We start from the raw sequence: 144,179 nt of genomic DNA on the forward strand, positions 1-144,179 counted from the left end.
TCTCGCAAATGGACAGGAGATGGGGATCAACACTTTTCTTTAGTAACATCCTCAACACTCAAAAGAGAGCCAATCAGGAATTTTTCCCCACCAGGACCAAAATTTACATGTTGTGGTTGAGACAAAGGCAGAGGAAGAGAAGAAGAAGTTCCTAAAGTGACTAGTTGAGTTATTCGAGATTCCTTGGGTTGTATTACCTCAGGTTGTAAAGTATATGAATCTAGAAACACAGGTTCAATGACCTCAGGTTGTAATGTTTCAGGAGCTTCATTTTCAACTGTGTCAGACTCACCATTTAGTAAGTATGTAATTTCAAGCTCAATACCTATGGTAAGTGATAATTTTGGTTGATTAACTACAGTGTTGGTTCCACAAGGGGTAGCTTCTCAAGTATTACGTTTAGTAGTTTGCATTTTATTATTCTTACGATGACCAGGTGTTTCCTCTGAAGGTAAAGGAGGAAATATTTGCATTCTATGCAAAGGATGAGGTTGTTGAGGGTGTTCTTCCACAATGTTTTAATTAATTTTAGAAATTAACAACACAAATAAATCAAAAACATGGGTAACTAGGCACAAGGGTTTACCAAGTAACTATGAATTGCAATATATTGTTTCCTATACATGTAGCCAATATCCCGAATGTTGTGTTTGGTTTATCATAGTAGACAAGGTGGCTGACTCAGTTACCTAGGGCAGGATAGAAACCTATAGGGGACTTCCAAAATATACCAGTCTATGGTAGTGTTATCTAATGTGTCAGGTACGATAGGAAGTATTTTGGTATACTTTTCATATGGGGAGTGCCATTCGATATACTTGAAGCTACGTGGAGAATGATCTAATATATTTATGTACGTGGAATACCAACTACCCTGAAAGTGTAACACAGATAAATAATGATAGCTCCTACATTTTACAACGTTGGAACACATTTTTAGCCTAGACCTTTATGTGTGTCGTTAATGTTCCAAATGCTCCTTAGATTGATTGGAGAAATTTTAAAGTTGATCTTCAATTAAGTTTCAATTTCAAGGCTCGTGGTATGAATTCACCTAAACTTCCTATGATGCAACTAACATGATGAAAAGAACTCTTTCATTTTGATTAAGATCTTTCTATGAAAAGGAAGAAACAAAAAATCATGCAACAATCAAAGATGTAGAAAACAAGAGCTTCCTAAGCAAATATTTCAATGTATTATTCCAATGCAAACCAAAAACCCTATAAGCAATGCAATAAATGGAATTTTTTCATTTCTTTTGCTTTTCAATTTCAAATGCAATGAAAATGAAAATGAAGCTAGATTATTGGCCAAAATAACTCACATAGACTACCACTGTAATATGAAAATTATTTATATCAAATCAACAATTAAGCTCAAGTGTTCACAAACCCTAATGACAAGAAGAAAGAAAAATGAAACAAACTCTCATCAAAGGCAACAAATTCCAAATGTAAACATACTTATGCATTTTTAGAGATAATGATAGGTACATACACTCAGGAAAATTCAATGGGTCGGATCACAACTCAAATCAAGGCATAGAAATGCAATTTTTGCATCCTACAAGAACCATCGCAGGCTAAACACAAGAAATAGTGTGATTCATCGCACTTGCAGAGAGAGATAGGTGCGTTGGGTCTCTCTATCTCAAACCAGAAAGTGTGTTGGGGCTAGTTTTGTTCAAAAATCAAAACAAAAACCCTACCAAGCTCAAATTAATTATTTCCCAAGAATAATTACTTTGCAAACAAGTCAATTAAAGTCAATTGAAAGGTCTAAAATGACTAAGCTATGGATACCACTAAAGGAAAATCTTATTCCCCAGTGGAGTCGCTAATTTGTTATGTGGAAAATTATATTCTACAGACAGAACGCCTAGATCTAGTGGTATGATATAGAAACAACAAGAACCAAAAAGGATAATGTTTTCCTTAGAGATATTAGAAAATGGAGGAAAGGCCTACCTGAAGTTCAACAAAAGTCCTCCTCTTCTCTTGGCTTGTAAATTTTAGCTCCAACTCCAATTACTATAAATGGGACCTACAAAATAATTACAACAAGCAAGATATACATAGAATAGACTAATATCTCTAATAAATGAGTCAAGAGGGAATTGAAATACGTAAGCATCAAATAAAACAAAACTTTTTGTATTAATAAAATGTAGGAGAAGATTGCAACTCTTTTGCAGTCCTTGACTATGTAGATTACTCCCACCAAGCTTGTCCTTCATTAGCCATAAATCAATACTTCAATCACAACTCTAGGATGGTAATGGATCCTTAGATGAAAAATAGCAACATCAAGGTGTGGCTAAGAGTCTCCATAAGCCAACCCAGACTCTATGGGAGGCAGTGAATTTATAGGGTAAACAGGTTAGTTTGGGTTTTACCAATCTAAGACTTAGATCCACATATGACAGAGGATAATCTCTAGGGATAAGATATAAGACCTCTAGGATAGGAATTTGAGATCTCAATCAATAGTAAATGGTTAAAACCACCTTACAAGCTTCTAGAAAGAGAAGTTTCACACAAAAAAATATTTTTCCCAAAATTCTAAAACCATTGCACCTACAGCAAAGGAAACATGCACTAATTAGTACAGGTGCTTAGTTATGCAACACGTAACCGTTGCAGTTATCATAGGAGACAGGGTGTGATGGGCCCAAAAATGAGTTTTAAGCTGATAAACCTTGATTTTTTGGACTTTTTGGAGAAGTAATGCTTGGGGCTTTGCAAATGGATAATGACAATGTGTCAAAAATGTTGATTGATTTGGTTTCTAGGCCATTTGAGCTGATGTAACAAAATGACTTGTAACACCCCCTCTTAGTATTTCTGGCAGATTTCTTAGTTACTTAATCCTTATTTCCAAAAAAAAATTATAGTTCTATTATTATTTTCCCTTCTTTATCAATCTCTAGTACAATAGTTTGGATTGGGGTCTTATTACTAATTACGTTCTTTAAGCAAGAAACAAGGAAGATTTGATGTACATGTGAAGATGGAGGCTAATCCAATTTGTAAACCATGCTTCCAATCCTTTGCAACACCTTATAGGGGTCATAATACCTTGAAGCTAATTTATTGTCCTTCTTTTGTTGTGTGAGGGACATATGTTTATATGGTCGTATTCTCACAAATACGCAATCCCCCACTTCAAATTCCCTTCCATTGTGAGGTTACTCTACTCATTGTTCATCATATTTTGTGCCATAACCTAGTTGTCATTCAATGGTTTGAGAACCTCTTGTTGGTGTTGTATGTGATCCTCTACTGCGTGAGCCTTTATAGTCCCATTCAAGGGTGATGTGATGGATGGAGGATGATATCCATAAAGTGCCATAAATGATGACATTTTTTATGAAGTATGGAAGGATGTGTTGTACCACCATCCTGCCAAAGGAAACCATTTGACCCATTGTGTCTATTTATCAAATGCAAAGCAACATATATATCCTTCTAAAAAAATCATAATCTCATTTTTCCCATCACATTGAGGATGAAAAGATGATATGTGAGCCAATTAAGTACCCAAACAAGAAAATAATCTAGTCCAAAAATTTCCAGTGAAAATTGGATCTTTGTCACTTAAAATAATATTCGGTATTCCATGTAGCTTTTGGATTGTTTCCATAAATTCTTTTGCAACATTTCTTGCCTTGAAAGGACAAGAAAGAGAGAAAAAAATGGAATACTTTGTCATTCAATCTACCACTACCATAATGGCACTATTTCCTTAAGATTTGGGTAAACTCGTAATAAAATCCATTGAAACTTATTCCCAACACTAGCTTGGTATGGCTAATGGATGAAGGATCCCTAGGATCTTGATAGTATTTCCATTATTTTGTTGGCATACCACACATCCTACCACAAATTTTTGCACATCTAATTTAATACCTTCCCAAAAAAACATTTCTTCATCCTATGTTATGCCTTCAAGAACATTGAATGTCCTCCTATAGGAGAAGTGTGTAATTCCCATAGGACCTTATATTTAAGTTGAGAATTCTTAAATAAGTATAAGCAATCTTGATACCATAACAAATCATTTTTCCATGTAAATTTTTCTACTACATCGGGGCCCTCCTGTAATTGTTGAATGATATTTCATATCTTCCCATCTTGTTGTCATTTTATCCTTGCTTCTTCTACCTATTCAGGTTGCGGAATGGAAATAACACATAGTATACCAATTGAGTCTTCCTCTTTCCTTGAGAGTGCATCTGCCACAATATTTTGTTTTCTTTTTTTGTAGATAATTTCAATGTCATAGTCCAACATTTTTGTGACCCATTTTTGTTGCTCTTTTGATGATATTCTTTACTCCAAGAAGTACTTCAAACTTTCATGATCTATTTTTACTTTGAAGTGTCTTCCTAGTAGGTATGGATGTCATTTATTAATTGCATGTAGTATGACCAATATTATTTTTTCATAGATGGGTCTGAGTAAGTTATTTCTTTTAAATTCATTAATTTGAAAGGCAAGGGTCCTTCCTTCTTGCCTTAAAACTACACCAATTCCATGGCATAAGGCATCACACTCCATAATGAGTATTTTTGTGAAGTCGTGTCACCAAGATGGGAGTTGTACACTCCTTATTGGGAGTTATGAACATAGAGGATCCCCGAGACAAGGGTAATTATTACCACCCCATGCGGTAGTAATGGTATCAAAACATGTGATGAAAGAAGAGCCTTAAGGCTCGATGTAGAACATTCTAGAGATGAGCTGGGTTTTAATTATGGTGGGTGATATTATGGTGGTATTCTCAGGCTTTAGGAGATGAAAACTCGCTCTGCAGCAAGATCTATCTACACAGGAATTACGAGTGGCCTCTCTGTAGTGCCAATCATGTACCCTAGCTGGTGTGCAACCTCATTAGTTCTTCATTTATGGAACGATGGTGAATTGTGGTCGTATCTAATTTTTCAGGTGAGAATTTTGGACTTGGGCTCTCCCTGTTCTTGGGATTTGAATTTCTCTGTCAGATTGGTTTGGGGTTTAGGATATTCAAGCAAGGAATCTCACCGATTGATAGTTTGAAGAAATGCAAGTAATTTAGGGCAAGAAGTTTTCGAATTGACACAAGTAACCTTGTTCTTCGCCTGGGCGGTAGCAGTTTTTGCTTGGAATACTCAAGGTGCATGTCTAACAGGTTGGTTAAGTTGGTTTGGAATAGTTTTGTATTCTTGGTGTGAGTTGTCTTGGTGCGTATGTTCTTCCTTTTCATGGTGTGTCTCCTCTAGTGGTATTTGTGGCTCCCTTTTACTAACGGTTTGCTAGGCGTGGGCATTGGTGGTGTTTGTCCATATCCAAGGCTCAACAAGTGGGCCGTGATATAGGAGAGTTTGTGCAGTCAAGGCTCATAAGGGATCTTATGTGGGGACTACTTTTTTGTTAATCTCTTTGTCTTGTGTTGCTTGTCCAAAAGGGTGGTGAGTATATTCTTTTGTCTTTGGATCCCCTTACTGGAGTTTGTTATTCTATGTGGTTTTTTCATGGGTGTTGCGGTGACTTTTGTGGCACCTATATACCCTATCAATTCTTAGCCTGTGTGTGGGTGGGCACAAATGATTGTATGTTGTTCAGTGATGGGGTTCTCTATTGGTTTTTAGTGTATTTTCTTGTGAGGGTTTGTCATGCAGAGGTAGAGAGTTCATCCTCGGCGGGGTGGGGTCCATTGGGGCCAAGGTGAATGCCCGCAAGGGAACCCACTATTTGTTAAGGGAGAGCTAGAGTATCATTTTGGTGGCTCACTTGAGAGAGTTGATTTACTTCCCCTTTTTGACTCCATAGAAGCCCAAATTCATTTGGTGCAAGAAGCAGTCAACTAATAGGCCCAATATCACCATAATGATCATAATGAAGTAATATTTTTTCTCAATGATATATTGCACAATCAATGACACATATTGGACCGTCAAGGCTCCCTCAAGCATAACCAGAAGAGACTACAAGATCAGATGGACAATTTTTAGGGGAGTATGTCCCATATGGAATCTCATGTTCATGATTGTTTTCATCAGCCTAGCGAGGATGGTAATGTTGATCCAACTCCCAACAATACAGATGTGTAATCAATTGTGTTAGATGTATTTTGTATTTTGCTCAATTTTGGACCTGTTTGGCGATTGACATTTGGTATTATAATTTTTTCAGTTAATATGATGGCCAACAAATCCAGTAGGAGTGAGGTTGTAGCACATTGGAAGATGAACCAATCACGATGTAATCTTCTTATGAATTGAGAGAAAATTTTTGAATTACAAAAAAGAGATCTGAGTAGTACACATAGCCTTTTTATGTTCTTCAAACACTTTGGTTTCTTCTTTAGTCCAAGAAAATAATTCCTTCTTCAATAATTTTGTTAGAGGTGTTGTTATGTAACCGTAATTCTTGACAAGTTTGTTATAATTTCCTGTCAATCCTAAGAATCCTCTGAGTTTCTTAAATTTATTAGGGATTGGTCATTCCCTCATAGCTTTGATTTCGTTAGGATCCACCTTGACACCATCATGTGATACAATATGGCCAAAATATTCCACTTCTTGAACCCTAAAGGACAACTTGGAAGGCTTTGTATATAGTTGTTGCTCTTCCAAAATGTCAATACCCTGTCAATATGTAGTACATGCTCCTCCCAAGATTTGTTGTAGATTAGTATGTCATCAAAAAATACTAGCACAATTTTTTTTAGGGTGTGAAAACATTATTCATCAAACTTTGAAATGTTGAAGGTGCATTTGTAAGTCCAAATGTCATAACCAAAAACTCATAGTGACCTTCATGTGTTCTAAAGGCTATTTTGGGAACCTCTTCTTCACTCATTCTGATTTGATGATATCCAGAACAAAGATCAAACTTAGTAGGTAAAATTTCTCCATGCAATTCATCTAATAATTCATCAATACTGAGGATACGAAACTTATCTTTGATCGTCATTTTGTTGAGTTGTCTGTAGTCTCAACACGTATGCCACAAATGATCCTTTTTTATGACCATCACCATTGGTGAAGAGAAATCACTTTGGCTAGGTTGAATCATGTTCACCTCTAAGATTTCTTGAACCATACACTCAAGCTCACTCTTTTGTGCATGTGGTATTTTTAAGGATTAATGTTAGGTGGTACACTTCTAGGTTGCAAATGAATAGCATGGCCATGAGCTCATACAGTTGGAAGACCTTTAATCATTTCTCCAAATACATTAGAATGATTACTAAAGATACACTAGAGCATAGGATATATATTTTTGAACCTCTAATAAACAATATTGTGCAACTACACCTTGTTTTCCCTTTCTAGTAGTTTTGCCTTCATATTAGAGCCCATCACTTTACTAGGTTTCCCTTGGATAACTCTAAGCTCAATTTCCATTCCTTTTGAGAAAATATTATGAAAATACCTTAGAAATTAAGGGCCATTGTTCCCAATGATTATAACCATTGGACCCCTAATACAAAATAATCACCACCCATTTGGATTGTAATCATGTGACTAACCAATAAATACTCCTCCACATTCAACCTAATATTATGGCACTTCCTTGAACAATTTATGTTACCTCCATCTACAATCATTGTAACTTGAAATTATGGTGTTGGATATATAAAGCAATTAAGAATTTTTCCCAATTTTTAATTAGTGAAGTTATGGGTAGTACATAAATCAATCAGTATTGTTGCCCTTTTCATTTCAATATATGCTTATATCATGAGGTTTTGTGGAGTATTGATGCTAGCCAATGCATGACAAGGGATTGTTGGAGTAGTCTCTTATAGTTATAGATCATGTGAATTTTTTGCTTCTTGATCTTATTAATTTTCACTTTATATGTCAAATGATTTCTTCTCACTAGATTTATGCCCCTTGATATACTTGTTATCACAATTGAAAATAGTCACTTTTCTCTTCTTTCATCCATTTGTTAGGGTGTGAACATTGTCAGTTTAGGAAAGGGAGCATGAGTTTCTCTATAGTTATTAGTGACCACTTTTGTAGTGGCCATATTTTTCTTTCAACTTTCCTTGCCATACTAAAAGCATGATTTGAAAATTTAGTTTCGAACAAACACATCTCATGTTGTATGTTTTCCTTTAAAGTTCACATAAATAGGTCTAACAAGTTATCCTTTGAAATATTATTTTCTGTGAGACTCAACATTTGGAATTGTTGAATATGCTTTATAACTGGACCTTTTTAATCTATTATTTACCAATTGAATAAAGAATGTGTTTCTCTTAATATCCCCATAATGTGTTATGAATTCCTCAGTAAAAATGGAAGACATAACAAAATCTTTTTTTCTTTCACAAAGCCATTTATACCATACCTGGTGGTCTTGTTCTATGTTAGAGGCATATGGAATCTGAAGAGACATGAATGATAAAACAGTGAATTGTATTTCTTATTAACTTAGATGTACATTTATAATACATCAAAGTGATCATTGGATTTCATATTCCAAGGTCTCTTGGACTCCCTTTGACCGTTAAGCTCCTACACCTTAACCCTTGGCGGATTAGGTGTCTAACATTCCCCCCTTAATCCGAAGGGGTGTGTATGAGTCAAAGAAGAGACCTATAATAAAAATGTGCAAAAGATGCATGGTAGCATTAGGTTGAATGTGCTCTCTGAAATGTTGGTATAAGGTGGTGCTTTAAGGATGACCACCGACACTAGAACACTTAGTGCAGTTCCAATAACTCTTCCAGATCTCACAAGAAGATGAAGTCTTATGATAGAGGAAGTGCTTCTAATGATTTGAATAGGGAGACTTTCAACTTGGAAAAGGGAGGTCTACAACCTGCATAAAAACGGAGAACCTCAACCTAAAAAGGGAGGTCTCAACCTGCGGTGGTTTAAGGATGACCACCAACTCTTGAATGCTTAATGCAAGTCCTCAAACTATTCTAAAATTGGAAAGAACCTGAAGTCTTTTGCTATATGAAGTGTCCACAATTCTTTGAAGAGGGAGAAGCTCAACTAGGGAAGTCTCAACCCTGTATAGATGGTTTAAGGTTGACCAAGAACCGAAGGCATGCTCACGGGCATCTCTATCTCTCGCTACAAATTTGAACTTGGTATGGTAGGTTGTGGCTCAAGCTCACTTGATGTGGCTTTGAAACTTGTAGATGGCCATCACTTCCCTTGATACGAGGTGAGAAGATGGAGAGATCTCAACTGCAATACTTTTCAATATTCGAGAACAAATCATATTGTATGAGCAAAATATCTTCTTGGTTGTTGAAGTCCATTGCCAAGAAGCAATTCAAGATGAATCTTTGTTCTTGTAGGAGGCTTGTTTTTGAAGCATTTGTGTGAAGAACGAGTACGGTGACCACAATGCTTGCACGGATGAAGATAAAAGCAATGATCTTTCATATGGCTAACTTGGTCACAATGTTGGCATTTCATAATATGTTGTTGTAGAGAAGGAGGAATAGGTGAAAATGAGCCGTCCTAAGAAATACAATCTTTGAAATTGGATGGGATTTGCATAATCTGGAATATGAAAGGATGCATCCTTGTCATATCCGATACGCTTGTCATGGACAAGCTCTTCCCAAGGTCTAATAATTAGCTTGGGAAGTGTAGACTAAACTCCTGCATCCTTATACAAAAACTCTCTTGAAATGGGTAATGAATGTGAATCAACCTTACTAATTTTATGACTTGTTGGATGTTGATGGGTGTTTGTTTCAAACTTGAACAGAGGATTGTTTTGAACATATAAGAATTTAGAATGACAAATCTGTTGAAGCTCATCTTGTTGGAACTAAGATTTTAGTTGAAAAAATCAATGTTTTATTGTGCATTCTACAGACATGTTGTAATATCACAGAGAGTGTTTTTGTTGATTTTCACCATCTCATCAACAATTGAATGAGTGAGAATATTTAATAACTCTAATAAATCACCAATCAGAGCCATTTTAGAAAAGAAGTATTAGTTGAAAATTGCAATGATTTTCCAATCTCCACTATAATCAAAACTTTACTCTTTATATAGCATAAAATATATATTTATGATACTTGTATAATAGGCCAAAAAAAAAAACTAATCCAATTAAATCTCAATACACATACCAATGCAACACTATGTATGCTAGCATCTGCAACTTCACAATAAAGAGAAGGGGTATTTAACCATAGGTTGCAAGAGCTTTAAGATTGTTTAACACTCCAACTTAATGCACCAATGTTGCTTCAATGCTCAATGCATTGAGGAACAACACAATAAACAGGAAACTGATGTGTTCTCACAGTGACAATACTTCTATGTCACTTCTTACTGCATATCCATATACTTATTCAGACACACGAAAGAAATGGCTCTTGTAGAAAGTAAGTCACAATGTTCTCAAGTACGCAAGAGTTACAACCTTTCTAGGTTTTTTGTTTAGGCTCTGTTATTTGGAAGTATTTCATGGGGCTATATACAGATACTCTTGCGCATAGCAGTGGTGCTGCAACATCAAACGATAGATTCTTTGGGATTTTCACTACAAACATTTGGTCACAAACCATTAAAGAAGAGTAACCTCTAAATGTGGGAGACCCATCTACATAAATGTTGTTATACGTCCAAACAACCTTCTCACAATCTTGTACAAGAACCACAATGTTGGCAACTCCAGACCATGCAGCCTACACCCACGCGATCTCCAACAACAAAATTATTCACTTCTAATCTGACTTCAAGCACAGTCCCTCCAGTTTCGTGGCCTGGAACCATTGGGTATCGGGATTTTTTCCATTCATTCTGAATTTGATGCAGATCAGAGTGACAGATTCCGCAGTATGCTACCTTAAAAGTTACATCGTGGGATCCAATTTTCTGCTCACTTCATCGCAAAGAGGCTCAACACACAAATATCAATAGATAATTAATGCTCCATTCCAAATCAAGGACAATCCATTCCAAGAACACAGGCTTCAATACGCAGGCTTCAATGGCGCAAAAAGTCTTTGCTTCCAGATTGTCGACTATAAATCGTATTGCAGTCCAACCACATGGAAAGAGAGGCACTATGCTTTTCATGGGTGTATTTATTAGATTAATCTTCATTGTATCCTCAAGCAAATCGAACGTCCCATTTCCTTGTCCAATAACTCAAAAATCACAGTCGTGAAAATGCCATCGATGAATCTTACTCAGAATTTCTCAAAGCTCAGAGCGGTAGATTTTTTAGTGCACACTGAACATGTTGACTGTTACAAAAGGTGTTACAGTGTAGGAAAGGTCGATTTTTAGGGTAGAGTTACTAGGCGAATGTTGCAGACCTGACATGCACGTCTAGAGCACAAGAAAACTACTCAGCAAAAACAGTGTAAGGCAACCTATGAAATACAGAGATGACAACCTGTAGAATAGCGTAGATAGCGCTAAGAAGGAGTGTTTCACTGTCAGACGCGCAACAACGAAATAGGAAAACACAATAATATATGTGTTGTATATAAAAAACAGGAGTGGATTATGCTGCGCGGGCAGTGGAATACCATGTCAGGCCATATGTTATATAAAAAAATGCATGTTAAATAATGTAACGACGTGGAGTATGGAGTTGAACAACGTTCACTGTATGGAGCGGATAGCATTCAACGAAGGTATTGGAGAGAACCCGCCTAGAATTAAGAGTCAATCTCGCTTATTGCCACCACATTTTATTGTTATGTATAATTCTAGGAGGCCAAGAAAGATGTGGTTAGAATGTGTATGATGTGCTCGATGTCAAATGCAGGAGGTCCGGGAAAGGAGGTCACTATTAGAATATTGTCTCCCAATGATAGGGTTGGTGGTGTAATTGGTAAGAGTGCCAGTATTATTAATCAGATAAGTCAAGAATCAGGAGCACGCATTGAAGATAGCAGAAATACATTCAGAAGAAACTGAAATTGTAGTATCGGCTTTAGAGTTTGTTGATGACCAAGTCTCGCCTACTATTGAGACTCGTTTACAACTGCTAGGTCTGAAAATCAAGGTCACATTACAACACGGCTCCTAGTTCCATAGAATCATATTGATTGTCTTATTAGCAAAGAAGGTAGAATCATATCTGAGATGCGGAAAACAGAAAACAAGTCAAGCTGACATTCGTATATTGTCCAAGGAAAATTTACCAAAGTGTGCATCATGGAATGGTGAACTAGTCTAGATTGATGGCTTAAAGCTGAACGTTTTTATCATGCCAACGTTATATATTATGAAAGCATGGAAATATATATTCCAAGAGACTAGTAATGACAACATGTAAAAAAATTTACCACAAAGAGAACCGACCGACCTTCAATGTGTCCAAGACTGGTAAGAGAAAGCACATGATGAGTGCTCCATTCATCACACAAAATTCAAAGGCTCAATGCACAGGGATGTTATAGAAGTTTCATCACACAAAGAATGCAAAGAGATAAGCAAAAGTACATTCAACAAATGCTCATGAATTCCACCAGATTGGTGTAACTCGTAGATTGGTAGACTTGCAACAACAACAGGATTGAAGCAAAGGAGTTACAAGGGCAGAGAGCCAAATTTAGAACCTAGAACCTGAAACCTGTGCTCTGATACCATGTTAGACGCACATGAAATCTGAAGAGGTGTGAATGATAAAACAGTGAATTTCATTTCTTATTAACTTAGATGTACATTTATAATACATTGGAGTGATCGTTGGATTTCATATTCCAAGGTCTCTTGGACTCCCTTTAACCGTTCAACTCCTACACCTCAACCCTTGGCAAATTAGGTGTCCAACATTCTAAAAACATAGATGCAATATTTAACTTGTGTAAGGATGCCACTTGGTTTAGAACAAAGTATTGCTCCATTTGAAATATCCATATTAAAGGATCATTACCATCAAATATCCTTATATTAATCTTTGAAATGTAAAAGTTCCTAGGTGATAACTTGAAGCCCTGAATATGTGGATTTTTTATTGAAAGTTCAAGATTATGGTTCTATGATTTAAATTTGTTCTCTCCAATGTTGATAGTGTGCTTCCCATATCAGATTGATTCTCAACATCATGATTATTCTTATTTTCATGATTTCCCTGTATCTCCACATCCCTTTTAGGAAACCTCTCTAAGAGAAGATTTTCCATGGTAATCATGGAATTTTGTATTTCTTCCTTATTTTCATTCACCTTCTTTTTCCATTTCTCTTTTAAGCCTTTCTTGGGAATCTGAGAAATCCACCTTTTTCAACATACTACCATCCATTTCATTAACTTTATTCACTAATTGAGATAACCTAAATTCTGAGTCTCCACATTCTCCATGAGTCAAGGAAGGGTCTTCAATAAATTTAATTGGTGTAGTAGTTTTCTTTGGAGGCAAGTTGGAAAATAATAATAACACTCCTCGTTATTATAGCAAAAAAAAATGGACCTTCTAATCAATAGTAAGTTACATACCTTAATTTGGAGAGTATTAGAATGGATGAAGCTTTTAATTTGATATGTAGTTTATAGAATTGTTGGGTGATTTAATTGCTAGTTAAATCCCTATCATTAATTTTCAACCTGGGGTTCATAGAACTGATGAGGTATACATGTACTATATGTACTAGGTGGTTATTTATTAGAATAGATTAATCTAATGTAGTTAAAACTAATTACCAAACAAGTTAAATCAATCTAATCCAAACCAAACCAAACATAAAGAAATTGGAATCACACTTGAATAAAGGAAATCACACTTGCTTGAAAATGAAATCACACCACACTTGCATAAATGGAATCACACTTGCAGAATTAAAATCACACCACACTTGCATAAATGAAATCACACTTGCAGAATTGAAATCACACTTGATGGAAAATAAATCACACCAGATGAAATGAAATCACACTTGTTGAAAGTAAAAGCACACTTGCATGAAAAGAAATGAAATAAATACTATGTTACCAATATGTACAAAGGTGTGAAAATTGTGGTTGATGAAGGCCCTCCATTCCTTAGCAAGCACACTGAATCAACTATCACATCTTTAAGATCAAATTGGCAATATGTATTTAATAAAAAATTAAGTTACAAGATATCACAAGAATTCTTTATCCTCATTTTACAAATTACATCTAAAACTTGGAACCTCCAACTAGCAACTAGCAACTAACACTAACATTCACAACTTCTAACTTGCATCTAACCATTAACAACTAACAACCCTTTGTATGAAGGGTGCACTCCTATTTATACAAAAATTGAGGATAATTATACAATAAATATAGATCCTTAGATCTCTCTTAAATCCACATTTATCTCTTGTGGTTACAACCAATCTCCTAAAAATGTAAGTGATCGGGAGCTCAAAATTTTCAAAAAATTCATAGTTTTCGTAATGGTGTGGAATCTAAACGAACATGTAGATCTCATCATTCTGAATCCAACAGTGTGAACGACACTCAAATCTAAGCTCATATGCATAAGTTAGAGCAAGTCAAAGTTTAAGTTTGACTTGGACATGTGGCAGAATTAGATGACATGGAAAAGGTCCCAACGAATGGGGAAGCGCTAAGTGGCAAGTTTCCATTGGGTCCCTCATATCTCATATCAAGGAGAAAAAATAGTATTTACGGCTTAAGAATTGACCCCCAAGAATGCCGATTTGCAATATCGCACATCGCATAATGTTAAGGAAATCGACCCTCGGAGCAGTCAAGGTTGCGATTTGTGATAATCACGTATCGCACCAGTACCCCATCGATATATATGTTACGAAGTGACTCCTCCGATGTGATTTTTAGACGTGATATCATTTCAAAGTTGTATTTTATAACTCGTAAGGTCTGTTGAATCACAATTGCATTCGCTCCCCCGGTTCACACTCTGTAAGACCACAAAACTCCATTGACTGTGAAATGTTATGGATTTCAGACCCAATATTTTATAAAATGTATTTAATAATCTCGATTGTGGTATTTTTTATGCTCTTTGAAGTTGGAGTATGGGGTCTTGGTCTAAGATGCATGTGTTTGTTGAAGGTTTAAATGTTTGAATGTAGGTTGACATGTGTATGGAGTGAGAACTTTTACAGAAGTTGTTTCTTTGAAGGAGAAACTAGCCATTCCATTTCAGCAGTTTATGTACTCTTCTTTTCTAGATATTGAGCATAATGAGAATAGGTCATGCCTTTAGAGATGATCCAAGGAGATGTAGCCCAGGAGAAGTGAAATCCTTTAACAATGGCTAGTGTATTACTGGTTGATGCATGTTTCCATTCAATGTTTTGGTTTCATGTTTTAAGTTTTCTTCATGAAACTAACTTAAGTAAACACACATAAAATTCATGTTTTATACTTGCTATTTTGGAGTATAAACCTCAAGCACATTTTTATATTCTGATGAGGATCTTAGCATAAAAATGTAATATTCCAAATTCATATCAGTAAGATACAAATCCTCTTAAAATATTCTCATCCATGATTCTTCTCCTTTGAATGTGCATAGTTAATGACCCACATATTCTACAATTTTTCCACAAATCCTCGTGAGTTGGAATTTGAAATTCGAAATTGTGGTTGGGTGGCCTAGTAGGACCCTTCTAGAATCTCCAAGTAGGCCTACGATATCACAAAACTCATAACACTTTTAGATATATATGTTAATTTCCTAACATTTAATCACAAATTCACTTATAATACTTAAAATCAATGACTTGGAAAATAATAATGATAAACCCACGTAATGATGGAAATGGTTACTTAATGTAAGGTTATAGGGCTATAAAGTTACAGAATGAGGATAAAATGATGGAAATGAAAGTGAAAATGGATCACAATTTTGAGGCCCAAGATACCCCCCAACTGAAGATGTTGTATGTCATTATGCAACTATTGCATTGATTCACTTAATCATAAGTTTATCTTCTTGGAATGTTTTGCTTCTTTATGAGCTTTGGCTTTGTATTGATTCTCTTTTACTTTTCATAATCATATCATTTCATAACTTTTTTTTCTTTTTGCAAAGTGTACTTTAAAATACATTTGACTGCAACATACATATATATATATATATATATATATATATATATATATATATATATATATATATATATATATATATATATATATATATATATATATATATATATATATATATATATATATATATATATATATATATATATATATATATATATATATATATATATAGATATATTATGGTTGGTTCTTGTGTGGCAACCAAAATTTTATGAGTATTGGTTCTTGTGTAACATTGAGAATTCCTTTTTAAATCCCATAGTGACTGTTAGCCATTTAATGTGCTCATCAACTGATCATTGCAAAACACATAAACTTTTGGAATTAAAATGCAATAATAGTTTATTTGGAGAAAATATGTTGGTTAGGATCAAATGAAATGTGACATGTGGCATGAAATATGAATATCTCTTCCCCCCAACTTAAGGTGTTTTTAGTTTTCTTGCAAATGAGAAAGGAAATATGAATGTGGTGAGGGATTTTCCAAAATCACAATTTTAGCATTTAAGGAATTACATGATTAAAAAATAGAAAATTACATACCTTCACCTACCTGAAAAGTGGACAAGCTATGTATATCAAAGAGTGTGTCTGTTGTTATTGGATCATGGAATATGAAGTAAAAGAATCTAATCTTTCTTCTTCTTTCTCTTGGTTGTATGACTTGAGGATGAGATTGGAATCTTTATTGCTATGGTTTTTGAATTGAGTCTTGTTGAAAACTGATGAAATCATGTAGTCTACATTTGTTCCATTGAGTGGCATAATTCTTATCTATGTGAATAAACATGTCGATGTCGAACATAGAAAATAAATTGTTGGATTATGGCCATTAATGAATGCCATTAAGCAACATGAGACTAATCACCATTGATGTCAATGAGAGTCAAGATGCCTAAGTACATATTACTAGGTACGAATAGATGTGTCATAGTCAAGTCACCTAGAAGATCCGACAAATAAGGGACATTTATGTATTCCCATTGTTTATTGGCGAGAGAACTTTCCATTAAGGCATGCAAGCCTCGAGGTACTTGAAAGATATCTAGTCTTGATCCCAAATGATGTGTCAGAGTCTATGGGTCAAAACTTATTAGAAGGGAGGCCTTTATGAATCCTCTGTCATCTAACGTGAGTATAAAGTAATAATTTGAAGAACTATAGATGGAAAATTTGCATTGAAGCAAGGTTTATTTGACAGAAAGGAAAACGAAAATGGGGTGACTCAACTTTGTAAGGGAACTAAATGACTTTATTTTTGGGTTAAGGGTGAGTGAAAATGAGGCAGGAAAATATGGAGATTGCAAAGGGAAATAAGTTTTTGGTAGTAGGGAGATGGAAATTTATCGATCGACTGCAGGCTTAGAATGAGTAGAAATGGTGAAATTGGTATGTGTTTAGTAGTAATGGTGTAGTAGATTTGATTTTACATTGAATTATCATGCTCTTCTGAAAGAAACTTGGTCTTTAAAAAGGTACTCATGCATATAGTCCTCTTCTTTCATCGTCTTGGAACCTGCAAAAACTTACCAATTTCTGCAATAAAATCTAAGACTATCCAAAAAGAGAGGTGATTGGTCCCTCTTCATTTGATATATACACAAAAAACTCATAAATAATACTAATAAAACAAATTCAAGAACGAAAAATTAAATGAACTTTTCCCTGAGCAGTACCATGGATCATTTGTTATTGTTTTGTTGGTGACTTCTTCATTGTGTTTCTAACCAATTTTGAGCTTGATACCTCTTCTCCACACACTTAATGCTTCATTAATAAATCATAAACCAAATTTTCATAAGTTATTGAACTGTGTTGATTTCACAGCTACCAAAAAAACGGATTGTTGCATTGCCTTCTGCTTTTACAAATTGCATTTAGACTTGGATGGTGGTTTGACAATTATTGCAGTTGAGTTTTTTTAATATTTTAAGTTTTTTATGAAAGTGAAAGCATGTAACTCTGTTTGTTCTTTTTCTCTAGTGCTCCACCCTTGTCCATGATCTTGTGGATCAAGAAAATGCTCAAAATTAAAAAAAATGGATCATCTTGAAACTAGCGCCAAAGCGTAGATCTCATTGCCCAGAATCCAACGCAACTCGTTTCACTAAAATCCGACTTCAGATGCTCCTGAAATCATGTTCTGGTCATTTTGTGAAATAGCTAAAAAAATGAATTTTGAGTTGTAGGAATGCCCAGTGAGCAGTCTGTATGCTAACTAGGTCATGACATGGCAAGTTTTATTGTTTCTCATTTACCAATAAGTGTTTTACACTTGGCACTATTTTAATGGTTTACATGTGGTTGCTTTTAATTGGTTTATAGGTTGTTGTGGTGGCCCAACAAGGGAGTGCCACGTGGCCTCCTCGTGGTGGGCCAAAATTTTGGTTGGAGGTCAAATGGCCTCCATGGGACTCAAACCCAAGACATATTTTCCACCAACAAATATCTTAACCAACACCACTAACTCATGTCTTGTTAAACATAGTCAGAATTTTTTAATTTAAGGTTGATGGTCGCGCCTTATGGGAGAGGGGGGTAAGCTAAGCCCTAGCCCCTCGCCCTCCAGTGCCATATAACCATGGATGGGGTCCAATGGCTAGGCCTTAGCCCAGCCCATGATTCTATGAGGGCCATATGACCATGTCGGTGACAATAACGGCTAGCCCATAAGCCCTAATTTTCAGCACCCAACGTGGTCGCATGGTGCCATGTGACCATAGATTTCAAAACTGGGGGTTATTTTTATCCATCCTACAAATTCGAGTGTCAATTGGAATGGCCAAGTTTTCGTTTTGTTTCTGTGTTTGGGGTGCATAGGCTGGGTTTAGTTCGAATTGTAGGATTATTAACAACGAAATTGGGTAGACACTTAAAACAATGATATTTTACTCAATTTTTGGCCAAATGAGGTGCAAAAAGAGTCAAAACAGGGGTTTTCGATAGTGTTGGATCAATTGGAGACATTAGTGTTTATGTTTGAACTTTCTAAAATCCCATACTTATACTTTATTATGAATTTAGATCTCTTATCCAATTTTTATTGCAAAATTTTAAAACCAACTTGGTTCAATTTTCTTTTATGATCTTCCAGGTCGTAGAGAGCATACTCAACAATATTGAAACCCATTTGATTTCTAACTTCAAATTATGGCTCTCAAAACTCTATTTCTCTCCTTCTTCTCAAATATTCCTTCTCTTTCTTCATCTTCCTGCAATTGATTAGTGAGTTCGTGGCTCTTACTCCACCATCAATAAATGAAATTGCAAATGAAATGAAATCTAACTTAAAAACTTTTTTAAAAACTCATCATCAAACTTAGTTTTTATTCATTAGTTCTATCCTACTCTACTCTACTGGAAATAGAAAATTTGATCAAGTGCATGCATATTTCTAGTGTAACCATGTGTGTAACAGGAGTAAAAATATATTCATGCTTAGTTCTGAAAAATATACATTAAAATACATCAAAGCATGAAAAACCATTTGTTTTGATAATACAATGAAGAAATAAGGAAGAATGAAAGAGTGATGTGATTTGATCCTTGATTGGAACCATATTTCAATAAGTCCATGAAATTCTTGATTCCTTTCTTGGTTTAGATCACATTGAATGCATTCCTCAATCTTAGATTCCATTGGTTGCTCCTCATCAAAAGTATTGCATGATTCTTTAGTCTCTTCAACAAATTGACAAGAGGAATCAAAAGAGACTTGAATATCTTCTTGTCGAGGTGGAGAGATAGACAAGTTTCTGCATGCAATTAACATAAAATCTTCCTGAGAGGTAGATATCCTAGCTATTGCTAAGATTCAAGAAAGTTCTTGGATGAACATTCTTCAAATTCTTAATTGACTGTGAATTAGTCCAATTGGTTGATACTTCATGTCATTCACATAGATTAGTACAAAGTATTTGAAAAATTATTATAATTTAATATGCATTCTAAATGATTTTAATATTATTTTAATCATGCATCTAAGAATGAATGCAACTATAATCAGTTGTCTAAACTTTCAAAATAAACACCTATGTATACCTCCCCGGCAATGGTGCCTAAATGTTGGGTGATTTAATTGCTAGTTAAATCCCTGTCATTAATTGTCAACCCGAGGTTCATAGAATTGATGAGGTATACTTGTACTATATGTACTAGGTGGTTATTTATTAGAATATATTAATATAATGCAGTTAAAACTAATTACCAAACAAGTTAAGTCAATCTAATCCAAACCAAACTAAACATAAAGAAATTGAAATCACACTTGCATAAAAGAAATCACACTTTCTTGAAAATGAAAGCACATTTGCATAAATGAAATCACACCACACTTGCATAAATGAAATCACACTTGCAGAATTGAAATCACACCACACTTACTGTAAAGTAAATCACGCCTGCTGAAATGAAATCACACTTACTAAAAATAAAAGCACACTTGCATGAAATAAATTAGATAAATACTATGTTACCAATATGTACAAAGGTGTGAAAACTGTGGTTGATGGGGGCCCTCCATTCCTCAGCAAGCACGTTGAATCAACTATCACATCTTGAAGATCAAAGTGGCAGTTTGTATTTCATAAAAAATGAAGTTACAAGTTATCACAAGAATTCTTTATCCTCACTTTATAAATTACATCTAGAACTTGGAACCTCCAACTAGAAACTACCAACTAACACGAACACTCACAACTTCTAACTTACATCTAACCATTAACAACTAACAACCCTTTGTATGAAGGGTGTTGGAACTAAAATGTGGATGCAAATTAGAGTTTCATTTAGTATCAATCTGGGTAAGTAAACTTTGAGGATCATCCAATATATATGGACTTAGAGACAAACTAAACTAATCTAGGTGAAGAAATGCCAAAGCTCCCTTACAGGAGGTCTTTCATTGGGATTTCCAACACCTATTTAGTCATTTAATCAAAATGAAATCTAAAAACATTGTGACAAGTGTAAGAAATATTAAAGCTCCCTTACAGGAGACTGTTCATTAATATTTCTAATCATCTTAATCAACAAACTATTTAAACTAATGAAATTAAAGCACTTAAATCTAATTCTGATTGATTGCATGGAATATTAAAGCTCTCTTACAAGAGACTATTCATTTATATCTCAAGCACATGAATCAGAAACTTAAACTAATGAAACCAAACATTAAATAACAAATCAGATTCATTGAAAGAAACATTAATACTTTCTTACGAAAGGCCATTCGTTAATATTTCAAACATATGAACCAATAATTTAATCTAATTAAATTCACAAAGAAACATAAAATGAAAGTTTACCAAAACAAAACGAGCATGCAAGTGAGGCAATGGGGGCCCTCCATAGCTCCACAAGCACACGTAGAAAGAAGTCAAATGTAGAAGAAAATCCAATCCACTTTATTTATCATCAATTGAAAATTGCAATTACAAGCTCCAAGTTTTACATTACAAGAGGTTCTTAAACTCTACATTACAATGATTCTAAAATCTAAAATTACAAATGAAGGACTAAGGTTCTAAATTCTAAAAATTAAGATTACAAATGAAGGAGATAACACTCCTATTTATACAACAAGATGAGATAACAAACTCATAATGATGATCAACTATTCCCTCCTCAAATCCACATATCTCTCAACCAATGGTGACACATAACCCTATCCTCCATGATCTTCTTCATGAGGTCCATGATCTTATCCATGAGGTCCATGATCTCCTTAAATTCGAATTTGAACATAGAGTGCCACATAAGGGTGCCTAGAAGCTTCCTTTGTACTTACACATGTCACAAAAACTCATTCTAATTGTAAGGTATAAGTATATGGATATTATTTCCTAAAGTTTAACCACAAATTCTCTTAAAAATACTAAGAATTAATAATGTTTTAGAAAAGACAATGGTAACCCATTTAATGATGAAAGTGAAGCTAATGTGATGACATGGTGGTGGAATAGAGGTGAGAAAGTGTGTGAATGGAGAGAAAGTGAATGTTGAATGGAGTGAAAGTGGATGAATTTTAAGGCTAATTCTTAGGCCCAAAAAAGGGTGCACTCCTATTTATAAAAAAATTGAAGATAATTATACAATAAATATAGATCCTTAGATCTCTCCTAAATTCACATTTATCTCTTGTGGTTGCAACCAATCTCCTAAAAATGTAAGATACAAATCCTCTCAAAATATTCTCATCCATGATTCTTCTCCTTTGAATGTGCATAGTTAGTGATCCACATTTTCTACAATTATTCCACAAATCCTCATGAGTTGGAATTTGAAATTCAAATTTGTAGTTGGGTGGCCAAGTAGGACCCTTCTAGAATCTCCAAGTGGGCTACAATCTCACAAAAATCATAACACTTTTAGATATATGTGAAAATATCTTAATTTCCTAACATTTAATCACAAGTTCACTTATAATTCTTAAAATCAATGACTTGGAAAATAATAATGATAAACCCATGTAATGATGAAAATAGTTACCTAATGTAAGGTTATGGGACCATAGAGTTATAGAATTAGGGTAAAATGATGGAAATGAAGGTGAAAATGGATGACATTTTGGAGGCCCAACAACAATTCCACAAGTTTGAACTGAACTTGATGCACCAACTAAAAGTTCTAGTAACTTTCCCAAAAATTGTTGATTTTTTGGCCTCTTCCCATGAGAAAAATTTTATAGCATGCCACGTATCCAACTCTTGAAATATTATTCTAGAACTTGTACCTGAGGTACTTCTATATGTCTTCTGAAATTCCTAAATTTTTCAGAATCTAAAAATTCTCAAACAAGAAGATATAGAAAAAAATACCAAGTTGACCTATTTAAAATTTATTTCATGGTTGTTCACAAACCCTAACTTCCATAGGGTATAACTCTAAAAGTATAATGAACCAAATTTTGAAAATGGAACTAACTATTCCTTGAGAATTCTCCTTATTATAGTCTAAGTTTGACTTTATGATGCCTTACATAAGGAAAAAAACAGTTATAGGAAAATGCCAAATTGACCTATTTGAGTCTGACTTCTGGAGCATACAGAAACCCCAACTCCCTTGGAACATATCTCTGAATATATAGAAAACCAATATTTGTAACTTGAACCATATTTTAACGATGATTTTTCCTCAATGTGGTCCATGTTTCATGGCATAAAACCTCACAAAAAATGAATTTATATTGAAAATTACTAACCTACTTGAGATAGAATTTAGGGGTATTCAGAAACCCTAACTTCTTTGGACCATATATCTGAAAATATAGTGAAAAAGATTTGAAAATTGAGCCAAATATTTCTTTATATGTATTCTCAATCTTCTCCAAGTTTCACCATTTGAAACCTCTAAGAAAAGTTACATTGAAAATGCCTCGATGACTTCTTTGAAGTAGAAAAACCCTAAGATCACGAGCTCTGATGCCAAAAATTATGATCCTTTCACCTTAAAAATTAAAATAAAATAATAAGTATGATCCTCTTTGAGTGTAAAACCTCCTTTTACAATAAATCAAATGAACAAGACGATATTTTATTATCTTAAGACTGTCTCCTACTATATATAGGACACAAAGTGTACAATTATAATAAAATGGGACCATGAGGGGTTCTAGCCTACATAACAATATAACAATGGAAATCTAATCACTCATTATATAGGGCTTGATAAGGGGTTTTTTTATTAACATGGGGCTCATATAGGGCTTAAGATTCTCTCCCTTATTTCAAAAAAATTCTTCCTTGATCTTGTGGTATGTCTTCAATAACCATAAATATCTTCCTATAGGATAAGTGTGTAATTTTGAAAGTTTCTATTTGAGTTGATATTCTTACATAAGTATGAGAAATATTGATACCTTAACAAATCATTTTTCCACATAAATTTTCTCACTGCATCGAGGTACTCATGTAGTTGTTGAATGATCTTGCATATCTTTTCACCTTGTTCGCATTCTATCCTTGCTTCATCCACCTAGTTATATTGTGCAATGGAAATGGCACATGCTAAACCATCTGTGTCTAATCACTTTCCTTGAGAGTGCATCTACAATTATATTTTGTTTTCCCTTTTTGTAGATAATTTCAAAGTCATTACACAACATCTTTATGACCCATTTTTGTTGTTATTTTAAAGATTGTCTTCACACCAAGAAGTGCTTCAAACTATCATGATCTATTTTTACTTTGTGGTGTCTTCCTATTAGGTATGGATGTTATTTCTTAATGTCATGTAGTATGCCCAACATTTTTTTCATAGATTGTTAAGTTTAAGTTATTTCCTTTAATTTTCTACTTTTAGAGGCAAGGGGCCTTCCTTTTTGCATCAAAATCGAACCAATTCCATATCCTAAGGCATAACACTCCACAATGAATGTTTTTTTGAAGTCATGTGTCATTAATACAAGAATTTTACACATAGCCTCTTTAAGTTATTCAAAAGGTTTGGTTGCTTCTTTAGTCCAATAAAATGCTTACTTCTTCAACAATTTGTTATAGGTGTTGCTATTTGACCATAATAAACTTGCAATAATATCCTCTCATTCATGGGAATCCTCTAAGTTTCTTGAAGGTCTTGGGGATTGGCCATTTCCTCATAGATTTATTTTTTTTAGGATCCATCTTAACACCCTCACGTGATACAATATGACACAAATATCTCACTTCATGAACCCCAAAGGAGCACTTGGAAGGATTTGCATATAGTTGTTGGTTTTTCAATAGACCCTGTCAACATGGTTTACACGATCTTCCCAAGATTTGTTGTAGATTAGTATGTCATCAAAAAAATGCCAACACAAATTTTCCAATGAAGGGCTTGAAAATAGAATTCATTGAGCTTTGAAATGATAGAATTCATTAAGCTTTGAAATGTTGAAGGCACATTTGTAAGTCCAAATGGTATAACTAAGAACTCATAATGGAATTCATGTGTTCTAAAGGTTGTTTTGGGAATATCTTCTTGACTCATTCTAATTTGATGATACCCAAAATGAGGATCCAACTCAATAAATAAAATCATTCCATGTAATTTGTCTAATAATTAATCAATGATAGGAAGAGGAGACTTATATTTAATTTTTATTTTGTTGAGTTGTCTATAATTAAGACACATATTTCCATGAGCCATGCTTTTTGATAACCATCACCAATGGTGAAGATAAAGTTCTATTGCTAGGATGAATGATGCTCACCTCTAACATTTCTTGAACCATATTCTCAATCTCACTCTTTTTTCCATTTGGATATCTGTAAGGCCTAATTTTAAGTTGTACACTTCCAGGTTGGAAATGAATAGCATGGTTATTATCTTAGTTAGGTGGAAGACTCTTAGGAATTTATTGAAATACCTTATAATGAATGTTGATAACATTTTGGAGATCCACTAGAGAAGAGAATATAGATGTTTGAAAATTTAATGAACACAATTGTGCGGGTTATTGGCGAGATTTGTATTGATTCATTTTTTTTTAACAGTTAGACTAAATGGGGAGAGGCAACTCGATGGAGACTGCTCCAAACAAGGGTTATGGTTAATCGTTGCCCCTGCTCCTCTGTAACCATCGGATCCCTCCAGACTTGCCGTCATTCTCCGCTACCTATTGGCTACCCTCCATGCTCCTGTTGTCAACGTCATTTTCAGTTATCTCCAGGCCTGCTACATCATGGAGGATATGGAATTAGAGGAGGTGGATTATTCAACCGACCCTAACCCTAATATTCCCATATTTCGAAGTCCTAACCCTACGCTGGCTATATATGCACACTGGAAATAGTTTGTTCCATTTCTCTCTGTCTTTCCCCCCATCATGACCCTGCCCAAACCATCTTCATCCAGCCTCCCCTTCGCTACCCTCTCCATTGACTCCCCTGAACTTGACTACCCTCCACTCTCACTAGCAACCCTCCATATACTCGCTGCTTGTTCTCCATCATCCCCACCCTTCAACCCTTACCATCAAAGGACTTATTGTGCTCACTGCCCTTCGCACATGCATCTGGGATCAACCAAGTCGTCGTTCCTGAGCAAATCTTATCTGAGCCTAGTATCCCCTCATCCATTATAGTGGCATCTTCCTCCTCAATCCCTTCCATTTGCTTTGAGACCCCGGTCATCAAGGTTTAGGACCCTACGTAGAATCACCAGGAGATTCAGGGCTCTTTAGACCCTCTACAAGACCACCTGACCGCGCCAAGATTGGGCAAGCAGAAGATTAAGTGTGTGAAGGCATGGGGAAATGACCTCACCCTCAAATTTGGGGAAGGTTTGAACAAGGGAGAGGTTTTCAATACGGTTGGTAAGGTTCTGGTGGGTAGGGTTCGGGGTCGTGCCTACTCTGTAGCGCGACTTAGCTTCTGGGTCAAGGAGATTTGGGACAACATATTCAAATATCTCTCGGAAGTGCAGACCCTACCCCATGGTTGTTTTGCACTCCATTTCCTGCAAGAGGAATACACCAACTGTGCACTTGCAAGATAATGTCACATCGAAATGGTTCCGGTCATGGTGAAGCGACGGAGCCTGCTTTTCAACCCTGAAAGAGAAAAGATTGGGGCTAGACCATTATGGATTAGATTGCCTATACTCCCACTGTAGTATTGGTCCGAGGATGTGTTTATCCATATTGGGAACATGCTGGGTACCTATTTGGACTACGATAGGTCCTATATCCAATCCAGGAACAAGTCTCTGGCATGCATACTTGTATACCTAGATACAAGAGAAGGATTGGAGGAGAAAATTACTCTACAATGGAAGAATTTCACCAAGATTCAAATCCTGGACTATGAAGGAGTCCCTTTCAGGTGTCACAAGTGCCACAAAGTTGGACACTTATTCAAGGAATTCCCATTGGTGTGAAGGGACTCGGACCCTCCAAAAGGACCTGAAGGTGATCATGCTAAGGCTCTTGCATCCATCCCATGGTTGTCTCCTCCGACTACCTCATCAATGCACAGGAAGGGGTCTCAAAATCATCTGCTGACCACAAGCACTCCTCATTCTCCCTCCCTGTCGATGACCCAATCGAGGGTTGCTGCTAAAGTTGCTTGCTCCTCAGGTACTCCTCCTCTCCCTGACTCTATTTTTGTTTTTTTTCTTGCATGTTTTTCACTACATATGCACTCTACATCTGAATCAAATGAGGATTTCATCCCCTCATCCATCCCCTATCCCCTCAACTCACATTGGTCGGTTCTCTCGACCACTCCCCCATCCTTCCCTCATGATGCCCCTTCCTCCTCTGTTGTTATGCATGCTTCCTACGATGGTCCCCCCCACCCCTACAATCTCAGGCTCTGCCTCCCCCTCTCAGATATCAGCTTTGTATTCTCTGGGTTGGGTATGACTTCCCCATCTCATCCCCCCAAATCCATCAAAGGTAGTAAATCCCATCTATCTAAATTCATCCAATTAGTCGGGGTGGAAGTGGCTTCGGGTAGACAGACATCACTTGATCAGGTTCTGAGATCTTTAAACACCCTTCCTAAATTGCCTCCATGAAGTGGCTCTCTTTTAATTACAGGGGCCTGGCTAACTCACCCAAAAATCTAGCCCTAAGATGACTTGTTGAATCCGAGATTGTAGACATAATTTTCCTTTAAGAAACTTTGGGTGTGGCTAACCTTACCTCCTGTATTCTTTGCTCCTTGAAGCCTGGATGGAACTTTCAATCCCTTGATGTCATAGGGAGATCTAGAGGACTGGCCTTGGGATATAATCCCCATTCTATTAACCTCAAGACCTCCTAGGGTGGAGTTGGTTTTATTGGCATGGACATTTTTTCATCAGAATTGGGGATGGATCTTCATTTGATCAATGTATATAACCCTTTTCAAAATAGAGAGGCCTTATGGAACCACCTCCTCAATCTATCCCTCACTACCCCAGATAATCTCATAATAGGCAGTGACCTAAACTTCTCCATAGGATTTGGGGAATCATGGGGGATAAATGCTTAGGTGGATCCACTCTCGGATTCTATGGAGATGTTGCTTGAATATCACCATCTGATGGATATTCCCATGGTAAAACCTCTCCCCACTTGGCAAAACTAGAGAGTTGGTGAGGCAGCTCTATCCAGGAGACTGGATCGATTCCTCATGAAGGATTCTCTAATACAAAAACTTTCCTTATATAGACAATGGGTTGGTTTAGGTTGTTTATCAGACCATTCCCCCATTTTTATGGAGATCATTGACCCCTCTCAGAATCCAAAGGCACAGTATAAATTCAACTCCACCTAGCTTTTGGACCCATCCTACAATCAAATGGTCTTTGATTTCTAGTTATCCAACCCTCCATCCATGGGGAGATATCTGGAAGAAGATTTTTTCTCCAATCTTACTAAACTCAAGAGTCTCTCCATAAATTGGGCTAAGGAAAAATATAAGAGGGATGACCAAACCCTCGGAGATATCGAATAGTCATTGGCCACTCTTCTAGATGATCAGGGGTAGGGATTCACTTCTGTAGAGGCAAAGACACAACTTATAAATCTGGAAAATCGGAGATCAAAAATTCTAAAGGAAAGAGAAGAAACTTGGCGGCTCCAGAGTCGAGCTGTCTAGTTAAAAGCAGGAGATGAGAACACAAAGTTCTTCCGAAACATTACCAAGGGCAGGAATGTCACCAATACTATCTAGAATATGCCCATGGAAGATGGAGGAATGGTAACAACTTTTAATCATCTCTCCCGCCTTGGGAACTCTCATTTCTAAAAACTATTCAAAGCACCCCCTAGTGCTTCCCTCGCTGAAATTGTCAGCATTGCGGGTCATTCCCCATATTTGTGGATGTGGACATGGCTGAGGAGATCACATCTCCTATCACTCAGGCAGAACTAGAAGGTACTTATAAATGGTTCAAAAAAGATAAGAGTCCAGGACCGAACAACTGGACAATTGAATTCTACCTTGATTTTTATGAGATCATTGGACAAGACCTGCTTAAGGTGGTGGAGGAATGCAGGACTACTGGGCACTTGTATGAGGCCATTAACACCACTTTCATAGCCCTAATCCCTAAATCTGAATCCCCCACATCTTTCAATGATTTTCGTCCTATCTCCCTATGTAATTTTCTATATAAAATCATTTCCAAGATCCTTGCTAATTGACTCAAGCCCATCCTATCCTACCATATCTCCTCTGAGCAGTTTTCTTTCCTCCAAAATAGACAAATCCATGAAGCAATCGGCACAGCCCAAGAAGCTCTCTACTCCCTTCAAACTAAAAATCTAAAAGGGGCAATTCTCAAAATTGACCTGGCTAAAGACTTCGATCGGGCTAGCTGGCTATACATTAAGATGATCCTCACCCATCTGGGATTCGCCCCGCCCCCCAATCAACTGGATCATGTGTTGTATCACTTCGGCAACTTTCAGTGTTCTCGTTAATGGATCTACATCACACTTCTTCCATGCTAAGAGGGGTCTTCAGCAAGGTTGCCCACTCTCCCCGCTCCTCTTTTTTATTTTCATGGAAGGGCTTAGCAGACTCATTGCATCGGCCAAGAGGGAAGGGCGACTATAAGGGCTTAAAATCAGTGACATCTACTACCTCACTCATCTACTTTTCATAGATGATGCCCTCATCTTCCTTAATGGAAGCATTCGGGACTCCTCTACCATCCATGATATTCTCTCACTATTTTCTCTGGCTACTAGCATGGAAGTAAATCACTCCAAGTCTACCATCACCCTTTCAAATAATTCACCTCCAGAAGCTAGATATGCTCATCACAAATTTCCTTTTCAGATACATCATCAGGAGGATGGCCTCAAGTACCTTGGGTTATGGATTAAGCCACATTGTTACAAAATAGCAGATTGGATATGGCTTGTTAAAAGCGACTATTAAATTGGAACCACATATTCCTTTCCAGAGTTGGCCCAGTAGTCCTCATCAAATCTGTCTTGGAGGCTACCCCAGTTTATTAGATGTCGTTGGCTTGGATTCCTAAAGGAATACTTGCTCAAATTCAGAAGATCTTCTGTAGACTCCTTTGGAATGGATATAGAGAAGGCAAACCATTTTCTTGGGTAGGATGGAAGCACATTGCCCTCCCTAAGAAGTGGGGAGGATGGGGGCTAAAGGACCTTTCATTCTTTGCACATGCCCTTGTTGCGAAGATGGGATGGATCCTGCTCACATCACAAAACCTATGGACTGAAGTCTCCTATCACAAATACATTTGGCCTCATCATCTCATGGACTAGATTCACTTACCCTCCTGGTCATGAATAGGGGTATCTATGGTTTGGAAAGAAATTCTACATACCTTGCCTTCTATTAGATAGGGCCTAGCATGGAGAATAAATAATGGCACATCGGCTCGTATAGTCATGGACCCATGGATAGGAGGGGGCAATATGTATAAATTACCACTAGGCCTCATCCTTTTTCTCAATTGGAGACATATCAAGGTAATTGACCAAATTGCTAATTTGGAGAACAACTCCATCTTAGAACAAGCTTGGTTATCTGCTCCACACCTGGGCATCCCTGAACACTGGTTGTAGACTTGGGAGGGGTATATTAACACCCTGAAAGAAGCTCAAGTATGCATCAAAGAAGACCCTAATGAGCTTATTTGGGCCCCAACTGATCATGGTATATACTCCCCTAAAATTGGCTATCCCATCCATCTCATAGCATGCAAGCCGCATGAACTTCTTGACTGGTGGAGCAAGTTATGGAAGCTTAAGGAACCACCAAGAACGAAACTCTTCATTTGGAACGTGCTCAGTAACAAAACCCCAACTGGAGAAAACCTCATGCATCGATCTCACTATGGTCCCCATTGGTGTGTACTATGCAAATAGACTGAGGAGACAAATGATCACATTTTGCTCCATTGCCCGATGAGTACACAACTATGGCTACAAGTATTAAACCTACTCTCCAAACTTGGCTATTGGTAGGGGCAATCGATTCCAAAGGCCTGGGAAAACTGGACTACCGTGAACAATAGCCCTAAAACCCATTGTCTCCCTCTCCTCACCTGTTGTTCAATCTGGCTGACTAGGAACATAATTATATTCAAGGAAACAGAGCCCCGATGGCCACATGCTGCAACAAAAATTGTTTTTGCCTACCATGAGATCCCTAATGAAACACAAAATCCTATAAACCACACCTGCACCACTGAGGTGATTGATCACACCATACCATGGGTATACTTCGATGGTGTCACTCAAGCTCAGGGATGTGGGGGTGGAATTATTCTACATCTATCTGAACATCATCATTTCAAAATTCAATTGGGCTTGGGAGAGGGAACAATTAATTATGTTGAATTGATCACTCTCAAGCACCTTTTGCATTTTGCACTAGCACACTCTTGCAATAACTTACATATCTTTGTTGATTCCAAAATCATCATAAATTGGTTCAATAACATCAATAACTACCATGCACATTCACTTAGAAACATCTTGGATGAAATTTTGGATTTCAAGACTCAATTTAATTATGTTACCTATCAACACATTTACACGGAACACAATGAGGCTACTAACAAACTTTCCAAGGAGGCTACGACATATCCTAGAGGCCTACGAATGATGCAGGAACAAATTGGTGTAGAACAATATCAATACTATCACTGGCCCTACATTGATAGGGCATATACTAGGGTGGACAAGCCCTGAATTTTTGTTTATATTTCAGCTAATGCACAATTTTACTTTATGTATATATTTATGATTATATCTCTATTCACTAGACACACTGAGCACACCCTACATGGTGAATATGTATAGATCCTTTTGGAATGGCCTCGACCATAACTTATTATTTTTGAACACTACCTGAATGGCTACAACCAAAAGTTATGCATATGCCAACGGCATCTACTATATGTAATTTTTCAAATTAATGGAAAGTTACGATTTTTCCTTGGGAAAAAAATGAACACAATTCTGCAATTACACCTTGGTGTCCTTTTTTAGAAAAAATTCATGCTACTAGAGCTTATAGTTTTATTGGGTTTCCCTTGGATACATCTAATCTCAATTTCCTTCCCTTTCGAGAAAAAACTTATGAAAAGATATTGAAAATTAAGGGCCACTATTCCCAATTATTGTAACCATTATACCCCTAATACAACATCAACACCACCCATTTGAATTAAAATCATGGGACTAACAAACAAATACCCCCCCATATTTAACCTAATAATATGGCACCTCCCTAAAAAATATATAGTACATTCATCTACAATCATTACATGAAATTCTGGTGGTGCATATGCAAAGCAATTAAGAAGTTGTGACAATTTGTAATTGATGGATTTTTTGGTACTACATGAATTAATCAATATTGTTATATTTTTATTTTTGATATATCCTTCTATCTTGAGGTTTTGCAGAGAATTGATGTTGGCCAGTGCATGACAAGAAATTATTTGAGTAGTCTCTTCTAGCTCTAGATCTTGTGAAGTTTCCACATCTTTATCTTCTTCATCTTCATAGTCTATGTAGATAATTTATTCTCATTGCATTTATTCCCCTTACTATACTTGTTGTCACAGTTGAAACGCACTATTTTTTCTCTTCTTTTGTCCATTTGTTGAGGAGTGAACCTTGTCACTTTAGGAGAGGGATCATGATTTCCTCTATAGCTATTAGTGACTAATTTGATAGTGGCCATATTTTTACTTTCACTTTACTTGAAAGACTGAAAGCATGCTCCGAAGATTTAGGTTCAAACGAAAACACCTCATGTTGTATGCTTACCTTTAAATTTTTCATAAATAAGTCTAACAAATTATCCTATGAAATATTCTTTACTTTGAGACTCAAATTTTGAAATTGTTGAATATGCTCTGTAATTGGACCTTTTTGTTAAAGATTTACAAATTGACTGAAGAATGTATTTCTTTTAGTATCCTCATAATGTGTTATCCATTTCTCTGTTAAAATGGACCAAGATATAACATAATCCTTTTTCCTTTCTCAAATCCATTAATACCCCACATGTTGGTCTTATTCTAAAAATATGGATGCAATATTTACCTTTTGCAAGGATTCCACTTGGTGTAGATCAAAGTATTGTGTCATTTCAAATATCCATCTTACAAGATCATTACCATCAAACTTTGTCATATTGATCTTCAAAATGTAGTAGTTCCTTGTTGTTGACTTGAAGCTCTCATGATCTAGATCTTGGATTGAAAATTCATGATTATGGTTCTACAATTCAATATTTGTTCAACCTGATTATAATAGCATACTCCCCATATGAGATTGATTCTCAGCACCATGCTTCTCCTTGTATTCTTGATTTCCTTGGATCTTTGCATCCTTTTTAGGGAGGTATTTTAATAGAATTTTTTTAGTATTTTATTTCCTCCTTGATGGAATTTTGTATATCCTTCTTGAAAATTTTCATTTCTTCCTTATTTTTATTCATATTCTTGTCTATTTCTTCCTCATTTTTATTCATCTTCTTTTCAATTCCTTCTTTATTTTCATTGATCTCATTTTCTATTTCTTCCTTATTTTCATTCATCTTCTTTTCCAATTATTTTTTAAGGTTTTCTTGAGAACCTAATAAATCAACCTTTTTCAACACACTACCTTCCTTTTAATTAACTTTCTTCTATAATTGAGAAAACCTAAATTCTAAGTATTCACTTTTTTCTGACTCGAGGATGAGCCTTCATAAGTTTAATTGGTGTAGTAGCTTTATTTTGACGCATATTGGAAAATAATAAAAATAATCCTCTTTATCACAACTTTCAGTCACCAAAAAATCAATAGGATCTTCTAATCAATAGTTAGGTCTCTTGTAACTTCCATACCTTTAAGACCTTAACTTGGAGAATCTATGAATCACTAAAGTTTTTCTTGATATATATCTGAGATTTGAGTCCTTATGGATTTAAAACTTTGGTGTGTAATACTCTGATGTGTATTTTTTGTAATTCACATATGTGGCCAATATTTGATGTGCCAATTGAAAGTTATGCTAACTTTCCCAAAACTTTCTTACTTTTTTCCTCTTCCCACAGAAAACCTTATATAATGTGCCACATGTCCAATTATACAAATATAATTTTGAAATTTGTGTATGAGGTACTTATGTATGTCTCCTAAAATCCATGAATATTTCAAAGTCTAAAAATTCCTAGAAAATAAGATATAACAAAAATATCGAACTAACATGTTTAAAATTTATTTCAAGATTGTTCATAAGCCTAACTTCCACAACACATAACTCCAAAAGTACAAATAACCAAATTCTAGAATTTAAGCTAGGTGTGTTGAGAAGTGTAGCTTGGGAGGTAGTCCTGCAATGCCTAGGGTATTAGGTTTGTGTGGAGTTGGCCCACAAAAAAAGATGTTTTGTGGGCAATGTACCCAAGTGGTGGGCTTTGGACCTAAGAGAAAAATCATTATTTATTCTATTGGATGCTTGAGGGGCGTCTGATGGACTAAAGGGAACCTAAGGCTACAATGGATAGGGCTAAAGTCAATCATAAGAATTTTATTTATTATATTAGTTGTTTAAGCATTGAGTTTCAAGTTAGCTTGGGCTAAAGTCATGATCCTTGGTGGCAAATTGACTCCACTAAAAACATTATAAGTAGAAGTAACTTTGAGATCATTTGGCACATCATTGGAACTCCCGTATTGTGTGAAAACAAGCATAAGAAAAGGATGCATATCCTTGGGAGAAATCCATAGTTGGAGAAGGAGTATCTTCTTGGTTTGTCTTATGCTAGAAGGGTTGAAAGAAGACCAAGTCTACTCTAAGACTAGGGTCGATTTTTATATGGAGGTTAGATATGTGAATTGATATGGTTATGGGCATGTGAACTATGGTATATCCTTTGTAAAGGCCAAGTTATTTTTTTTCCATCAAAGAGGGTCAAGACCCTTAGTACTATTGAATACAGAGGTTGTGAGGCCTGTGGAACAGCTAAAGTGAGGGCCAAGCTCACTCTAGGTTAAGCCCAGGAGTATAAGGCTACAAATGTGAGGTATACATAGAATTTTGAGTTCTGAAGTGGCTGAAGGTTAGGGAACATCCTGAGGTAGCCCTAGGGGTATTAAGAGGGTTGAGAAGCCTCTAAAATATGTGTTTATGGGGGTAAGAATCTTCATGATTGAGTAGATGCATTGAAGAGGTATGAGGCATTGTTTTCTATGTTGACGTTTGCAGAGTTTATATGGTCAAGGTTTATCCTTGAATGAGGGATAGGACAACATGTTTCAAGGCTTATGTACAATGAATTTGATAAGGAAAAATCACTGTGAGATGTTGGTGTATATGAGCGTAATGTACTATGACCTTGGAGCAGCATAGTCATAGTTTATAAGGTAGATTATTGAGCCTATGTACAATGATATTGGAGTAGATTATTCACTGTTTGAATGTTGAATTGTTAAACTAGTATGTGCAAGTGAATATGGAGCAGTTGAGGACCTTGTGAGCAATTGAGTGCAAATTTATTGAAGGAGAAGTATCTTAATGTGAAATAGGTGGCAAAGTACCTTCTAGGTGTTCGTTGACAAAGAGAACTAAAAGAGTTGTTGGATAAGGTGCTTCATCAGCAAGTAAGTGTGTTGATTTTGTCATTGTTCTTGGGAATATTGAGAGTAATAAGTTGATGCCAATCCCTATTTTTCCTTGTATCAAGGCTAATTGTAAGGGTCATGATCCATGGTATGGAAGCCCTATTTTTATTTGTTAAAGTCGCAATAAAATCAAGTTTTGGGTCTACATATTCTTGTGTAATTTGTTGATTCACTATTGTTACATTTTTATATAGCGCTTGTAGTTGTGTGTTGTAATGGCTACAACCATCCTCCAAAATTTTTCCTTAGCTTCATTTTGGAGCCTCCCCACCAACCATCATTAGCAGTTGTTGGAAATAATACTAAGAGGAGGGGGCGGGGGTGAATCAGTATTTGTAACTCAATAATATTTCATTTCCATAGGCAGATTTGTATACGCTACTTTGGCTAAGTGAACCAGCGTGTGCACGTGACTGTTATTAAAGAAACTAGTGTATACGCATAAGCATCACACATGAACACCAATATATAAGGTGGAAACCCAATGTGGGTAAAAACCACCTGTTGTTGTCGTCTCTGTCTTCTTTTAATAATAAGAGAAATCTGTTTACAATTTGGTATTGGTGCAGACTTATACCAGTACGCAGGCTTCTACTTGCAGAAGGCTGCAACCTTCTCTCGTTTTCTAGCTACTACTAGAAGGGAGCTACAACCCCCTAGCTCTTGTACTAGCTGATATGATTGTTGGTACGTAGGCATTGACCTACAAAGGGCTACGACCTTCTCTCTTTAGGGACCACATTTCATTAATTTTCAGACTAGATCTATCAACAACATCATAACTGTAATTCAATCATCAAATATATCTGCATCAACCAATCACCTTTTGAACCAACCGAATCATTCAATCACTTTGACAACCCATAATCATTCAGAATATAATAACCAGAACCCAAGCCAGAACCCAGAACTTTGTAACAGCAAACAAAAGCAACTAAAACATATTTTATAAGGTATACGCTACTTCCACGTGTCGAACCTGCGTGTATACATGTTTTTCTCAAAGCCAACCAGTGTATACATCTACAAATATTAAATTCAGAGTTCTACAACTATTCCAGACTTTAGTTATACCCAGATCATATCATTTACATAATAATATGTGCGTCAGTATTTGGATCTAGAGTATACATGAGCAAAACACATAATGATAGCTCATTTTACGCCTTAATATCTTGATCCATCATTAGATCTAATCCCTCATCATCCGCTAAGGTTCATCCTTGGTTCAGATCCAGCAATGCACCATAACCCAATAACCTGCATACTAGATCTCACACTTCATTAGATATTCGATACTTGCATGCCTTGGCCTAATGATCTTCTCCTCCTTTTATAGTTTTTAGGCCTTTCTCAATATCATGGACCAAAACCACTTAGGACCAATACCTTCGACCAAATACCTAGGGTCAATACCTTAGACCAGATACCTTGGACCAATACCATGGATCAAAATACCTTGGACCAAATACCTCGGACCAGAAACTTAGTTTTCCGAGGTATATGTGCTTTTCCTTCTGTGAAAGTGTGTGTGTATGTATACGCGACTTGTATACAGTGAACCTGTGTATACCTCTCTTTCTTCATTCTATGAAGACTGATCTGTAATTCTTTTTTGTTTACCTACTATACTATGATCTTTCATCTGAGTGAGTTTCCATCAAGGACAATACATGTATCATAATGCCAAAAATATCCCCCTTTGGACTTGATGGCAACAACCACACCAGTCATTCTCCCCCTTTGACATCAAGGGCAAAGTGGCATGCTCCCCCTGAGTACATGCTGAAATCTCTGATATGTTGAAGTGTGTTGATTGAGCTCCCATGATCGAGTCCATACTCCCCCTGAGCACACGCAAAGTCTACAAAAAGATGTTCTAAAAGAATAATATGACTCTATACATACATCACCAATGACCTTCCTATCACCAATGGCTCATACATACATCCATCTCCCAACCAAGTGGGGATATACCAAATTTGACTCATCCACCCAACCAAGGTGGGATATACCAATTGTTTATACATGACAAAAACAAGAAACATTGCATCATTCATCCCAATGTCCATAGTGGGGTTACAAATTAGGTCTTTTCATGACCTTTACATTAAATGATACACATAGTATATGTAACAGAGAACAAATATCTTAAACAAGACCATGATAATCATCAGTAACTATCATATGATCTGCACCATCAACAACATTTGTCAATAGCATCCAGACCAGCAACCTGTGTATTCCATCATTAGTTCCCAAAATATCATCAACCTATGACAAGGTATGTCAGCGTATATCAAGTCATCCTCTTGATCTCATCAAGATCAACTTGCTTCGTTCCCTTATCATAACCTTCCATGAATTAACTAAGCATATGTCACATCTCCAAGAAGTAGCACAAAATCATATCATATGTATGTGAAAACACCATAGACATCTTTATCAAGAATTACATGCTCTTTCCACAAGAACCTTTATTATATCATTAGTAGGGAACATCCCACGTCATCAACCAAGATAATCAACATATGTGAGTATTAACCTATCATCATAAAGTAAGAACTCATTAGGTACCAAAGACTTCTAGTCATAATTCCAACAATGCTTTATTAGAAGCATACCATGTTCTCCCCCTGAACCTATTCCACCTGTTCATTGTCAGATCTGATCATTTCATATGTCAGTAAGAGATATCAAAGAATCATCATCAATCAGATATATATCAATTTATCAACAAATTTATGAGGACCAATATATTTCCACATGTTATCAGTAGATTGTAACCATCATCAAACAGGGCAGATAATTGGCAGAACCATAGCAAACCCCTTTTTTTTCTTTTTCCTTTTTCTTCTTTTGAGTCTAACCCACTGCTTTTCTTCAAACCAACGTATACACGACTATGCCCACAGAAACCCACATATTTATGCAACTACGCTTCATGAAACTCGCATATAACCACCTTTCTCTAAAAAATAGGATTTAACAGCAGGGTGATGCAGCAACTACTCCCAGATTTTGTCTGAGATATTCAAATATCTCTCTGGGCAGTGGTTTAGTGAATATATCAGCAACCTATTCTTTGGAGGGAACTTACTCTAATTTTACCTTTTGTTCAAGCACTTGTTCACGTAGAAAATGATATTTGATGGGTATGTGCTTGGTCTTGGAATGCATGATTGGATTCTTTGAAATACTGATGGCACTTTTATTATAACATAGAATGGATATGGGTGGAGTACATGTGATATAAATGTCTTGTAATGTTTGCATCATCCAAAGTAGTTGTGTGCAACAAGATGCAGCAGCCACATATTCTGCTTCAGTTGTAGATAATACAATTGAACTTTGTTTCTTGTTGAACCAAGACACTAACCTAGAACCCATATAGAATGCACCACCACTAGTGCTTTTTTTGTCATCAACACTTCCTGCCCAATCTGCATCTGTATATACATGAAGTGTAAGATATGTATCTCTAGGATACCATAAACCAAAGTTATGTGTTCCTTGAACATATTTGAAAATCATTTTGACTGCCTGAAGCTGTGATTCCTTTGGATTTTCTTGGAATCTTCCAACTATTCCTACTGCATGCATGATGTCAGGTCAGGTACCTGTTAGATAAAGTATATTGCCAATCATGGATCTGTAAGTTGGTTGATGTACTGTTGTTGATTCATCATTTGCGCTAAGACTACATCCTATTACCATTGGGGTACGTACTGGTGTAGAATCTTCCATGTTGTACTTTTTCAAGATCTGTTTGAGATATTTGGTTTGTGAAAGAAAAATACCATATTTATTTTGTTGAACCTGTAGACCAAGAAAATATGTAAGCTCACCAAGCAAGGACATTTCAAATTATTACTGCATTACTGAAGCAAAATTCTGACTCATGGATTCTTCATTGCTACCAAAAATGATATCATCAACATAAAAAACAATTATTAGCAATTCATCAGTGGCAATCTTTGTATATAGATTGTTATCTGCTAACCCCTTTGAAAACCCTGTTGGCGGAGATATTTGTCAAGACGGTAATATCAGGCCCTTGGAGCCTGTTTTAGACCATATAGAGCCTTTCTGAGTCTGCATACAAGTTTTGCATCATTATCAAGAATGAATCCTTCAGGTTGTTCAATAGAGACTTCTTCTTCTAAATCTCCATTAAGAAAGGCAGATTTTACATCCATTTGGTATACTTTGAATTTCTAAAAACTAGAAAGAGCAAGAAACATCCTTATGGCTTCAAGTCTAGCAACAGGTGCAAAAGTTTCTTCAAAATCTATACCTTCTTGTTGAGCATATCCTTTACAAACAAGTCTAGCCTTGTTTTTAATAACTTCTCCATTTTCGTTCATCTTGTTTTTTAATATCCATTTAGTTCCTATGATATTCTTATCATGAGGTCTAGGAACTAATTCCCAAGTTTTATTCTTTTCAATTTGCTCAAGTTCTTCATTCATGGCCTTGACCCAACATTCATCTTTGCATGCTTCATTTACATTTTGAGGTTCGGTGGAAGATAGTAATGCTAGATAGCTTGAGGCTTATGTAATAGTTCTTCTAGTCTGCACACCTGCCTCTTTTTCCCCTAAAATTTGAGTTTCTGGATGATTTTTTTTAACATACCTGGACAGAGTCTTTTCTTCTATTGTTATCTCTTCTTTTGGTGCTTCATTTGTTTCTTCTTCAAAATCAATGTGATTTGATGTGGGAAAATAATCCTCATCTTCTTCTTCGGTTTTTATCTATTTTGGATTTTTGCATGCTTCATCAACCACAACATCAATACTTTCAGTAATTTTCCCAAGTATTTTATTATAACATTTATATCCTTTACTTCAGGAAGAGTAACCAAGAAGAATACCTTCATCTGCTCTAGGTTCAAACTTACCAAGTTTTTCATTAGTCCTTTTGATGTAACATTTGCTTCCAAAAACTTTTAAGTATTTTATAGTAGGAGTCTTGCCATACCAAATTTCATGTGGAGTTTGAGTGTTGTTTACCCGAACATTTTCTTGGTTGAGAATAGTGATGGCGGCAAATGCAACTTCACCCCAGAAGGTTGCAGGAGTTCCAGATTCATCTAGCATAGCTCGAGCCATTTGTTAAACAGTTTTGTTCATTCTTTCTACCACTCCATTTTGCTGTGGAGTCCTTGCGATGGAGAACTGCCTTTTTATTCCATGTTGTTCACAAAAGTCAAATAATTCATTCGAGGTAAATTCCCCTCCTCGATCAGATCTGAGACATTCGATTTTGTGATCAGATTCATTTTCAACCAAATATTTGAAGGCTTTGAACTTTTCAAATGCTTCATATTTATGCTTTAGAAGACCTATCCAACACATTATGGAAAAATCATCAATGAACAATATAAAGTATTCTTCTCCACAAGGTGACTTTTTCCTTGATGGTCCACATAAATCAGTATGAACAAGTTCAAGAGGCTTACTAGATGACCCTTCTTTTTCAATGAAGTGAGATCTGGTTTGCTTACCGAATTGACATGATTTTCATATTGTATTTTCAGGAATGCAGATATCTGGAAGATCACGAACAGCCTGGAATATGCATGCTTTTCTTATTTGAGAAAAGTTTAGATATCCCAATCTTCTGTGCCATAGCTATTTTTCATCATTTTTTCTTAGATAGCATTGTTGTTGTCCTCCCTTGAGTATGTATAAGTTATTTGGAGTTGTTGTACCTTTGATCATAGTTTCTCTTGTATCAAGCTCACGAACAACACATCCATTTGATCGAAACACCACTTCATTTCCTTGATCACACATTTGACTGACACTCAACAGGTTATGCTTTAGACCATCAACATACATAACATTCCCAGATTTAACTTTTTCTTTCAAGAAAACAGAGCCTTTACCTTTTATGACAGCAGGAGTGTCATTTCCAAATGAGACATTCTTTTCCTTTTCTAATGCATTATATGAGTGTAGTTTTTCTTTGTCACCTGTCATGTGTTTTGAGCATCCACTGTCGATGTACCATTGGTTTTCTTGTCCTTTTGTATACAAGGCTATACCACATCTTTCTGTTTGTGGTTCTTTCTTTCTCCATATTTTGGGATTTAATGGAGTTTCCTCCTTTCGAGATATTTGCCAAAATTTACTCCTGCATTCAAATTATTCATGCACAAAGTTGTTATAGATTGAGCATTCTATTTCATTTTCAAGAAGAGAAAAGTTATTATAGGAACTTTTCTTGATCCCTGTCACATTCCTTTGATTTCTTACTTCTCTAGTCATGATGGTTTTGTAAGCAACACATTGAGCAGCTTTCTGTCCAAAATTATGACATGAGAAACATTGACCATTGAAGAAGTTCTTACGATTATCGAATCTATTGACCTGGTGATTGTATTTTCTATTCATATTTGAAGCAAATTGAGTATGATTTACTTGATTTTGGTTGTGACTTCTATTCATCCTTGAAGTAAATTGAGTCTGATTTACCTGGTGATCTGCTTTCTACCTTTGCTGACGATTGTCATACTGTTCATTGTTCTTTGCTGCATCAAGATAACTTTTAGTGGAGGTTGACGGCTTCTATGATTGAGGTGCTTCTTCAATATATCCAAGACCTATCTTTTTCATAGGATAACGCTACACTTTGATAATTTCATTTAAGGTTTCTAATCCTTTAGCAAATCTAATATTGAGAGATTTTGTTTTCTCAAGATCCTTTCTTAGACCCACAATTTCACATTCTAGTTTTTCATTGTGTTTCTCTCTTTCAGCAAGTTGATATGTCAAGGTATCTATAATCATATTCTTGTCTTCTAAACAGATCTTGAGTTTAGAGATTTCTTCATGAAGGTCATCTTCTTCTAAAGCATCCAAGAATTTATCATCTTCATAAGCCATTAAAAGTCTATAGTCATTACTATTTTCATCTTCATCACTATTTGATAATCCATCACTATCCTCATGAGTATAGTAACTCTTTTTACTTACACTTTGTTCTCTATTCCATTTTGCAGATTCCTTCCCTTTATCATATTTATCTTTTTGAGGACATTTGGCAGCATAATGACCGACTCTACCACAGGCAAAACATTTGAAAGGTAGTTTACCTCTAAATATTCCAAAACCCCGTTGAAGCTTCTTGACAAAGTTTACTTCATCTTCTTCTTTTGAAATATGTACTGATTCATTGAGTTCTTATTTTCATTTTACTGAAGCTTTAAATTCAGCTTCTCTCATATCTGATGGGCCTCCTTTTCTCATCTCAAAGGCAGTTAAGATTCCGTGAAGCTGAGTCATAGTAATAGTCTATAGATCCTATTTTTCTTCTATGGTAGATACTTTTGATTCAAATTTAGCAAACAAGGATCTTAAAACTTTCTCAACTAAGATAACTTCCTTTATCTCTTCACCCAGATTCTTCATGCAATTAAGAACCTCATCTATACGTAAGAAGTAACTAGCTATACTTTCATCATTGTGCATCTTAAGAGTTTCATATTGAATTCTGAGAGTTTGTAGTTTAGCACGTTTTACCTGAGAGTCTCCTTCGTAGCTTAGAACGATTTTGTCCCATATTTCTTTGGCTAGTTTGAGCTGCATAATTTTGACAAATGCTAATTGTGATAGACTTCCCAATAATGTTTTGACAGCCCTGGCATTGGTTTCATATTGCTTTTTACCTGTCGTATCTATAGGAATTCTTGATGGAAATGTATATCCTCCTTCCACGATTTCCCAGACATCTATTCCAAGTGATTGAAGATAGGTTGTGGTTCTTATCTTCCAATACACAAAGTTTCTCCCATCAAATATTGGCGGTCTGATGGATCCCCGACTTTCTTGATTACTCATGATGATGGATCTTCCTTCAAACGATCAAGCTTCTTCTTAAGGACCTACTCTGATACCAATTGTTGGAAATAATACCGGAGGTTCATGCTTACAGACTAAACTTCAAATGCACCAACAACATGACAGAGTATGAGGCTCTCTTTTTAGGCCTTAAACTGCTCAAAGCTCTAGGAGCTGCAAAAGTGTCCATTCTAGGTGACTCTGATTTGATCATTCAATAGATGAAAGGTAACTTTGTTACTAATGACAATAGGCTAAGAGCTTATAGGTCTGCTGCCACATAAATACTCAATTCCTTCACCGAATCCAAGCTTGCCAAGATTTCTAGAATCCATAACATGCATGCTCATAGTCTAGCTACTTTTGCTAGCACTTGCAAGCTTCCCTTTGAGCCCAATTACCAGTTTCCTGCTGAGATAAAGCACAGCCCTACTGTCCCTAACAATATAAAAGATTGGCAAGTGTTTGAGGATGATGCTCAAATCAACAATTTTCTTATCTTACAGCAAGAATTCTCAAGCTTAAACATTGATGAAGATTCCATGGATGGCCCACAACAGCAAATGAGCCAAAATGAGCAAACTATAACAGCTGAAGCAGCAAATCAAATGCTACACCCAACCATTTTTTATGAGAAAAACATGCAAGAGCTGAAGCAAATGCATTTAGATGAAATAGCTGAAGCAGAGGCCGCAGTGATTGATTTAAAAGACAACTTTCTACCTGCTGGCCTCACTCCATTAGAAGACATATTCAATTCAAACGATGTCCCCAAAAAGCCAAAGATGCACAACCCTTAAACGCTGTTGTGAAAGACTGTAATATTGGGACAGCAGAGAAGCCAAAAATGATTAAATTGTCCAAGTCTTTGCCTCCCGATCAAAAACCAAAATATGTTGATTTATTTAAAGAGTTTCAAGATGTATTTGCCTGGAGTTATGAGGACCTTAAGTCCTATGACACCTCTGTTATTCAACATACCATTCCCTTAAAGCCAAATCAAAAGCCCTTCAAACAGAAACTAAGGAGAATCAATCATGTGCTTCTCCCTTTGATTGAGAAAGAAGTGAAAAGAATGTTTGAGGTTGGTATCATAGCACCCATTAGATTTTCAGAATGGGTATCCAATCTTGTTCCCACAAGGAAGAAAACAGGGGAGATTAGACTATGTGTGGATTTAAGAAATCTGAACCAAGTCTCCCTTAAAGATCACTACCCACTGCCAAAAATGGACCACATTCTACAAAGAGTAGTGGGGTCCTCAAGAATTTCTTTGCTAGATGGCTTTTCAGGTTTTAATCAAATACTTGTTCACCCGGATGACCAAGACAAGACAACGTTTACAACACCGTGGGGAACCTTTAAATATGTGAAAATTCCTTTTGGACTAAAGAATGCAGGTGCGACCTTTCAAAGGGCCATGGACATTGCATTTGCCAAGGAAATCCATGATTTCCTAGTGGTTTACCTTGATGACCTTACTCCTTTCTCAAAATCTGATCAAGAGCACCTTAAACACCTAAGGCAAGTGTTCCTAACCTATAGGAAATATGGCATTTCCTTAAATCCTAAGAAATCTCTCTTCGGCCTAGAAGAAGGCAAATTGCTAGGCCATATCATTTCAAAATATGGAATTAGAATAGATCCGGAAAGAATCCAATCCATTTTGCAAATCCCTTATCCGAGAAACATCAAATAATTGCAAGCATTCCTAGGAAAGATCAATTTCCTAAGGAGATTTATCCCAAACTTGGCCGAGCTGATAAGAATGCTAAATAACATGTTAAAGAAGGATTCCAAGATAAAATGGACTTTAGAGGCCAAGCAAGCCTTCGAGGGCATAAAATCTTCCTTAACCCAAGCCCCCGTCCTCACAAGTCCTCAATTTGATAAGGATTTCATCATTTTTTCATTTTCATCTGAACACACCATTGCTGTTGTCCTTTTGCAGAAAGATGATCAAGGAAATGAAAAGCCAATTGCATTTTTCAGCCGAGCCCTTAGAGATGCACCCTTGAAGTACCAAATCATGGAGAAGTAAGAATATGCCCTTGTTAAAGCAATCAAAGATTTCAGAATTTACATTTTATATTCACATGTGATTGCTTATGTGCCAAATGTTGTTGTAAAAGATATATTAACTCAAGAGGGCATAGAAGGCAAAAGAGGCAAATGGATTTCCAATATCCTTGAGTATGACATTGAGATAAAACCCACCAAGCTGATAAAGGGACAAGGTTTAGCCAAACTAATGTCCGAAACCAATTTTCAAGCCTTATACATTAATCAACTGGACAATGAACAGGAGTTGGCGACTCCACAGATCAGTGAAGTGTTTTTGCAATCCCCATGGTATGTTGATATATGTTTTATATTGTTAAACCTGTGTGCTCCTCCAGGGTTGTCCAGAACCAAAAAGAGATTTTTAAAGATGAAAGCATCAAAGTTTTTTGTCTTAGATAGTGCCCTGTTTTGGAAAAATCATGAAGGAATATTGTTGAATTGTCTAACTATGAATGAAACTGACAGCGTCATGAAAGAATTTCATGCAAGGGACTGTGGAGGGCACTTATATTAGAAGTCCACTACTGATAAGATACTAAGGGTTGGTTTCTGTTGGCCCTCTTTGTTTGCTGATGTGAGAAAGTTTGTTGTTTCGTGCCACAAATGCCAAATCTTTGAAGGCAAAAGAAAGCTTCTGCCCTTGCCCCTTAAGCCCATTTCAACCGAGAAGACTTTTCAACAATGGGGTCTTGACTTCATTGGAGAAATCCATCCATCCTCTTCTGGCCAGCATAAGTGGATTCTAACAGCCACAGATTACTTTACCAAGTGGATTGAAGCCATCCCATGTAGGCAAGCTAATGACTCCACCATCATCCAATTCCTTGAAACCAACATTTTGTCCAGATTTGGCTTTCCTGAGAAGATCAATACAGATAACGCTGCTGCCTTCAAATCCAAGAAAATGATCAGTTTTTGCCACAAATTCCACATTACGTTAGGTCACTCCACAGCCTATTACCCTCAAGGTAATGGCTTGGCTGAATCATCCAACAAGAGTCTGATTAACATCATTAAGAAAGTCTTAGAGGAGAACAAGAAGAACTGGCACAAAAAGCTTGTAAATTCCCTATGGGCAGACAGATTATCAACCAAGAGATCCATTGGGATGATCCCATATGAGTTAGTCTATGGCATGGAGGCCAAGTTCCCCTCTTCTTTGGGAATCCCTGTTATCAAACTGTTGCAAGAGATTCAGGCAGAGCCAAATGATATCCAAAGAAGAATAAACCAAACCATCCATTTGCAGCAAACAAGAGAGCAAGTGTACGACAGAGCTCAGATTTTACAAAGAGAAGCTCAAGAAAATGTTTGACAAAAGAACCAAGGTAGAAGATTTCCACATGGGGAACAAAGTCTTAAGATGGGATTCAAGAAGAGAGGACAAAGGAAAGCATGGCAAGTTTGATTTTCTGTGGAAAGGCCCCTTTATTATTTCTGTTGTTCAAAGAAACAACACATATTTTCTGAAGAGTTTAGATGGCAGCACAGCTGAAGAAGGCCCTGTCAATGGCCGAATGTTAAAGCACTATCATGATCCCTTTTGTTGAATGCAACACAGCTCTGTATACTATCTGTACATTAATATTTGTATTTTCAGCACTTTTTCTTATAGCAGGCCAATAAGAGGGAACAATGCAACAAATTTTGAAGGAAAGATCAAAGAAAGCTCTATTTCAGATCTCTATCTTTGAAATAAATCCAAAGAAGTTCTCAAGCAGATTTCAATATGTTTACAAGCACCCAAAAGGTAAGAAGCGGAGCTGTAATGTTTTTGTAATTCAGCTCAAAAGGATACTGCATATCAGCTTATAAGAATTCAGTCAAAGGCATTGACAAGAAGGAGAATTTCAGTTTACAGCAACAAGTGAAGATCAAGGCATTTTGACCTCCTGTTCTTGGCTTTTCATCTTGAAAAACCATCCCCAAGTGGAGCCATTGTTAGCCTCCTATTGCAATAGGTTTCATATTTCATGATTGATTGTTTTACATGCCAAATATGTCATCTTTTCGTGTTGCAAGGTTCCATATTTCCAAGAAGTTCCATTTTGAAGAATCATACCATTTTTTAAGAGTTTTACAGTTAAGGGAAAGCCAAACAGCTTAATCTTGGCTCCCCTAGGTTTAAATTGCTTGTTTTAGAAGATAGAGAATGAAAATCTGTCCAAACAGCCTAAGCTTGGCAAATGAGTAGCTAGGTAGAGAAATGAAGGAGCCAAACTGCTTAATCTAGGCCCTTTGAAGAGATAAGGGTACACTTAGATAGGAGGGTAGTCAAAAGAAAAGAAGATAATCAGGGTCTGCAAGTCTAAGTGCACCCATGCAAAAAGAAGAAAAAATGCTAGGTAAGTAGGTTGGGTAAGTAGTTTTGTGGTTGCAGAATCAAGCTATGTGATCCATTTCATGTTTTCAAGTGTTATATCTATTTAGTTCACAATCATGAGGCAGTTTTTCATTTGGAGGAGCTCAAGCGAGGAATGTCTAAATCCCCCTTCTTCTTATTCCCCAAATCATTCACTAACCTCCCCAAAGAGGTCAAGATCTGCTTGATATCTCTTAAGTTTCATCATTTGTCATCTCATTGGCCTAAGTAAAGGTTTGCTTTGCTTACGAGTACTCTTATTAACTCTATAAGTCACTTTTTCCTTTTAAGTAGCCTAAGATCTCTAAACTTAGCGCTTTCTTTTCAAATTCATATTAACTCCTAATTCTATTATGTAGCTCCCTAACTACTTTCCCATCCCTATTGCTACCAAAATTATATAAAATCCCAAAAATAATACATATGCCCATCCCCTGGCACTATAGCCCTATAACATCAGTTTGGGGAAATGCCAAGTTCATTTGGGGCTTGGCATTAGCCCTTCCGCGTTTTAACCTGGAGTTAGTTTAACCTCTGGTTGAATTAACAACCGCCCCCTCCCCTCTCTTAACCATAAACCTTAATGTTTTACCCTGCGCGCTCACATTTTGAGGTTTTGTTTAAATATTTTGATTAAACTCTACCCCCGGCGCACAAACCATATAAAAACCACATTACCCACAAACCCAAAGTTTTGACCCCCCCGCCACATAAATAAATCAAATATATGGCGGGCCCCTGTACACTAACCTGCCGCCAGCTCCGCGCTCCGATGGCCCTCCGATCTGCCCTCCCATATCCAACGGCTCTCGTTGATTTCAGAGCCGCCCCGACATCCGACAGTTAGTGTCCGATGGCACGGAGGTTTTGCCATCGTACAAAGGACGTGTGTCCACCTTTTATTGCATCGGAAGGGCTCTAACACTTACCGCCCTCATACAAAAGGCAGTCTGATAAAACCACAAACTGCCTTCTGTCTTTCTGCCCCTAACGTCAGCACCACGTCACTGCCACTGCATCTGCCTTCATCCCTACCCCGCCACCATGTCCTGTGCCATGTCGTCAAACCAGTCAACTGCCATGTCACCCTGCCATACCGGGACCCGCCGCTGACGTCATGCTGACATCATCACAGAAAAGGCGTAAAGGGCGAAAATCACATCAAAGAGTGCCCGAAACAAGAAACAGAGGCAATTTTTGATGCGTGATTAGCGCTTAGCGCTAATCGCGCATCGCTAAGAAAAATTGCTCAAAATGGAGAGCAGGCCCAAAAAACGCAAATTAAAAGCCAGCCTCAGCCCAGCACAGTTATCAGGTTGCATTCCTCCACCATTATTTGACAGGATTTCTTCATGTATGTTCATATTCAATCGGCCAGCACCGATAACATTCTAGAGGCCACGAAAAGCATTTGTAGCAGTTATTTTTGCCTTGAAAGGGCAAAAAAGGGGCGATTTGACAGTTTCAAGCATATCAGAGGAAAGATAAAGCCCAGATTCAGTTAAAGAGTATCAGTGAAGCGGAAAAGAGTATCGGATCAGCAATATCAAAGCAGGTGAACATTAAAGGCCTCCATCCAAGTCAAAGAAGTAGTAAAGGCCATTTAAAGCTCATTGGATCGAGATTAGTGCACATTAAAGCTGCCTAAAAGTAGCAGAACCACCTTAGAGGTGCAGATAAGAGATTAAAGGCATAGTTGTAGAGAAACACTGCACCGAGCCACCAAGGACACCATATTAACTCATTTTGATGCAGTTGCCTCTAGTGCAGCTCAAATAAATATCTTCTTGCATTAATTTCAGGACAAGATTAGATTAAAAAACTCATTTCCCTCAGATCTGTTTAAGATCTGCTGTAATAGATATTTTTGGATATTTTCTCTATATAAACCACCCTAATTCATTGTTTAAAGGGTTGGTTAGTTGATAATCCTCATTCTAGACTTGCGTTGTATACTTTGAGAGCTCTATAATCAAAGACTGTTGGATTGCTTTGGATGAAGAACTGACTGTTGTGTTATTTAATGGCCAAAGAGTGACTGTGGAATTCCGGTGCTACTACATGTCTCAATAAGCGTTTTCCTACCTTTGTTTACAATTTACATATGTTTATGCCACCATTGTGCTACCATCTAAATAGCAAGAAAGAAGAATATCTTAGGTTTTGCTTGACTGCACCCTATGCTCAGTTCTTGTTATTTCTATATGTTTTCTTCATAAATGGTTATGAATATGCATACTTAAATGATCATGTTTACCATGTTTCTTTCACATATGACTCTTATTTAGGAATTCTTGACTGCTCCTAGACAAACTTTCATTCACCTTCCCTCTCTGTTAGCTAATGAAAGATTCTTAGTTGCCTTTCATCTCTGACCATCATTCCATCTTTATTCCAGCCTGATATTGTTCTATGTGTAGCTATCCTACTCTGTATTCCTCTTGTGACCAAGAAAACACAACAGCAAGCCCTAATCCATGACTCCATGCCCAATGGTTTGAACTTCTCACTCTATGCATCCCAACTCTGCTTGAAAACATCATCCTTCCCACCAAAATCAAAACAAAACCCATGTACACCATAACTAACCTAAAATCAACCCAAAACAAAGTTAAATATTAAAGAGAGAGCCCTCTCTAAGTGCAGGTAGGCTAGGACCTACAGCCCAAAGATTGGTTTGTGGTTACCTCGGCCATATCCCTTAAGGAGCCAAGGGACAACCTGAGTGATAACAGGACAAGTTAGGGACTTTGTACCAATCTAAGTCTCTTGTGAATAAATTGTTCCTACGGAAAAAGTTGTATAACCTGAGGATGAAAGATGGAGACTCGGTGACAGAGCATTTGAATGCATTTAATACTGTGGTAAGTCAGTTAGCATTTGTTGATATTAAAATTTCATATGAAGATAAATGCATCAGTTTGTTGTGTTCTCTACCAGATTCGTGGGATAGTATGGTTATTGCAATAGGTAGCAATGCAACTGCCTTGCATTTTGATGAAATAGTCTCATCCTTGCTGACGAAGGAAATGAGACAGAAAAATATGGAGAGCCAAAATGGTGATGCCTTGTTTGTACAAGGGCTGACCCAGAACAGAAATAAAAAGAATTCATCGAGTGGGAGATATAAATCTAAAGGGAGATCTAAATCTCCAGGAAAACCTGTAAAGGTGGTGTGCTGGAAATGTGGAAGAAAGGGCACTACAAAAGGAACTGTAAATCTAAAGTTCCTGACAAAGGAAAGGGATCTGATGAGGCTCCTTCTGCAGAGGTGAAAACCACCTCAGATGAAGGTGGGGATGTGTACTTGGCTTCTTCAAGTACACATGTAGATCATGAGGCATGGTTAATTGACTCAGGTGCACCCTTTCACTTCACTCCCCATAGAGAGTGGTTCTACGAGTATGAGAAATATGATGGTGGTGATGTCTTCTTGGGGGATGACAAGAAGGCTAGAATCGTTGGTCGTGGAAAAGTAAAGTTGAGGTTGCAAGGTGGAAGGGTTAGAATGCTTCCAGGTGTTCTACATATTCCTTCATTAGCCAGAAATCTGATTTCCGTTAGCAAGTTGGATGATGCAGGTGTAAAAATAGTGTTCGAGAAGGATACCTACAAGATGGTTCAGGAAGCACTGGTATTGATGCGGGGAGTTTGGATTGCAACTCTGTACAAGCTACAAGGTAGCATTGTTATTGATGGGTGCAATAGTTCTGTGGTTCCTAAAATTGGAGCAGAAAATCTAGTGGTCTCTGGAGAGAAGACCTTGCTGTGGCATCAAAGGCTTGGACATCTTGGAGAAAATGGCCTTCAGATACTTCATGGTAAAGGTATGGTAGAAGGTATGAGTAATAGCTCCCTAGATTTTGATTTCTGTGAAAATTGTGTATATGGGAAGCAAAATTGGGTGAGTTTCCCTCTGATAGTAAGAGGGCGAAACAGATATTAGAACTTGTGCACAGTGACATGTTTAAACCTGTGAAGGTTCCATCACTGGGTAAGTCTGTGTACTATGTATCATTTATAGATGACTTCTCAAGGAATACATGGATATATTTCCTTAAGAAGAAATCTGAAGTCTTTGACAAGTTTAAAGAATTTAAGGCTCTGGTGGAAAACTAGATAGAGAAGAAGATAAAGGTGTTGAGGACAGATAACGGTGGAGAGTTTTACAGTAAGGAATTTGAAGAATTATGTATGAAGTGTGGTATAGCACAGCAGAAGACTACTCCATATACACCTCAGCAAAATGGAGTTGCAGAAAGAATGAATAAGACGTTGATGGAAAGGGCAAGAAGCATGCTCAGTGGTGACGGGTTAGGACAGGAATTCTGGGCAGAGGCAATGGATACTGCATGTTACCTGGTCAACAAGTCACCTTCATCAGCATTGGAGGATAAGCCTCTACAAGAGGTATGGATTGGTAAGAAACCCTCTCTTTCATATCTGAGGGTATTTGGATGTGATGCATATGTACATGTTCCAAAGGAGAAACGAACTAAGTTAGATAGTAAATCTGAAAAGTGCATCTTTATTGGGTATAAGGATGGTTTAAAGGGTTATAAGCTTTGGAACCCAGTCACACGGAAGGTTGTGTACAGCTGAGATGTGGTGTTCAGAGAGGTGAAAGATGTTATTAAACATGAATTCCAACGAAAGGAACCTGAGAAGATAGAGTTTGAGCTAAAGGAGGAAGAATCTGACTCTACAGCAGAGGAGGAATCAGAAGATGAAGAGCCACAAACTCCAGCTGTGAGAAGATCAGTTTGAGAAAGAAGATCAGTTTGAGAAAGAAGATCAGTTTGAAATTTCTGTTCAAATTTTTCTTTATCTATTATGACAATGATCCCAGAACTATGAAGGAAGCAGTAGATTTAGAGGATCGAAAACTCTGGAAAGAGGCCATGGTTGATGAAATGGCATCTTTGCACAAAAATGAGGCTTGGGATCTGGTGGAGTTTCCAGCTGGAAGGAAATACATTGGCAGCAAATGGGTGTTAAAAAAGAAGACAAATGCAGAAGGAAAAGTGGAGAAATACAAAGCTCGATTGGTACCAAAAGGTTATTCCCAGGTGCCAGGAATTGATTTTGGTGATATTTTTTCCCCTGTTGCCAAGGTAACTTCTATTAGATTACTTTTATCTATTGTTGCTGCTTTTGATTTTGAGGTAGAACAGATGGATGTGAAGACAAAATTTCTTCACGGGAATCTAGAAGAGGAAATCTACATGAAGCAACCTGAAGGCTTTGCAGCGAAAGGTAAGAAAGAACTGGTATTCAAGTTAAAGAAGTCTATGTATGGGTAAAAGAGTCACCAAGGATGTGGTATTAGAAATTTGATACATTTATACGGGGACTTGGCTTCACCAGAAGCAAAGCAGATCACTGTGTGTATTTTAAATTAATTGGTGACCGTTTTATTTATCTGGTCTTATATGTGGATGATATGTTGTTGGTTGGAAATGACAAAGAAATTATCCATGATTTGAAGACTCAATTGTCCTCCAAATTTGACATGAAAGATCTTGGTGCTGCAAACTATATTTTGGGCATGGAAATTAAGAGAGATCAGGTAAAGAGGAAGCTCTAGTTAAACCAAAGGAAGTATGTCGAGACAATACAGTAGAGGTTTAATATGAAGGATAGTAAACCGGTGAAGGTTCCTATTCCTGTAGGTGTGAGGTTATCTGCTGAACAATGTCCCAAGGCACAAGAAGAGGAAGAGGACATGTCCTGTGTTCCATATGCAAGTGTAGTCGATAACCTGATGTATGCAATGGTCTGTACTAGACCAGACATTGCACATGCAGTGGGAGTATTGAGCAGGTTTATGTCAAAACCAGGAAAGAGCATTGGACAGCAGTGAAGCAGGTTTTCAGGGATTTGCGTGGCACTAGTGATTATGGTCTATGCTACCAAGGAAGACCAAGATTGCACAGAGTGTTGGATATTTGTGGCTTTGTTGATGCAGACTGGGCTGGAGATCTGGATCAGAGAAGATCTACAAGTGGGTATGTGTTTAACCTATTTGGAGGTGCAGTCAGTTGGATGAGTAAGAAACAATCTGTAGTGGCACTATCAACTACAGAGGCAGAATACATGGAAGCCACTCATGCATGCAAGGAAGCAGTTTGGTTGTAGAGATTGTGTTCAAGTATGGGGTTACTACAGGAAGCTATAAGGATAGACTGTGACAGCCAAAGTCCAATTTTCTTGGCAAAGAACCCTGCATATCATTCAAAGACAAAGCACATTGATGTTCAGTATCACTTTTTGAGGGATATGATAGAAGACAAAAAGGTGTTGTTGGTAAAGGTGGACACTTTGAAGAATACTACAGATGCATTGACAAAATCTGTGAGCTTTGAGAAGTTTTCTTGGTGTAGAGAGACAATGGGCATTTCAGGGCTGGGAAAATGACTAAGCTCTCTTGTGGCCCCTTGTGGAAAGAAAACAATAAGTGGGAGAATGTTGGGTTGTGTTATATTCTTTCCACGTAGTTAACAGGGGGTTTGAAGGGCACCCGTAACCCCACTTTATGGGGTCCGGGGCAGTGCCCCAGAAAATTTTGGTTTTGGACCCTATGTTAGGTTGGGCGGACCCACATATGGTTTTGTGCATGATTTTCGCACATGTTTTTTGGACATGATGGTTTTCGGTCCATGGTATTGGACGCGATGGTTTTTGGTCCATGGTATTGGACGTGATGGTTTTCAGTCCATGGTTGGATGCTTCAGCATGTATAAATATGTATTGTAACATTGAAAGGAACATAATGAAAAATCAAGCTGGTAGTCTCGGTTTTGGGATCCAGGGGAAAATCTCTGTGTATATGTTTTTTATGTGTTATGATCTCACATTGTTTATTTTCTGTGTTTTAGAATTCGTAAGCAGGTAATTTATGTACGAGGTTAAAACCTACAGGAATACATGTCCCATGACCTTGGTCTTATTTTTTTTACATGGAATTTCAACCAAGGATATTATAGAACCCTCCCCCTTGGGGGAAAACCATCCTCGGTGCTCTATGACACCTATAACCAGCGAAACCACTTAAAACCAAAACATACTGTCTATGGATCTTTATAACACAACTCGTTGTAGTATTTACAATAACCAACTATGAAAACATGGAAATCATACCTCTCACTGGAGCTTTATAACACAACATATTACGTTATTTATAATAACAACCACATATACTCTCATGACATATATATATACCAAAATTGCTTTGCCTCAACTAGAAAACAAGGATACATAGTCGGCATTTGATTAGTCATCTCCCATGTAGCTTCATCGGGCCCAAAATGCTTCCTCTACACTTTAACTTGCATGATTTCTCGGTTCTATAGCATGCACATCTTTCTCTGCAAAATGCATTAAGGTTATGGCTGGAATTCTCCTTTTGGCTCCACCTGCAATACAAACCAGTCAATCACATGATCAACATCTTTAACATACTTCTTAAGTAATGACACATGGAAAACATCATGGACTTTCATTGTCGGAGGCAGTGCAATTCTGTAGGCCGCTGGTCCAATCCTCCCAAGGATCTCGAAATGCCAGCAATATCGAGGTGCTAGCTTCACACATGACCCAATCCACAAGGATCTCTTCTTGGGCTTGATGCTACCATGCACAAGTACACATGTGCATCAAGCCCAAGAAGAGCTCCTTGCGGATTGGGTCATGTGCGAACCTAGCACCTTGGTATTGTTGGCCTTTTGAGATCCTTCAGAGGATTGAATGAGTGGCCTACAGAATTGCACTGCCTCCGACAGTGAAAGTCCATGATATTTTCCATGTGTCATTACTTAAGAAGTATGTTAAAGATGTTGATCATGTGTTTGACTGGTATGTATTGCAGGTGGAGCCAAAAGAAGAATTACAGCCATAACTTCAATGCACTTTGTACAGAAAGATGTACATGCTCTAGAACCAAGCGATCGTGCAAGTTAAATTGTAGAGGAGGCATTTTGGCCCCGATGAAGTTACATGGGAGATGACTGATCAAATGCGGGCTATGTATCCTTCTTTGTTTTCCAGTTGAGGCAAAGTAGTTTTGGTATTTATAATAACAACCACATATACTTGAGCATTTTTGGTATATATATGTAGTTTTGGTATTTATAATAACAACAACATATACTCTCATGATGATAATACAACGTATACACAACACAATGTGTACATGACACCACATGTACAACATGAACATCACATCATATGTACATAGCACCATATATACAACATGCACACAGCACCATATGTACACAACACCACACATACAACACACACACAACACTATATGTACAAAAAATCACATATCCAACATACACACAACACTATATGTACACAGTACCACATATGCAACATTCACACAACACTATATTTACACAGTAACGCACATACAACATGCACACAACATCATATTTACACAGTACTGCATATGCAACATGTGCACAACACTATAGGTACAACATGTACAACAGATACACAACAGTGGTATTGCACATCCAGAGACCACACATTGGCTCTACCAAGTAACCTTGCTTCTATTGTCCTTCCACTATTCATTCTTGTTCCAACAAGCCGCAAATCGCATTGTTTTCATTCCGATGATGTACCCCTCAACGTTAGCTATCCATAACATAAACATAGAAATAGTATAATCACATAATATCAATTCATATCCACATGATACTAACCTAATAGATCTATTAGAGCTACTCGTCCTACTTGATTCCTCATGAACCAGGAACCCCTTCATGTCATTCACCTGCATAAGAAATCATTCCTCCATAAGCATGATACCTGACAACCCTGTTAGATAGCGACATACATACATACATACATATATACATATAAACGTTAACATAAAACAATCATGATCCCTAACAACCCTGTCAGACAATGACATACAAACATACATGTATACATATATAGACATCAGAATAATCACGATCACAACATAAGTACCAGATATCATAAGGTTAAAGTTAAGAGAACTCCCTTTATTCATGCAAAACATTGAGAACAACAATTACCAACATAGCCAAGGCATATGATGCCTCAAAATATTTTTAATTTACCTTTCATGTTACCTTCCTCATGAATGCCCTGTTTACCACAGTGGACCCAACCAATCCAACTAATTGACATATTCTTGACTTCAGGTGCCTTTTATACATGCGCCAGGCTCTATTCAAGTCTTACATTACCTGTTGAGTTCCATTCAGCTCTCCCTAAGCTCCATTGACTTTCCTCTTTCCCAAACCAATTCCCAAGACCCTCAAATCATAAAAGGCAAGGAAAGAAAAAAATAAGAAGAAAACCATGAAAAAGCAATAACAATATGACATTGCAAACAAAGTGGTATGGCCATACACTAGACATAAACAAAACTACAAATAAAGCACAAACAAATCACAAAGCACCGAAAGCACAATACTATAAACAAGCACCATGACTCAATCCCCATGGGTTCACAATGCCTCCAAGGGAAATCTCAACCCAAAAATTCTTCAATATTTCATAGGATCCTCTTTTTGCCATGAAGTTCCCTGCATCATACTGCCATAAACACATAATTATCAGTGCATAAATAAACATAACAATATACCGGTTACATTACCTTGTTGTGTCAAGCACGTTTCCTTGTAACTGAACACGTACATACATCATCTCTCAAGGGAATCCAACTCCTTAATGATTCCATCCATAACTAGAAACCAGTTGTTATACCTGTCAGATATATGTTCATGAATATCACATATCCACATAATGTCAAACAAAATCAAGGTTAAGAAAACCTTTTATATGCAAAGCACTCATTCATTTAGAGTTGCAGTTTCCAAACATAGCCAAAGGAATTCTCACCCAATTCCTTCCTTTTTCCTTCTACCTTTTTGTAATTGAATCTTATTATGTGTTGTCACATCTCCCAACTATTAGTTATATAAACAAATCAATTGTTACCCTATCACGCTAATGCCAAGCATGTTTCCATGCAACTACTCATGCATGTCAGTCACATGTTCAAAATATCAAGACATCATGTCTATTAGTTTGAAATCATCCTTTACCCAGACTAACATCCATGTCATAATATAATCACAGTCATTAGTCATTATACTACAACTAGCACCTACTTGTACTCAAGTACATATCAGTTGTCTTAGCCCATAATGTGTTAGTACAACCATCTTAAAACAAAATTGTTCCTTCATGCAATCTTATAGACCCATACTCATATCATGCAATTAATCAAACATTCAAACAACTTGTAAACATACCATGTTAGATAAACCAAATTAACGACATAATCAAACTCATAGCTCGATGTATTTCAGGGGAGGCTATCGCATTTGCACAAATCGGTCTTGTAATAGCTCCCGATTAAAAATCCATGTAATAAAGTTAATAAAGGAAAAATAAGACTAAGGTCATGGGACATGTATTCAAAGTTGAATCTTGGGAAAAACATACAAGTGGTGTTCATTTGGTTTATTATGGCTAGGGGAAATTGGAAAAATCTTTGAAAAGGAAAAAGGCATTAATTGGATAATGGAAAATAGGAGAAAAGGAAGGTGAAAGGTCACATGTTGCATGTGAGGAGGAAATTGAAGGAAAATAATGGAAATTGAAGAAATTAGAGGCCTCATTAATAAAAAGGATTCTGAGGATTAGTTCACAACATTTTTCCAGTTTAGTTTTGGAGCTCTCTCTCTATTCTCTCTCTCTCATACTCTTGCACATTGATCCAGATTTAAACAAGAATGCAACAAATTACAGAGATAACCATAAATACAGATATGCAGTGGAAATAATACTTCATTTCATTGATGTAAAATACTGAAATATGCTTACAAACAGAAATGGAAATAAACCAGGTAGGGTGATGGTAGCTTATCTCTAAGAAGAGATGTGGCGGCTACATGCCTCTAAACTATGTTACAATGAGGCTCGAAGGCCTATTTATTGTGAGAAACAATGGAAAACCCTAAACATCCAAAAACCTAACCCTAGAAGATGAAACGCCAAGATGTGGGCCCTGTTTTGGGTAAATTGGTGCATTGACTTCCCGGGGTCATAACTTTGGCACCCAATCTCTATTTAACGCGTACAATAGCTCGTTAGAAAGATCTATCTGAGAACTATAACTTTGGGAAGAGAAATATTTGTTCAAGGACGCATGTTGCTCCTAGATTTCCCAAAAAACGTCGTTTAGGGCCTCAAAACAGCTCTGGAAGTTTAGGACCCAAAAAACTACTAAAAATAGTAAATTTTGCTACAATTTAGGAAACTCAAAAACTAAAAGAGATAGTTGTGGGGGTCCAAATGGGATAGGTGGGTGGCCACCAACATCCACCTAGGTCATTCCTCCCCCCTCAGGAAGCAATGGTCTCCATTGCGTTGAGTTCCTTCATCTGCTGAACTTGGTCCCTGATGAGTTGTTCTGCAATCTTAGATGTATCCAATAATGGTGGGAAACATGGTCGAGGGTGGAACACATTGAACACTTGGTGCAGGCGAAGGAATGAGGGAATGTTGTGCTCCAAATCATTGTTTCCCACAACCTTGGTAATGGTGTAAGGACCACGTCGGAGGGGTTTGAGCTTCTGATGGGTTCTGGTAAGTTGTTCTTTCTGCCGATGCAACGAAACTTTGTCGCCCACTTGAAACCTGTGTTGTACCCCTGTCAGTGAGGAGAAGTTGTTCCTATGTTCTATCATGACCGTGTCCCTTTGTTGTTGTTGCTGCATGGAGGAACCCTTTGCGGAGGTCATGCATGTGGTGATGATTTTCCCCTTACTTTAGGAGCAGACGAGACAGAAAATAAATTTTATAGTATGGGAGACGATCTTGCTGCATTTCTTAGTAGAGATCAAAGAGGTGGTGGTAGGTGGGGCTGCCTCTGGTATCCTGTATATGAATTACACAAAGAAATAATGACAGCGCGAGGCCTTGGCTCATACACAGCATGTCACCTCCACAAGTATGGCTAGCCTAATAATACATCAAAAACATCCAGAGGTGCAACATCATAGAATACCTCATCTATGAAGGGTTTGATGTTGTAGGGAAAGCAGAACTGCTGGCAGACTCAGAGATCTCATCCTTGGTGAAACCACCCGACATTGTACATCTGTGAGTGTGGGGTGGCCAGTAGGCCCAACCACTTCACGACCTCTACTGAAATGAGGTTCTTTTGGCTGGCACTGTCGACAATGAATTGCAGCGGTGAACACTTCACCCACATTTTTGAGTGGAAAATTCACTCCCCCTCCTCTGGATCTTCGGGCTCATTCTTCTGGACCTTGGCAGTGGCAACAGTGGCGCTGGGCTCCGCATCAATGCTTTTTTTCCCTTTGTCATTCCCCTTGTCGGGTTCTAACTCGGGTCAAAACATGCATCTGATTCAGACGCCTTCAACTCGGCCACCAGCGACTGCTTGGTCCCACACTCACTTGTGTTGTGAGTGGGGCTCTTATGGAAATCACACCACTTTCCTGTGTCCTTCTTTGACTTCGTTATGTTGTTATTTTCTTGCGGCTTTGACGGTGGTCTTGGGTCACCCCTCCTTGGCTTTGTCCTTTGTTCTTAGGATTCGCAGATCCAAAGTCCCGCTTTTGTTGTTTAAACTTTTGCTTGATTTTGACAGCATATCGGTACGTCGTGTCGAGCAAGGAGATATTCAGGAACTCCATCTCTTCCTAGATGTATCTATGTAGGCAGCCGCAGTATTTGAGTACCAAATGCAGCTCAGAATCCTTGATACCCAACTGTGTGCGAAGGGTATGAAAAATGTTTGTGATCTCCGGCACATCTCTGTCCCTTCCTTGTCGCAGCATGGTCCACTTATTTGTCCTCATAGCTTTTGACAGGGCAGTACTACTCCTTGATGGCATCCCAGAATGAATTCCAAGTGGGTGCGTCTAAAAACGGTGAGCCCGTACTTTCATCCTTCTACTCGCAGTAGGTTTCCCACTAGTCCTTGACATGGGGGGCTGCTTTGAGAAGAGTGAAAATAATCTTTTCTCGACTTGAAAAATCATGAACAAAAAACACCCTTCTAGCAAATATAACCATTTGTCTACAACATCTGCGTCTATTTGACTCTAGAAGATAGGGATTTCAAAATTAACTTGTACCTTAAAGGGTGTGGCATTTCCAGAGTAGCTGTTGGAAGCCGATGCATTGCCCCTGGGTAGCTGTTGAAGGATCTGGGCAAAGCTATCCATCATCACGTTCCTTTGTCACTCGAGGGATTCATCGAACAATATTTTGATAGGATCTCCTACCACCTCATATTTCTTTTCATCTACCATGGGAGTTTGTCGTGATTTGCGGGGCTAGTCTTGTAAAGGTTCGGCTAGTTCAAGCCCTAACTCCTTATATCCCGACCTCCTTGGGGACATTCAAAGAAAGACATAGAAAAAGCAGACCACTCTGATACCACTAATCTAGATTTAAACAGGAACATAACAAATTACAAAGATAACCATAAATACAGATTTGCAATGGAAATAATACTTCATTTCTGTTTGTAACCATTCAAAGAAAGACATAGAAAAAGCAGACCACTCTGATACCACTGATCCATATTTAAATAGGAACATAAAAAATTACAAAGATAACCATAAATACAGATATGCAATGGAAATAATACTTCATTTCATTGATGTAAAATATTGAAATATGGTTACAAACATAAATGTAAATAAACCAACTAGGGCGATGGTAGCTTATCTCTGAGAAGAGATGTGGTGGCTACATGCCTCTGAATTGTGTTACAATGAGGCTAAAAGGCCTATTTATTGTTAAGAAACAATGGAAACCCCTAAACATCCAAAAACCTAACCCTAGAAGATGAAATGCCAAATCGTGGGCCCCCTTTTGGGTAAATTGGTACATCAACTTCTCGGGGTCATAAATTTGGCACCTGATCTCCGTTTAACACGTACAATATATCGTTAGAAAGATTTATCTGAGAAATATAACTTTGGGAAGAGAAACATCAGTCCATAGACCCATGTTTCTCCCATATTTCCCAAAAAACGTCGTTTAGGGCCTCAAAATGGCTCCAGAAGTTCAGGACCCAAAAAAATGCTAAAAATAGTAAATTGTGCTACAATTTAGGAAACTGAAAAAATGAAAGAGTCAGTTGTGGGGGTCCAAATGGGATAGGTGGGTGGCCACCAACTTCCACCTGGATCATACACTTAGAGTATTCTTGGATCATTCTAGCATTGGAGAAAGAAAGGCAAAGGAAGTATAAGGAGGCAAAGGGAAGCCAATATCAAGCAAAGAAGAGTTGGATCAAGCAGCTACAATGGGATTACATGCAAGTATTGAGTTGCGTGTATTTTTTCTTTGCTACTTTTAGCATGCATGGTATAGGCATGTGTGTATTTAGCTCTCTTGTAGTCATTGGCATGGGTTTTTTTAGGTGTGACAATGGTTTCATCCTTGTCTTTCCATTTCCAGATAACCATGGTGTGATGGGGTTCTTTACTTGGTTGAGATAGATTTTCAAATGGTTTCGAAACTGAGTGGGGTGGTCTCAGGAAAATTCCCAAAGGCCTAGGAATACCTTGATCGGTAAATGGTGAGATACACACTAAAGCTTGAGGGTGGATATGGGAAAATTCTTCACAGTTTAGGTGGAGATATTTGGAGGCATCCATGCTTGTTTAGGGCCTAGTGACTGGTATAAGGCAAGATTTCGGTAAATCATGGTCATGTATGTTTATTGTTTGGGCCTAAGAATCCCTTCATTGGTATATGTTGGGATACATGGTAAAGCCTAGTTGTATAGATGAGGGTTTCGGGCCTAGGAATCCCTTGAACGGTAATGGAAGAATACACGGTAAAGCCTCAGGAAGCCTAAGTTGTTTTGTTGTGATTCCCACATTCATGCTTGGAATATCACACAAGGTTGATTGGCTGAAAGAAAGATTTGGTTCAACCTAATCTAAGGTCAAGTGGTATGTGGAAGTCCCTGACTTGGTTGGCTTTTGCATATGTTATTAAGAGCTTTTTTCCCTTGTATTTCATGAGTAAATGTATTTGTTATTATGTGGCTTTGATGGTTGTTCTATAATTTTTATTATTCTCATTATATGATGGTTATAAGAATGGTTTTATGACAAACTTGAGTTATGGATATCATCATGATTTGGTTACTAAATTAAATGTTAATGAATGTATGACCTAATAGATGATAATGCAACCATTATATGAGAGCATCAGACCTTCTTGATGATTCTCATCTAAGTATGAGACCCCTATGATAAAATATGTGATTATTACTTGTAGATTTCATGTTCATCATGTGTTTGACGGAATTTTTTCCATGGTTAGGTCTGGTTAGGTAAATTTTGTGTCTAAGTTTTGTATGGAAGGCTTTTTTCATGTGTCATTTATCATTTTTTAGAGTTTCAATAAGTTATGGGTAGTGGTCTGGATACTAGCCCTGAAAACGTGCCTCAAATCTCGCGGTCACAGGCATAAAACTAAGTGAAAAAGAATGCAATTTCTCCCTTGCAGTATTGTGCATGTGACTGGAGGGTTACAATCAAATTCCATGTAGAAATTAATGTGTAGATTTAAAACTACTCATGAAATTTACTAAATCACAAGACTTGAAGCTACTCTATTGATCTGCAAAAGTTAATTCACTATCTAGAACAAAAATCATAGGAATGAAAAAGAAAACATCACACATTCACAAAGATTTATCTAGGGGAATGCAACTACTCAAAACCCATTACTATCTATATTGCATTAATCAGAGAATAGAGATGAAATACATATGTTTGCTCAAGCTTGAGCACACCCTACAAGTGTATAGTCTATCCCTCTGCCTAACTGATTGCCTTTGGCCAATGCTTAGCCAATTTTCAAGCCCTCCAAGCTCTTATTTCCTTGTGTTGTTCCCTTGGGAAATTTTCCCTATTTTTAAGGAATTTTACACTCTAGAATTGTGCAATAGCCTTAGGTCTTCCTCTGAATACATGCACCACCTGTACACATTGGAATATGCTACAACTGATAGTACGCTACATTGGAATCTCCATCTAAATTGGGTAACTCGAATTCTCTACATGCAACAATTATTTTGGGTTGATTGATTAGTTAATTGGTTGATCATTGAATGTGGTTGAAGTTCCACTTCCACAACTTGACCTCCACTACTTCTTATGGTAGTTAGAACTAGTTAAACTGACAATCACTCAAATTAGTTGAAATAGATTGCTACAAACTAGTAATCAATCATGTAGAACTAAACTCAAGCTTTCCCAACTCGAATTTATTGAGTTAACTGAGTGACAAGTTCCATGTCACCTCAGTTAAATTCCTCCAAGTATTCTACTCAAATAGAAATTCAACTTTTAATCCAGTTTGACCAAGGAAAAGTCAAAACTAGATTTTCTTGCCGCATTTTCAACACTCCCTCTCAACAATAAAGGGATTATCAACCACCCCCATCCTACACCTGTGGAACTCAAACTTCCCTCTTAACAAGGCCTTTGTCAAAATATTTGCATCTTATTCCTCTATTCGAATGTACTGCAGCAACATAATATGCCTCTGCACACAATCTCGTACATGATGATACCAGATATCAATATGCTTAAATCGATTGTGAAAAACTAGATTTTCAAAGAGTTTAATACAAATCTGATTATCATAGTAAATCACAGTGGGATCCATCATCTGACCAAACAAGCCAACAAGTATCTTCCTCATCTAGATCACATGTTGCTTGACTTGTAAACATGTATTATGCTTATGTTGAGCTGAGTGCCAATCATCTTTGCTTCTTTTTGTACCAAGAAACAACTACGGACCCAACGCTGAAAATTCCACTTGATGTAATCTTCTGGTCTGATGGAATTCTCACCTAATATGCATTGGTGAAGCCACATAGCTTCACTCTTTTTGTCCATTTGTACCAAATTCCAAACTGGGTAGTGCCTCTGAGGTACTATGGAACATGTTTAGTTGCCCTCCAAAATAGTTTGTTTGGCCTAACCATAGCTTGAATAAGATGTTTGATTGTATAAAACATGTTTGTTCATGTGTTCACAAGATACATGAGTGAACCCACCAACCGTCGATAAACAGTCACATCCACTTCCTCACCTGAAGTGACATCCTCTTTCCTCCAGTTGGTCACTAGAGGAATCTCCATGTTTTTGCACATTTCCATGCGAAACCTCTCAAGATCTCATTGGCATACTTACCCTGAGAGACAAATAGTTCCCCATCACCTTATCATAAGTCATCCAATCCAACGAAGTAGTCCATGAGACCCATGTTCTTCATCTCGAACTCTCTTGCAAGGTCCTCCTTGCAAGAACTAATCAGTTTCTCATCACTAGTAAAGATCAAGTCATCAACATATAATACAATAATTAATAATCTACCTTCTACAAAAATATGATAGAGGTTGCATCTGCTTCAGTTTTGATGAAGCCAAAACTCGTGAGATAGCTATAGATCCTAGTGTACCAAGAACGGGGTGCGTTCTTGAGACCATACAATGCTCTCTTGAGTCTACACACATGATACTCTCAGTCATAATTCTGAAAGCCTTCTTGTTTCTCGATATAAAACTCCTCATTAATAACTCCATTGAGTAATGTTGTTTTCACATCCATCTGGTGGATCTTCCAAGCCATTTGTGTATCTAAAGCAAGGATCAATTTTATGGATGAGGACCTTGCTACAGGAGTAAAGGTCTCCTCATAGCCAATCCACTCCACCTGAAAGTACCCATTGGACATAAATCTAGCCTTGTACTTTTCTATGCTTCCATCTGCTGCTTTCTTCACCTTGAAGAACCATCTTGAACCCACAACTGATTTTTCTATTGGTCTTGGGACTACTTCCCAAAAATTATTCTTCACAGTGGATTCATACTCCTCCACCATTGCATCAACCCATATTGGTTGTTCTACTACTTCCTCAAAATAGGATGACTCAGTCTCTACTAGCTCAGTCATAAGATCCATGTAGCCAGTGTACTGATTTGGTGACCTTCTCTACCTACATTGATTTTAAGGAGCACCCACATTCTCCTTCGCATCCTGCACATGTATCTCAACTTCTCTAATTCTCTTCCTTCCTTCTTTGAATGTGTTATGAAACCAGCTCAAGAAAAGATAGAAAAGAAAGATCAACGCCTTAGAATTCAGCCTCTTCGAGGGGGCAACCTCCTTTACATTACATAAATGAACAATTCTTGGATGATACAAATGACAAAACCTCCTTTCTATATATAGGATTCTAAGGAGTCACAATATAATCCAGCCGACCTAACAATAATAATATAAAGCCACAAAAATAACAATAGAGGGATTCTATGGGGCACAAAAATAACAATATGGGGGTAATAGGGGCACAACAATATAAATAAGGGGTATAACTACAATAGTAATGGGGTAATCACTAGTATTATAGGGACCCAACATGCCCCTCTCCTTCAAAAAAGTGTTGTCCTCAACGCTTGAGCAGTTCTGGATACTTCTGCATAAAATTCTCATCCTCCCATGTGGAATCGTCAGCGGATAAGTTCTTCCACTTGATAAGATACTCTGAAATTGATCGATTTCGTAGTTGTCGAGTTCTTGTTTCTGTGACTGCTTTCGGTTCCAATATAATTTTTCCTTCCTCGTCAAGTTCTGGCAATATTGTTTGAACTGGGAGCTTGTCGCCTATAACCTTCTTTAAACATGAAACATGGAAAACTGGGTGCAATCGAGAAGCTGCAGGAAGCTCCAATTTGTATGCCATAGTACCAATGTTTTCCAACACCTTGTACGGACCATAATACTTTGGTGATAATTTATTGTCCTTATTAGCTTGCTTTAGGGACATTTTCTTATATGGTTGTAGCCGTAAGAATACCCAATCACCTACATCAAAACTTCTTTCACTGCGATGTTGATATGCCTGTTGTTTCATTCTATTTTGTGCCAACACGAGGTTATCCTTTAAGAGTTGGAGGACTTGTTTTTGATGTTTGATGTGATGTTCCACTGCCTGAACCTTAGAATTTTCTCTTAAATATGATGTGATTGATGGTGGTTGGTACCCATAAAGTGCCATAAATGGGGTCATTTTTGTTGTTGTATGGAAGGAAGTGTTATACCACCATTCAGCCAGAGGCAACCATTTGACCCATTATGTTTGTTTATCAAAGCAACGAAGATATCCTTCCAAACATTTGTTTACTATCTCAGTTTGCCCATCAGATTGAGGATGATAAGATGAGTTATGAGCTAACTGAGTACCAAGACAAGAAAATAATTCTGTCCAAAAAATTTCCAGTGAAAATGGGATCTCTGTCACTTACAATAATCTTTGGGTTTCCATGTAGCTTTTGAACTGTTTCCATAAATGCAGTAGAAACTGTACTAGCTTTAAATGGATGTGATAATGCACAAAAGTGTGCATACTTGGTAAGTCTGTCAACTACCACCATGATGACACTCTTTCCCTCAAACTTGGGTAAACCTGTGATAAAATCCATTGAAACCTCCTCCCAACGTTGGCTTGGAATGGATAAAGGTTGTAATAGACCTGGTGTCTTAATTGTTTCAAATTTATTTTGTTTGCAAACCAAACATTCCGCCACAAACTTTTGAATATCTGATTTAATTCCATCCCAAAAAAATTCCTTCTTAACCCTGTGGTAAGTTTTTAAAAATCCTGAGTGCCCTCCTAAGGGAGAAGTGTGCAATTCCATAAGAATCTTTTGTTTTAGCTGGGAATTCTTACAGAGGTATAAGCGATCTTTGTACCATAACGAATCATTTTGCCAGCTAAATGTATCAGAAGTACTGGAATCTTGTTGTAGCTTTCGAATAAGTGCCCACACTTCTTCTTCATTATTCCATTCCTCCTTTGCTTTGTTTATCCAATCTGGTTGGATAATAGAAATGGCACACAACAATGCTTCCATATCCTCATCCTTTCTCGAGAGTGCATCTGCCACCACATTTTGCTTCCCTTTTTTGTAGATGATTTCAAAGTCATAACCCAACATCTTTGTGACCCACTTTTGTTGCTCTTTAGAGGATAATCTTTGTTCTAAAAAGTATTTAAGGCTATCATGATCCGTTTTTACCTTGAAGTGTCTTCCCATTAGGTAGGGTCGCCATTTCTTAAGTGCATGGAGTATTGCCAACATTTCCTTCTCATAAATAGCTTTGCTTAAAAACTTTCCCTTGATTGGACGACTTTCAAAAGCAATGGGTCTTTCATCTTGCATTAGAACAGCACCAATTCCATTTCCTGAAGCATCACATTCCACAATAAAGGTTTTTGTGAAGTCCGGTGTAGCTAAGACCGGTGCTTGGCACATTGCCTCTTTAAGATGTTTAAAGGCCTTTGTTGCTTCCGGAGTCCATGAAAATGAATCTTTCTTCAATAATGTTGTTAGAGGTGCTGCTATTCTCCCATAATTCTTAATGAACTTGCAATAATACCCTGTCAACCCAAGAAATCCTCGCAGACGCTTTATGGATGTGGAGATTGTCCATTCCTTCATGGCTTTAATTTTGTTAGGGTCTACCTTAACTCCTTCATGAGATACAATATGACCCAAATATTCCACCTCCTGGACTCCAAAGAAACAATTGGATCTTTTTGCATATAATTGTTTCTCCTCCAATAGTTGTAGCACCTTGTCAACATGTTCAACATGATCCTTCCAAGACTTGCTGTAGATTAGTATATCATCAAAAAATACTAACACAAATTTTCTAAGGAATGGTTTGAAAATTGAATTCATCAAAGCTTGAAATTTTGAAGGTGCATTGGTAAGGCCAAAAGGCATGACCAAAAATTCATAATGACCCTCATGAGTTCTAAATGTTGTTTTCGGAATGTCTTCAATCTTCATTCTGATTTGATGATATCCCGAATGAAGATCCAACTTGGTGAAGTAAATTGATCCATGCAATTCATCCAGTAATTCATCAATGACAGGAATGGGGAACTTATCTTTAATAGTGAGCTTGTTGAGCTCCCTATAATCTGGACACATGCACCATGATCCATCCTTCTTTTGCACCAATACTACTGGAGCTGAGAAAGAACTTTGACTCGGTTGAATTATACCAACCTCTAGCATTTCTGCAACCATACGTTCAATTTCACTTTTTTGGACATATGAATATCTGTACGGCCTGATGTTTGGAGGAACACTTCCTGGATTCAGATGAATAGCATGATCATGATCACACATAGGTGGGAGACCTTTGGGAGTCTCAAATACCTTGGAATGATTGTCCAGGACTTTTTGGAAATCTGGAGAAATAGATGATTCCAATGTGGAAACATCTAGCGAACATAATTGTGCAATTACACCTCTTTGCTCCTTTTTTAGAAGCTTTGTCATGCCATTAGAGCTGATTATCTTTCCTGGTTTCCCTGCAATACCCCTTAATTCAACTTCCTTTCCTTCCACAGAAAATTTCATGAAAAGTTCTTGAAAATTAAAAGCTATTGTACCCAAGGATTGTAGCCATTGGACTCCTAGTACAACATCAACACCTCCCATTGGAATGGAAAGCATTGGGCTAGTCAATACATATTCTCCCATGGATAGCTTGATATTACGGCACTTTCCAGAACAATTTATTGTTCCTCCATTTGCAATCATCACTTGACACTCTGGTGCTGGATATAGGAAGCAATTCAATTCTTTTGCTACCCTACAATGAATAAAATTGTGGGTGCTTCCTGAATCAATCAACACTATTACCTTTTTCTTCTTGATTTGTCCTTCTATCTTGATGGTTTGAGGAGTGGTAATTCCCGCCAATGCATTACAAGATATGGTCGGATTTATTTGTTCTTCATCTAGGCTTTGTTCCTAGAATATATCCTCTTCTTTTGACCTTTCTTGCTCCTTTTCTTCTTCCTCTTCACAATCTATGTAGAATAATTTCTTCTCAGCACACTTATGACCTTTTGTGTATTTGCTATCACAATTGTAACAAAGCCCTTTTGCTCTTTTTTCTTCCAATTGTTGTGGTGTCAACCTTGTAGGTTGTGGAAGACTATGGGAAACAACACTTCCGTCTTTATAGTTTTGAATGGTATGCTTCCTAGTTGCCATAATTTTGCTTTCCATTTTTCTTGCTAACCTGAATGCCTTCTCTAATGAATCAGGTTCCCAAAGGCGCACATCATGTTGGATATTATCCTTTAAAGACCCTATGAACACATCAATCCTATGCTCCTCTGGAATATATTTTACCCTTATGTTCAATTTTTGGAACTCCTCAATGTGCTCCATTATTGAACCCTTTTGTTTGAGACTTATGAATTGGCTAAAAAAAGTGTTGTTTTTTGTATCCTCATAATGTGCTATCAATTCTTCCGTAAAAATTGCCCAAGTGATAAACTGTTTATGAGAACAAACCCATTGATACCATACAAACTGATTTGGTTCCAAATATAAAGTTGCCATACGTACCTTTTGTGTTTTTTGCACATTATTTAGATCGAAGAATTGCTCCATCTGTAATATCCATGTGGCGGGATCCTTGCCATCAAACTTCCTCATATCGATTTTTGGAACATGGCGAGTCTTCGATCCAAAATTAGAGTCTATGGAATCATGATTAACATTTATTTTGTTCTCATCATGAGTTTCCTTTAGTACTCTTTCACCCTTAGTTACCATCTCTTATAGCAACTTATTCATATTTATCTTCAATTCTTCCATCTTATCATCCATGCCATCAATTTTAGTGTCCATGCCATTCACCTTAGCTTCCATGCCATCCATCTTAGCTTCTACGCCTTTCTTTAAATAGTCCATCTTAGCTTCTACACCTTTCTTTAAACCATCCATCTTAGCTTCTACATCTTTCTTTAAACCATCCATCTTAGATTTTGTTCCTTTTTGTGCAAGGGACAGTTGTTGCACTTGGTCTTGTAATTTTGATATATCATGTTGCATTTCTTCCTCTTCTTCATGAGTCATGCTAGAGCTTTCAGGTTCCTTACTAGGTGTTTGCATTTTCTTTCCTCGGGGCATCAGTTACCAATAATAATGCTCTACTATGCCCTTTGAATTCCTTCAAAATAAATTTTCAAACCAAGCTTAAGCAAAAATTTAAAAAAATCTACACACATTTTTTCACTTTGTAGGAGCTTGATATTGCCTCTGATGTATCTCTGTACTTTCGAATCATCTAGTTCTGAAATTGTGACCTGTAATAGCTCTCCGTGTCCTCTTTCCAATGCCACTAGTCTGATCCAAATTGGATTCTCCAAGAAAGAGTTATGCACAATCTCCCAAGATGACATGATTATAGACCTTTCCAAAAGAGTGAACTTGTATGAAGTGCCACGTGTACAATTTTCGACCTTTGGTTCTGAAAACGATATACAAGAAACTAAAGTTCGTCCTCTTTCTGTACCTTCTTACGAAATTTCAATCCGAATGCCAGAGAGAAAGTTATGACGATTTACCCTAGGTCACCTGTTTTGAATGTAATTGAGGAGTCTGTAAAAACACCAACTTCCTCAGATTATATCTCCACAAATATCGTGCGAAAAGATATGAAATTCGGACCCAAGGTTCATCACGATTTCTTCTCAAATGGGTGTTTTTTCCGACTTCTGAAACATCACAGAAAAAAAGTTATAGCGAAAATTCCACGATGACCTGTTTGGAGCAGCGAAACCCTAGAATCCAAAGCTCTGATACCAAATGTTATGAAACAAGCTCAAGAAAAGATAGAAAAGAAAGATCAACGCCTTAGAATTCAGCCTCTTCGAGGGGGCAACCTCCTTTACATTACATAAATGAAAAATTCTTGGATGATACAAATGACAAAACCTTCTTTCTATATATAGGAGTCTAAGGAGTCGCAATATAATCCAGCCGACCTAACAATAATAATATAAAGCCACAAAAATAATAATAGAGGGATTCTATGGGGCACAGAAATAACAATATGGGGGTAATAGGGGCACAACAATATAAATAAGGGGTATAACTACAATAGTAATGGGGTAATCACTAGTATTATAGGGACCCAACAGAATGATTTTGCTTGAGTGGATGTCTCCACTCTCTTCTCCTCAACTTGTGGTTGCTCCACAACATCCTTGGGCTTCTCCTTTGGACATAAAATCTCCTCCTCTAGTTGGATTTGAAGCTCCCTCTCAAGAAAGCATCACATGGCTTTATCTTCATCAAATTTGACATCTTGTCACACAATTGTCATTCTAAGGGATGGAAAATACGAATGGTAGTTGTGGAGATTTTTCTGTGTAACCCACAAATACCCGCAACTCTATTGTCAACTCTGACTTCTTCCTTGATTCCTTAGAGACATGGAAATAGGCAAAGACTCCAAAGATCCTGAAGTGCAACACATCTGACTTCCTCCCTGAGAAATATTCCTTTGGTGTGATCATGCCAAGAATCCGATGAGGACACATGTTCTGCAAATAGAAACTTGTGTTGCATGCTTCAGCCCACAAATGTAGAGGTAGGATTTAGTCATGCAACATCACCCATATTTCTCCCACAGTGCTTTAGTTATTCCTCTCAGCCACCTCATTCTACTATGGGTTGCGGGGTGCTGTCAACTCTCATTGAATGCCTTATTTTGCATGGAAACGTTTAAACTCATTCGACACGAAATCACCTCTATTATCGCTCCTGAGAGCATTCACCTTCTTGCCCATTTCTTTCTCCACCAGTGCCTTGAATGTTGGAAATAACACTGAGAGGGGGGGGTGAATCAGTGTTAGCAATTTAAAAATATTTCATTTCCATAAACAGATTTATATACGCTACTTCTATTAATGAAACTTGCGTGTATACGCAATTTTGTTTAGAGCAACCAACATATACCTTGCAAGCTTATAATTTAGTTAGTTGATCTTTAATCTGTGTATCATAACCATATAACCAGTAATGAGATGCAGTAAACAGAACAAGAAATCACACACATGAACGCAAGACATAAGGTGGAAACCCAATGTGGGTGAAAACCACCTGCTACAATTGTCTCTATCTTTCTTTAATAAGAAACTTCTTTTTACAAGTTTTGTAATGGTGCAGCCTTATACCAGTACGTACGCTTCTACCTGCAGAAGGCTATAACCTTCTCTTATTCTCTAGCTTTTCCTGGAAGGGAGCTACAACCCCCTTAGCTCTTGTACTAGCTGATGAGTTTTACTAGGAGGTAGGGGTTGACCTACAGAAGGCTACAACCTTCTCTTTTCATTCAGGGACCATGTTTCATAAATTTTCAGACTGGATCCATCAATAACATCAATCAAACATAAAATATATCCGCATTAACCAATCTCCTTTGCACCAACCAAAACTGAATCAAATAGTCTCTTTTTAGAATGATGTAACCAGAATACAGTAATAGTAACCAGAACCCAATCTAGAACCCATAACATTGCAACAACAAACAGAAGTAGCTAAAACATATTTTATGAGACGTACGCTACTTCAATGTGTCAAACCTGCGTTCATACGATGTTATATGAAGGAAAACCTATGTATACACTGTTTTAAAATGCCAAACCAATGTGTATATGCGCGCCTTTGATATCTTGAACTTGCGTACATATCTGTAAAATATGATTTAACCTTCACAACTTATTCAGACATTAGTTATACCCAGATCATCAGATTTACAGATTACGACATGCACCAATTATTCAAATAAAAGATCAAAACCACACAAAGATACTTTTCTTCAAGCCTTAATATCTTGACCCATCAATAGAACTGATCCTTCTTCAAGCGCTCAGGTTCCTCCTTGATTCAAATCCAGCTATGCACCATAACCCAATAACCAGTATTCTAGATCTTGCTCTTCCTTAGATATTTAATTCTTGAGTGCCTTTGCCTAATGATCTCCTCCTCCTTTTATATTCTTAGGCCTTACGCAATACCATGGTCCAAAACCACTTAGAATCAATACCTTGGACCAAATACCTAGGGTCAACACTTCGAACAAGATACCTTGGACCAATACCATGGGTCAAAATATCACAGACCAAAACCAAGTTTTCCAACATGTACACGCTTTTCCTTGCATGAACATGTGTGTAACGCATACGTGCCTTTTGGTGTGCAATCCCGTGTGTATACGCGGTTTGGTCAAGGGGAACCTGCGTATACCTCTTTTTCTTTCATTTTGTGATCCTGAACTGTGATCTGTCATCTTACTGAGTTGCCATCAAGGACAACACCTATTTCATAGCGCCAAACTTGTGTCATAATGCCAACAATATCCCCCTCTGGACTTGATGGCAACCCCAAGTCACTCCCCCCCTTTGTCATCAAGGGCAAAGAGTTATGCTCCCCGTGAGTACATGTTGAATTCTCTGATATGCTGAAGTGTGTTGATCATGCTCCCCCTGACTGTAAGCAAGGTCTGTAAAAATATGTTCTACAAGAAGAACATGACTCTAGACATCATAAATGACCTTCCTATCTCCAAATACTCTTACATACATCCATCTCCAACCAAGTGGGGATATACCAAGATTGACTCATCCACCCAACCAAGTGGTGATACACCAAAAGTTTATACATGATAAAACAAGAACATTACATCATCCATCCCAAGCATAGTGGGGAAACAACATAGTTCGTTACATGACCTTAATAATAAAAGATATACATGACATAGAGATAAAATATCTAAAGCAAGACTATGATAGTCATCAACAACTATCATCAACAACATCTATCAATCACCATCCAGACCAGCAACCATGATCTCCCTTTGCATTTGTTCCACCTAAATCATAAACAACTATGAAATTGTACCAAGATAATGCCAACAATGAATTATTAGAAGTATATGCTCCCCGTGAACTTGTGCCAGATGATCACTGTCAGACCCATAACAGACTCTTTTCCTCCTGAGTCTAACCCATTATTTTTCTTCAAACCAACATATACGTGAATCCACAGAAAACATTGTATGTATGCAGATATGCTTCATGAAACTCGCATACAACCACTTTTCTCTGAACCAGATAAGTTTCAACAGCAAGATGATGCATCAAATACTCCTAGCTTCTGTCTAAGATATTCAAATGTCTCTCTGGGCAGCGATTTGGTGAATATATCAACAACCTATTCTTTGGAGGGAACATACTCCAATTTGACCTTTTGTTCAAGAACTTATTCACGGAGAAAATGATATTTGATAGGTATGTGCTTGGTCTTGGAATGCATGACTGGAATCTTTGAAATATTGATTGCACTTGTATTATCACATAGAATGGAGATGGGTGGAGTACATGTGATCCGAATGTCTTGCAATGTTTGCATCATCCAAAGGAGTTGTGTGCAGCAAGATGCAGTAGTCACATATTCTGCTTCAGTTGTAGATAATGCAATTGAAATTTGTTTAGAAAATCTTCGGCAAAATCACATAATCAATCTTTTGTCGACGCGTTTCGAACCAACTAGTGTGGTTCATCGTCAGGACAAGTTGAAAAACAGATCCAGCTTAGCCTGTTTAAATAGCTAGAGCAGAGACACCAACGGTTACCTGACTAAGGGAACAAGGTCAAATTCAGTTATATTAGGTAAAAAATAGATAAAAAATAAATTAAATATAATAATAAATAAATAAATATATATAAATTTATATATAAATGTATAGAATTAGTTATATTAGGTGTGAGATAAAAAATAAATATATGAAGAATTATAAAATAATAATAAAATATTTATTTATTATGTAAATAAATAAATGAAGAAATATAAAATACTAATAATTTATTTATTTATCTATTAATAACTAAATGAAAGAATATAATAAATTAATGAATATAAAAGTATAAATTATTTATTTAATGAAAAAATAAAAATAAAAGGTATCATTAGTGGGTAAAATTTTATTTATATAAATTTAGTTAAATTAGGTGTAAGATATATAAAGAATTATAGAATAATAATAAATTATTTAATTATAAAATTATAAATAATAAATAAATTATATTATAATAATAAATAAATAAATTTTCATATAGAAATATAAAATTAGTTATATTAGGTGTAAGATAAAAAAAAATATATGAAGAATTATAATAATAAATTATTTATTTATTAAATAAATATATCAATATATAAATGAAGAAATATAAAATAATAATAAATAAATTATTTATCTACTAAATAAATACATGATTAAATGAAAATATAAATTAATAAATATAATAGTATAAGTTATTTATTTAATGAAAAAATAAAAATAAATGGTATCATTAGCAGGTAAAATTTAGTTATATAAGATAAATAAATATCTAAATATCTAAATAAAGAAGAATAATAAATTAATTATTTATAAAAATAAATATATAAAGGAAGAATTAAAGAATATTTTTAAGGTAATAAGGGACCATTCCTTCTAATAAACAAATAAGAAGGAAAAGAATAAAACGTAATAATAGAATTAAGTTGTTAATAATAATCATAATAATAATAGTAATAATAGAATAAAGTTATAGAAAATAAATAATAAAGTAAAAAACGATTACCAAATACTAAAATTTTTTCCGAAATTGTTTATTAAATTACTAAACAATAGTATTTGGTAATAGTTTATAAACAAATAAAAGTTATTAAATAAATAAATGATAAGAATAATCGTACTAATAATAATAATAAAATCAATTAAATAAATAAATAAACAAACATAATAACCCCTAGAATCTAATTACATTAGGTAAATTTAGGGTTGTTAAAGTCCATCATAATAAATCCTTTAAACCTAATGGTCAAATAATCAATATTAATTCAAGATTTTTAAAGTTTAACTAAGTCAATAGGTAAATATTTACTTATAAGGTATAATTTAGGGTATATCATAATTTATCCATAATGGTCAAATATTTTATATTTAATAGTAATCCATATTTATTCAAAATTTATTTATTCCAATAAAATCATTAAGGTTACCTATGTCAATAGGTAAATATATAATTATCCATAAGGTTTAAAAAGGTTTTATTAGTTAAAGGGAAACCCAATTCTAAGGATGAACTTATGGAAAAATCAAATCTAATAAAAAGCCCAATAGAATCATAAACATAAAACACTCCATAATAATAGGACAAATCTGCCAAAAGAAAAATACAAGGAGGGGGAAGACAGAAACCCTAAGACCTAACCCAGAGGGGAATGAGGAGGCTAGGAAGACAAGTCTGGGACCCAGCAACGGCTAATCTTCCAGCCATCATCCCTATTAAGATTGTTCGGCCTTTTCTCGATCCAAGACACTAATCTGGAACCCATAAAGAATGCACCACCACTAGTGCTTTTTCTGTCATCCACGCTTCCTGCCAAATCTGCATTTGTATATGCATGAAGTGTAAGATCTGTATCTCTAAGATACCATAAAGCAAAGTTTTGTGTTCCTTGAAGATATTTGAAAATCCGTTTGACTGCCTGAAGGTGTGATTCCTTTGGATTTTCTTGGAATCTTCCAACTATTCCCACTGCATACATGACGTCTGGTTGAGTACCTATTAGATAAAGCAGACTAACAATCATGGATCTGTAGGCTGGTTGATGTACTGCTATTGATTCATCATTTGAGCTGAGGCTGCATCCTATTACCATAGGGGTACATATTGGTTTAGAATCTTCCATGCCATATTTCTTCAAGATTGTCTTGAGGTACTTGGTTTGTGATAGAAAAATACCATATTTATTTTGTTGAACTTGTAAACCAAGAAAATATGTGAGCTCACCAAGTAGGGACATTTCAAATTCTTTCTACATTACCAAAGCAAACTTTTGACTCATGGCTTCTTCATTGCTACCAAAAATGATATCATCAACATACACAACAAGTATTAGCAATTTATCATTGTCAATTTTTATATATAGATTGCTATTAGTTGATTCTTTTGAAAAACCTTGTTGATGAAGGTATTTGTCAAGACGATAATACCAGGCCCTTGGAGCTTGTTTTAGACCATAGAGAGACTTTCTGAGTCTACATACAAGTTTCGGATCATTTCCAAGGATGAATCTGTTTGGTTGCTCAATATATACTTCTTCTTCTAGGTCCCCATTAAGAAAGGCAGATTTCACATCCATTTGATATACTTTGAACTTATTAAAGCTAGAAAGAGCAAGAAACATTCGTATGGCTTCAAGTCTAGCAACAGGTGCAAAAGTTTCTTCAAAGTCTATACCTTCTTGTTGAGCATACCCTTTACAAACAAGTCTGGCCTTGTTTCTAATAACTTCTCCATTTTCATTCAGCTTGTTTTTTAATATCCATTCGGTTCCTATGACATTCTTATCATTAGGTCTAGGAACCAATTCCCAAGTATTATTCTTTTCAATCTTCTCAAGTTCTTCATTCATGGCCTTGACCCAACATTCATCTTTGCATGCTTCATTTACATTTTGCGGTTCGACAGAGGAAAGCAATGCTAGATAGCTTGAAGCTTCTGTAATAGTTCTTCTTTTCTACACACCTGCCTCTTTCTGCCCCAAAATTTGAGTCTCTAGATGATTCTTCTTAACATACCTAGACGGAGTCTTTTCTTCAACCCTTATCTGTTCTTCAGGTGCCTCGTTTGTTTCTTCTTCAGAATTAGTCTGATTTGATGTGGAAGGATAGTCCTCATCTTCTTCATAATCTTCGGTTTTTACCTGCTTTGGATTTTTGTCTGCTTCATCAACCACAACATCAATAATTTCAACAATTTTCCTAAGTCTTTTATTATAACACTTATATGCTTTAATTCAGGAAGAGTAACTGAGGAGAATGCCTTCATCTGCTCTAGGTTCAAACTTGTCAAGTATTTCATCAGTCCTTTTGATGTAACATTTGCTTCCAAAAACTTTGAAGTATTTTACAGTAGGAGTCTTACCATACCAAAGTTCATGTGGAGTTTGAGTGTTGTTTACCCAAACGTTTGTTTTGTTGATAATAGTGACAGCAGCAAATGCAGCTTCACCCCAGAAGGTTGCAAGAGTTCCAGACTCATCTAGCATAGCACGAGCCATTTGTTGAATAGTTTTTTTCATCCTTTCTACCACTCCATTTTGTTGAGGAGTTCTTGTGGTATAGAATTCCCTTCTTATTCCATGTTCTTCACAGAAGTCGAAGAATTCATCTAAGGTAAATTCCCCTCCTCGATCAGACCTGAGGCATTTGATTTTGCGATCTGATTCATTTTCAACCAAGGCTTTGAAGGCTTTAAACTTTTCAAAAGCTTTTTCTTTATGCTTTAGCAGTCCTATCCAACACATTCTGGAAAAGTCGTCAATGAACAATATAAATTATTCTTCTCCACGATGTGACTTTTTCCTAGATGGACCACGTAAATCAATTTGAACAAGTTCAAGAGGCTTACTAGCTGATCCTTCCTTCTCAGGGAAATGTGCTCTGGTTTGATTACCAAGTTGACATGATTTTCATATTGTATTTTCTGGAATGTTGATATCAAGAAGAACACGAACAACACAGTATCTGCATGCTTTTATTATTTGAGGAAAACTTAGATGCCCCAATATTCTGTGCCATAACCAGTGTTCATTGTTTTTTCTTAGGTAGCATTGTTTTTGTCCCCCTTTGAGTATGTACAAGTTGTTTGGAGTTCTTACACCTTTGATCATTGTTTCTCTTGTATCAAGCTCATGAACAACACATCCATTTGATTGAAATACTACCTCATTTCCTTGATCACACATTTGACTGGCACTCAATAGGTTATGCTTTAGACCATCTACATACATAACATTCCCAGCTTCAACTTTTTCTTTTAAGAGAATGGAGCCTTTACCTTTTATGACTGTAGGAGTGTCATTACAAAACGAGACCTTCTTTTCCTTTTCTAAGGCATTATATGACTGAAGTTTTTCTGTATCACCTATCATGTGTTTCGAGCATCCACTATCGATGTACCACTAATTTTCTTGTCCTTCTACATACAAGGCTATACCACATCTTTCTGTTTATGATTCTTTCTTTCTCCATGTTTTGGGACCCAATGAAGCTTGCTCCTTCTAAGATGTTCACCGGAATTTACTCCTGCATTCAGAATCTTCATGACTGAAATTGTTACAGATAGAGCATTCTATTTCATTTTCAAGAGAAAAAAAGTTATTGTATGTCCTTTTCATGGTCCCAGTCACATTCCTTTGATTCTGTGCTTCTCTAGTCATGATGGTCTTGTAAGCAACACATTGAGCAACTTTTTGTCCAAAGTTATGGCATGAAAAACATTGGCCATTAAAGAAATTCCTGCGATTATCGAATCTACTGACCTGATGATTGTAGTTTCCATTGAAATTCATTCTTGAAGAAAATTGAGACTAATTTACCTGTGGTTGGTTATAGCTTTTGTTCATCCTTGAAGTAGATTGAACCTGATTTACCTGGTGATCTATTTTATGCCTTTGCTGATGATTGTCAACCTGTTCACTTCTCCTTGCTGCATCAAGATAGCTTTTGGAGGTTGATGGCTTCTGTGCTTGAGATGCTTCTTCAGTATATCCAAGACCTATCTTTATTAGAGGAGAACGTTGCACTTTGATAATTTCATCTAAAGTTTTTGATCCTTTCGCAAATCTAAGATTGAGAGCTTTTGTTTTCTCAATATCTTTTCTTAGACTCACAATTTCACATTCTAACTTTTCATTGTGTTTTTCCATTTCAGCAAGTTGGAATGTTAGAGTATCTATAATCATACTCTTTTCTTCTAAACAGATTTTAAGTTTAGAAAATTCTTCATAGAGACCACCTTCATCTAAAGCATCCAAGAAATCATCATCTTCAAAAGCCATCAAAAGTCTATAATCATTACCATATTCATCTTCATCACTATTTGATAAACCATCGCTATCTTCATGTGTATAGTAGCTCTTCTTACTTACATTCTGTTTTCTATTCCATTTTGTTGGTTCCTTACCTTTATCAAGCTTATATTTATGAGGATATTTGGTTGCATAATGACCGACTCTTCCACAAGCAAAGCATTTGAAAGGTAGTTTACCTCTGAATCTTCCAGAACCTCGTTGAAGGTTTTTGACAAAGTTTGCCTCTTCCTCTCCTTCTGAAATGTGTCCGAATTCATTTAGCTCTTCTCTTCTTAAAGCCTTGAATATTGCTTCTCTCATATATGATGGACCTCCTTTTCTCATTTCAACAACAGTTAGGATTCTGTGCAGCTATGTCATATTCATATTCTGAAGATCCTGCTTTTCTTCTATGGCAGAAACTTTTGATTCAAACTTAGAAGACAAGGATCTTAAAACCTTTTCAACTAAAGTAACTTCTTTTATCTCTTCACCCAAGTTTTTCATGCGATTAACAATCTCATCTATACGTAGGAAGTAATGAGATATACTTTCATCATTGTGCATTTTGAGAGTTTCCTATTGAATTCTATGAGTTTGTAGTTTTGCATGTTTTACCTTATTGTGTCCTTCATAGCTTAGGATGATCTTGTCCCATATTTCTTTGGCAGTTTTGAGCTGCATAACCTTAACAAATTCTGATTGTGACAGACTCCCCAATAGTGTATTGACAGCCTTGGAATTTGTTTCATACTGCTTTTTACCTGCTGTATCTGTAGGAATTGCTGATGGAAATGTATATCCTCCTTCCACAATTTCCCAAACATCTGTTCCAAGAAACTGAAGATAGGTTTTGGTTCTTACCTTCCAATAGATGAAGTTACTCCCATCAAAAATTGGTGGTCTAGTGGATCCCTCTCTTTTGTAGCTGGCCATGATGATAGATCTTCCTTCAAGCGATCAAGCTTCTTCTAAAGGACCTGCTCTGATACCAATTGTTGGAAATACTACTAAGAGGGGGGGGTGAATCAGTATTAGCAATTTAAGAATATTTCATTTCCATAAACAGATTTATATACGCTACTTCTGTTAATGAAACTTGCGTGTATACACAACTGTGTTTAGAGAAACCAACGTATACCTTGCAAACTTATAATTTAGTTAGTTGATCTTTAATCTGTGTATCAGAACCATATAACCAGTAATCAGATGCAGTAAACAGAACAAGCAATCACACACATGAACACAAGATATAAGGTGGAAACCCAATGTGGGTGAAAACCACCTACTGCAATCATCTCTATCTTTCTTTAATAAGAAACTTCTTTTTACAAGTTTTGTACTGGTGCAGCCTTATACCAGTACGTAGGCTTCTACCTGTAGAAGGCTACAACCTTCTCTTGTTCTCTAGCTTTTCCTAGAAGAGAGCTACAACCCCCTTAGCTCTTGTACTAGCTGGTGAGTTTTACTAGGAGGTAGGTGGATCCCTACAGAAGGCTACAACCTTCTCTTTTCTTCCAGGGACCACGTGTCATAAATTTTCAGACTGGATCCATCAATAACATCAATCAAACATCAAATAGTTCTGCATTAGCAAATCTCCTTTGCACCAACCAAAAATAAATCAAACAATCACTTTTCTTATACAGTAACAGTAACTAGAACCCAATCCAGAATCCAGAACACTACAATAACAAACAGAAGTAGCTAAAACATATTTTATGAGACGTACGCTACTTCAATGTGTCAAACTTGTGTTCATACACTATTATATGAAGGCAAACCTATGTATACGCTATTTTGAAATGTCGAACCAGCGTGTATACGTGTCTTTGCTATCCTGAACCTGCTTACAGATCTGTAAAAGATGATTTAACCTTTACAACTTAATCAGACATCAGTTATACCCATATCATCATATTTACAGATTATGACATGTGCCAATTATTCAGATAAAAGATAAAAACCACACAAAGATACTTTTCTTCAAGCCTTAAGATCTTGACCCATCAATAGAACTTATCCTTCTTCAAGCGCTCAGGTTCCTCCTTGATTCAGATCCAGCTATGCACCATAACCCAATAACCAGTATTCCAGATCTTACTCTTCCTTAGATATTCAATGCTTGAGGCCTTTGCCTAATGATCTCCTCCTCCTTTTATATTCTTAGGCCTTACTCAATACCATGGTCCAAAACCACTTAGAATCAATACCTTGGACCAAATACCTGGGGTCAACACTTCGAACAAGATACCTTGGACCAATACCATGGGTCAAAATACCATGGACCAAATACCACGTACCAAAACCAAGTTTTCCAACATGTACGTGATTTTCCTTGCGTGAAAGTGCGTGTATATGCATATGCGCCTTTTGGTCTGCAATCCCGCGTGTATACGCGGTTTGGTCTAGGGGAACTTGCATATACCTCTTTTTCTTTCATTCTGTGATCCTGAACTCTGATCTGTCATCTGAGTGAGTTGCCATCAAGGACAACACCTGTCTCATTGCGCCAAACCTATGTTATAATTCCAACATTGAACTCTAAGAACTTGGAGAAAGTCTCATCCTTCTTCCACATGAAGAAGATCTATCACTTCTGCAAATAGTCATCAATAAATAGAACAAAATACTTATGTCTGATAGTGGAGGTTGTCAAGAAATGTTCACAAACATCAGAGGGGATCCTTTCAAGGACTGCATGTGTTATGTTGTCCCGATCATTGAAAGTGGCTTTTGTGTACTTCCCCATGGTACACCCTTTACATGTGTCATGTTGCTCTAGTGCTCCTTTGGGAAGGCTTGTGGTAATTTGCTACATGATCTTCAAAGTTCCATGATGCAAATGGCCAAGTCTTTTATGCCAAAGTTCACCGACATCGCAGCTCTGCACCTTCTCCGCCTTTGTGCTCAATGCAACACAATCCTCCAAATCTAGCTTGTATAGATTCTTCACATGAACCTTGATCTACTTCACTTGTCCCATGGCTATATGTCTCAAGAATTTATTTCCTATTTTGAATATCACATCATAGCCACTGTCTTTCAAAACTACAATGAAGACAATATTTTTCTTTCGAGTCGGTATAAACATCACATCCTTGATCCTGAGAGGGGAGCTCGACTCCCTTTGAAAGGTGATTGCACCAATCTTGATCTCATTGTACCTTCCATCATCTCCCATCTCGATGTGCATCTGGAGATGTTTCTCCTCCAAATCAATGAAAGAATCTCTATTCCCTGTCATATGGAACGAAGCATCCCTGTCGAGATACCACACATTTCCCATCACCGTGTTGGCCATGCATGCAATGAGAGTAAAATCAAGCTCAAATTGTGAAGTCAGGGCTTCACCCACTACTCCTCCTACGGTCTTCTTTCTTGCCTTCATGTGTGGACACTTCGTTGCATAGTTCCCGAATTCATGATTGTGAAAGCACTTGATTCTTGACAAGTCTTTCTTCCTACCCCCTTGACTAGATTCTACTTTGGATTGGGATTTCTTCCCTTTCCCTTTCTTTGCCTTTCCAACCAAGACAGTTCTCCTCATCCTCCCCCTTGAATGAAATATTGTCTTTAGTATTCTACCTTATTTCTTCCTGTACCAAATCAAACCACAAGAGTTCCCAATTTGGTAGTTTCTCCCTCCCGTTTAGTGAATCTTTGTAATTTTTCCATCTCTTGGGAAGATATAGAAGGGTTGGGATCACCAAATCATCCTCTACTACAATAGCACCAACTTGACCAAGTTCATCACGGCACTGTGTGAACCTACTTAGGTACTATGGAATGGTCTTTTTCCTCTACATCTTGATATTTCGAAGCTTGTCTTTGAGTGTCAATTTCCTATGGTCACTACTATTTTGGAACAAATGTGTCAACGCTTGCCACATTACATATGGAGTCTCTTTCCCATGGATATTAGAGACAATATGGTCTCATACTCCCTCTAATATGATCCTCCTCGCCTTGGCAATACACTTCTTCCATTTTGCTAGATCCTTAGCATAAGATGTTGTCGGTTTCATAATATCATTATCATTTATTCCTTAAACCAATATCCTCCAGTATTGCCTCATGATGTCCTTCCATGCAACATAATTCAAGCTTCCCTCAAGGGCATACTTGAGCCTTAGTCCATTGAAATCCATCTTCTCACTCCTAAAGAAAACCTGCAACCCTGATGTGTAAACTTGAATCTCCTACAATGGTAACTTCGAAATCTTTGTTCTACAATGATTCCAATTAGGATACCCTGCAAGTGTATAGTCTATCCCTCTACCTGAATAGCTGACTCTGGTCAAAATTTAGCCAGATTTCTAGCTAGCTTTCAAGCCCTCCAAGCTCCTATTTCCTTGCATTGTTCCCTTGTGAAATTACCCCTTTTTTTAGGAATTACACACTTTGGAATTGCGCAATAGCCTTAGGTCTTCCTCTGACTGCATGCACCACCTGTACACATTGGAATATGCTATAGATCATAGTACATTGCCTTGGAATCTCCATCTCAACTGGGTAACTCGAATTCTCTGCATCCAACAATTTTTTAGGATTGATTATCAGTTAACTAGTTGATCACTGAGTGTGGTTGAATTTCCCCTTCCACAACTTGACCTCCACTAGTTATTTTGAAAATTAGAACTAGTTAAACTGACAACAACTCAAATTAACTGAAATAGATTGCTACAAATTAGCAATTATCATGTAAAATTCAACTCAAGCTTCCCCAACTTAAATTTACTGACTTAACTGAGTGACAAGTGCCATGTCACCTCAATTAACTTCCTCCAAGTATTCTGCTAAAACAGAAATTTAAATTTTAATCTAGTTTAATCAAGGCAAAGTCAAAACTAGATGTTCTTGCTACAATTTCAACATTCTAGCAGTGTTTTGCTAGCACCTAGGGTCCAGGCCACAAAAACAAAGATTTAACTCAGGGTTTGGGCGCCTGGAAGGGTGGTTTATCCCTTAGGGGTCCTGTAGCACCTGAGGGAAGTCAAGAAGGTTTTGGTTTTGTCGATTCCACTTCCTTAAGGTGATCTAGGATGTTGAATCATATCATGGTAACTCTTCATCGCATGTTTACCCCAGTAGGCCGGTTAACTTGGGTAAATGTGGGTGGAGGGTGTTATAGATTGGTATTAGAGTGGGCTTTCATTCTCCTTAGGTGACGTCTAATACCACATATTGGTGTCAAAGCATGGTTCAACCCTTGGCTTGGATGGGCAGAATTTGTTTTCATGCATGCATGCAAGTTGTATATGTGCTTGATGTGTATACATGGTCATTGTTTTAGTCGTGTTGTAATATAGAAGTTGATGACGTTATTGTCAGGATGCGTTTTTCGTGAATGGATTTCAGTGATATATGTGTTCTCTATACATGTTAGTATCTATATGTTGTTATGCATGCATTGTGTCTAGTTGGTGTTATAGTTGTGGCATCATGCATGGTAACTAGGATGATCATTGTGATGATGTCTATATACTATTATAATTATGATTATACATGTATCGTGCTAATTTGTTTTATCTTGCAGACGAGATATCCTCCCCTGAAATATACTAAGGTGCGTTGATTATGGTTATATTTTGGTTTAGCTGACATGATATAATTGTAGGAAGAATATCCAAGATGACTAGCAAAATGGTAGACTATATTTCACGAGACTCTCCCTATAGATCATATGGGCAACATGGTAATGGGTACCCTCCTGACAATGCAAACACTTTGAGAAGTTTGAAGGCGGAAATAAGGAGTTGCAAAGTAGATAATGACATAATCATTCAGTCACAATAGAGACTTGTCAAGGCATAGGAGAAACAAGCAGATGTCAATGTAGTTATTCTTCTAATTTTGTGAGACTTGCAGATACAGGGACCTTCATGGACAGAAGGACAAGACTAATAGAGCCTATGGTAGTAGATACCATGATGCACATAGGTCGAAAGGGATGATAACAACAAGGATGGCATATTCTTGGATACGCCTGATAGGAGAGGCAGTGGACATGGGCTTTATTCTAGTTCTGGTTCGAACAGGTGTTGAGGTCATCATCACTACCTGCAAGAGGAGTGACGAGGGATGTTTTCCATATGAATTTAAGAAATAAAAGCCACCTATATTTGATGTATAAATGAAGAAGTCACAGGATGCAGAAGCCTAGTTTCTTAGGATGAATAAGTTCTTTAGATTACATGACTATTCAGAGAACATGAAGGCCATTATAGCTACCTTCAGCCTTAAAGGTAAAGCATACATTTAGTGGGAAGATGTGAAGAATGTCATAGGCATTCAGGAAGGGGATTTGACTTGAAGGGAGTTTTAAAGACTTTTTTAGGAAGGCGTACATATCTAAGAGATATTATGATGATAGGGTGAAGGAGTTCTATGAGTTGACGATGGGGTCTATGACTGGTGAGTAGTATACTAGCAGATTCTTGGAGTTGTTGAGGTATGTGACTTATCTTAAGGAGGAGAAAGTGAAGATTCAGAGATTCATCAGTGGTTCGTTGGTAGCCTTCAAAGACAGGATTGATTTTGATGAGCTAGATCGTTGGAGGAAGCCATCAGAAAGTTGAAATATTCATATGAGCAATTGAAGCGTAAGACAGAGTCTCAGAAAAGTTGGAAGGGAAAGACAAAGCTAAGTGAAAGTTTCCACCAAAGTGAACAAGACCTTGGGATGTAGGTGAGAAAGAGAAAGTTGTTCCTTCCAAGAATTTTAATGCAATTGGAAAGGGACATGGGTCACAGCCTAGAGGGAAACAAAATAGAGGCGATGGTAAGGGACTGTTGTAATGTTGGATATGTGGTAAGGAGCATATCAACAAGGATTGTCCATCGTATTAGGGTGGTAGGCCTCAGATCTATAATGCACAGGAAGCACAGACAATTGGGGACATTGGATAGAGCATTCCTCAAATCTATGTAGCATTGGATAGTAGGCAGGAAAATCACCAAACATCTGCTATCGAGATGGACATAATCTTTTTGATTAAGTTGTTTCTATTATGATTGACCCTGGATCTAATTATAGTTATGTCAATCCTGACCTGGTGGATAAGTGTGGCTTGAATAAAGAAGTGCAAGTAGAATATTGGTTAGTGTAGTTGGTTATAGGTATAAAGAAAAGAGTTCATCATTGGGTAAGATCTTGTGCATTTGAGTTAAATGATATGCCTACATTAGCACACTTGAATGTACTTTTTTTGGGATAATATAGTATGCTTCTGGGTATGGATTGGTGTTATCTTCACAGGACCAAAGTAGATTGTTATGGCAAGGCCATAGAGTGCTTGGATGACAATGGGGAACAAAGAATCTTACAGGGTAAGAAGAAGGCTACGTCAGTTATAATGGTGACGGTTGTGGAGGCGAAGCATGGTCACAAGAAAGGATTTGTGTTATTTGCAATACATATTTCCAGTGATAAAGGTAAGGATGTTGAAGATGTAGAAGTTTTTATGAGGTACCTGATCTTGAAATAGTTTCAGGATGTGTTTTCCGCAGAGATTTCAGAGTTTCCGCCTCATAGGGAAGTGGACTTTTCTATTGAGTTGCTACCAGGGGAAAAACCAACATCAAAGGCACCATACAAGATGAGCACTCTATAGTTAGTGGAATTTGCAATTGAAGGAAATTCTTGACAAAGGATACATTAGGCCAGGTGTATCGTCATGGGATGCATTGATATTGTTTGTGAAGAAGAAGTATGGTACTTTTAGACTGTGCATTGATTACATGCAGTTGAACAAGGTAACCATCAAGAACAGGTATCTGTTGTTGAGGATTGATGACTTATTTGATCAGTTGAAGGGAGAAGCGGCATTCTTGAAGATTGATATGAGATCAGGATACCACCAGGTACGCATCAAAGAAGAGGACATCTATAAGACTGCTTTCTAAACCAGGTATGGGAATTATGAGTTTTTTGTAATTCCATTTGGTTTTACTAATGCTCCAGCTACTTTTATGTGCTTGATGAATAGTGTGTTGTGTCCTTATTTGGACAAGTTTGTGACAATATTCATTGATGACATCTTGATATATTTTAATAATTAGGAAGAGCATGAAGAACATTTAGCCGCAATGTTGAGATTGTTGAGAGAGCATTAATTATATGACAAACTTAGCAAATGCAGTTTCTTTCATACAAAGGTACATTACTTGGTGTATGTTATTTCCAAGGAAGGCATAGCAGTAGATCTAGAAAAGATAAAATCTATCATGGAATGGGCAGCTCCTAGGAATGTGGATGAGGTTAGATCATTCATGGGATTAGCAGGTTATTATAGGAGGTTCATTAGGAACTTCTCATAGATTTATTATCCTATTACATCCTTGCAATGAAAAGGTAAAAAAATTTAAAGGACAAAAGAATGTGCAACTAGTTTTGAGCAGTTGAAGTAGTTGCTCACAAATGCTCCAGTTCTAAAGATCGCAGATCCAGACAAAGAGTTTGTGCTATGTACAGAATGTTGAAAGAGAGGACTTGGTCGAGTATTGATGAAGGAAGGATAGGTAGTGTGCTATGAATCAAGGAAATTGAATGAGCACAAGTAGAATTATGTGACATGTGATCTTGAGTTGGAAATGATCATTCATGCATTAAAGATGTGGAGGCACTATCTTCTTGGCAGGAGTTTCGTATTGATGAGTGATCACAATGGATTGAGATACTTGTTTGACCAACTGAATCTGAATACCATGCAATCTAGATGGTTAGCCATGATCCATGAGTTTGACTTTGAGATCAAATACATTAAAGGGAAAGAGAACAAGGTTGAAATTTCTCTTAGTAGAAGAGTGGATGGGAATCACAGAGCGGATATGAGTTCATATACGAAATATTTACAGGATCATATCTTACAAACAGGACAACAGGATGATAGGTATAGGGATCTTAGGCACAAGTTACAGAAACAGGGTACAGGTGATCAGGATGTGGACTATCGTCTCACAGTGGATGGTTTGGCTAGATTTAGGGACAGGATCTATGTGTCGGACAATAGTGAACTTAAGAAGCTCATCTTGAGGGAATTTCAGGTTAAGTTGAGTTCAAGTCATCTAGGATATTAGAAGACATTGACAGTGATGAAGAAGTTCTACTATTGGCCGAATCTGAAGAAGGAAGTGGCAGAGTTTGTGGCTAAATGTTTGGGTTGTCAATAGATAAAAGCAGAGTGTAAGAATTTAAGTAGTCTACTACATCTAATTTTGATTCAAGAGTGGAAATGGGAGGTCATTTCCATGGATTTCATTACAGGCTTGTTGAGGACATTTAGACAACATTATTATATTATGGTTGTGGTTGATAGGTTGACAAAGGTAGCACAGTTCATTCCAGTGAAGTCTACTTGTTTGGCTAGTGATGTAGCAGAGGTTTTCATCGGGGACATAGTGAGGTTGCATGGTGTTCTCAAGAAGATTTTGTCAGACAGAGATGATAAGTTCACTTCCAAGTTTTGGAAGGAGTTATTTGTAGGTTTGGGTATAGATTTGGCCTTCATCACAGCTTATTATCCGCAAACAAATGGACAGACAGAGAGGATCAATAGGATACTGCAAGATATGTTAAGGATGTATGTGATACATCAACAGCGGAAGTGGGAAGAGTATCTTCAACTAGTAGAATTTTCTTAAAACAATGGGTATCAGGAGTCATTGAGGATGAGTATGTTTGAGGAACTTTATGGGTGGAGTTATAATACTCCCATCAGCTAGAGTGATCCAATGAATAGGGTATTGACTGGAACAAACATGTTGGCAGAGATGGAACGGGAAATATGGCATATCAAGAAGAATATAAAGGTAGCACAAGATAGACATAAGAGTTATGTAGATCAGCATAGGGAATTTAATGAGTTTCAGGATGGGGAGCATGTGTACTTATGCATCAAGCCCAAGAAGAGCTCCTTGCAGATTACTTCATGTGTGAAGCTAGCACCTCAGTATTGCTGGCCTTTCGAGATAATTGAGAGGATTGTACCAATGGCCTACAGAATTGCACTGCCTCTGACAGTGAAATTCCATGATGTTTTCCATGTGTCATTACATAAGAAGTATGTTAAAGATGTTGATCATGTGATTGACTCGTCTATATTGTAGGTGGAGCCAAAAGGAGAATTCCAGCCATAACCTCAATGCATTTTGAAGAGAAATATGTGCATGCTCTAGAACCAAGCAATCGTGGAAATTAAAGTGTAGAGGAAGCATTTTGGGCCCGATGAAGCTACATGGGGATGACTGATCAAATGCGAGCTATGTATCCTTCCTTGTTTTCCAGTTGAGGCAAAGCAGTTTTGGTATATATATAATTTATTAATTTTATTTTAAAAAGTTATCTATAACTAAAATAATTAAAATTTGAAATCCATATGTATAAACTTCTTTTAACATTTTTTTTAATTGTAAATATACCGGCTTAGATCCATCTTAACCTTGGATCTATAAAGGACTAAGAGGGCTCAAATCTCTTTGGGTGCCAACATTTCCTCAATTTTTGCACTCAAAAAAGAGGTTTCCACCTCGAGATATTTGATCCCTCTTGGCGCTTGATAGATCTAGGGTTAAGACGAATCTAGGATGATTTATATTAATTTATTAATGTTTTTTTTTGGTCGATCAAAGGTATTCTATTAATTTGTCCAAAAATTATATAGAGTTTGTCTAAAAAACCATCTTCTTCCAGCGTCACTCCGACTGGATTTTTTGGCTAGAAGAACAACACAAAAACTATTTAGAAAATGCCAAAACTTTCTTAGAACTGAGAACTGGAAAGACCGATGTGACCAAAACACCTCAAAAATATACACATATCCCACAAGAATCACTGAACAAGAGAAGGACCCAGATCATTACTTAGAGAATCTGAATGCCTACGATCTCCATGGATGTGAAACTCTACATGTTCCAGGTATCCCTCAAGTTGCTCCATTTTCTCAACAAGCCTCCTTTGGCCTCTTCAGAGTGACGCTTTTCGATTCAGCATATTCCTTTGATTACGTTGAAGATCATTCATGAAATTGATTATTTCATTTTGATCTTCGTGTTTGTCTTGGTTTAGTTGCTCCAAGAGCGCAATGACTTGTCTTAATTCCGCTTCTAGGGTATAGAGGGAGGTAGGAAGGAGAATGTAACCAGATAATTGATCAAGATTATGGGCCACCATATATTTAAGCTCTACATCCTATACATCTCCTCCCTCTGCTTCCACAACTTCTCTTCTATGCTCTGCCCCCTATCATCACGGTCCAATCCCTCTCCTCACTCTGCCTCTTTGCCTAATCATTTTCACCGCCCCTCCAATCTGGTGTTCCCAACACCAAGCCTCTGTTTTTGCACCTCAAGCCCAAGATTCCACCAGCACCCAGTGACCAGATCTGACAATCCCAGGTTTTGAGGGCCACTCTTGTTTAGTTGGTGCTCATTTCCAGTAATGCCCATCTCCACCAGGCCCAACAAGTTCGCTCTTATGCCAAAGATTAAGATTGCAAAACCTTGGAGATACCTCTTGAGTCTCAATTTTCAACTACTAAATAATAATACTCCATCTTCTAGCCAAATTTAGTGCAAATATTCTCCCTCAAGTAACCCTTGAGTAGAGATGCTCTATCAGAAAAATTTTGGAAGCACCACACCAACTATCATGCCCCTCTCCATCACTTGACTGAACTAAATAAGCTTGTAAACCTAGAATAACCTCCCACACAAAGGTCATTAACTTCGAATTCCAAATGAATATGGATAACCCACAAAATTCATGATGATCATAATACCAAGCTTTGTTTCACCAGAAATTGTGAGGCTTATAGGTCAACCTTGTTGTGAATCACCTTCTTCCAAACACAATGAGAAATCACACTATAGAGACTGTGAAAACAGTTTTGGGGACTTACTTGAGAAACTAGATCCAGGCACCAAAATAATATCTCTTCTCTCATACACTAATAATTTGAGAACCCTAAACTCTCCTCGCTAACCCCACCACAATAGAGTCTACAGCTACAGTCCTCTCCAGGTTCCCAAATTAGGTGTTGATAACCTCCAACAAAGCGCCAAGAAAATTATCACTTACAGACATTTACTTGTATCCCTAAAAGTTGCAATCGAAGAGGTTTACATAGGTTGGTGGCCTGCAAAAACTCTTTGCTCCCTCTACCACCTTCAGATCTACCCATGACCAGAAGTTCTAACAACTTCCCTCTGCATACCCTTTTTCATATAGTTTTAACGCCAACCATCTTGAAACATCTATCATGTGTCCCACGTGTCATCTATACTTTAATTAAATTTTCGAGGAGGAGATAAGGCATGTCTTTGTGCCCCTCATTATACCATTTATCCACCCCATCAAGGTATTAATTTATTAATGGTATTCTTACATTCTTATATTTGAAATATTGAAAAGGTTAATTTATTAAAAAGATATTTAAAAACAATCACCTTTAAATTAAATTTCCAAATATTTTTGACTTCCTTCAATATAAGTAGTTAATTATGGTCCCATATATGTTTACATATCTCATTTTTACAAAGTAACATACTTCTCTTAATCAAATGAATTTGAGGTTCAAGTGTGAGAAATTTGCATAGTGTCACAATTTGTTTTTAAGCAAGTAGGGATCTTTATACTAACAAAAATTATATGCATAAGTTACAAAGCCATGGTAATTCCTATGGCGATTGAAATGGGACCAATTTCCTGCCAAGGGGAAACCAAAATGTTCATGCATGATACCAGGAGGCAAAAAAAACTGTGTTCGTGGACAATGTCAGAGAGAGTAACATGAAAAATGGATAACCAAAATATAAAAATGCTTATGAAGTTTAGCTTGAGAGTTGTTCATAGAGATGATAAGAAAGACATGGATGACAAGATATACCACTTTCTTGTCTTTGGAGTTCATGGAGACCTCTAGTGCCTTTTTGTTCTTCAAATGATCGGTTGCCTCTTTCAGCTGCTCCTCCACTATGAGGCAACCATATGAGCTTGATTTTTGTTGTGTCTGATCCTTCTCGAATTCCCGGTTTTCTTGGCCTTGCAACTACATGTCATCGATCTTGATGGAAGGGGAGTGAGATGATGGAGAGGAATGGGAGCCAAAGCCATCTGTAATGACCAAAAGTAGTATACATAGCAGACATCTTTAAAATACTTCGACGATGTAAATGTTCGTTATAAGACATGTAACTGTATATTGAATATTGTGTATTGAATTGATGCAATTTTATTACAAATGAGAATGAGGGCTTGCTTATATACCCAAGGCAGATTCCCTTTCATGAATGGTCATGTATCTAAGACATGTCTCTTCATTACTAACTAACTAACCATTATTTAATTAATTATTATTTATTATTATTATATTTATATTAATATTATTATTTTTATATGAATTGTATTCATAAAATTGTCTCTCTCTTCAAGAATCTTTGTCCTCAAAGCTTACTAAGAATATATTCTCGTCTCTAAACTTTCATCTTCGTTGATATGAGATTATATGATAGTCTGAGTGAGACAAAATTGTCGTACTGAGAACGGATCAAACCATCCTAGATTAATATTTTGTAGAATCTTCTGATATCTAAAAATTTGTGATGAATAGTTATTGTAGGATTGAATTATGTAAACTTCAGTATTCTTGAGAACATAAATTTGTCGCTTATGACTTGAGTGATACTGGTATGTAGATTAATTATAAAGTTTTCTCTTGTTATTCAGATGTCAATGAATAGTTATTTTGGTTGGACTTTCCCTTATCATGTTAGTGGTTGTTTCTTGATTTCCTTCCAACGTTGTTGTTGCTGAGTTGGCTATTGAATCATCATTTGAAATGAAACTTCTACATGTGTCTTCACTTAAATAGGTTTACCCTCTACTTGAGTTACGATTTTGACTGGATCGATATTTATTTCTTTATCTTCAACTTGGAGTAAAATGACTGGAGACTTTGATATTACTTCTTGAAGTTGTTCTAACTTGTCATTTAGTGATTTCTTGTCACTTTTAAGCTTCTTTATTTGCATAAGTAAGGATTGGTTATGATTCCTTAGACGTGAAAGTTCACCATTTTCTGAATCGTTGAATTTGTCCTTAATATCTTTCTCGTTATCTTTTAAATTTTTTATTTGCTCTAATAAATTTTTATTAAGGGTTTTTAGGCACAACTTTTCTTTTTATTTTTCTGATAAAGTCTCCTTTAGTTCCTTATCAGAACCTTCATTTTCTTGTTTTAGTCTTTGTTTCTTAACCTTGTACTTTTTTATCTGTGAAAGTAATTTCTCATTATGGTCCCTTAGATGCCAAATTTCGTTGTTGTTTTCTGTTGATTTTTCATGAAACGGATCTTTGAGATCTTTATATTTCTTTTATGATGTTTCGTTCTTTTGTTGAATTTTTGTGGTTTCTTCCTTTAATCTTTTTATTTGCAACTAGGTATTACCTTGATATTCTTCCAAAATAAACAACCTTCGGCATTTTGGACAAGGTATTGTGTGATTTTTAAAAATCAAAAAATACTGATCTTTTGTTTGACAAAATGGACATCTTGTCCAAAATGTAGAGTTATGTATGGAATCCATAGTTTCTTTGTTCATCTTTGAATTAGACTCCATTTGTTTTTTCTTCAAAAATGGACTTATTTTGTGTTCGTCGATGAGCTTAGGGTTTAATGATAACCCCATTTTCTTTAGTGAATTTGAACACCTTTATGGATTCTAAAAATAATAATTTCCCTATTTGTTATATACATATATATATATATATATATATATATATATATATATATATATATATATATATATATATATATATATATATATATAGATATATATATTATTCTCAACGATTGTTTTTTTTTCTTAAACTCTATTTTTTTTTAATTTTGTTTATTATTACTTTTTTTTATTTTTTCAATATATATATATATATATATATGCAAAGTTACAACCCTAGTGAAACGTGGCTATTCACAAGTGACAGTAGGCTAGGGAGCGCGAAGAACAGCTAGGGTTGAAAGTTTGCAGGTGTTGATCTCCATGGTAGGGCATGGAGGAGGGAGCTCTACTCCCTCCTACAAGCAGGTTGTTACCAGCCGTGGTAAGAAGCCAATGGAAGAAGTCAAAAGTCTTGATGACGAGGGGAAAGAGAGCAGGGAAGAAGAGCAGGAGGGAGACAAACATTGTGAAAATAAAAGCACAAAAGAAAAGGAAGAAAATGACAAGGAAAAGGGAGAAAAAACCAAGGCACAGAAAGGACCTTGTAAGCCCAAATCTAAGGTTACACCTAGGGTAGTCCTGAATGATCCTGCGCTACAGGCACACAGGGACCACATGTGAAATTATGCTATCATTTGTAAATTCATGGGAGTATGGCCCACTAAAAAAGCTTTACAAACTTGGATTAAATACCATTGTAAACCTAAAGGGAGTATTGACCTACATCTGGGGTCAAAATGATTCTTTACAGTGTTCTTCACTAATATTGAGGATAAAGACAGAGTGTTTGAAGGAGGGCCCTACTTCTATGCAACTGCTAGCCTCTATATGAGGATGTGGATGATGAACTTTGTCCTGGAGCGGGAGACTTTCACATTAGTTCCGGTTTGGGTAAGACTTTACTCCCTTCCTCTTGATTACTGGCAAACAAAATCGTTAATAGCCATAGGTAATAAATTAGGATGTTTTTTCAAGGCTTTAGAAGCCACTAGAAGAGGAAAATATACTTCCTTTGCACGAATCTGTGTGGAAATGGATCTCTCTGGAGCTCTACCGGATGAGTTGATCTTGGAAGTTTATGATGAAGAATGGGTGAAAACAGTAGATTATGAACATATTCCTTTTAGATGTTGCAGATTTCATGAGTATGGACACTTGTTTAGAGATTTCCCTCTCAGTAAATCAAGAATAAGAGTAGAACTTCCACAATGAAAGATACGGAAAGCTTTCAAATGGCTCAAAGGAAAAGGTGGCAAAAGGGTACTTAAGCAACATCAAGCAGAAGGGCCTCAAGCTATGCAAAATAGGTTCCAAGTTCTCAAGGAATAAGAAGAGACGATAAAATTAGATCAGGGAATAGAGGAAAGTTCAGAGGAAAAGGAGACAGAGGAGGACAAAGACCAACCAAAGAATAATAACATACAGAAAGAGGTTATGATGAGCGATGTAGAACTAGATATGGACCAGGAAATGACCCAAAGTGAGATGGAAATGGAGGATCATGAACTGTAGGAGATTCTAGACATAGAGCACCTAGATTTGGAAGGGTTCTTGAAATAGGGAACCATGGGAGGGCTAGATTTGTTACCTCAAGAAGAGTTCTCTAGAGTACAACAGCTGTACTTATGGAAAACCCAGGCTAGTGGGGTGGAAAGGAAAGGTAACATGGTAAACCATGGCAAAGAAGGTGTGAAATCTACAAAAACACACCAGTATTAGCACCTCGAGGCCCAAGAAAGAAAAGAGGCAGAAAAAATAACAATGAGTTGCTGATGGTGTGTGGAAAGCTAATGATAGATTCGAGTAAGATGAAAGACCTAACTAGTTACTCTTTCACTAATCTTTAATGATGAAGTTTACTTCTTGGAACATCAAGGGTCTAGGTAGTAAAAGGAAGCAAAGATTACTTAGTAACAGAATGAAGCAGGAAGCTTTAGATATTATATTTATCCAGGAAACTAAATGTTCTATTCAGAAAATTAAAGAACTTCATAGTAAATGGCTCAGTCGTTTTGAGTTTCTAGAAGTCAAGGTAGAAAATACAGCAGGTGGCATTCTTATTCTTTGGAATCCCCTAAAGATTAGTAGAATAGATGTTTAATCTTCTAGAAATTATTTATCAGTGGTAATTCAACCTGTGGGGGATAAGGAGATCTATCTGGTAACGAATTTTTATGGCCCTCAGAGAATGGACGACAAATCGAGATTTCTAGATTCTCTTATGGATATCAGCGAGAGATATGTTCGGATTCCATGGATTATGGGTGGGGACTTCAACATGATCAAATCACTATCGGAGAAAAAAGGGGGCACCAGAGCTCTAACCAAAGATGCCTTAGCTTTTCAATCTTTTATGGACACTATGAAACTAGTTGACATTGATTCAAGTAATGGTCTCTTTACTTGGAACAATAGAAGAGGAGGAGGGTCTCTGGTGGCCTCAAAGCTAGACAGATTTATCATATCAGAGGACCTTATACTCAATGATAATGGAATGGAAGCAAGGATTCTGCCCTTTGGAGGATCTGATCACTGGCCAATTCAACTAGAGATCAGGGGCATTGGTACTCCCAGGAATAGACCTTTTAGATTTGAGAATATCTGGCTCACCCATCTAGATTTTATCAACAACATTTCAAGTTGGTGGTCTGAAGATCTGCATATTCAGGGTACAAGCATGTTCCTTTTTCACAAAAGACTAAAACATATTAAGCTCGGGCTAAAAGAGTGGAACAAGAAAGAATTTTGGAAAAATTTTCGAAGGAAAAAAAGCTGTTGAAACCAAACTACAGATACTCAACCAATCCCTTATCAAGGTTGGCTTTGATAAAGTCAGCAATGATAGAGCCACCAAACTTCAACACGAGTGGGAGAACTTATGCAAAAATGAGGAAATATTTTGGAGACAAAAATCTAGAGTGCAATGGTTAAAGGAAGGGGAACGAAACACCATATTTTTCCACAGGTCAACCTTGACAAACCGAGCTCATAATAGAATCACCTCGATTAAGGATGAGGAAGGGAAACTACTCAGCACCCATGAATAAATATAAGTTGTATTAGTTCAACACTTTAGTGGGATTGCAAAGGAAACCATTTCAAACAGAGAGCCTTTCATTAAGGATCTAACAAGACATAGGCCAAGTTAGTGTCTAGAGAGGATAATTTCAACCTCAATAGGCCAGTAACTGAAGAGGAAATCAGTGAATTCCTCAAGGAAATGCATAATGGTAAAGCACAGGGTCCTGATGGTTTTAATGTGGATTTCTTTAAAGCCTGCTGGAATATTGTTAAACAATATATTCTAAATGTAGTAGAAGATTCCAGGAGAAATAGAACTATTTTGAAGGCACTCAACACCTCCTTCATTTCACTAATCTCTAAATAGGATAATGCCCTAACTCCTGATAAGTTTAGACCCATAGAATTGTGCAATGTGGTTTACAAGATTATATCCAAGGTTGTAGCTAAGGGGTGTTCTGGGGCCTTCCAGATGCTAGCTCTGTGAAGCCCAAGAAGAAACCATGGAACACCTCCTCAATAATTGTATCTTCAACTCTAGTTTGTGGGAATCTTTTGCCAACATCTTCCAAAAGAGCGACAGGGATAAAGGATGTATCATCAACACCCTAACCAAGTGGAGGCGTAATTATTCAGATAATGAAATTCTTGGCCTAGCTTGGGCTCTTACACCTAGCTTCATTATTTGGAATGTTTGGAAAGAAAGGAATAAGAGAATTTTCAAAAATGAAAAAAGATTCCTCCAATGTCTTTTGAAGCAAACCTTGACTCAACTTAAAGAGACATTTGGCACCATAGTGCGAAATACCCCTAAAAATCCACCTTCAAAGGCTGACATGAGGATTCTGGGACAGTTGGCAATGTAAGGGCTTATGTCGCACGGCTTGAACAGAAAGGTTATGGTTATGGATTCTAAGCAAGAATTCTAGCATCCTCCACCTTTGGGCTTTCTGAAATATAACATAGACGGGGCTTCAAAAGGCAACCTGGGCATTGCGAGCTTTGGAGGGGTGTTAGGGGATGATACTGGTAATATCCTTTCCATCTTCCATGGGCATTTAGGCAAAGCTACAAATAACATGGCAGAATCCATGGCTATGGAGAAGTGCTTAGAACTCCTGGTGCAGGATAACTGGTAGAATGTGATTATTGAAGCTGATGCTGAGTTAATTATCAACACAGTCAAAAAAATTAGTTGGGGCTTGGAGCTGGAGAAGGCTTCGAAAAACTAGAGATTGATCCAGGTCTTTCAAAGGATCCAGCTCCACCTCAGAGGCCTACGCACGGTTAGTTTTAACCATGTGCGAAGGCAGGCCAACAAACTTGCTGATTTACTGGCTAATCAAGGAGTGAAGTGTACCATGAACAGGGTTGCGATGGGTGGGCATAGGTTTCCTCAGGATAGCCTCATGGATCAGTGAGACACCTAAGCAGAAGAGGATATGATGGTGTTCCGCACCAAAACTGTGGAAGCTCTATCCAACAATTTGGTTTAATTATGAGGTGTAAGTTTTTCCTTTTCTCGTTTTTTCTTACGTTGCTCAGTGGATTCTACTACCAGAGTAGTTGGTTGGAGGGAAGGGGTAGTACGTCACTCAAGCTCACATATGGTTGCAAAGGAGAAAGTGGTAGCTTCTAGAATCCGGGATCCAATGGCGATCGGAATATTCCTAATACGCTGTCTACAAACGCAAATCCACCAGCTGAGTGGTTTCTGGTGTATCGGGGGCCTCTAGGGGGAGGTGGTTTTTAAAATTTGGGAACGATCACACTCTTCGGGCTACACATGGCCGAGGGGTGGTTTTGTTTTCCACCCTTATCGCACGTTAACCAGCAGTACTTTTGCTCAGTGCGATATGATCCTATGTCGTAGGATCATGCCCGGCAGATCTACGGCTATGATTCATCGAGCTTGTCAGTGGGGCCATAAGGTTAAAAGGCAGACTTCTAGGTGGCGCGATATTCACCTCTACCGTTGGATCAAGTTGGGAGGATCGACGATTAGGAATTTGTGCGCTTACTGGTGGGTCCAAACTGTTAATTGGCGGGAGTCTTGGCTTAGCGAGGTCCTCCTCTGCCGTTGGTTGGAGCTAGGAGTTCTGATGGTGGAGATTAATGGCTTTCTCCCCCTTTTCAGATTTGATGGGTTGATTTTGTGGCCTTGGTACTTTTTGTCGTTTAGGGTGGTGCAGTTTTGTGGGTAAGGGTCGGAGTTTTCACACTTAACTTGTGACCCTTGGTTATCTAGAAAGTAGTTTTTGATTAAGATCCATGTTACCATGTGGATGGTTGTATTCTATGTAAATATTTTTCTGATTTAATGATAACGAAGGTACGACTCTTGCTTTAGCAAAAAAAAAGAAACGTGGCTATTCACCTCTTTGGGGTATAATATAAAATATATGTCCACTTATGTTCCTTTGAGTCGGTTAATTTTCTCCACGTAAAAAGTAAAACTTACCATTCACATAAAGAGATTATGTATTCCTTTTGTTATTCTTTTACCTTGAAAGTACTGTGGGAAATTTCCATGGGTTGATAAAACCACGAGCTTGTAAACCACTTAATGAAGAATCAAGATAATCTTATATACTCTTCCTTCTCTTAAGTATAGTTTTAAAGATTTTTGGAAACCCTTTTGACTTTGTCATGCACTTTTTATCAATAATGTAGAACTTTTTTATATATATGAATGTTCTCCTTCAAAATTTACATTGAAATATTTTATTTTTACTAGAATTATTGAAATGTCAATGGCCAAAGGCCTTATTTTATTTTATTTTAATTAAATAATTTTATTTTTTTTAACTCTTTTCTTTTATAATCTTTTTTCCATTTTTTTTAACTCTCCCTTCCTTTTTTTCTTCTTTTTTAAATGGCCAAGGGCCTGACCAAAAATGGAGAAACTCCAACCCATGTAGCGAAATGCTTTAGTTGCGACGAGAAGATGATGGCCAAAGGCCAAGATCTTCCAACTTGGCTCTGATACCAATGTAACAGCCAAAATTTGTATAGGCAATAGAAATATTTAAAATACTTCAAAGACATAAATTTCCATTATAAGATATGTAATTGTATATTGAATTGATGTAAGATTGTTACAATTGAGAATGAGGGTCTGCTTGTATACCCTAGGCAGAAGCCCTTTCAAGAATGGTTATATCTCTAAGACATGCCCCTTCATTACTAACTAACTAACCATTAGTTAATTAATTATTATTATTTATTATTATTATTATATTTATATTTATATTTATTATCTTTATATGAATTATATTCATAACACCATCATGTGAAGTAGAGGATGACAGGAAAAGCAGGGCGGGAGGGAAGGAAATGTCAAAGAGTTAGGACAATTGACACAAAGATTGGTGAAGGTTTCTCACCTAGGCATTGGCCTCCACAACCTTTCACATCATTGTCTCTCTAGCTTGCTTCTGCTTCTACAGGTTCCTATCCAATGAATTTCTTAAGGTCTAATGCTCATTGACAAGGAACCTTATTTCATCAGCTCTTAGAGAGTAAATAGTGCATCGAACGCTCACAGGGATGTTGAGGTCAAAAATATCATGGTTCTCGTCAACTATAACAGCGTGAGGGGGACACCCCACAACAATGACCATTGTCGCCTCGCCTTACTCTACCACACTCAGGAACCATTATTGTAGGTGAGAGAATGAAGCTAAGAGATCTAAGGTAATAGGGAGAATGAAGCTAAGAGATCTAAGGTAATAGGGAGAATGAAGCTAAGAGATCTAAGGTAATAGGGGGGATGACAATGCTTATTTAGGGAGGGGGTGTGAAAATGGTAGGGAGAATGACAAACCCACTTCTGTAAAATTCTAGGCGAGGAGTGGGGCTGGGGAACGTTAGATATATAGAGAATTCTCCATCGTTGAGGAAGGGGCGTTCAAGTTAAATGTGGCATGATGGTGAGGTACAACAAAAGTGTAGAGAAAATGTGGAGCAGGGGATCCAAACACATCAGGAGTGGAATACTTGCAATCGGGTTGGGAGATTTTAATGCGCATGAGCGCAAATTGTGAGGAGATGACATCATTGTGTTAAATACATATAGGACAGGGCCTCTCATCTGCCACCTGGATCTAGGGGGTGTAGGTCTTGATGGGCAATGCTTCTACACTTAGAAGTCCATTTTGAGAAATGAGAGGAGAGTGGAAACCAGTCCTGAAAGTGAGTGTGATCCTCCACTCCTCTATTAGCTATGAAATATGCCAAAGAGTTGGATTTGCATCTAGTGTGGGCGAATATAATGGTGTCTTAATGAGGTATGATGGAGGATAGTTGACGCATGCTATTCACCAGTCTCTAGCTAGTGGAACACTTAGAGGGAGGAGTGTCATTAAGAATCTTGAGGGTAGCTTGAATTATGAATTTGGAGTCCCCTTAAGCTATGAGAGATAAAAGATGATTGTTTTGGGTTGTTTGGAGACCTTGGATCAGAGCTTCGAGCTCTACAACATTGCTTCTTTCATATGCAATTTATCTGTTGTAGAGCCTAATGATTTCTCCAGCATGATTGCGAATAAATCCTACAAAGCATGTCTCATCTGGATTACCCTTGGAGACACCATCAAAGTTGCGAAGGGTGGTGCCATATCTTTGATGAGGGATATGGAGCACAAGTATGAGAGGGTGCCACATGCGTTTGGACAAGTTTAAAATTCTACCAAGACAATATTTATTTTTCCTCGGGAGTTTCTTAGAAATCTTTGGCATCCCAGTTGGAGAGAGGTAGAATTTCCTCGAGGTGAATGTGGTAGATCTTCCAGATGCCCTCAAATGAGTTGTCTTTGTTATTGAAAAGTATTTGGTTCCTTTCTTTCCATATTTCCCATATCAGAAGACTAGGAGTAAGAGTCCAAAGCCTATTGAGGAGATTTCTTTGGAGTGGATTTTTAGCACATTTTTAATGGAGTGGGAGATGTTCTCTATCTCTCTGGTTAGACGATTGAAACTTGTGGCCAATTTGTTCCAGAGACTAATAGCCATTGGACATGAATTGAATAACTGGTCAATAGTTTCTTATTGAGAGTTACACATGAAACATCTGTAGGGGCCTTGGAATCCTTTTTTGAGGAGGTTTTCCCATGTGAGAGTATGACGACGAATTATGAGTGAGATGAAGGTTGTGATTTTGGGCCATAATTTCATAGACCAAAGCTCTTTCCATAAAGGGTTTAGTTCGATGGTTTGATCCTAAATTTCAATATGGTAGGCATCCTTAACAGTGAAATTACCACAACTATGGTAGCCCCATCAAAGAATATATGGCTCATCTTTCTTTATGATCTATATTTGAAATAGGGCCTCTTATATGTCTTTTTTGTCCTAATTTCTGTCTTCTTCCCTCCATATAATTGTTTGTTTGCCTTGGCATATTTATGAATCTATTGAGTCCTCCCATAAATGATGGACTTAGTGGAGACCTACCTTGTGGGGGAGATCCTAAATGAAGGGAGTATTAAGGGTGCTACTCAAGCCTGGTAGCTACTACCAAGATTCAGTGAAGAAGTAGATGATTCTACCACCGCTTAATTTCCAGAAACTATGCCTTTGAATTATTGCCTTATTGAGATTGGCCATTTTCCATATGAGAGATCTATGAGTTTGAGTGGTAAGCCCAATGAGATCTTGTTTGGTAGTGTGCTTGGCATATTTCATGTGCCAGAGTTTGGCCCACATTTTTGTTGTATTTTTTAGCCATCTCCACCATATTTTTCCCCCCAAAACATTGTTGGTGTTGTAACCTGTTTTAAATTATATGTGATGTACATGTTAAATATAAGTGTAAAAAGGAAAAAAAAAAATCAAATATTGAAAGAGAAAAATAAAAAATGTGAAAGGCTTTTTGTTATTTGATTAAACTAAGTTATGTTGGTTTATCAAAGTATTTTTCATTACTAATATCTTGTACCTCCAAAGTTTATTGTAATAAATTGAGATGGATAGTGGGACCTTGCAGTGGCGGTCGGAAATGTTAAAGTGTGAGCAGGTTGGTGGTGCGCAAAAGGTAGAGAGGATGGGACCCACCATATGGAGAAAACTCGACGACACAAATAATTTGAAGGTTATCACAGGCAGTGCCCCTGCAAATACTTTTGAATGAATAGTGTATATTTACTATGGGGGTGCCACTAGGAAGTTAGTCCCATATAGAGTAGTCTCCCTGCAGTGACTAAAGCAAGTGAGCCAACGCATTCTAATTTCATTCGCCATGTCATACTCCTTTGTTCAGATGTCCTCCAAACTGTCAAATCCTTCATTTAATTCGATCATTTCCCACGATGGAATTTAATGTCGTTTTTCCCTCTTATAATTTCTCGTTCCACTATAAAAACATTTTCTTGGCTTTTTCTCAATACATTGTGTTGTTTGCTACCAATAAATTCAAATTCCAGCTCACATTCGAGTTAGCCTCGTCAACAGTACCAAGTATTTTGTAAAAATCAACCGTTATCTTTTGAAAATGGCCAAGAAAATTGTTTTAGCCAGTTCATCCTCTCACATTTTGCTCATGGATACTGAAAGAGATATCTTTGATGTTTCTTTCCCTGTCAACCATCATGAATTCTACCAACATGTCCAGTTAAACCAGTCAAATTCCCCAATCTATGCTGCAATGGTAAAATCTGGTGTGTTGGCAGATTTTTTCCCTCAAACATATATGTTTCTTAAATTTATTCTTTGGCTACTTTCAACAATGTACCCTCGAAGGTGATTTGTGATAAATAGGCTAGGAGAAAGTATTTTTCAGGTGTCATCTCTCTTGATTCAGTAAGCATTGTGATATACTTCTGCAGAGTCTTACTTCTCTTTCTCCAAAGAAACGTTGACTATTTATTTTGAAGATTTATCCGAACCAGAATCTGTTGTAATTCTCTTGTATTTAATGACTAATGGAAAACAATTCCCTGTAGATTCCACTCATTTTCCATGGATATCTTTGTCGAAGATGTAAGACCAGTTCTTTAGGTGTTGGCTAGAATTTTAGGGAAAGAGGACATTACAGTAGTTGAAAAAGAAGTTTTAGGAATGTTTGTTGTAACGATGAAGCCTGGGGTTGTATTAGATATACCAACATATTGGGAAAAATAAATTAATGTCCAGTTTATGAATTTCACTCTTAGATGTTGTTTTAGGTTTCCTTCACTTGTGATATATCTATTCTTGTATTCCAATGTTGAGAAAATCATGCATATAGGGTTGAATATTATGGACACTCTCAAGCATAAACAATTAGTGTTTTTCTGGACTTATATAGTAAGAATTGATCCTAGAAATGAGGGTTTGTCCTATTTTACCTCTTCTTTCCTTTCTGTTGTATATTCAATCATCAATAGTTCACCTGCACTAGCTTTACTCCCTAAAGCCCAATATTTCCTTCAAGTGAGTAAAGATGTAAAGGTTGGAGATTGGTTTTCTTTCTAGGATCATGTTGAAATAAGGTTGTATGGAGCTGAGGTTAAGCACTATAGATTACCAACTTCTGTTCCCATGAGGATTTTTACTCTTGAATGCATTAGAAAGAGTCTAAATGTGGATTAGGTACATTTTGTGCCTACAAAGAAGGGACTCCTTTTTAGGCTGCCTAGGAATGTTGGACCATTCATTGTAAATACTAGGCAAGTAGTAGATGAAGTCCATAAATTGTTAGAAGGGATGAATTTATTACTAGAAGAGAAATGGACTTATGATCCATATCATATAATTTCAAACAGAAGAGAAAATGGATATGCTCCTTTTGTGCATGAATCAAAACCAGAAATTGAGAAACTGGCAAATGGAGGGCAATCAACTCCCTTGGGAAATATAGAGATTGAGACCCCCCTTGCTACTAAGAAAAACCTGAAGAGAGATAGGTCAGAGGTATTTACTCCAGAGGAAGAAGAAGACAGAGCAACAAAAAGGGAAAAGATGTCTGAAGAGACTGGTCCATCAGCAGCTCCTAGTATACAATTGCAGTTAGGGGAAAAATTTTGTACACTTCTCCAGTTTCAGGGGAATCATCTCAAGATTCAGTTTCCATTATTAAACAGGTGTTTTTGCAAGTGGATGAAAGAAACAAGAGAATCAGAGAAAACATGGAATCGCAATCAGAAGCTCAGGTATCTTTTGAATATCAGACAAGGTTGCTATCATCTATGGATTTAGAGAAAATTTTGCTAAAGTTTGCTCTCTCGAATCCATCAACAATGTCAGTAACACCTGCAACAGGGTTCAAGACTGTTAATTTAATAGTGGATGAAAAGAGGATTCCATTACTTGATAGGATTAATCTACATATGCAAACTGGGAAATTAATTTTTCACAATTTATATAAATCTTCTTCAACTGCCTCTAAAGTTGAATATATGTTAGAGAAAGTGGTAAACCAACTGAAGTTGGAAAAATAAAACTCCATAGCTCTTAATACACAAAATGAAAAGCTGAAAAAAGATAATTGTCAAGATTGGTGTGAATCCAGAAGATAGGTCTACAGTTCAGAAGTTACTGCAGAGTGTTGAGATAGAGATTCAAGCATTGAAGAAGAAGTTGAAGTTTCCCTCAACAGAGCATCCCATGGCTTCAAAGGTAGCAGGAGTTGAGAAAGAAAAATAATTATTGGTCCAAGAACTTCTACAAAGGGATGAGGAGATAATGAAGTTAAAAGAAATGAATATTTCTTTACAGTAAAAGATTGATTCACATGTATGCACAATTGTGGTGGCAACATATTCAGATGATCTTGCTGAGAAATTGACTCAGGTTAGGACTGAGTTGCACATTTCTGAAAATGAGTTAAAGAAGAAGCAGACAGATTTGGACAATGCTGTGAAAATCATCAAAGCAATTGAGCAAGAGTTGTTTATGACCAAGGAGACTGCAGAAAAATACAGAAGGGATTTCCAGGCTGCTCAGCAAGAAATTAAAGAATTAAAGGAAAAAGTGAAAGGAAATATGTCCCTAGTACAAGCAAGAGAAATCTTGTGGAATGACATAATTAATATTGTAAAGAGTGTCTGGCAATTCCTAGTTATCATTGAAGAGGAGAAGATTATTGTCAGAGATTTAGAAGAAGTCATCCTCAGTAATAAACAAAAGTTGCAGAATAGAGCCTAGTTTGCTAAGAAGTTGATTGACTTCTTAAACTCAAAGTCTACACAGGAAATGAAGGAGTTTGGAATAGAAGACAGGACAAAGCATGTGATGGAGATAAACAAAATGATATTGAAAAATGCCAACAGGAAAGAAACAGAGAAGAAATTGATGGAAATTAAGGAGGCAGTAATGAGTTTTGATATCAATTTTGATAAAAGAACAAGGGTTGGTTTTCCATCTTGTTGGGATCAACAAAACAATTTGTTATCCTAGGAACTGTATGAAACATTACTGGTGGAAGCAAAAAGTAAAATCAATTCTACACATGAAAAGACTGTAGTTTTAAAGGGAGCTAGAATTGTCAATTATCTTCATAAATATTTTCAACTTGTTTAGATGATGAAGACTTTGTTTATTGAGAAGCCTACATATAGCAGAATCACAGACTTTAGGATAGCACATGTTAAGTTTATAAATTCCCCAAGTACAAGTAAAAAAATATGGAGGAAGACCAGGGAATGGATGTCGCCACAAGTTGCTGCTACATAAATAGAACCCTCTACTACTCCACAACCTCAGATTGATTTAAGATTAAATTTTTACTTTAGAAGTTGTTATATTCTCAAGTTATGTAATTTTTATGTTTCAATGTAATGTTCGGATATTTAGGTAGTTAGGAGGTTAGCAGTTTTGATAATTGTCTTTCTGAAAAGTTTGTATAAATGTACTTCAGCAAGATGAAAAAGGGTTCTGGATTTTTTATCCGAATTGGATCCTAAAGAACTCCCTAAGTTTTCATAACTCTGTAAAATTCATGCCAAAGTTTCAAAGTCTTACAAAGGTCGAGCTTATCAGAAATATCCTCGAACAGTTGTAATTTGTGAGCAGCGCTGAGCAATGAGGACCCTCGGTCAAGCGCGTAGACTGTTGGCCCATGGTATCATGCGCTGTCATGAAACAGCAAAACGGGAAGCCTTTTTGAAAAACAGGGGAGGTTTCTGATATGCGATTAGTGATAATTGCATATCGCCAGGAAAACCCCTCAGAGAAGAAAAATCCCCGAGCGACCCGGACTCGAAAAGTCAAAAACTATACAGAATTTGCCGATTCCGACAGAGGTGGGTCCCACACGAAAATTGACAGGATATCGAAAGGGTTTCGAGCGGTAAGCGATTTCAATCGAGTCCCACCCGATGCCACACATTGGGTGCCACGCATCCAGCGGAAGAGAGAGAAAACCACTCACATCGGATGGGTAAACGTCATGCTACTTACCCACCCAATATGGATGGAAAGCATAAGATCTGGAGGTCCCAGATTGACGACGGATATGCAATCCGACGGATGACCATATTCAACGGGGTAAACATGTCGAGTTGTATAAGGGTTTGAAGTCTAGCATGAATGATGAGTTGGTAGAGGAATCATGTTCGCAGGCATTCTGGGAAGTTAAACGAAAATAACAGCAGTTCAAACATTTTCAAGAAAACTGACACTCAGTTCGTTATGAAATAGGTGGCCACCTCCCTATAAGGCATTACACAGTGATGATGACGCAGAATAGAGGAATTCAAATGAAAAAGGCAGGAGAACTAGAGCGTCGGGAAGTGGAAATGAACAGTCAGAAAGCAGATTGGTTGTAAAGCCATGAACTAACAGAAACAAAAGCAAGCGGTGAGAAAAGCGAGTAAAAAATCTAAGAGCAGAGAACAGAGAAAGCAAGTCGAGCTGACCTGCAGGGCAAAGGCAGCATTGAGACAGAGCCAAAGAGATTCAAAGAGTCTATGTGCTCCAGAGAAGGCTTGAGAGGTTCAATCGAACTCCTTTGTACATGCAGGTCATGTATCAGTCTCAAATTAGGCTCATACTATTGTGACCAACAGAGGTCGATTTTTCAGTAAGGAGAGTCTGTGTACTCTTGAGACTTGGGGGATCCAAGTCCAGTCCTACTGATTTATATCTATTGAGTGAGACCCAAATTGAGCTCACTATTGTAAAAACTCTGAATTGAAAACATAATAGAGAGTCCACCACTGAAGGTTGGACCAGGAGACGTAGCCCAGGAGCATTGGGTGAACTCCTTATTAAACTTGTTATATTTACATGTTTTACTATTGTGTTTTCTCTAACTGCTTCAATGTCTGTGTATTTCTCAATCTTATCGATCCGTTGCATAAATTAGCATAGGCATATCCATGCACATGAGTTTGTAATACCTTTAAATCTTTATCCTATATAAATTCCAGATCAAGTGGTATCAGAGTTCTAGGTTACTAAGGTTAGACAAGCTTGTGCTAGATTTTGTTGTTGAATGCTAACTAGATCAAAGCTTAAATAAAGAGAGGGAGAATTGGTTGAAACTAACCCTGAAATTGGAAGAGCATATCCGAAGAGGAAAATGTCGGAAGAAATTCCCTTGGAATCAGACCCTCAGTTCATGGATATTTTCATGACCATGAGAGCCATGGTAGAGGAAATGTATAGAGAATTTAAGAAAGGTAGTGAGGAAGATTCATCAAACTCCAAACGAGCAAAAGAATCTCTCCTCCATGACCACTCTAAAGGCAAAGGGAAAGAAGAAAAACTTCCCACACCTCCTAGTAGCCCTGAAAACAAAAAGAAGACATCTTTGATTAAATTAGATGTTAAATTTGATTTACCAATATATGATGGAGAGTTGAATGTAGAGAAGCTAGATAATTAGATTAGACAGATTGATGTTTATTGTAGAGTGCAGAGCATTGATTCAGACAGTAGTAAGATTTAGCTGGCCATCCTACACCTTAGAGGCACTGCCTTGGTATGGTGGGAAGGCAGGACACAAGCTAACATGAAGAAGCATGGCAAAATTATTTCTGTCTAGAGTGAATTTGTTTCTGTAGTTAAAAAGCAGTTCTATCCACTAGCTTATATGTAGCAAGCCATGATGAGTTGGTAAACTCTTCGACAATTAAAAGGGAAAAGTGTACAAAGTTACACTCAAGAATTTAGGAAAAGAGCTTTGATTCTAGGAATTTCTTTAGACTCACCTGAAACTCTACTGAAATATATAGGTGGTCTGCGTAGCTACTTAAGACACACTATTCTCATGTTTAATCCCACTAGCATAGATGAGGTATCTGTTCAAGCTACACATCTAGAGGCTAGAGGTAAAAATGTGAACCCAGAAGTTGGGGGATCATCAAAACCCACTGCAAGCAAGAATAAGGAGAAAAGGAAACAAAAATGGAGAGGAAGACAAATATTGTACAAAAGACCAAATCTTCATGTACTCACTATAAGAAGGATGGGCATGATGATGAACACTGCTGGATTCTGCATCCAGAGTTGAAACCCAAGAAGTATGATGGCAAGAATAAGAAGACTACTGCATCTATTCAAAAATATTTGGGGTTAGATTCAGGAGATGAAACAACAATTGCAGCCACAGGCATAAAAGGTAAAAATTCTTAAGCATCTACTAGTAATTCTACACAATCTACTGAAAATGAAGAAAATGAGAGGAAAAGACATAAGCTTTTTCATATTCAAGTTGTTTCCAAGCATCAATAGATAGATAAATTTTTTTTATAGTGGATCACAAGTAAATTTAATTTCTGAAGCAATTGTAAAGAAGTTGGGATCACTAACCAAACCTCACAAAAATCCATATCCATTAGGTTGGTTATGTGATAAAGCACAGCTACAAGTGACTAGACAATGTAGACTTAGGTTTTCTTTTGGTTCAGCATTTGTAGATGAGGTTGAGTTAGATATTGTTCCATTGGATGTAGGTGGAATTGTTTTAGGAAGTCCTTACTTGTATGATAGAAAAGATATTTTCTATAGAGCTGAAAACAAGTATCAACTCGTTAAAGATAGAATCAAATATATTGTAAGAGCTCATAAACTCAAGAATAATTATACTCTCATAAACTCAGGGCAGATGAAAATAATTGTAAATTCATGCAAACAATTTTTACTGATGGTTGTAAAGGAAAAGAAACCTGACAAAACCAATGTATTTGAGCGTTGTAATGTTAAACAGCAAGCTGATTTAGAAAAAGTTGTTTCAGAATATGATATACTATTTCAAGAACCTAAAGGTCTGCCACATAAAAAGGAAATAGTACATGATATTAATTTGCAGCAAGATGCTCCATTGCCTAACATTGGGATGTACAGGTTGTCCACTTTAGAGAATGCAGAAATCAAGAAGCAGGTGGAGGAGTTGCTCGAGAAAGGTTCATAAGACCTAGCACATCGCCTTGTGGGTCTCCAATTGTCTTGGTGAGAAAGAAAGATGGCTCATGGAGAATGTGCATTGATTACTAAGCACTGAATAAGTTAACGATCAAAAATCGTTATCCCCTTCCTCGCATAGATGATCTACTAGATCAGTTGAAAAAAGCTGATTATTTTTCCAAGTTGGACTTGCATAGTGGTTATCATCATGTCAGAGTTGCAGAGCAAGATGCATGGAAGATTGTTTTCAAAACAAAGCAAGGATTGTATGAGTGGTTGTTTATGCCTTTTGGCTTAATTAATGCTCCTGCTACTTTCATGAGAATAATGAACGATGTACTCAGGAGTTTTATTGACGATTTCGTCATTGTATATTTGGATGACATTCTTATATTTAGTAAAACATGGGAAGAACATTTAAAGCATGTCAAGCAAACTCTAGATGTTTTGAAAAAAGAGAATCTTTATGTTAAGCTCTCAAAATGTGAATTTGGCAAGACATCTTTGAATTATTTGGGTCATATTGTAGGGGGTGGTGAATTGAAGATAGATCCCTCTAAGGTTGCAGTCATTGTAAACTGGTCTAAACCCAAATATACTACTGAAGTTAGAAGCTTCTTAGGAGCAGCATAGTATTGGAGAAAGTTTATTTCTAACTTTTCCTTGATTGCAGCTCCCTTACATGCTTTAACAGGATTGAACAAGGTGTTTCAGTGGGAAGGCAAACAATAGAAAGCCTTCAACACCTTAAAAGAAAAGATTAGTACAGCACCAGTACTAGCACTGCCCAATCTTCAAAGACCATTTGAGATTGAAACGGATGCCAGTGACTTTTCCATGGGAGCAGTGTTGATGCAGCACAGTAAACCCATATGTTATCATTCTAAGACATTTAATTTTGCAGTAGTTAATTATCCCACATATGATAAAGAATTGTATGCATTAGTAAAGAGTGTGAAAAATTGGAAACATTATTTAATGGGCAAAGAGACAGTTATACATATTGATCATCAACCACTTCAATATTTTCACTCACAAACTAAGTTGCAGCAATCAAGACATTGTTGGTGGATGGATTTTATACAATAGTTTCATCTTGTCATCATATATAAAAATGGCATACACAACAAAGTTGCAGATATGTTGTCCAGACCAATCATAAATGCATCTACTATACTTAAGCATAATTCGGTATTGCATGAAAGCTACATTGAACAGTATACTCAATATATAGATTTTAAAGATGTATATGCAACTTTATGTCATGGAAAACAAGTAGAAGAATTGGATTATCATGTTAAGGACCAAATCTTGTATCATTTGGGAAAGTTATGCATTCCACAAACAGAAAGAGTAAAAATAATTCGAGAAGCACACACTTCTCTAATATCTGGTCACTTTGATGTAAGTAAAACAGTTGCACAGCTGCAAAGGTTTTGTTATTGGCCAAAAATGAATGAGACAGTTTCTAGATATGTAAGAGGGTGTACCATGTGTGCTAAAAGCAAACCCAACAATAGAAAACTAGGCTTGTACACTCCACTACCAATTCCTTCTCATCCTTGGGAAAGTGTTTCTATGGACTTCGTTGGGGGACTGCCTAAATCTAGAAGAGGTCATGAGTATTTATATGTTGTTGTGGATAGGTTCAGCAAAATGTGTATTTTAATACCTTGTAACAAACAAATTACAGCTGAACAAACTACAAGGTTGTTCTTTTAGCATGTATGGGTTCATTTTGGATCACCCACTTCCATTATATCTTATCGAGATACCCGATTTGTTGGGAAATTTTGGTCAAGTCTATGGGAATTGATGCACACCAGACTAAAGAAGAGCATAGCTTTTCATCCACAAACAGATGGCTAAACAGAAGTGGTCAACAAGACAGTGATCCAGTTGCTCAGAGGCTATTGTAGCAAGCATCCCAAGCTTTGGGATGAACATTTATGTTATGTGCAGCATGCTTACAACCGAGCTAAACATTCTTCTACACCGACATCTCCTTTTGAGACCTGTTTTGGTTTCACACCAAGGTCTCCCTTGGATTTTGTCTTTGGTAAAGACATAGCAGTTTATGGACACAATGATGTGGACAAGGCAACCAAGTTCATCGAACAAATCCAAGAGATTCACTAGGCAGGACAGGAACAACTGGAAAAGAGCCAAGCCAAGTATAAGGCAAGGCATGATAAGCATCGAACTGAGCATAGTTTCCAAGTTGGTGCTCAATTCTGGCTATATCTCAGCAAAGACAGAATGCAGGGTGAAGGTAAGACGCTGAAGCCAATAATGTATGGATCTTTCAAGATACTTGAGAAAATTGGTGAGAATGCTTTTCGCCTTGATTTACCAGCTTACATGCACATCTACTTAGTTGTTAACGCAGACAGCTTGAGACTATTTGAACCTTCATCGATTGAAGATCTCGAAGAGTAGAGTCAATTGCCTTCTATTGATGATCTGTTACCTGAATATCTCAATGAGTTGCAGGAAGATACAGTTCTGGGCAAGAAGGTGAGAACTACGCGCAGGGGGGATATTGAGTACTTGAGGATTGCACTCAAAGGTTCAAAACCAAACAGTGTGAAATGGATAGAAATTGGGCGAGCGAGGAATCTGTACCTTCAATTAATTGATGCTTAAAAACCAACTTTTGGTGGTCCAAAAGATTTTTAGTGGGAAGACGTGATCCGAATTGGATCCTAAAGAACTCTCTAAATTTTCATAACTCTGTAAAATTCATGCCAAAGTTTCAAAGTCTCACAAAGTTTGAGCTTATCAGAAATATCCTCGAATAGTTGTATTTGTGAGAAACACTGAGTAACGAGGACCCTCGGTCAAGCACACAGACCGTTCACCCATGGTAACGCGCGTTGTCATGAAACAGCAAAATGGGAAGCCTTTTTGAAAAATGGGGGAGGTTTCTGATATTCAATTAACGACCCCGGGCAAACCCCTCAGAGAAGAAAAATCCCAGAGCGACCCGGACCCGAAAAGTCAAAAACCATACGGAATTTTCCGATTATGTTAGAGGCGGGTCCCACACGAAAACCGATAGGATATCAGAAGGGCTTTGAGCGGTAAGCGGTTTCAACTGAGTCCCGCCCGATGCCATACACTGGGTGCCACGCATCCGGTGGAAGAGAGAGAAAATCACTCACATCGGACGGGTAAACGTCATGCTACTTACCCACCCAATATGGACAGAAACTATAGGATCTAGAGACCCCAGATCGACGGTGGATATGTGATCCAATAGATGACCGGATTCAACGGGTTAAATAGGCCAAGTTGTATAAAGGTTTGAAGTCTGACATGAACGATGAGTTGGCAGAGGAATCATGTTCGCGGGCATTCTGGGAAGTTAAACGGAAATAACAGTAGTTCAAACATTTTCAAGAGAACTGACACTCAGTTTGTTATGAAACAAGTGGCCACCTCCCTGTAAGGCGTTACACAGTGATGATTAGCAGAATAGAGGAATTCAAATGGACAGAGGCAAGAGAACGAGAGCATCGGGAAGCAGAAACGAACAATTAGAAAGCATATTGGCTTTAAAGCCGCGAACTAACAGAAACAAACGCAAGTGGTGAGAAAAGCGAGTAAGAAAGCTAAGAGCAGAGAACAAAGAAAGCAAGTCGAGCTGACCTACAGAGAAAAGGTAGCATCGAGACAAAGCCAGAGAGAGTCAGAGAATCTGTGTACTCCAGAGAAGGCTTGAGAGGTTCAAGCGAACTCCTTTGTACATGCCTGTCATGTATGAGTCTCAGATTGGGCTCATACTATTGTGACCAACAGAGGTCGATTTTTCAGTAAGGAGAGTCTGTGTACTCCAGAGATTTGGGGGATCCAAGTCCAGTCCTACTAATTTATATCTGTTGAGTGAGACTCAAATTGAGCTCACTATTGTAAAAACTCTGCTTTGAAAACATAATAGAGAGGCCACCACTGAAGGCTAGACCAGGAGACGTAGCCCAGGAGCATTGGGTGAACTCCTTATTAAACTTGTTGTATTTACATGTTTTACTGTTGTGTTTTCTCTAACTGCTTCAGTGTCTATGTATTTCACAATCTTATCGATCCGTTGCATAAAGTAACATAGGCACATCCATGCACATGAGTCTGTAATACCTTTAATTTTTTGTCCTGGATAAATTCCAGATCAATTTTTGCAATACCTCAGAGAGGACCACTTTTGTACTTTGATCTTCACTTTAATGATGATCAAAGCTTTCAGTGATTCCAAAAAAATTTCCTGGGTATGAGTTGTTTTCCTTGTGTTACATTATGTATGTATTTCTTCATTGAAAGAATTGAAGCAGTTTGTTCTTTATTTACAGTTAATGGTTATAACTTTCTGTAAATTTGGAGGATAAAAATCCTTGAAAACGATGCTCTTCTTTCAAATTTTCCATTTCTCATCAAACACACTTTCCTCTAGGTTTATGATAAAAGATTTTGCAGAGACAGCCTTTCATTCTGAAACTTTCACCAACACTTCTCACAAATTTCAATCCATTTGTATCCAACAATTAAAGGCCATTTAAAGTTATGTTCCATGTATTGAAGGTTAAAGGGTTTAAAATTTAATATTCCGGGGTTTGCAAAATGATGAGACAAACAAATAATAAATTTATAAACTTTAATGAATGTCTTGGGCACTAATTTCTACTCAATCAGGAATTGTCTCCCAAGGTACAACATTTTTTGTTGTTGTTGTCGGGGAATGGAAATTTGAATTTATTTTTCCCTGGGTTCTATAAGATCATTTCTTTGGTTGATGAGCGAGGAAAGTGGTTAGGCTGAGATTCTCATCAAAAAATTCAAGCCTGGCTCCAAAACGACCACACACAAGGTCAGACACCTCACAGCAGAGAACTCTTTCTCTTTTTGATCCAAAAAAGTTGGTTTCCAGCAAAGTTTGGAAACTGAAATAACAAATAACCCCATATCCCACTTTATCTACTCCTAGTACTAGTTCCACACAAAACTTTTATGTCTCTCACTCAAAATAAGTAAAAAGGAATTTTGGATTTTTCTGAAGAAATCCTTTCCCCTTCTTAGACAACTTTTTCTGAACCAACTTTGGAGGAAAAATATTTCGAGTCAGTTTCATTTTCTTTCCCTAATTTTCAAGAAATTAAAATAGTTGACACTTCATCTACAAGTTCAATTATTTCCATTGTAAATCAAGAAGTTTCCATATCATCCTTGCCTCCACAATCATTTGTTTTTCAAGCAGGTAACCCTTCTACAGTTAATTTGAATTTAAATATGGTTATTCATGCTTTTCTGTTGAATAGATATGCTCCCTTCAATCTCCCTCAACTTATGAATCCAATGCCTCGGGATTACCTTAAATTGTTACCTCATTTCACAGGGGAAGATGAGGTAACTGTAGAGAATCATATTGCCACATTTGGTGCATTTGCTAAAAATTTGAATGTGAAATTCTGGATGCAGTGATGAGATTGTTTGTTTAGTCATTGGATGGAGAGGCCAGGAAGTGGTTCAAAACCCTTCCTACAAATTCAATTAATACATGGGAAGAATTGGAAAATGTGTTTACACAAAGGTGGGGAGAGAAGAAATATCATGACTATTTTCTAACAGAATTTAATTCCATTAAAAGGAATCCTGAAGAGAAAGTAGGTGAATTCATAAAAAGGTCCAATAAATTATACAATAGTCTGCCTAGAGAAATTAAGCCTCCTCCTGCAGGAGAAAAAGTAGTATTTGCAGGAGCATTTGATTCTGATTTTGGTTTCACTTTGAGGGAGAGGAGGTCCCCTTCATTGGACCAAATATATACTGATGCTCTTGAAATTGAAGCTAATTTGTCTGCAGCAGGAAAGATTAAACCAAAAGACACTGAACAAAATAAGGGGAAAGGAAAAGAAGAAGAAATGAAAGTTGTCAATCAAACACTTGATTATAATGAGCAAAAATTAGAAGAAATGACTAAGGTTATTAAAATTTTGTCCAGTAAACTAATCAAGTTGGAGATGGAAAATAAGAATACACCTAGACAATTTTAGTAGGGGCAAAATAGAAATTTAACCCCTCAGTTTAGAAAGCCACCATTGCATATTTTGCAGAGGGATAGGAAAGATAAAGATCAAATACAACCTCCCTTATACATTGAGGATGAATCAAAGGATGTAATAGAAGGAACTTCTAAGGAGCATGAAAATCAAATATCAACATTTTATGGGGAGGAGGAAGATGTGATTAGAAGAGAGGATTTAAATTCTGAATTTCAGGTTTCTCTAGATGATAATGAAATTGATGATTATTGCAGAAAGTTTATTGATTTTATGCAAGCTGAATTGCACAGGAAATATGAGCTTAGATCAAGAAAAAGTTCAAGGATGCAAGAGGTTATTGATGAAAAACAGGATCCAGTGTCTCAACATATGGCGACTCCACAAAAAAATCAAAATTAGCAAGATAAGGGGAAGAAACAGGTTGATTCAGGCACAAAAAGTTCTTTTCAGCAAGGAGAAAGTTCTAAGCAAAAATCAGGTATGGGAATTCTAAATAGACCTATTCTTGAACCGGTAGATGATTCAAATGATATTTCAAAGCAAAAGATGAATGATGAAAAACAAGAAAATATTGGGAAGCAAAATTATTTTATTATCTTAACTAAGGAATTATAGAAGATTAAGATTCAAGTTCCTTTAACAGAATTGGCTAAAACTCCTACATACTAAAAAACAAATTTCTGATTTTATAAATCTCTCTCAAGATGATCGTGTGGCAGATACAATAAATTTACAGGAGGAGAGACCAGTAGTAATGTTTGGACCCCATGTAGAAGAAGTGGATTCTTCCACTCCACCTTTTTACATATCTTTGTTGATTCATTCTTTTATGTTGCATAATTGTATGTTGGATTCAGGAGCTTCACATAATTTGATGCCATTGTCAGTCATGAAACAATTGAACCTCCAGATTACTAAACCTTATAAGGATCTTTATTCATTTGATTCCAAAAAGGTTAAATGTGTAGGAGTGATCAAAGATTTAGTTGTTTCTCTGGCCCAGATTCTAGCTAGAAGCCTGGTGATGGATGTGGTGGTGGCAGATATTCCTACACGCTTTGGAATGCTCCTTTCAAGGTCCTAGGGAGAAAAATTGGGTGGTGTACTAAAATTGGATTTTACATATGCAATAATCCCTATTTTCGAAGGTGAAGAGAGGAGGTTATACAAAGAAACCAGGTTTATTAAAACCATTACAAAGGAGGGTTTCTAGTAATTTTCATGTGTACAGTCAGGAAAAGGATGATTTTTCATGTTTTATGTTCCAAGAAGCAGAGGAAATTGTTGAAGACAATAAAGTGCAGCTCCCTTCAGCAATTAAAAATGAGGAGCTAGCAGTCAGTGGAGTATGGAAGCTTTACTTTGATGGTGCTTATTCAAGAGATGGAAGTGGAGAAAGTATATTTTTTATTTCTCCAAAAGGTCATTTCTTTCTTTTTTCTTACAAGTTGGAATTTGACTCCACAAACAATATCACTGAGTATGAGGCATTAGTTCTAGGATTACAAGCTGCTAAAGGTTTAGGGGTACAGTGCATTTATGTTTTTGGAGATTCTGAATTGGTAGTAAAGTAGATAAAGAATCAATGTCAAACCAAACATCCAAGTTTAAGAACATATCAAAATGAAATATGGGATTCGGTAGATAATTTCTTTGTTGCTTTCAATATACAGTTTGTGCCTAGAGAAGAAAACAGAATGGTTGATTCTTTAGCAGTTGCATCTAGTACTTTCAAACCACCTTTAAATCCTAGATTGAGGTATGAAATTGAAATCAAGCACAGACTATCAATCCCAGATAATGTTAAACAATGGAAAGTGTTTTAGGATGAGGAACAAATTAAAGACTTTCTTGAGTTGACTGGAGAGTTTTCAGGTTTAGAGATTGATCAAGAAGAAGAGGTTGAAGAAGAACATTCTAACAAGACATTTTTGAAAGACTCGGTTGGGAATCACAAGGTTCTTCAACTTAAATGTAATGCAATACCTAAAGGTTTGGTACCCCTGGAAAAGATATTCAATGAAAATGATGTTGCAATGAATCCAAGAAAAATAGATTTGGAGGAAGATCTTGAACAATGTAATCTGGGAACAAATCAGCAACCCAAAATGGTAAGACTAGCTAAATATGTTCTAGAACATTTCAAGGAATGGTATGTGAGTATTTTTAAGAAATTTGTGGATGTTTTTGCATGGTCTTATGAATATTTAAAGACTTATAATACTAAGGTTATTCAGCATAAGATTCCTTTAAAACTAGGAGTGAAAGCTTTTAGACAGAAGTTGAGACAGATTAATCCTTTGTTGCTGCCATCAATTGAGAAAGAAGTTAAGAAGTTATTAGATGAAAAAATAATTGTTCCTTTAAGGTATTCAGACTGGGTAGCAAATTTGGTTCCTATAAGGAAGAAGAATGGAGAAATTAGATTATGTGTTGATTTTCGAAATTTGAACAGAGCATCTTTGAAAGATAACTATCCTCTTCCCAAGATGGATCATATTTTACAAAAGGTGACTGGTTCTTACAAGTTATCAATGATTGATGGTTTTTCTGGTTATAATCAAGTTTTAGTGGATAAAGAGGACTAGAAGAAGACAACATTCACAACTCCTTGGGGGACATTTATGTATTCTAAACTGCCTTTTGGATTGATGAATGCAGTGGCTATATTTCAGAGGGATATGGACATAAATTTCGTGGGAGAAAAAGATAAGTTTTTTGTCATTTATTTGGATGATATTATTGTTTTCTCACAGTCAGATGAAGAAAATTTAGAGCATCTACAACAAATTTTTGAAAAATGCAGAAGGTATGGTCTATCATTGAATCCTAAGCAATCCCATTTTGCTTTAAAAGAAGGAAAGTTATTAGTCAATATTGTGTCAAAATAAGGAGTCAAGATAAATCCAAGTAGAGTAGAAGCAATCAAGAAAATACCACTCCCTAGAAATAAGAAGGAAATTCAGAGTTTCTTAGGGAGGATAAATTTTCTTAGGAGATTTGTTCCTAATTATGTAGAGATTGTAAAAGGCATTACGGATATGCCAAAGGAAGGTGTTTAAGTGAAATGGAATTTAATTTCTAAGGAATCTTTTTCTAGAATTAAAGTGGCACTTCAAGAAGGTCCTATATTAATAAGCCCTAACTATAAAAAGCCTTTTCAATTGTTTTCGTTTGATGTTGCTTCTACTATTACAACAGTACTTTTAAAGAGGAATAAAGAAGGAAGGGAAAAACTCATGGCTTTATTTAGAAGAGTATTAGGAGATGCAGAACTTAAGTATAATATTTTGGAAAAGCAGGATTATTCTTTGGTCAAGGCACTTAAGGATTTCAAGGTTTATATCCTTCAATCTCAGGTAACTTCATATGTTCCAAATGTTGTTATAAAAGATGTTTTGATTCAGCATGATGTAGAAGGAAGAAGAGGGACATGTATAGTAAAGATACAATAATATGATTTGGATATAAAGCCAACTAAGTTAGTAAAATGGAATGGTTTGGAAAAAAGCTTAACGAAAACAAATTTCCAAGTTATGGGAATCAATTTTCTTACTGAAGTTGAGAAAATAGTACCAATGCAGAAGGAGATGAAGAGGTAAATGAAGGTAAGAAAGAAAATTCTAAGGATAAAGTTCAGTATAAATACTTGTGTTCTGATTGGTATAAGGACATTGTCCATTATTTATGTTTTCTTTGTTGTCCTCCCAATTTGAATAGATCAAAATACCGAGCTTTGAAAGTTAAAACTCATAAATATGTGTTAGTTAATGGAAAATTGTATTGGAGGGATCCTAGTGGTGTTCTTTTACTTTGTCTGATAGAAGGGGAAATTATTGAAATAGTGAATGAATATCATGGCTGTTTCTGTGGTGGTCATTATGGGTGGAAAGTGACAACCCATAAGATTTTGAAAGCTGGTTTTTTCTAGCCTTCTCTATTTTCAGATGTTTACAGGTTGGTAAGGGGATGTCAAAAGTGTCAAATGTTTGCTGAGAAAAAGAAGTTAGCACCATTGTATTTAATTCATATTTTTATAGAAGAACCTTTCAGACAATGGGGGTTAGAATTTGTAGGAGAAATAAATCCAACATCAAGTGGGCAATATAAATGGATTTTGACAGGTATAGATTATTTTACTAAATGGGTAGAAGAAGTTCCAACAACGAAAGAAAATGATTTCGCAGTGATTAAATTTTTGGAGGAAAATATTTTTAATAGATTTAGATGTACTAAAATATTGGTGGCAGATAATGCTCAAGTTTTTAGGTCTACTAGATACATTATTTTTGTCAAAAATATAATGTGATATTGTCTCATTCTACTACTTATCACTCTCAGGGGAATTGATCCGGATTTAAACAGGAACGCAATAGATTATAGAGATAACCATAAATACAGAGATGCAATAACCATAAACACAGATATGCAGCGGAAATAATGCTTCATTTCATTAATGGAAAATACTGAAATATGCTTACAACCAGAAATGGAAATAAACCAGCTAGGGCGATGGTAGCTTATCTCTGAGAAGAGATGTGCGGCTACATGCCTCTGAACTGTTCCGAACTGTATTACAATGAGGCTCGAAGGCCTATTTATTGTTGAGAAACAATGGAAAACCCTTCACATCCCGAAACCTAACCCTAGAAGATGAAACACCAAATTGTGGGCCCCGTTTGGGTAAATTGGTACATCAATTTCCCGGGGTCGTAACTTTGGCATACGATCTCCGTTTGACGCGCACAATAGCTCGTTAGAAAGATCTATCCGAGTACTACCACTTTGGGATGCAAAATAGGTCGCGGTCGCCCCAGAATTCCAAAAAAACGTCGTTTAGGGCCTCAAAACGGCTCTGGAAGTTCAGGACCCGAAAAACTGCTAAAAATAGTAAATTGTGCTACAATTTAGGAAACTGAAAAGACTGAAAGAGATAGTTGTGGGGGTCCAAATGGGTTGGTGGGTGGCCACCAACATCCACCTGGATCATTCCTCCCCCCTTAGGAAGCAATGGTCCCCATTGCGTTGAGTTCCTCAATCTGCTGAACTTGTCCTGCAATCTCTGTTGTGTCCAGTGATGGTGGGAAGCATGGTCGATGATGGTCCACATTGAATACTCAGTGCAAGCGAAGGAATGAAGGAATGTTGTGCTTCAAAGCATTGTTGCCCATAGCCTTGGTACTGTTGTGAGGACCATGTCGGAGTGGTCGGAGCTTCTGATGGGCTCTTGTAAGGCGTTCTTTCTGCAGATGTAACCAGAATTTGTTGCCCACCTGAAACTTGTGTGGTACCCATGTGGGTGAGGAGAAGTTGTTCCTATGTTTTATCATGACCGTATCCCTTTTCTGCTGCTGCTGCGTGGAGGAACCCTTTGCAGGGGTCATGGATGTAGCAACAATCTCCCCCTTACTTTGGGAGTGAACCAGGCAGATGAATTTCCTGGTCTGTGATATGAGCTTGCTGCCTTTTTTGGTAGTGATCAAAGATGTGGCAGTAGGTGGAGCTACCTCTGGTATCCTGTATAATGAATCACCCAAAGAAATAATGACAGCGCGAGGCCTTGACTCATACACAGCATGTCGCCTCCATAAGTATGGTTGGCCTAATAATACATCGCAAACATCCAGAGGTGTAACATCACACAATACCTCGTCTGTGAAGGGTTTGATGCTGTAGGGAAGGCGGCACTGCTGGCGAACTTTCAGATCTCGTCCTTCGTGAAGCCACCCAATGCTGTACGGCTGCGGGTGCGGTGTAGTCGGTAGGCCCAACCACTTCACGACCTCTGCTGAAATGAGGTTCTTTTGGCTGCCACTATCGACAATGAATTGTAGCGGCGAACCCTTCACCCACATCTGTGAGTGGAAAAGACGCTCCCCTTCCTCTGGATCTGCAAGTTCATTCTTCTGGATCTTGGCAGTGGCAACAGTGGCACTGGGATCCGCATCAATGATCTGCTTCCCTTTGCCATTCCCCTTATCGGGTTCTGGCTCAGGGTCGGAACATGCATCTGATTCAGAAGCCTTCAACTCAGCCACCAGCGACTGCTTGGTCCGACACTCACTTGTATTATGAGTGGGACTCTTGTGGAACTCACACCACTTCCCTGTGTCCTTCTTCGGCTTCGTGGTGTTGTTCTTTTCTTGTGGCTTCGACGGGTTGTCTTGGGTCACCCCGCCTTGGCTTTGTCCTTTGGGCTTCGGATTTGCAGATCCAAAGTCTCGCTTCTTCTGTTTGAACTTTTGCTCGATTTTGACAGCGTATCGGTATGTTGTGCCGAGTGAGGAGATGTTCAAGAACACCATCTCTTCCTGGATGTATCTGTGTAGGCAGCCACGGTATTTGAGTACCAGATGCAGCTCAGAATCTTTGATACCCAACTGTGTGCGAAGGGTATGAAAAATGTTTGTGAACTCTGGCACATCTTGGTCTCGTCCCTGCCGCAGTGTGGTCCATTTGATGTATTTGTCCTCATAGCTTCCGACAAGGTAGTACTGCTCCTTGATGGCATCCCGGAAGTCATTCCAAGTGGGTGCGGCCGAAAATAGTGAGCCTGTACTTTCATCCTTCTGCTCGCAGTAGGTTTCCCACCAGTCCTTGACGTGGGGGACTGCTTTGAGAAGAGCGAAAACAATCTTTTCCCGACTTGAAAATTCATGAACAGAAAAATACCCATCTAGTAGATTTAACCATTTATCTATGGCATCTGCGTCTATTTGACCATCAAAGATGGGGATTTCAAAATTAACTTGTACCTTGAAGGGTGTGGCATTTCCAGAGTCGCTGTTGGAAGCCGATGCGTCGCCTCTGGGTAGCCGCTGAAGGATCTGCGCAAAGCTATCCATCATCGCGTTCCTTTGCCGCTCGAGCGCTTCTTCGAGCAAGATTTTGATAGGATCTCCTGCTCCCTCGTCTTTCTTCTCATCCGCCATGGGAGGCCGTCGGGATTTGCGAGGCTGGTCTTGCAAAGGTTCGACCAGTTCAAGCCCTAACTCCTTATATCCTGACCTCGTTGGGGACATGCAAAGAAAAACAGAGAAAAAGCAGACCGCTCTGATACCACTGATCCGGATTTAAACAGGAACGTAATAGATTACAGAGATAACCATAAATACAGAGATGCAATAACCATAAACACAGATATGCAGCGGAAATAATGCTTCATTTCATTAATGGAAAATACTGAAATATGCTTACAACCAGAAATGGAAATAAACCAGCTAGGGCGATGGTAGCTTATCTCTAAGAAGAGATGTGCGGCTACATGCCTCTGAACTGTTCCGAACTGTATTACAATGAGGCTCGAAGGCCTATTTATTGTTGAGAAACAATGGAAAACCCTTCACATCCCGAAACCTAACCCTAGAAGATGAAACGCCAAATTGTGGGCCCCGTTTGGGTAAATTGGTACATCAATTTCCCGGGGTCGTAACTTTGGCATACGATCTCCGTTTGACGCGCACGATAGCTCGTTAGAAAGATCTATCCGAGTACTACCACTTTGGGATGCAACATAAGGCTTGGTCGCCCAAAAATTCCAAAAAAACGTCGTTTAGGGCCTCAAAACGGCTCCGGAAGTTCAGGACCCGAAAAACTGCTAAAAATAGTAAACTGTGCTACAATTTAGGAAACTGAAAAGACTGAAAGAGACAGTTGTGGGGGTCCAAATGGGTTGGTGGGTGGCCACCAACATCCACCTGGATCAGGAATGGATTAGCAGAATAATCAAATAAAACACTGGTGAGGATACTTAAGAAGACCATTGCAGAAAATCAAAAGAATTGGGATACTAAATTGAAATTTTCTCTATGGGCAAGCCGAGTAACCCCAAGAAGGTCTACTGGAAAATCACCATTTGAACTTCTTTATGGAACAACTGCATTATTGGTCCAAGATATTGAAGAAGAATTGAGCCCTCTGGTGAGAAGCATGAATCAGCTAATTGAACTTAATGAAAATAGGGAAAAAGTCATGGAAAATTTGATTGGTTATCAGCAGAAAATGAAGATGGTTTTTAACAGAAAAGCTAAAGATATTCTTTTTTCAGCTTGGTGATCTAGTCCTCATATGGGATACAAGAAGGGAAGACAAAGGCAAGCATGGCAAGTTTGATCCTTTGTGGTTTGAACCTTTTATAATTGCAATGTCAAAGGCAAACAACACCTTCATTTTGGAGAATTTAGATGGTCAACTGCTACAACTGTGAGTGAATGAGCAGTACCTTAAACATTATTTCTAGCATTGGCTAGTGTTTTTTCAATCTTTTTATATATCAAAGTGTCCATTGTAAGAATGTCGATGATTTTTTCATGGTAATGTGTGATGTTACAGTTTGAATCCATGCCTGGGATGAAGGCACTAATCTGCGGTTATTAGTGTTCTTTCTTCTTAAAAACATTATCCCCAGGTGGAACCAAAATTTGTAACCTGTTTTAAATTATATGTGATGTACATGTTAAGTATAAGTGTAAAAGGGAAAAAAAAAATCAAATATTGAAAGAAAAAAAAAATGTGAAAGACTTTTTGTTATTTGATTAAACTAAGTTATGTTGGTTTATCAAAGTCTTTTGCATTACTAATATTTTGTACCTACAAAGTTTATTGTAATAAATTGAGATGGACAGTGGGACCCTCCAGCAACAGTCAGAAGTGTTAAAGTGTGAGCAGGTTGGTGGTGTGCGAAAGGCAAAGAGGATGGGACCTGCCCAATGGAGAAAACCTGACGATACAACTAAGTCGAAGGTTAACACAAGCAGTACCCCCGCAAAGACTTTTGTCGGGCCTGTTGACTTTTGAACGAACGGTGTATATTTACTACGGAGGTACCACTGGGAAGTTAGTCCTATGTTGGGTTGTGTTATATTCTTTCCACGACTAGCCTACGTTGTTAACCAGGGGGGTTAGAGGGGGGCCGGAGCCCCCCCCTTCATTGCGCCGACTGTGCAATGGGGGGGTCACAGGAGGAGCAGTATCCCCTCTATATGGGGGGTTTGAGGGGGGTGGTTAGCCCCCCTCTATGAGGTTCGGGGCAGTGCCCCACGAAAAATAATAAAATAAATAATGAATAAATAATAAATAATAAATAAATAAAATTGGACCCTATATTAGGTTGGGCGGACCTACCTATGGTTTTGTGCATGGTTTTCACACATGGTTTTGGACACGATAGTTTTCGGTCCATGGTATTGGATGCTTCGGCATGTATAAATATGTATTGTAAGATTGAAAGGAACATAATGAAAAATCAAGTTGGTAGTCCCGGTTTTGGGATCCAGGGGAAAATCTCTGTGTATATGTGGTTTATGTGTTATGCTCTCGCATTGTTTATTTTCTGTGTTTTAGAATCTGTATGCAGGTAATACCTGTATGGGGTTAAAACCTACATTTGGTATCAGAGTTGTTTTGGCTTCAAGGGGACACCTTTGTTACTAAGGGGTTTAGCTCGGGCCTATAGTAGACCCTTTTCAATGGCAGATCTGTGGGATCGATTTTGGTGTTGAAAGAAGATGGTAAGAAGTGGAAAGATAGAGATCGAGAAATTTAATGGTCAGAGTTTTGAGTTATGGAAACTCAAGATGGAGGATATGTTGGTATATAAAGATTAGTGGATCGTGGTAGATCTAGGTACTAAATCAACATGAGTGTCCGATGAAGAATGGAAGAAGTTGGATCGGAAGGCAAAGAGCACAATACTATTGTGTGTCTCAGATTTAGTATTGCTTAATGTATCAGGGGAAGCTTCGACTAAGTCTTTGTGGGAGAAGTTAGGGACTTTGTACCAATCTAAGTCTCTGGTGAATAAGTTGTTCCTACAGAAAAAGTTATAACTTGAGGATGAAATATGGAAACTCGGTTGTAGAAATTTTCACTGTAGATCAACAGATTATGCAATATACTAAAGCAAAATATAAGATCTACTTCTACAACAAACTTTTCGGAAGCTTAATCGAATATGAGAAAGATCAAATAGAACAAATATAACTGAGAATGAGAAATTAATCACACATGAACACAGAAGAATACTCTAGGGAAAGCCTCAACCTAAAACCCCAATCTTTGTATTATCATACAAGTGGAAATATGTTCAGATTACAAAAAGAATCAGCTCACAAGCTATCTTGCTCTCTCTGCAATCCAACCGCTTCTCATAGACAGTCAAAGGCTTCTCACAAACCTTCTCCTCTGCCCTCCAAGCCTCCTATTTCCTTGCGCAATTTTCCTTGGGGTCCAGTGTTGCCACCTATGTGAATTGGCCTCTTCACACACTCACTAACCTCTGATCTAACTGCACAATCTGAAGGAGATAATTCCTTCTGCATGGATGAGTTTCCTATATAGGAAAATTCCTCCAACTGATAGTACATTGTCCCTTCCTTTAATATCAACTGGGTCTTTCTCTGAACTGACATGCATGAGTTCTTTATGAAAGAATATTCAGTTATCTGGAGAACACTAGTTGCATGCATGCATGCATTAACTGACTGAACTCACAATTAGTTCCTCCAATTGTATGGAACTAATTTAACTAGACCTAACTCAGTTAACTGAGCTAACTAATTACAACTCAAATACAACTCATCCTTATCTCCTTAATTAAGGGATAACTTCTTCAATCAAAGGGATAATTGTTTCATGTCTTCACAAAGGCTTCATGTTTGATTTTCTCCAACTAATTTAACTCAAGATGAACTAATTAATTATTTTTCAAACAACTGCTAAGATCAAATTCGAATTTTAGTTCAGGGACTAACTAAAATTGTAATCCATCCCGAAATGCTATTTATGGCAAATTTATTTTTAGCACTTCCATTTTTCATTCCTTATTGCTATATCCAACACTGGTATCCAAAATGTTATTTATATTGGTGCTATTTTTAACACTTCTATTTTTAGCATTTCTTGTTGCCATTTTCAACATTGGGGACAGAGCATCTGCATGCATTTAATATTGTGGTAAGTTGGTTATTATCTATTGATATTAAAATTTCAGATGAAGATAAGTGCATCAGTTTGTTGTGTTCTCTACCAGATTCGTGGGATAGTCTGGTTATTGCAATAGGTAGCAATGCAACTGCCTTGCAGTTTGATGAAATAGTCTCATCCTTGTTGACGGAGGAGATGAGACAGAAAAATATGGAGAGCCAGAATGGTGATGCCTTGTCGGTATAAGGATGGTCCCAGAACAGAAACAAAAATAATTCATCGAGTGGGAGATCTAAATCTCCAGGAAAACCTGTAAAGGTGGTGTGTTGGAAATGCGGAAAGGAAGGGCACTACAAAATGGACTATAAATCTAAAGCTCTTGACAAAGGAAAGGGATCTGATGATGTTCCTTATGTAGAGGAGAAAACCACCTCAGATGAAGGTGGGGATGTGTAATTGGCTTCTTCAATTACACATGTAGATCATGAGGCATGGTTGATTGACTCAGATGCATCCTTTCACTTCACTTCCCATAGAGAGTGGTTCTACAAGTATGATAAATATGATGGTGGTGATGTCTTCTTAGGGGATGATAGGAAGGCTAGAATCATTGGTCACGGAAAAGTAAAGTTGAAGTTGCAAGGTGGAAGGGTTAGAACACTTCCGGGTGTTCTGCATATTCATGCATTGGCCAGAAATCTTATTTCCGTAAGCAAGCTAGATGATGCAGATGTAAAAATAGTGTTCGAGAAGGATACCTGCAAGATGGTTCGGGGAGAACTGGTATTGATGCGTGGAGTTCAGATTGGAACTCTGTATAAGCTGCAAGGTAGCATTGTTGTTTATGGGTGCAATAGTTCTGTGGTTCCTGAAAGTGGAGCAGAAAATCTAGTGTTCTCTGGAGAGAAGACCATGTTGTGGCATCAAAGGCTTGGACATATTGGAGAGAATGACCTTTGAATACTTCATGGTAAAGGTATCGTAGAAGGTATGAGTAATAGCTCTCTGGATTTTGATTTCTATGAAAATTATGTATATGGGAAGCAGAATCAGGTGAGTTTCCCCTATGGTGGTAAGAGGGCAAAACAGATATAGAGCTTGTGCACAGTGATGTGTTTGGACCTGTGAAGGTTCCATCACTGGGTAAGTTTGTGTACTATGTATCATTTATAGATGACTTCTCAAAGAATACATGGATATATTTCCTTAAGAAGAAACTGAAGTCTTTGACGGGTTTAAAAAAATTAAGGCTCTGGTAGAAAACCAGATAGAGAAGAAGATAAAGGTGCTAAGGACAGATAACGGTGGAGAGTTTTGTAGTAAGGAATTTGAAGAATTTTGTAAGAAGTGTGGTATAGCATGGCAAAATACTACTCCATATACACCTGAGAAAAATGGAGTTGCAAAAAGAATTAACAAGACGTTAATGGAAAGGGCAAGAAGCATGCTCAATGGTGTCGGGTTAGGATGAGAATTCTAGGCAGAGGCAGTGGAGACAGCATGTTACCTGGTCAACAAATCACCTTCGTTGGTCTTGGAGGATAAGACTCCACAAGAGGTATGGACTAGTAAGAAATTCTCCCTTTCACATCTAATGTTATTTGGAAGTGATGCATATGTACATGTTCCAAAGGAGAAAAGAACCAGGTTGGATAGTAAATATGAAAAGTGCATCTTTATTAGGTATAAGGATGGTTTAAAGGGTTATAAGCTTTGGAACCTAGTAACAAGGAAGGTTGTGTACAGCCGAGATGTGGTGTTCAGAGAGGTGAAAGATGTTATTAAACGTGAATTCCCATCAAAGGAACCTAAGAAGATAGAGTTTGAGCTTAAGGAGGAAGAATTAAACTCTACAGCAGAAGAGGAATCAGAAGATGAAGAGCCACTAACTCCAAGTGTGAGAAGATCAGTTCGAGAAAGAAGGCAGCCAAAAAGGTATATTCAATCTTCTTTCTGTTCAAATTTTGCTTTATCTATTACTGATAATGATCCCAGAACTATGAAGGAAGAAATAGATTCAGATGATGGCAAACCCCGGAAAGAGGCCATGGTTGATGAAATGGCGTATTTGCACAAAAATGAGGCTTGGGATCTAGTGGAGTTGCCGGCTGGAAGGAAACCCATTGGCAGCAAATGGGTGTTTAAGAAGAAGACAAATGTAGAAGGAAAGGTGGGGAAATACAAAGCTCGATTGGTAGCAAAAGGTTCTTCCGAGGTGCCGGGAATTGATTTTGGTGATATTTTTTCTCCTGATGCCAAGGTAGCTTCTATTAGATTAATTTTATTTGTTGTTGCTTCTTTTTATTTTGAGTTAGAACAGATGGATGTGAAGACAAAATTTCTTCACAGGGATCTGGAAGAGGAGATCTACATGAAGCAACCTAAAGGCTTTGCGGTGAAGGGTAAGAAAGAACTGGTATGCAAGTTAAAGATGTTGGAAATACTGAGAGGGGGGGTGAATCAGTGTTTCTTTTTCCCACTATTGTTTTACCAGTTAAAACATATATATTCAGAACACAATATGAATAGCAAGAATAAATGTTTTTATTAATATAACTGTGCAGTAAAATAAATACAATATATAGATGGTCACAATCGGTTGCCAAGCTCCAACTTGGACTTTGGTGAGGCTCCAACCTCCAGAGCACCAACTCTATTTTCCCAAGACACCAATCTTGGACTTAAGAGCACCAACTCCCAAGGACTTCAATCCTTCCTGCTTTTGAGGCACTAACCCCAAGGACTCCAATCCAATCTCACTTCTGAGGCACCAGCCTCAAGGACTCCCATCCTTCTCACTTTTAAGGCTCCAACCCCAAGGACTCCAATCCTTCTGCTCTCAGAACTCTTCTCTGTTGAGTTCTATCTATTTACAGCTTCACTGTAGTCTCCAAACTACAGTATCAATGACAACCATGTCTTCTTATGGATGAGTCTTCATAGCTCTGCACACTGCCCACACATAGTTTCCAATAGCCTTTTCTACTGTTGCTGCCTCTATAACCTCCGCTGCTTCTGTAGCCTCTACAGCCTCTGCTGCTTTTACTACCTCACACTCTGGTTCTTCACCCCCACAGCAGCTCCAACAGTGTTCAACAGCCGCAGCAGTGTTCACTAGCAAATTCAAACAATGCTCCACCACCTCTGCTGCTTCTGCTACCTCATATTCTGGTTTGTTTGCAACAACCATCACACCATGTAGTCCTCTGTTTACTGTTTTATGCATACCTGTCTTTGTCCATTCATTTCCTCTTTCTTGCTGGCTCTTCGGCTTCCTTCTCGCCTGCTTCAGCTTCCTCACTTGTTGGCTTGTTTGTCGCTGTAGCTTCCTCTGTCCATTCAATTTCACAGGACACGTTGAATCAATGAGCAAGGATCGAGTCATCCGTAGAGAACACAAGTTCAAAAACTTGTAACAGTGCTGCTTTGCCAATGATTGTGGGCATACACAGGGATGGCATTTTTTAACGGACAGCCACGTCCTTATCATAATCATAATCGCCATGATTTGGTTTCTCGAGCTATCGGGACTGTTCCTTACAGTATTTTCGCCTCCACACTTAAGAATCGGAGCCACCCTTTTATCACCGCTTTTATGTCTATGGAAAGCTTTCCTTAGGCTATGTGCCTTCTATAAACCTTGGACTTACTTAGAATCAGAGCCACCTTTTTATCGGCACTTTTAATCACCCATCGAAAGGCACCGCCCAACCGCGTGTTAACTATCGGGCTAAGCTTTAAAGCCCCACGAAAATGCACATATACAAATATATGGCCAACACTATAAAACCCCGCGGTCACATATATTTTAATACACGGGAACCCATGTAATTCTACTCAATATGAACATTCGCGGATTTCAAATCTTATCCGCCCGCCTTTATAATTATCGGCGGGTCTGGATTTCGGCGATCCCAATTAATCCCTTAACTTCGACCTCCGACGCCCTTGCGGACCCGATATGCCGATTACATCCCTTACTAAAAATGACTTCGGGTCCGGGATGTCGGGGTTATCACGGCCTCTTGCGATGCGATAGTTCTGCGGACCCGACGGCCCTCTATACTCTGCTTCTTAATGATTTCGGGTTCGGCTTTTCGACAGGTTCGCATCGGAAGTTTTGTAATACAAAGGGTCTGCAGACCCGACGCACCTTTAGGCTCTGTTTTATAATATTTCGGCTCCAATTATCGGCGATGTCACATATCGCTTCCCCCGATCCTTCCGACGCGATCGCTCCGATATGTCGATTGCCGATTAGATCTCCGTCGTCCATTATTCCTTCAGATCGGACGGTCAGTGCTAAGTTGCATATCGCTTCCTCCGAAATGATACAAGTCCTCCGCGGACCCGATATGCTTTCTATTTTGCTTGATAAGAGTTTCGGCTCCAGATTTCGCTGATGCGATAAGAATTCTCTGCTCCTCTGCGATTTCTTCTGGACCGTTGATCTGGCAGATCAAACAGCTCCTATGTATTCTCCCGCTTTGATGAAAGTTTGGCTTTAAACACAACTATATATATATGAAGTATTGTCTTCGATATGGCTCCTCTGCTCTGACACTCCTTTGATATGGCTCCTCTTGCTCCGATATATGTGCATGCTCCCGATATCTATTATCTGCGACATATATGGCTATGTTACAAGCAGCGTTCCTCTTGCTCTGATATGGCTCTCCGATAGCTGTTCTGCTCTCGATAGGCTCCTGATAACTCTGTCTGCTTCCTCCATGGCTCCGAGAGCTCTGTTTACTCCTCTGTTGCTCGATGGTTGTGTCCTCCGCTCTTTCTCTATGCTCTTTTGATCGGTCTCTGTGTGCTCCTCTTCTTTGGCATATATATGTGACATATACATATATATGGCTCCTCTTGGTTCCTCTTGGTCCATCTGCTCTTCTCGGTCCATCTCCTCTTGGCTCCTCTTGTTCCATCTACTCCTCTCTGATATGCCTGTTTTGGCATATGTATATATGTATGTGGCTCCTCCTGCAGCTCCTTTTATTCATGTCCAATGTGGCTCCTCTAGCTTCTTGTCTCCATCTACTCCTCTGGCTTGGCAGTGTCTTTCAAAGACCTCCTTGCATATAAGTCTGTTTCCGCATATATATATGATATATATATATATATATATATGGCTCGGCTATACTGATGGCCTTTTCTCCTGTCTCTTCATGAATCTCCTCTGCATCCCCTTGGATTCATGACATCCTCTAGTATCCAGAATATTGCCATATTGACATCAATGACAACCTAGTTCAACAAAATAAGCCTTTGTATGGGTTAAAACAATCACCAAGGATGTGGTATCAGAAATTTGATACATTTATACGGGGACTTGGCTTCACCAAAAGCAAAGAAGATCACTGTGTGTATTTTAAATTAATTGGTGACCGTGTTATTTATCTAGTCTTGTATGTGGATGATATGTTGCTGGTTGGAAATGACAAAGAAATTATCCAGGATTTGAAGACCCAATTGTCCTCCAAATTCGACATGAAAGATCTTGGTTCTGCAAACTATATTTTGGGCATGGAAATTAAAATAGATCAAGAAAATAGGAACCTCTAGTTAATTTAACCAGAGGAAGTATGTTGAGACAATACTGCAGAGGTTTAATATGCAAGATAGTAAACCAGTGAAGGTTCCTATTCCTGTTGGTCTAAAGTTATCTGCTAAACAGTGTCCCAAGACGCAAGAAGAGGAAGAGGACATGTCTCGTGTTCCATATGCAAGTGCAGTCAATATCCTAATGTATGTGATGGTTTGTACTAGACTAGACATTGCACATGCAGTGGGAGTATTGAGCAGGTTTATGTCAAAACTAGGAAAGGAGCATTAGACAATAGTGAAGCGGCTTTTCAGGTATTTGCGTGGCACTAGTGATTATGGTTTGTGCTACCAAGGAAGACCAGGATTGGACAGAGTATTGGATATTCGTGGCTTTGTTGATGAAGACTGGGCTGGAGATCTAGATCAGAGAAGATATACAAGTGGGTATGTGTTTACCCTATTTGGAGGTGCAGTCAGCTAGATGAGTAAGAAACAATCTGTAGTGGCATTATCAGCTACAGAGGCAAAATACATGGCAGTCCCTCATGCAAGCAAGGAAGCATTTTGGTTGCAGAGGTTGTGTTCAAGTATGGGGTTAGTACAAGGAGCTATAAGGATAGACTGTGACAACCAAAGTGCAATTTTCTTGGCAAAGAACCCTGCTTATCATTCAAAGACAAAGAACATTGAGGTTCAGTATCACTTTGTGAGGGATATGATAGAAGACAAAAAGGTGTTGCTGGTAAAGGTGGACACTTTTAAGAATACTGCAAATGCATTGACAAAATCTGTGAGCTCTGAGAAGTTCTCTTGGTGTAGAGAAACAATGGGAGTTTTAGGGCTGGATAAATGACTAATCTCTCTTGTGGCCCCCTATGGAAAGAAAACAACAAGTGGGAGAATGTTGGGTTGTGTTATATTCTTTCCACGACTAGCCTATGTAGTTAACCGGGGGGTTTAGAGGGGGGGCGGAGCCCCCCCTCGTTGCACTGACTATGTAGTAGGGGGGTCACAGGGGGGGAATCAACCCCCCTTGTATGGGGGGTTTGAGGGGGGCGGTTAGCCCCCCTCTACGGGGTCTGGGGCAGCGCCCCTGGGAAAAAAAATTTGGACCCTATATTAGGTTGGGTGGACCTACCTATGGTTTTGTGCATGGTTTTCACACATGGTTTTGGACGCAATGGTTTTCGGTCCATGGTATTGGATTCTTCAACATGTATAAATATGTAGTGTAACATTGAAAGGAACATAATGAAAAATCAAGTTGGTAGTCCCAGTTTTGGGATCCAGGGGGAAATCTTTGTGTATATGTGTTTTATGTGTTATGCTCTCGCATTGTTTATTTTTTGTGTTTTAGAATTCGTATGCAGGTAATACATGTATGGGGTTAAAACCTACATCCTATACAGATTAGTCCCCCGGAAGTGATGATAGCAAATGAGCCAGTTCATTCTAATTTCATTCGTCCTGTCACACTCCTTTGTCCAGATGTCCTCCAAACTATCAAATTATTCATTTAATTCGCTCATTTCCCACGATGGAATTTAATCCCTTCTTATAATTTCTCATTTCGCTATAAAAAAAAACTTTTCTTACCTTTTTCTCAGTACATTGTCTTGTTGTTCACTACCAAGAAATTCAAATTCCAACTCATGTCTGAGTCAGCCTCATCACCAGTACCAGGTATTTTGTCAAAATCAATTGTTTATCTTTTGAAAATGGCCAAGAAAATTGTTTTAGCCAGTTCATCCTCTCATATTCCGCTCATGGATACCGAAAGAGATATCTTTGATGTTTCTTTCCCTGTCAACCATCATGAATTCTACCAACATGTCTAGTTAAACCAATCAAATTCCCCAATCTATGCTGCAATGGTAAAATTTGGTGTGCTAGCAAAATTTTTCCCTCAAACATATTTGTTTCTTGAATTTATCCATTGGCTAGTTTCAGCAATGTACCGTCAAAGGTGCTTTGTGATAAATAGGCTAGGAGAAAGTGTTTTTCAGGTGTCATCTCTCTTGATTCAGCAAGCATTGTACTATCCTTCTGCAGATTCTTACTTCCCTTTCTCCGAAGAATCATTGACTCTTTATTTCAAAGATTTATCTAAACCAGTATCTACTATAATTCTCTTAATTTAGATTATGACTAATGGAAAATAATTCCCTGTAGATTCCATTCATTTTCCCTTGGATATATTTGTAAAAGATTTAAGACTAGTTGTTCAGGTGTTGGCCATAATTTTAGGGAAAGAGGACATTACAGTAGTTGACAAAGCAGTTTTAGGAATGTTTGTTGTAATGATGAAGCCTGGGGTTGTATTAGATATACCAACATATTGGGAAAAATAAATTAATGTCCAATTCATGAATTTCACTCTTACAGGTTGTTTTAGGTTTCCTTCACTTGTGACATATCTATTCTTGTATTCCAATGTTGATAAATTCATGCATCTAGGGTTGAATATTATGGACACTCTCAAGCATAAACAATTAATGTTTTTCTGGACTGATATAGTAAGAATTGATCCTAGAAATGAGGGTCTGTCCTATTTTGCATCTTCTTTCCTTTCTGTTGTATATTCAATCATCAATAGTTCACCTGCACCAACTTTACTCCCTAAAGCCCAATCTTTCCTTCAAGTGAGTAAAGATGTAAAGGTTGGAGATTGGTTTTCTTTCCAGGATCATGTTGAAATAAGGTTGTATGGAGCTGAGGTTGAGCCCTACAGATTACCAACTTTTGTTCCCATGAGGATGTTTTCTCTTGAATTCATTAGACAGAGTCTAAATGTGGATCAGGTACATTTTGTACCTGCAAAGAAGGGACTCCTTTTCAGGTTGCCTAGGACTGTTGGACCATTCATTGTCAATACTAGGAAAGTAGCTCATGAAGTCCATAATTTGTTGGAAGGGATGAATTTATTACTAGAAGAGAAATGGGCTTATGATCCATATCATATAATTTCAAACGGAAATATAGAAAATGGATATGCTCCTTTGTGCATTAATCAAAACCAGAAATTGAGAAACTCACAAATGGAGGGGAGTCATCTCCCTTTGGAAATATAGAGATTGAGACCCCTCTTGCTACTGAGAAGAACCTGAAGAGAGGCAGGTCAGAGGTAGTTGATCTAGAGGAAGAAGAAGACAGAGCAGGAAAGAGGGGAAAGATGTCTAAAGTGACTGGTGCATCAGCAGCTCCTAGTATACAATTGGAGTTAGGTTGAACTTTTTGTACACATCCTTCTCCAGTTTCAGGGGAATCTTCTCAAGATTAAGTTTCCATGATTAAACATATGTTTTTTTGGGTGGATGAAAGAAACAAGAAAAAGAAAGAAAACATGGAATCACAATCAGAAGCTCAGGTATCTTTTGAATATCAAAGAAGGTTGCTATTAGCTATGGATTTAGAGAAAATTCAACTAAATTTTTCTCTCTCTCATCCATCAGCAATGTCAGTAACATCTGTAGTAGGGTTCAAGACTGTTAATCTACATATACAAAGGGGATTCCATTACCTGATACGATTAATCTACATATGCAAACTGGGCAATTAATTTTTCATGATTTATATAAATATGCCCTAGTTGCCTCTAAAGCTGAAAATATGTTAGAGAAAGTGGTAAACCAACTAAAGTTGGAAAAAGAAAACTCCATAGCTCTTAATACCCAAAATGAAGAGACGAAAAATATCATTTTCAAGATTGGTTTGAATCTAGAAGATAGGTCTATAGTTTAGAAGTTACTACAAAATGCTGAGATAGAGATTCAAGCACTAAAGAAGAAGTTGAATTTTTCCTCAGTAGAGCATCACATGGCTTCAGAGGTAGTAGGAGTTGAGAAAGAAAAATAATTATTGGTCCAAGGACTTCTATAAAGGGGTGAGGAGATAATGAAGTTAAAAGAAATGAATCTTTCTTTATAGCAAAAGATTGATTCACATGTATGTAAAATTGTGGTGGCAACAGATTCAGATGACCCTGTTGAGAAACTGACTCAGGTTAGGACTGAGTTACACATTTACGAAAATGAGTTAAAGAAGAAGCAAACATATTTGAACAATGTTGCGAAAATCATCAAAGCAATTGAGCAAGAGTTATCTATGACCAAGGAGACTGTAGAAAAATACAGAAGGGAATTCCAGGCTGGTCAACAAGAAATTAAAGAATTAAAGGAAAAAGTGAAAGGAAATATGTCCCTGGTACAAGCAAGAGAAATCTTGTGGAATGGCATAATTAATACTGTAAATAGTGTCTGGAAATTCCTAGTCATCATTGAGGAGGAGAAGATTATTGTCAGAGATATAGAAGAAGTTATCCTTAGTAATAAACAGAAGTTTCAGTATAGAGCCCAGTTTGCTAAGAAGTTGATTGACTTCTTAAACTCAAAGGCTACACAGGAAATGAATGAGTTTGGAATAAAATATAGGACAAAGCATGTGATCTAGATAAACACAATGATATTGAAAAATGCCAACATGAAATCAATAGAGAAGAAATTGATGGAAATTAAGGAGGCAGTAATGAGTTTTGATATCAATTTTGATAAAAGAATAAGGGTTGGTTTGACATTATGTTGGGATCAGTGAAACAATTTGTTATCCTGGGAATTGTATGAAACATTACTGGTGGAAGAAAAAAGAAAAATAAATTCTACACATGAAAAGACTACAGTTTTAAAGGGAGCTACAATTGTTAATTATTTTCATAAAGATTTTCAACTTGTTTGGATGATGAATACAATGTTTATTAAGAAGCCTACATATAGTAGAATCACAAACTTCAAGATAGCACATGTTAAGTTTATAAATTCCCAAAGTACAAGTACAGAAATCTGGAGGAAGACCAGGGAATGGATGTTGCCACAAACTTCTATTACAGAAGCATAACCCTCTATTACTCCACAATCTCATATTGATTTGAGATGAAATGTTTACTTTTAGAAGTTGTTATATTTTCAAGCCATGTAATTTTTATGTTTCAATGTAATGTTCGAATAGTTAGGTAGTTAGGAGGTTGACAGTTCTAATAATTGTATTTTTGAAAAATTTGTATAAATGTACTTCAGCAAGATGAAAAAGGGTTCCATATTTTTGCAATACCTCAAAGAGGACCACTTTTGTACTTTTATCTTCACTTTAATGATGAATAAAGCTTTCAGTGATTCCAAAAATTGTTGGGTATGATTTTTTTCCTTGTGTCACATTATGTATGTATTTCTTCATTGAAAGAATTGAAGTAGTCTATTCTTTATTTATAGTTAATGGTTATAAATTTTTGTAAATTTAGATGATAAAAACCCTTAAAAACAGTTCTCTTCTTTCAAATTTTCCATTGCTAATCAAACACACTTTCCTCTAGGTTTATGATAAAAGATCCTACAGAGACAACCTTTTATTTTGAAGCTTTTGTTGAGGGCCCCGAGGTCGGGTCAACAACAAGGGGGATACCCACCCGGTTCGGAACCTGGTTGGCGGCTCCTTGCCCGTTTGGAGTAGCGGGTCCGAATGGGGGTAATGGGACCAGTTTCCCAATGTGATGGGTGTGTGTGTGTGCGTAGAGTCTGATGGTATTAATCTAGGGGGGTTCTTCTAAACTAGTCTTAATTCTAACTGCTAAATTAACTCTATGCTAATGTAATCTAATGAAGAAAAATACATCTAATCTACGCTAACCCGGGGTGTTTTTCTTTTGTTATGCGATCTAGAAAGATTTCTAACAGCAGCCGGTAATAAAGATCATTCAACTGATATCAGAATATAAATCAATAAAGATAAACCATTCTGCTTAAGAAGTTAGGCAGAGTAGTTGTGAACAGCATATCGCATAATCAGCTTTCTATATGTTAAACATAAATAAATGACCCCACCGTACAGAAGTGCCAAATGGTAATGCAGACATTCATGCAATAACATACAAAGAACTCAGCCACATATCACTTTAGGAATACTAGCAGAATCTAGCCAAGAGATAAAAGTACCATTTATGACTAACTTCACTAATAAACTTCAAGTAACAATGATTTATTTCTACTTGTTCTAACATCTGCTAAGAGTAAAAAAGTGCAACATCAGTAACAGATATTAAAATGCAAACATAAATAAATCTCGATCCATCCATTCATCAAAAACCTCCTCTGAGGGTGCAGAAGTGCATGTTCTGAGGATAAGTTTTTTGATAGATTTCCGGACCCTTCTCCAAAAACCATGAGAAGGGTTAAATACTACTAACTAATCAATCTTAATTACATGAAATTAGGGAATCGGCCTCAAATGACCGCCCTTTTACTAAAAGCAACTTTATTTCTAAACTTAAAATCTAATTTCTGACCGTTTCTGTATATTCTCTTTAGTGCTGTCAACAGTGTAATGCTTTCCTGGGAAGAGTCGGTTGGCCGTCTTCTTATTTCGCTCGGGAGATAAAAGTGGAAATAGTAGGAGCTAGCACTTCCTTCCGGCAGACCAGAAGATATTTTTGAAAACCTTTCTCTAGCTGGGTGTATTCGCCGCGTGTATACTTAGCGTGTCCCAGTTTCTTCTCGAACTGATTTTGCTGTTGCCGTTTTCGGTTTCTGGTCGTGCGAATGACTGAGTGGGTTAGGAGTCGTGCTGTATGGGCAACTCCCTGTGTTGAGAATTTCTTCCGTTCTTTGTTTCAGGTTTTCCTGAAGCGTCCTCCTTCTCATGTGCTTCTTTCTCTGCTTCACTAGGTCTGAGCTTCAGGATCTTTTCTGAATAAGCTGCTTTTGTGCGCCTTTGACTCTGAGTCCTGGATAGTCTAATTTCGTCAGTGTCGGCTGGCTGATATTCTGGAATCCGCGGTTCTGCTGCATGCGGCATCCGTTTGCGGAGGCATTCTCTCTCTTCTATCTGATTGGCGCTTTCCTCTTTCCCTCAGATGTTTCCTGCATATAAACTTATATCAGTTGCGTGTCTTGCAGTCTACGCAAAGGAGAAGCGAAATGAAAAGACTTGACGTGAAAGCATTAATCTCTAATGAATGCATAATTCTGACATTCATCATAACTTGACTCTTCGATAAATGTAACGCAATCATTCCTAGATACTTAAGCATGCGGTTATTAAATTCTTTCAAGGCGCGCGCTTAATGCAGGGGTCTATCGTGTGATAAGTCTTTTCAGATTGCAGGTCGCAGATCGCTGCCATCGTAGATCGCAAATCGCAAATCACAAATATCGCAAGTTCTCGTTTAATGGTTACGTCGTATAGCGTGATGCTTGCAATTTACGATATCGCATATCGGTGATCGCATTGCTCGAAGGTTTTTCTTTTAAGGGGCGCGTGTGAGGTATGCGATGCGATTAAATTCGCATCGCAATTTCGCAGTATTTGCTTTTCGCGCTCGAGTTATGCTTCGGCCTTTCTTTGCAATGCGATTTGAGCCTTAGGGAGAGAAATACAAAGACTTTAGAAAAAATATTTTTTGGGATTTTCGTTCAGGGTCCCCTCTTTGCTTGACGTTATTGCTAATGTCAAGTGAAGAAGGGGGGTTGTTGGTGACCACAGCAATGGCGATTCACTGTGAAGAACCAGTTATCGCTGCTTGTTCTATTGCATTTTCACTTCCAAAACAGAAAATTTTTCTTATGCCTAAATTTTGTTATGGACAGATAGAGTATTACCTTTTATCCTGTCAATGATGCTTCGTCACAACTTCTTATTTCATTCTGATTGTTTGTTTCCTCTGGGTTGTTTTTTGTATTCATACCTAGTCATTACTCAGTCTCCTCAAAGACAAAATAAGGTCTTCTCTGCGTACTGTCTTTGTAAAGTATGCTCATTTGTCGTAGGTAGAGCCTCTGCTGCCCGCAAGCGTCCATAGCCTTGACAGGGTTACCATGTTATCCAGCAATGATCCTTTTTCCTGCTTGAGGTTATTTAAAACATTCCAGAGAAAAATCCTTTTGACACTTTTTCTTTCTTTTTTGATTTTTTATTCTCTAAAGAACAATGTCTTGGTTTGGTGGCCAAATTATGACACAGTCATTCACTTGATTTACACTTTTGCTGAACAAGCTGGCTCGTGATGAGACCCCTTGTCTTTCGATTGCACAATCTTGAGTCGTTGCCCTGTTTTGGTAGACAGTAGTGGCAAAGTCAGCAAGTTATAATATCTGTGATCATGATAAGCCGGCTCGTGATGAGACCTCTTTGAGATATAGTGTTTTCTTGGATTGTCTTTCTGGATGCTGCGATTCTCCTTAGTAGGGAGGAAGTCATTGTTTTTCCTTAAGAAAGCTCTGGACGACAATAATAGAGTTTTAAGAACAGCAGTTTTGTAGAGAATACCTATTTTGCTATCGATGATACCTTTCATAGCATTGGCATAAAACAATTTTTTGCCAAAAGTTACTCTCATCCCAGGCTTCTTTGAGAATTTTGAAACTAACATCATATTCAGGTTAAAGTTAACTCTATTTGTCAATAATAAAAGTCAGATTTTTCGAAAAGTTTTGCTATTTATACAAGTGAAATCAAAATCTGATACAGAAATGGTATGTTTCTTCATGAATACTATTTATGATCGTTCACAACCAGCCCTATCTATGAAAAATGAAAACTAACATGAAAATTTAAAACTATCTTACAAAAACAGAAGGATGACCTTCTATGGGAAATACATTTTGAGGATTTGTCCGTTTACAGGCAAAGAATCTCTCCTACCTGTCAAGTCCTGCAACACAAAAGTCGACGGGCCTATGACTTCTACGATTTGAAAAGGACCAAGCCATAGCTTCTGGAATTTTGTATGTTTTCCCTTTTCTTCGTGAGCCTTATCCCACTTCAAAACTAAATCACCCATCTGGAAGTTTTTTCTGGTCTTTATGTTCGAATCAAAAGAGGATTTTATCAGCGCTTGGTGGTGAGCATGGGTTTTCTTGGCCTGTTCTCGTCGTTCTTCTAACTTGATTACCTCCATTTGCCTTAGTTGTAAGGGAGAAGTAGGTACTTCATCAATGTATTGTACTAAGGACAAGGAGGGAATGAGTAAGTGAGTAGGAAGAACTGCTTCTCTCCCGTAAACCAAATTAAAGGGAGAAGTCCCGATAGAGGCTTTCTTGGTAATTATGTCTGCCCATAAGGCGTTTACCAGTGCTTTGTGCCAATTCTTTTGGTTTTGGTCAACTGTCTTTTTGATAATCCTGATCAGGTTCTTGTTCGTTGATTCAGCCAACCCATTACCTTGCGGATAGTAGTTGGCAGAATACTTCAGTTTGAACCCTCTTTTGAGTGCGAACTCAGTCATGGTATTTCCAGAAAAATATGAAGCGTTATCAAATATTAAGGCCGTTGGCAATCCAAACCTAGTAATGATAAACTGATCTATGAATTCAACAATGTTTTCAGAATTAGCTGTCTTGAGAGGAACTGCCTCTACCCATTTAGTAAAATAGTCAGTTGCAGTGAGGATATACCTATGCTGTTTAGAGGAGTGAGGAACGATCTCACCTATTATGTCCAGGCCCCATTGGCTGAACGGCTGTTCGATGTTAACCGGCTGCAGTGGCATGGATGACTTCTTTTGTTTTCCTGCAGCAGTTTGGCAGACTTGGCATTTTCTCACGTGATTGTACGAGTCTTTGAACAGCGTGGGCCAGTAGTATCCTGAACGTAAGATTTTGTGTGCGGTGGCTTCTCCAGCATAGTGTCCACCTGCTGGTCCATCGTGGAGTTCCTGCAAAACCTTTTCGGCTTCAGTTTTCTCAAGACATCTAAGAAGCACATAATCATAGTTTCTTTTAAATAAGACATCATTTACGAGCTGGTATTGTTTAGCTTTTAACCTCAGGGCTCTCTTTTTTATGTGATCCAGGTGAAATGGAGCATATCCGTTCATTAGGAAATAAATGATGTCGGCA

Source organism: Pinus tabuliformis, chromosome 8 (assembly GCF_031772625.1).
Source record: "Pinus tabuliformis cultivar Carrire ecotype Pingquan chromosome 8, CPIR1, whole genome shotgun sequence".
NCBI classification, from domain to species: Eukaryota; Viridiplantae; Streptophyta; class Pinopsida; order Pinales; family Pinaceae; genus Pinus; species Pinus tabuliformis.